We start from the raw sequence: 144,179 nt of genomic DNA, 5'->3' as shown, positions 1-144,179 counted from the left end.
GGCTGGCCACCATGGACTAGCCTTGCCTTTAGAGATCATGGTGCATTATCCCCAGCCCAACTTTTATCTCCCCTGAAGGTCCATCCATCACCCTGGATGAACACCCAAGCACTGTTACCAAACCCAAGAGGGCTCATCCCCATAGATGCTACCCTGTAATACAGAGGCACCCTGGCATCCAATGGTATCTTTTGAGTGTGATTCATAAGCAATAGTTCCCTGTACACCATAACTGGCGAGACTGATACAACTCTATTCAACCTCTCTGAATGTTGTCTGTAACCTATCGCTCCCTGTTCCAACTTGTGTGAACTCCTGCCAGTTAACCTTCATCCCAGCCCAAATCTTCTGTAAACATTAGGTCATCCTTTCCATCACAGTGGCATCACCAACTGTGGTGCAGACATCCTGCCAGGCTTCGGCCCCATCCTGCAGACACCACCCTCGGTGCCCCCTGGCTCGCCCACAGGGACAGGACCTCTCCAAGTTCCTGGGACCTCCCACAGGAAAGAGGTGGAGGTGACCAGGGGATTATCCCAGTTGTAGCTTTGGGCGTTACTGTGAGCTGGTTTCAGCACCCTTGCCACGGCCTCCGCTATTCTCAGCAGGCTAGAAATACTTTAATTTGGATTTTCATTTATTCTTGGTGTCTCAGTGTTACCCTGTAAAATCCAAGTTGCCGTTCTGAACAGCATGCTGCATGTTTATGGTGATAACTCACAGGATGTTCATATTGACAGATGCTTTTTTGTTAGGCTGTCAAATGATGTCTGAGATCATAGACTGTGTTTTGGCTATGATTTCTTTAAAGTCTGAATTCAAGGTAATTTTTGACAGTTTTGAAGTACAGCTGAACAACCAGAGGGTCTCATGCTTCACTTGGATGTGCTTACTGTCCAGTGTATCACTATAGCTCCCATTTTTCTAAATTCTCTGATCTTGTGCTTTTGCCCTTTGTTGAGAGACACACCCAACCATTTTTCTGTTTCAAAAGAAACACATGGGGGGTCACCAATGCTCTGCCAAGACCTTGGCTTCTCCAAGCCCTATTTAAAGAAAGTTATCCCAGATCAAAACCTGGCTCCAAGAGTGCATCACCCCAGCCATCCCCAACCGATGGCAGGACCAAAGTGGGGAGCGGGGAGGGCCACCTGCATGGCCAAGGACTTCCAGCTAGTCGTGTCGGGATTTCTCCAGCCACACACATACCTATACCTACAGGAGAAGCAACAGCATACTGCATCAGCACAGGGAATGTTTAAGTCTTCCAGAGGGTTTGTTTAATTTTATGTAAGTAAAAGGGGATGGAGGGGGGCTTGACCCATTTCACTTTCCGCTTCTTCTTTTCCTTCCTGTTTGTTTTCTATTTTCCCGTCAGTTGCTTTTCCTTCGAACAGTGCTGCTGAGATGGCAAAGTTTCCCCATTAAAAAAAAACTCTCACTACCATTTCTGCAGCCTGACCAGCTTCCTCTTGCTTTGTTCCAGCAGGCTCCACTAGGAACTGTTAGGATGAGCTCCGCAGCAGGACCCGCGCTGTGAAAGCATGGGGGTGCACACAGAAAGGGAACAAGAGAGAGGCAAAGTATGTGTGTGTCCTCAGTTTAATTAGAAAATTTAATTGGATGGAGTTCGGGTCATTTTTTCCCCCCCTTAAGAGCTGGCTGCAATAAACAGACTTTTCTCTCTCCCTTTCATCCTTCAGTGGTTTGTAGTTCTGCATCTGCTCTGCTGGCATTGTCTCTGCTAACGGCCATACCGATCAGGAAGCCAGAGCCAGGAGGCAAATGAAGGGACTGCATTGATACCACTGATCACTGAGCCCCAGATAACTGGCAACTGTTTCTGTCTTTTACCTCTGGAGATGGGTTGAACAGATTGTGCAAAATTTGGTGGCTTCCAAAAAAAGAAAGGAGGGTGGGGGAGGAGACAGAGGCATCTTACTGCCTGGCCCCCTCGCTACCTGGCACCAAAGGGTCCGTCAAGCAATGCTCTCGGCACAGGAAGCAAAAGTGAAAAATTCGTGGAAGTGAGCAAATCCGCTGATTTGAGGGGATGTTTGTACAAAAGAGCAAGAGACTAAATGTGCTGCGCCCTCTTCTCTCTCTGCAGGAGGATGCTACAGGCTTCAGTCCTACCACAGAGCCCTCCACCCTGGCTGTGCTGTGGCAGGAGGGCAGGCAGAGCCATGCACCGGGTGCTGGAGAAGGTGCTCGGCTTGGACACAGGGCAGCCAGTGCCGGGAACAGTGACTAACACCCGAGAGAGGCTGATGGTGATGCGGGGAGCTTCTCACACATGCCGTTCCCCCTTGCTCAGCAGCAGCTCGCCTCACAGGATATGGGGCACAGTCATAAGGCAAGATGGGTATTTGTCATCTCTACCCAGAAAGAATGGCCTGGGAAAGCTGACTGCTGGTTTTTGCTCCCCTCAGCCCATCTTCAAGCAAGACGGTAAAGAGCTGATAATATAAGTGGGCAAGTGTAGATTGCACCATCTCCCACCGAGGCTTGTTTTTAGCCACACAACAGTGGTGAGAGCTCGCCTTCCCCTGCCGAGCACCCGGGTGCTCAGTGCAGTGAGCAGCTCACCACCTGATCTGGGGGCTGGGACACGCTGAAAACCCAGTTGCTCCTCACCTGATCTGCCCCACCATTTGCAACCTGACAGCATGCTGAGGTGGGATGCAGAGTGCTCGCCTTACTTCTCCATCACAGAGTCTCGTCACCTTTCCATATGCTTTAGCAGCTCCCCTGATGTCTGCTACAAGTTTGGATGCACAGGTGAAGTACTCGTAGGTGGATGCTTGTCCATCCTCACCAGGCTTTGAGGAGGATTATAACAAAATACATCTCTGCTACAGAACCAATTTTGCTGTAAACAGTTCCTTTATTTGAATTTTAGGATAAATGTGACAAGGTGGACCCCCACTGCATCATCCTGCTGGTTTCTCAGGTGGATCAGATTCAGACACAGGCATTATATGGTCCGCACACCCTATAATCTCTCTCTCTCTCCCTTTTTCTTCTTGCAGTCCCTGCCCCCACCAGCACCGTGACCACATTACAAAGTCAGGCCGGGATCAAATTTAGCTTACGTGAATGTATATCATTTCCAAGTTGAAGTCTAATCTGCAGCCTTGTCCCCAGTGAGATACTCAATTTACCACTCCTGTAACTAAAGCTCATTGTTACGACTATAATAATCAAATGTATCATTTTTCTAAACGATACTTCTGGTCAATGTTTTGCATTTTTTAAAAAGCTCTCTATAAAACTATTCTATTTGTTAGGTCACACTCAGGCTTCCTACTCTATTCAACTTCTTTTTTTGTGTGTGTGTCCCATTCATTACACCAGCGTGGAGGAAAAAAATATATATATATATTTCCCCTTGGAAGAATCAAAACTGCTCATTTCTATGAAAGAATAATAGCACGACCAGGGGACTACAGATCAATGTTATCCAGATCAGCACTTAAATGGAAATCACTCTGCATGAAAAATTCACGATGCCCTCTATCCTTTACACGGATAATGGGGACATCTGGTTACAGGAGACAGAATCATTTTACGTATGTATATATGTGGGATACAGACCTGTGTGCTCTTGGCATAATTCAGACAATGAGTGGTATTGCCTAAATTAGTCATTCTGTAACTATTTTGAGGTGTTTAATAAACCTTCCTCTAATGAATACAAGTTCCCAGTAGTGGTATCATCAGAGGTATGGATAGTGGATAACACCACTACTGAGACCCCGTAATGCCTGCAGGTTACCTGCTGCTATTTTCTAACCCATGTCTTTCATATTAATAAAAGGGTCAGTAGCCCATCCTCCTGTCCATTTATTCCTCCCTCTGTGAGCAGAGCCCCAAAAAGGTTTCCACTGCCCTGGGATCTCAGCATCGCATGCATAAAGAAGGAGGGAGCACAGAGCCTCACTACTCTGGCCCTGTGAACTTTACTCCATTTTTCCCCACTGGTGTCAAAAGCAGCTTATTCAGCAGCAGCCTTTTAGACAAGATAGTGGAAAACTGGGGAAATGCAAGTGATTCTTAAATCTCTGACCACCCTGCTGAGGATGGTATAAACAGGGCTATGCTGCCCTAACTCTCATTCTGACGGCTGGTCCCATGGGACTCCATCGCGTGTCCCCACCAGTCTGGGCAGTGCCTTGGGGAAGGGGAACATCCGAGCAGAGGCAGTGCCCTCGATCCACCACCTCCCAGGGGTGGCCCCCACCCCGCTAGGGATGAAGGCTTCAAGGGCTAGGAGGAGATACAGCACCAAAGGGAAACCTACCCTGCAGCCTTTGCTTTTCAACGCATACACAGTGAAGGAGTCTCAATTTCTTGCTCCTACTCCTCTGTGGATTCATACTTAATATGATCCAGTCTTTGGACAGAAGCTGCTAGTTTTGATTTGCAATGGGGATATATCTGTCTTTAGTTAGGCTTTTGAAAAAAAAAAAAATTAGGCGCATATTGTATTTCAGAAGTTTAAGGAAATCAGTGAGCTTCCTTCATATGTCTTGGGAAAGCTGGGGGCAAGCTTGCAGCACTGTGTAGCACTCCAGAGTCCTTGGAGCATCTCCTGCCCCTGCCCACTGACAGCAAAGGAAAGAGGACAGGAGGGTCAGGGGCAAACACGGGGTGTGGAAGGGGACCAGCAGCACCCTCCTCAGCATGAGGTCACACAGAAGTGGGAAAAGTGGGCAACCACACCACTTTTCATTGTCGGCCATGAAATGTGAAGGCAGAGGCCAGCACGGAGAGAAAAGCAATCTAAGTAGTTTCAGGATACATATTTGCAAAGGCGCACATATGTTAACATTAGAGATTAAGACTAAATGTACCTTATACCTGGAGACAAGCCAGGAACAGAAGGTATCCATGCTCAGCAATCCACATATAGAAACGATACCACTTGCTTCAAGGTTATCTCCCACTACAGAGGGAAATTAAGTTGTATATTAGCTGTCCAAGTCAACGATAGTATTGGCATATGCTTTTATTACCTATATATTTAGCTGTCTTGGATAATGTAACCAGATTAGCCCAGCACAGGAGGATCCCATACTGCGTACTTATGTCCTAATGCACATGAGAACTGCTTCACGCGCTGCCCAGGCCGTGCTGCTGCTCCCTCCATGGCCATTAATATTGATTGGTGGTTAAGTGGAAGTCACTGTCAGCCTCTTGCTCTAGCTCTAACAACCACGGCCAGGCTCATTTCTGCTTCTAACGCAGGCCTTAACCTTTCTGCACTTACCCGTGCCCTTAGTGCCTGCTGTCTCCTCAGGAGTGCTGCCTCAACCAAAGGAGGGCCCACAGCACTGCTTACAAAAAGGAGAGGAGACATTTTTTTTATTGGAGAGCATAATTTTTTTTTCCCTATCACTCACACAATTTTCAACATTCAAATGAGGAAATTAACTGTTGAGTGGTACAGGCGAGATCTAATCTCATTAATCCAACGATAATTGAAGTACAGGGCTTCCCCTGAGGCCACGGATTAATGACCAGCTAGGTGGAGCTGCTGACATGAAGCGCAGCCAAGTGCCATTAACCCCAGCCAGGCATTATTTAATCCCAGAGGAAACGTCCTGCACAAAATTCGTTGCCGCTCGGGCGGGAGGACGAGGGAGGCGAGGGGCACGTGGGCTGGGTGCAGGGGGCATCCCCGTGTCCCCTCACCTCCCGGCATTCCCCCTCATGCTTCCCCCCCAGCTCCAGTGTGGGCGCACAATTAAAACGAATTAACGACCTGAAGCAGAAACTGTGTTTAATGAAGCCCCGCTCAGACTCGTGCGCTAATGCCAACCCTGTTTGCCGACAAATATTTACCAACCCTCTGTGCATAAAGGGCCGGGCCACCTGCTCTCCCCCCTCACTGTGTCTCCCCGGGTGTAAAGGTAGCACTGTCTGGTTCAACCTGCGACGTCCGAGCCGCCTGAACAGCTTGTGAACGTCTCCGCAAAGCTGTGCCAGATCTGCCAAGCTCCATTTGTTTCAGCCTCCGTCTTTTTTAACTCCAGACATTGTTCACTTCCTAGATGTAAACTCAACTAAATGCTGTTGCCTGTTTTAGCAGAAGAGGTAATTTCCTGGCTAAAGGTTCCCACCGAAACACTTTCTGTCTTTTCAGCCAGAAATTGGAAATCCTTTAAACTGCACGTATTGCTCTCAGCCTTTACAAGGTGCTCCAATGCAAGCAAAAATAGGTAATAAATCATAGTATTGGTTGATACTAGTTGATAATAGTGATACTAGCAATATTAGTAGTAGTTGCAGTGGGCATAGTAGTCATAGCAGTAGAAATTATTGTCCTAGTAGCATAATTAATAATAATAGTGTTTTAAGGGCCTAGTCTTGTTTTCATTGAACTTGAGGGGGGGTGGTTGGAATTTACTTCAATGGGAACAGGGTCAGATCTTAAACAAGTACCGAATAAAAAGGAAGCAGTATAGGATTAAGTCTCCCTCCCCTTTCTACCCCAAGTAAAAGAAAACCAGGAAAGATTAGAGAGCTGTAAGGGAGACAGACAAGCAGGGGACGAGCAGAGGTTAAAAAGCAAACAAAGCTGCAGGCACAGCACTGGTGGTGCCCCTGTTCACACCAGCAAGGAGATGTCCACCTGAGCAGACCCCCTGCAACAAGAACAAGGGACTCCACAGCGAACAGAAACGTGCCTCACATTTCGCCTCTCTACTCTGTGGCTTAGGAAATCCATCTGGCACAAGGGCTGGCTCCTGCACTACACAGACAAGCAGGCACCTCGGCAGCCACAGCTGGGCAAGCAACCACGGCTTGGACATTGAAGTGACACCAAACCCACCCTCATCTACAGCAGGCCAAGCCTGAGCTCACCACAGCCGGAGCGCAGCGGCATCATTCCCTGCACGGGGCCAGGAGGAAGGACCCCACAGCCCTTACTCGCGCTGCGCCGTGCTCAGCACGATTTCGGGTCAGCCACTCGCGTGAGCAAGGCCCAGGGGGCTGCTCTGGCAACTGAGGTGGGCTGAATAATGCGCTCCTGGGGAGAGAAGGAAGAGTGGTGGTAAGTGCAAGATGCGCTTGACAGCTTTTTTCCACCTCTGCCTCCTCTGATCCTGCCATCGGCCACAAAACGCTCTGTTTCACATCCGTATTTTTCTGGGAATGGCATGACACAAAGCAAAGCCCCACGGTATTACAAGGTCACACACACACACAAAAAGCAACTGCCTGCTTGTTCCTCCATCTAACCATAGCCAAACATTAACAACCGATTGTTCCTTTGTAGATAGTTGGCTCCTTCCAGTCCTGACATGTGCAATTGCTTTCTGGTCTCCCACCCGACAAAGCACAGTGTGAAAGGATGTACACATGAAAGCCAGGGTAAATTCAAAAACATCAGTCCCAGGCTGCGAGGGAGCTGAATTCAATATCAGCAAAACATACAGGAAAGGACAATGTATAATGGAAGTGGAGGGGGATGGAGGGGGAGCCTGCAGGGGGAGGGGATAACGTAAACATTCACGCATGAAAATATTAGACAATTCTCGTTGCACAGTGACTTGAATTCAAAGTATTTATGTGGTCATTTCCATTTCTTTTCCCAAGAGGGTGCTGGGACTGGCATGGCTGTCAGAGGAGTGTGAGAAGATGCCAGCACAGGCAAGCAGTTTCCAAGGCAGAACTACAGCAATGCCTGATATTGTATTAATGCGAGTGCTGGCCATCTGGCCATTAGGGACAAGCTGCTGCCAGGGTGTCTCTCTTTTTCCATCTCATTTCAGAAGCTCTGGAGCCTGGGACTGAGACCCCTAGGGAGATTCTGGCTAAAGATCATTCCAGCATCCACTCAGATGTTGCGGAGAAAGGGCCAGAGAGCTGATAAGGCAGGAGAATGTGCTCACACCCACACAGAAAAAAACAACGGAGAATAACACTGGGGAGGGGGGTTAGAGGCAGTAAGAAAACGAGAGCAGAAGAACAAGGGAATGGTTTAAATAAATAAGAGGGAGGAAGCAGGCAAAGGAAAAGAAAAATAAGAGGCACAGCGCTCGCTCAAAGGAGCCTTAAAAGGAGGAGAGAGGAACAGAGAAGAAAGGGAGTAGAAAGGGTTCAATAAGGAGAAATGGCTATCATTGAAGAGGCAGGGGTTATGAAAGGACCGCTAGCACAATGCACCTTTTCGGATTTTAACTCCTCGGGGCTAAAGTAAGAAAGCTTTCAGTTCAGACCCTTGAATAGCACCTTGTCCCAGGAGCCTGCTCAAGTCAGCCCTTGGTGTAAGGGGTTAGGGAGTGTGAGGAAAGGTGCCAAAACTTTGCCTTGTCAAAATAAATGCTCTTCCTTATGCTTATTTATCTACTTCTCGAAGGTCATTGGAGATCTTTAGGCTAATCCCCTGGGAATCTTTCCCGTGTATAGAAAACTAAGCACAAAGCTGACAGTCACCATTTTACATCAATATGGAAGAATACATTCCTAGAAATGTCCATGGCTTTGCAACACTGCTGCTGAAGCTGAAAACTGAAAGGCAGAAATGACAGCACCCCATTCTTCTGTAGAAGAAAGCAAAACATTTACCTACAAAATACATTTTGGCTAATGACTGAGGAAGTGGCATGGAAGAGAGAGAGTACCAAAATGACAGCCTGCAAAGTCTCACTTCCTGCAAAAGTTGCTCAAGTGCTAGCTTTATAGTGTGATTTCCTGTGCACATTACTGAAAAGTAGACATTATATGTTATTTTTATTCCTGTTGTTGTTATTATTATAGCGCCGTTATTTGGATCTATATCCTCTGAGATGCTCTGCAGGCGGATCTGGAAGTCTGAAAACAGGATTCCTTCCGAGATTTCCATGCTTCCTCATTTTGCCTAATGTTTGCCTGATAATGGTTAAGGGCTGCTTTTCAAGAAAATCCTTCTGAGATGGAAACTCAGGTACTGGTGCCACACCAAGCAGCCAAAGTCCATCTCTCGGGCCAAACTAGGAGAGCCGGTTTGAGCTGCACACCAGCACAAAAAAGCAATTCTTGTCAACATTGTGGGGTGAAGGGGGAGTAGCTCCATGTTCCGCTCGAATTTAGAGCAGCAGAAATATTTGCTATCCATTGTTAATTAAACCCAGATAAGCCCTGGTGTAGCATTGCCCTGGAGTGAAACCAGTATGACTGGGACCAGAAGTGAGGCCTGATTCCTGTAAGACCTCCCTGCAAGTCACTCCTGCTCACCACAGCCACCCCTCTGAGGCACTGTCGGTGCTCGTCTAACTTCCCCTTAGAGAAGTGGCAGAGGAGCACGTCCATAATGAGTAAGAGGAGGTTCTTCTGGCTTTCTGGAGTTTCAGACTTTTTTTTTTCACGTTCAACTAGCCATTTCAGGAAAGGTTTTTAGAGATGCCTAAGCACGATATGGCCATGACTGCCCTCTCGCAGCGACGCTGGCTCTCCCCGGCATTTCAGGGTCACCCCTCAAAGGCACCCAAGAGCCCCTGTCCCCAGGGAGGCAGCTTTGGCGGAAGGCAGCCTGAAAAATCCCAAACAGCGCAGGGGAGGGGAGCGGGAGGGCAAGAAACCTGCTCGGGTCCGTGGGGAGCAGCAGTGCGCTGTGCCGTGGAGCTGGGGTTTCTCCAATGAAACCACGCTGCACCACACTTCATTTTTAACAGTCACTTGTGTGCTCATTCTCCTAAAAAGGGTTTCCAGCCACCTACACAGATTTCAGTGAGATAAAAAAAAAAAAAAAAAAAAAAAACTCTGCAAATCGATAGAAAATGTACGAGCCATTGCATTCACTCTGTTCTAAAGGTTCATTTATAGTAGGGTCTTCTAGTAGGGGTGGACCCCCACTAAAACGTTAGGTGAGCTTTCGCAGAGGGGATCTTGGCACACAGTCTGCAACAGGCATAGAAAGTGAAAAACTTCACAGAGAGAGAAACTAATTGTAATTAACCAAATTAAAATGAACCTAAATATTTTTACCTTCCTAGAGTACTTCTAACGCTGCAGAGTGCTCTGCTTTCTTTATTTTGTATTTGATTAGCCAGAGTGAAATTGATAACAATCACAAGATATTTTTTTTTTCTATGTCCATAATTAATTCTGTGAAAAAAAGTCCTGGTGGGGAACAAAGCATTCTGTAGGAAGATGTGGAAGGAAGATGAAAAATCCTTCATCTTCCACAAAGGGAAGAACAAACTGAGGTAAAAGCTCCTTTCCATTCCTAGTTTCTAAGGTTCAGTCTGCCTTCCCTACACTTCTCAAGCCTCCCTACACTTCTGACCAAAATTCAGAGAAATTATTTCACTAAAAAAGTGTGCAAACAAAAACTGATTTTGCTTTACAAAATTTTCAGTGAATACATTCTTGCATGATTTCCTAGGATATTTTTCAGATATTCTTGTTGTTTACAAAAGTTTTAACAAAGTTTTTGGTCGACTTTTTTTTTTTTTTTAATTTCTGTTCTAAAATATTTTTATAACAACATATTTAGTTATTTATCACTAAGAAAATCCATTGTGTTTAGTTTAAAAAAAAAAATAAATTATTGTTCTGTTCTAATAAAAAAAAATGGAAAAGAATCGTGCAAAATCATAATGTTCTGACAAGGATTTGGGGTGTTCACCATTATTAAAAAGCTTTGAAAATAAAAATAGGTAGCATAAGAATTGGAAAAACATTTCTCTAAGGATAACCTTTTCAACTTCACCCTCATGTAAGAACCCAACAGCTCCAACATGGCCATGCCGTCTTCCTCTGCTGTTTGAAACAACCACCGATGAGGAAACAGCGTGTTGCAAGGGACAGATGATGTGAGTTACTAATCAGGTGTCCATGCCACTGTTTGCATTCTCTCACCATGTTAAACCACAGGCACCCAGGAAGCAGTTTCATCTATTGATGTCTAAGTGGGATGGGACAAAAAATAAGATGACTCAGTGCACATGGCTAGGACAAAGGCCTGCGTGGCTAACAGAGTGCCATCCCCACCCACGGGGATTAAGGAAGAATTAAATGGCACAGGGACCCTGTCTAGCAAAGGGCTGGATTTCCTGCAAGGCAGCAGGGCAAAGGCCAAACAATGGCAGGATGGGGTGCTGCTGGGCAGGAGGGGAGCTGGGAGGACAGCTCTGGTCACTGATGTGGTCACTGACACAGGAGACCCACACCAGGAGTGGCTAAAGAAGATACCAGAGCCCTCTGGGGGCTCTGGGTTAATTTGGTTGGACAGAGGAAGCCCAGAACCTGAGCATCTGCTGCTTGGTGGGGTGAGGATGGGTGGTCAGGGTGTTCCTTTCCCATTGCAGAACACACAGAGAAATACAATTCCCCTCTTCTGAGAAGCCTGTGACTGTCACTTCTTCTCCTGGCAGAAGGCTTCCTTGGGGCTCCACCTGCACAGATGTGCTCATGGTGCTTCTGCTCCTTCTGAGGCCGCCACGTAGCCACTGCTGCTGTATGGCAGCAGTCACGCAGCTGGGTCACAGGTACAGCTACTTGCCTTGCCAGGAGTGCGTGCCCTTGCAGCCGAGGAGAAGACAGCTCTCTCTCACCTCACCTGCTTGAGACAGTGGGGAGAAACAGCAGAAGGAAGGAGCAGAAAAGAGATGGAGACAAAACTGTGGGAAGTCGGACCAGGATCCAGCCAGCACCTTCCAAAACAGGAGTGTGCAGAGAGTGTTTTGGCAAACAGCCCTACAAGTGGCAGTGAGACCATACCAGTGCAGTCCTGCAATCTTGGCCGAACAGAGAAGCAATAAGATAAAAATCAATGGCAAAGCTCCCCGTGATGTCAGTAGTACCAGATCAGGTTCACAGCATATACGAAAGCTGAGGATTGTTCTGCAGGAATATTATGATTAGTGCTGAGGACAAGTTTACAGTATTTACACCCTGTGATTATATTCTCTGGTTAGGAGAACCAACAACCAACAGATTGGTAAATAATAAATAAATATTCACATTGTTTGAAATTTGATTTTATCCCATTTCATGAAGGCAGAAAAACTATGTATTTTGAATGACTTATTGTTTGGAAATAATATATTTTACACTTAAGAAAAATCAATGCTAATGTAAACATTTACAAATAACTATGACCTTCTTCATAAAATGCACTTTAATGTTAGAGCCCAACCTTCTCAAGTCCTGAAAGACAGAGTTCTTCAAAAGCTAAAGGTTCTCATTACCTTTCAGGACCAGCCCTTACCCTCAGCCTCTCCTTAATGTTCATACAGAACTTTCTTCCCTTTTAGGCTTATTTTTGTTTTTAACCAAGAGCCAATTAGACAGATTTTGAATAAGGTTGGAGCACTTTTTGTTCAAATGAGAAATTTTTAGTCCCTTGAAGTGTAATGGGTTTTCAATAGAAATCCTCTCCTGCTGTGCATTGATCAGCTATTGATTGGTGAGGGTTTAAGCTAAATTATCACTGCCAAATAAAAGACCTTCAGGATGAAGGAACTGAGCTGAGCACAGTGTTATATAAAAAGTAAGCCAATCCTTTGTGGTGGAATCGAAAGGCCCTGGTCACTCTTGAAGAAAAAAAATGTTAATTGAAAAATTCCTTAAATAGGTAACAGCTCTGAAAGTCTGCTTTACATAAAAGATATGAAATCACAATCAGCCAACAGAGAAAAAAGGATCCTGCAGTTCAAGTGTTTTTTCCCTCTAAATGGTGCTGATTACTTTCCCATTCATGGATGACATGGAGTGATGGAAATTAGTCATTTCAGAAGAAAGGACTAATGACAGCTGAACCTGCGGGCACTGGGAGAAGTTTGACTATTGGCTCCTTGAGACAGAAAGTTAAAACAAAAATCTTCCTATTGGGTGAAATGATTTATCCCAAGTCTAGCAGGAAAACAAATACATGAGCTTGATTAGGCTCTGAAAGATCTATTTTTTAATTTTTGCTTTCATCGCTGATCACAGCTCTCAAAGTTTGTTGAAAGAGCAATGAAAGACAACTGCATTGACCACATACAAAGGGCTAGTAATAAAAAATACGTTCCCAAACAAGTCGTCTTCTTTACAATCTGGAAATGAAAAGAATGGATCTTGCTGATCCTCAGAGGCAGGTGTGGAAGGCTGGAGCTCCATCCAGCTAGTAGAATTTCAGTCAATGGCCTGATCTGCAGAGGTGCTAAAAGCTTTGGGTAGCCCCCAAGTAAGTTAAAAGGTCAGTCACTATTCTTAAAGTCAGGCCAGATCTTTGAGGAGCTGACTCTTTATACCCATATCTCAACATGTGCAGGTCTGCAGGACCAGGCAGGATTGTACCCTGGCAGCATCACAGAGCACTGCAGTGCAAGTTGCTCCATAGACTCTGAAGATGCCTTCCCACACCTGTCTGGAGCGTGCCCATGCCATGCCTTGCCCACATCCTCACCGACACTCAGCTTCCCTGCACTGCCCTGGGCATGGCTCTGCCTTCTCTGCTGGGAAGTTTCTTTGCTGCCAGTCCTTGGAACGAGTCTTTTTAAGGGTCAAGTAGCATGTAATTAATGCATACCATCTTTCTTAGCATATCAAAGGGTAACATGTAATAGGATCATTTAGTGAACATATTGAAGTGTTTCGTTTTATTGCTAGAAAATGTATTTCAGGAGAGCAAATCTATAACCTGCTTGCAAGATTTCAGTTCAAGGTTCAGGATTGCCCAGTTTCACAGAGAGTTTTTTTCCCATTACTAAATAGCTGGCTCCACAACTAAACACGGACTCCAAAACAGCAGCATTAAAATTCATATTTACAGGGCTCTGTAGTGTCTGGTTCAGGGGTCGATTTAGTTTGTTATCCAGACATCTGGGAGATAAAGGTCTGGCTTGGACTCCACAAAAAATTCACCTTCAATCTGGCACTTTGCACAACAAAATCATGTGCGCTTCAAGACTTCAAAGAAGTCAGAGCCAATATGGTTGCTTGATTTCTTTCAGTTAGAGGAACCATATCCATCCAATAAAAGCTTTCTCTTTGATTATGCTAATCTGTGGGCATTTAGCTGCTGGTAGCTGTAAATTGAGTGCTTGCCCAGATTTTGATACAAATATTTCATCCAACAAGATCCAATAGAGGTCTGCCATACCTTCTCAGTTGAGCAGGATATCACAGCAGTAACAGAACAAATATTTATCCATCAAAACTTTGCCAGTATCCTAAATACACTGGCCAATGCCAGAGCCTTCAAAAGAATAATAAAATCCCTTATAAAGCTCTCAGTTTTGTAACTGTAGAAACCTTGACTCTTAATGTCCCAGAAGACCCTTATCATTCATAATTTGAGAGCAAATAGCATTAATGTAGATAATATTCTTATCCATACAGATGTCTATTGCTTTTTCTTTATCTTAATTATGAATGTCGCAAAGCCGTGAGTTTTGTCAGCTAAACACACATGCATCAGCCAAGCACAAGCTATGCTTTAGGCAAGCATACATGCAAACAGAGTTAAGAGAAGTAACTTGGAAAATGAAAAAGTTTCTGATAATGAGGAGGCCAGACTAAGTGATCTAGCTGTCCCATATGGCTCAGAGTTCTGTGAAATAACTTAGCCTGAAGAATCATGCCCTTTCATTCATTTTAAACTTTTAATTGAGCAAAAGCTTTTTTCAAGTATCCTGTATGCAAAAGTAAGTAAGAATTAACATCTATTGCCAATGTAGTCTCCTGTTGGACACATAATTTCCACTTCTGTTAAATAGTTACAGTAGAAGAGTATCCTGCATAATGAAAGCCCAGTCTTCTTACCATTTCAGTAGTGATGAGTCAACTGGCATTAGTAGGAGAAAGATCAAGCCATAGACCCTGAGGTAAATGAATCTGATGATGCTGAAGATAGCAATCTAAGAGAAGGAAAACTTACGCAAAGGAAACTGGGAATATTTTCTTCCTCTGCCACCCACAAAATATCTTCTTCATTCTTGCTCATCCTGGCCTATTTATGCAGCAGACAGATTAATAAATTAGCTAGTGCTTCTCTAATCTCCAGTTTATCCCCAACATATGGATGCAATATACTCCAAATCCTCAGTCACTGATAATTAGGATGAATTTTAGAGTAAGAGTTAAAAGGAAAACCTCTTAGGAGGATGTAAAAGTTCATCATGCAGAGAGCAAATATCTACAACATCATGTCACTTAGAATCTAATGGTTTGATTGCAGGACCTGATTTGACCCACAACTCGTTGTCAGGTTCTCTGTCATGTCTTTAGAAAATCAATGCTTTGGGTGGCCAAAAAGATCTACTGGCCTGGAAAGTCAGAGTGCAGGGGCAATGCTGGTCTTCGTAGAACACTCCATACAAGCCCAGGTCCTGAGCATCAATAAAAAAAATCAGTAAAGGGAAGTCATACCCCACCTCTCCTGCACCTTGATTTTCAGAACTGACATTTTAAGTGTCAAAGTTTCACATTACAACCACCAAACCATCAAGCTTTGGCATCTGGCACAACACGCCTACTGGGCATGTTTTTCAAAGACTCCACAACCTCACTAGGCAAGTGGAGAATAATTTGTTTAAGCATCCACACTACTCCTTTGATGCAGGTACAATGAGAATCTCTATTTCACAACAGAGAAAACTGAGGAATGAAAAAAATATCACATTCCTAAGGAGAGGAAATGAGCATCAGAGACAATGCTAGAATGCAGATCATCTAATTACTGGACTGTGTTCTCCTAATTGCCAAAGAAAACCACAGCCCTACAAGAAGAATGATTACACCTTCATCACCATCCTGTTTACTAAACAATCTCGTAATAGAGCAATGACTAGGAGAAAATATGTTTTGGTTTTGAAAGATGATCGCAGAGATTTGACAAGTCCTCGCAGAGACCTGTAATGAGTTCAAACCACTCTTGAAATAAAACTAAAGTCTGCAACAAGCTTCTGAAAAGGAATCTGTGTCACTTTCTGAAATGAACTGTTCATTCACATTCCTGTAATGATCTGACTGTATTGAACCCAATGCACTGGGCGACACATGCGAGAAAGCTCATTTACACTTTCCAACTTTGTTTTTTCCAGGGGAGCTGTGTTATTTACCTCCTCATTTCCTTTGGAGTTCTCCCGATTGGAACTATAAGCTAAGGGTCTTAAGCAATAGATGGGAGATGAAAGGTGACCAAATACATTCAAGCCGATAATAAACAGAGAGCATTTGTAGGTGAAAACAACCAGCTTGGCACAAGAGCCAGAGAGATAATGCAGTCAGTTTAATAGGAGGCTTTTAACGTTTCCTGTTCAGGATTGGCTGGCTTATTAATGATTTAAGCACAAATTGAATTAACCAAATATTGAACATATGTTCTTTTAAACTCTCTTAAATCTACCAGAGCTTCACGCGAGAGAGCTATGTGACCATGCTGTTGAAGTGGGGGGAGGATGACAAGGGGGTATTGAGGGTGACTGGGTAAGTAAAACATAACCTGAAGGTGGTCAATTTAATGCTGTGTTAGTGGCCTGAACTTTCAGTTCCCAAAGGGAAAGGATGATTAATGCCACTACCAAATGTATACCCATACCTGACCCTGATCTCATCAAATCCTGCTGCCACCATCTGCTGTTTTTAATTCCTCCGCAATATTTGTATTTGCTACCTCCCTCCTACAAAGAGAAGGAGAAAAAAAAAATGTTCCCTGCTTATGAATGGTGTGATTTGGTAGTACTGGCTGAACGCTGGCCAGGAGGCATCTGTTGCTTATAGTCCTGACAGCATCTGCTACTATTTCTCACTTTTCCCAGCATGCTGTGAGATATGGTTTCTCCCAAAGGTGGCCTTTGTATGCACCATTGTCAATTCCATCATTGTCTGCCACAGCCTGTTCCCACGATGCAGTGGTAGTTATTACCACGCTGCAAAACCTTTTCTTGCAGGCTATCTGTAATCTAAGATATTGTGTGATTGAGTTATGCAGTTAACCCTTTTCCTATGCATCAAACCATTAAAATAAAAAGAAGCAGCCTGGACCATTTTTGGAATGAAAACCTTCAGGGCTTACAATGGATGGGAAAGTGAAACAGTTTTTTGTTGTTGTTGTTGCTTTTATTGCTTTTAGAATAATGACAGTTTAGCGCTAAGCAAATTGGAGGTTTAAAAACAAACAAAAAGGCAAAAGCAAAAAATGTCTTAACTAGCAGTTTTAATTCCTTTAAAATGCTATAAAGGATGCATTGTTTTTTCTCCTGATTCCTGATACGGCTATTAAGCATTGTAACCAAATGTGTGTGAATGCTATTATTTATGTGTCTGATCTTTAAATACCCTCTGCTAGTGGGATACAGGCTGAGACTTCTGATGGACATAGGCGTCCCAAGCTGTCATCTTGCCTTGTCCTTCTGTCAAACAGTTAGTGTGTCAAGCGCTTCTCCTGGGAACTTTTAGAGTAAGAGACTGGATGCACAGAGCAGTCCAGTCTCCAGAGAGCTACTTTTAACTCACGACAATATCCTTGGTGTCAGCTCAGAATAGCCCACTATGGGGCACAGAGAGAGAAAGCGCAACAGATGTTACTAGTAAAACCATGTTTACAATTCTGCAAAGTTATTGCCCTGACATACCTTCTGACCAAAAACTGCTCAAAAGATGACCAGGTTCCTAGCAGTTGGATCGTTTAAGTTATTTCTGTTAGCAGAAATGTTCTCATAGAGAATTTGTATGATTAAAACAGACACATCTCTTACACATACGTGCTCCTCCCTTTTCCCCCAGATCATTTGTAGTAGTATAGCCTTTCAAATAATATAGTTATCACTTATAGCTGTATTTATGATAATTTCTGTACCTATAACAGAATTTCAAATATATTTCCCTAAAATATGTAGGATGTGAGTGATGTTTTATCACCCAAATGCATTCATACTTCTTTTATCTCTTTTTTTTTTTAGCTTTTCATTATTTTGGGACTATTTATTATGTATTGAACCATAAATCCTTCTTATGTAAGATTTAATGTAAGCAAGGTATTGACACTAGAAGCAACAATAATTAGCTGATTTCTGAAATACCTTCAAAAGGATCTGTCTTAGACCAGACTGAAACACTGGAGAGACAGAAAAAAAGAAACATGGAACTTGCGAAGATGGATTTTCAAATGAAGTTCCTCAAAAATCCTCACCTCTCCTTTCATCCACTTCTGATTTTCAATGAAGAACTGTCAGGAAGTGCAATACAGCACATAATGATAGAGCAAATATTGATATACCATTTAAAAGACTACATTTGTCTACTATTCCCCCGTTAGCCTCATTTGTGTTGTATTTTGCATCATCTATATTATATTTTCCAGGGAGAAGGGCTTCCAAGGAAGGGGAAAATTGCATTATTTTATATCTATCTATCTATCTATCTATCTATCTATCTATCTATCTATCTATCTGTGATTCCATTTTGCCAGGGATTTTGAACTGTGTTTTTACCCTTTCCACTTCCTCATAAAGGGAACTAGGGACAACCTTGCAATATGGCACAACATCCCCATTAAATAAGCAAAGATGAGGGACCAGATCATCTGACATGCTGCAGAGCAGGGCGGGACAAAGAGGACAGCAAGTCAGTGAAGGCAGGGACATAACCCTCTCCTGCACAGTGGCTGCTCTAATAATGCTGACTGCAGTCCCAGCATGGAATGATCAAAATGAACAAGTACTGTACGGACATACCTCTCTATTTGGCACCAGTTTATCATGCTTTCATATCTTTACTAGCTATTTAAAGTCAATTTTCAGTGTCGTCATCAATTTAAATGAGGAAGTATGATCTGGAACAGGTTTACATTCTATCATCTCTGCACTAGGAAAAGGCTAGGGAGAATAAGGCACTTGACAGGATAAGCCAGGTATGATGTTAGATCATAAATCTGATGAGCTGCTGTTCAGTAAGACCATTAAAGATACCTTTCTGAATCAAAGATTGAGTTCCTCTCTGCATCCTGAAATTCTATGTCCAGAGGCAGCAGATAGAAGGCAAACAATGGCTGGGTGACTTAGTTGAAGTTTTTCTATCACCAAGGGATGATGAACTTGGGGAAGCAAAGACAGTGCAGCGAGACCTTTATGAAGCACCTAGTCTCCAGGACAGCTACAAAATCTGCATACACAAATTTGCATTGAGAAAGTAATGATTAAAAAAAAAAATGAAGAAGAAGAAGAAGAAGAAGAAGAAGAAGGAGAAGAAGGAGAAGAAGGAGAAGAAGGAGAAGAAGGAGAAGAAGGAGAAGAAGGAGAAGAAGGAGAAGAAGGAGAAGAAGGAGAAGAAGGAGAAGAAGGAGAAGAAGGAGAAGAAGGAGAAGAAGAAGAAGAAGAAGAAGAAAGAAGAAGAAGAAGAAGAAGAAGAAGAAGAAGAAGAAGAAGAAGAATCAGAAGAAGAAGAAGGAGAAGAAGAAGGAGAAGAAGAAGAAGAAGAAGGAGAAGAAGGAGAAGGAGAAGGAGAAGGAGGAGAAGGAGAAGGAGAAGGAGAAGGAGAAGGAGAAGGAGAAGGAGAAGGAGAAGGAGAAGGAGAAGGAGAAGGAGAAGGAGAAGGAGAAGGAGAAGGAGAAGGAGAAGGAGAAGGAGAAGGAGAAGGAGAAGGAGAAGGAAGACAGCATATGCATGTGAAGGAATCCACAGGTACAATGTGTGACCCGGCTTTATGAAACACTTAATATCCATTGGTGGAAAATAATAAAATTATCAAATTATCAAAGCAGTCAGATAACATGACTTGCAAAAGAATCAGAGTGAGGCCACAATATACAAATGCTATAAACTACAGATTTCAAGCTACAGATTCCTCCCAAGCTGGCTGTGTAAGCTCAACTGCTTACCTACCGTGCCTGAGTTGGTAGTTCCATGGGGCACCACTGCAACCTTTGCTATTTCCATCAGGACACAGAATCCTTTACTGACAGCTTGCTTTCTAGGAGGAGATGTTTTATTACGTCCTGCAACACACTGAAACGAGGTAAAACCTACTGTGAAGGACACTATCCCCTTGATGAGAACTTCATTAAAATACAGTAGAAGAGGAAACAAAACCCCAAGTGTGGTGTTAAGGAGGTACAAATGCACTGCTTTCAGCATAAAGAAATTTACATTCTCATGGTATAAAATTGCTTCTATAAGCTTTATTGGCTATTTTTTCCTATTTCAGGCCAATCATAGGGAATCCATCTCTCCTTGTTTTGACTAGCTCTTCTCTCTGCTACAGTCTGGCTGAATACCCTGCTCTGCAAGAGGTGGGCAATGACATCGGCCCAGGCGTCATGAGTGTTATAAAACAGAATTAACTTCAGGCATGCCAGTACTTTCACTGAATGAAAAGGAGCACTGGCAAGTTTACAGAAAAGCATGTGTGTAAATGTTTTCCTGAATCAGAAAATGTTGCACAGAGGCAGAATTTTTTTTTTACCCTGTTTGTTTCAGTGGGAGAAACATGTATGGACAAAATTCCTTTATTACAGATATTTGGGCAAGCATGGTATTTAGCCTAAGATCTGTTGTCTCTTTTCCTCTCTCCAATTTTATTGTCAGCAGATCCTTTTGCAAACTAGAAAAAAAAAAGTCTGTGTGCAGGTAGGTTTTGATAACACGCGTGTGCCAGAGGCTGCTTTCACTCACCCACTGTTTGTTTGTTTTTAATTTAGCAAAGCAGCTACACCTCTAACCATGCAAAACAAAGATTAAAATAATATGAATCAGAGGCACGAGAGGTATTTACTTAGATAGGGCAGGGGTTACTGGAGGGGGAGATGGCAAGCCAGGGGAGAATGGCCACCCAGTGTTGGCAGCAGCGTGCCAATCCAGATCCTTCTGCAGGCCTCACAGCCCTAAGCGCCTTCTTCCCCATTGCCTGCGAGGTGCCAGCATGTGGCGGGCCCCTGCCTGGCTGGCCCTACCACCTCAATACCAGTGCCACATGGTTGGGTGGGCAGGGGCCCAGGATTGCTGGGATGCACTCCTCCAGCCTTCCTGTCATTCCCTGGCCTTCCCTGGCCTCCTCAGCCTCCCCTAGCCTTTCGTGTCCTCCCTTAGCCTCCATGGCCCTCCTCGGCCTCCCCTGGCCTTCCCCAGCAACAGCCATGGCGGCAGCCAATGGGGCCGGGCCGGGTCAGGGCGGCGGCGGCGGCGCAGGCCTTTGTGCAGGGTGGCAGGTGACCACGGCGGGGGAACAAAGAGGGGTCAGGGCGGGAGCCGGGTCCCTTTTCTCAGGCCCGTGTTCTCCACTCCTCACAATCTGTCTAAATTTAACTCGCCATTGAGGGCCCTGGCTGTCGAAAACAGCTTTATGTCGACTAATCCAGGCAGAAGTAAGGGTAGACACAGAGACAGGTTTGAAGGCGGGGACATGGCTATTCTGCCTGCTTTTTTTTTTTTTTTTTTTGGCTATTTTTCCCTCCCCCTCTCTTCCCCTCTGCCTCCAGTGAAAAGTTTTCTGAACAAAAAAAAAAAAAAAAAAAAAATGGTGACAAGATTAATCAGCCCGTGGAGCTGAAACACATGCTTGACTTAAACAACCTCTTTGCTGTTATTAACAACTGCTCCAGCATTTCTCTTGTTATGCTAATTGTACAGATTAGAGTAAAATCTATTCCTTCTTTGCTGAACAGGCCAATTGATAGAGGCTGATCTATTTTGCTCCCCTGGTTTAATTCTTTTTTTTCTCCAGGCGCAAGTATTTGCGGCAGCAAGGACAACAGAAAACGGGAAAAAAAGAAGAAAAAAAAAAACTGTGTACAAAAGTGACTAGCCCTCACATACACTAAAATCATTAATAAATACAAATCTATACCAGTCTCCACTCCCGCCTGGAAATCATGTCTGGGTGTTGTAACACAGGCGGACAACAAAAGACAGGAAATCCAACACAGTGGCTGATGCCCTACCTTCAACTCATTCACTTTTTTTCTGTATAGACGCAAACAGCCTGATAAAGGAGACAGCTTTGGTTAGTTTTAATACTTTGGTGGCATGAAAAATGGAGGAGGAGGGAGAGTCCTTGGGAGGTTCTGGCAAGGGCAACTTGACTCAAAACCAGACCCCACTTTTTTAGTAGTCAAAGACTGGCAGCTGTTTCATAGATAGCTGCAAAGCTGACATTTAAATCTGTGAGTTTATAACATGCTAAATATTTGAAAGCCTGGTATGTGTGACATCTCATAGAGGAGCTTTCAACAGGTATATAGTATTTATATTAACTAGTATAAACCTTGTACCACTTCCTCTGGATTTGAATTGTCCCTCTGTAAGTAAGCGGAAACATCAGGACCCTGGTTCTGCCTCATCCTGCGCCAACTCAAATCAGTGAGACTGCTTCCAGGGATTTTCCCAGTTGCTAGATCTGGCCCTACTGCTGCCTCTGTATGCAGCCACTGCTGAGCAGTAGCCATCTGCTGCTGCCTACCAGCACTTCTTCAGCCTCCCACCAGTTGGTTGATATGATAAACTTGTCCAAGTTGACTGAGTTCAACGAATTTCCAGGATCCACTTGCGAAGCCTGCACTAACAGCTGGTTTATCTGCCCAGGTCCAAAGACATTAAAGACTCTCCTGGGCTAACACTGGATTTGGAGGTCAGTGCTTTGCTAGCACTGAATTTGATCAGACAGATTTCATAATTTCACAGAGTCAAAGACCGCAGGGATTGTTACATCATCTGCTCTGACTTTCTGCACACCATATGCCATCATATTTCACCAAGTTATTCCAATACTGAGCCTAATCACCTGTACTTGATTAAAACAGATCACCTGTCCTATCCTAATGAGATGGAATCAAAAAATGGAAAACTACCACTTCATGATAGCAGTTCGTGCCAGTGTGTTATTGACCTTCACTCTTCAAAAACATGTGCCTGGTTTCTCATTTGTATGGGCCTAGTTCAATATTTGGGTTTGCTCAACTTTGCTCTCATGGAGTAAAAGAGCCTTTGTGAACCTGGTATTTTCATCCTGTGAAAGTATGTAGATTTCTTTGCCATCTTTGTCTCTTTACATTTTGTTGGTTTTTGTTTGTTTGTTTGTTTTTTCTTTTCAATAATTTAAACAGGTTGAACCCCTTAGGGTGTTCACTGGAAGCCACTTTCTTGACCTTTCTCTGGTGTTCAGCTAGTGTTGCCTATTCTTACTTGCTAATCCTCCACAGGCACCCAAGGACTGCTTTGAACCCTTTGCCATGGCCAAGCTCAGGCTGCTTGTCCTCTGTGACTGGCAATCTTCCCCAGATTTTCTATAGTCCAGGAGGTGGCCTCACTTTTTCAAGGAGTGGCCCACCTTCTTTGCTCCTAAGAGGGCAGCAACTTTCAGTTTGTCTGACCCTTGATCATATTGTGCCATATGACTGCTCTGCCCTTAGCCATTCTACTAACCTTCATATGAATATGTGTATTTAGCAGGACACTTTTTTTTCACTCCAAGATGAACAGGATGAGGCTTGCATGTGGCTGCAGTCAAACATAATCTTGAATTGCCCAGGAACAACTTTTTTTCAACACAGGCCAGTATCTAACTATTACTCTATTTATCATATGATCTAGTGATATTTTAAAGAACGTTGGTCTAAACTTTAAATTTATTCCATGGAACATCTTCCATAGCGTGAAGGCTCTGTGAAATGTATTGTATCTCTGCAGTTGCATTCAAAAGTCAAACCCGGAATTTCACTGAAGTAGTTGACAATTAGTTAAAAAGATCCACTTTCTTTGGGATTGTGAATCCAAAGACATTTACATCTCTTAATTCTCTATTAATTAAGATCTATACCAGTCTAAGTATTATTGCCACACACACACATAAATGGTAGGCTAATTGAGCCATCATTACTTGGGTAATCCTACATGACATCAATACTCTGCAATTAATTGAAAATGAGCATCAACAAGCTGAAGATTTCCTTATCCAATGATTTCTGAACTCCTAGATATAAGTTGCTGAGCCCTGATGGTTTATAAACCATTATCATTAAAAGTCTTCACCTTGCTTTCCTTACAGTAACCCAGTATATGAAAGGAGCTTCCATGGACACCATAAAATAAAAATACATCAAGAAAAAAACAGAAATAGCTATGGAGAACCTGTTTTCCCACATTATGGGAATTCTATTTTGTAACCTCAAGCTGATAATATTTATATCCCACCATTAGGATTTCTTTTGTTCTTACTGTAGTTGAAGAATTCCTTTCTATTGTCTTCAGCAACTCCAGATAGGGATTTTCCTGACTTTAGACTTCCCTTATCAATTTTCTGGACTTTATCACTTATTATATCCTTTGCTCTCTATTTTATCTTCTTCTTTATGATTTCCTATTTCTGGCTGCTGCTTTAGATATTTTGCCAATGCTTTGTTGTTTCTTCTTAACATAAGCGTACAGCTATAGCAAAATAGCACTTCTATCTGAAGAAAATATAAAAATGTACTGCATTTTTAGCATATCAACACTGTGATAGACTCCCTAACAGAAATCTAAGAAATCACAAATAAACTCTTTGGCATTCTGTGTAAAGATGTCCTCTTTCCCAGACAGAAGGAGATACATACCAACACATCAATAACTTCAGATGTACAAAGCTACAGGCTGCACCACTGTGTTCTCATGACCAGATCACATGAGGCAGAAACATGCAGAAAAGGCATCAAAACCCGTTCAGGAAATCCCAGGCTGATATATAGGTGCATGTGGCACATGGTAGGTTTGTGGTCACCAGCAGGGCTGTCTTGGTACACTGCAGTCATACCACACCTGAACAATGGCTGGGAAGCTGGCCAGAGACACTGCTCTGCTTGGACTGATGGACATTGGAAACCCCCTGAATGAAAAAAAGATGTGAGGGAGGCAGGGCATAGAGCTGGTTTAGGCTACTGCCAGTCCTTCTCACCCTCAAGTAAAATCTGCTTCCTTGAATAGTTCTTTGTGAAACAAGCATGAGAGTCCACATGGTGCTAGCTGTTTCTTAACCAGAACGGCATATTGTGTCACCTAGTAGGTAAAAGTTCTTACTCCTCACTGAAGAAACATTGTTTCTGACAGCATTATTGTCCTCTATTCTCAAGTAAGAACTCAAATAAATAAGTAAATATTGTATGTACATACGTACATACATAAATACATATTTCTCATTTTCACCCATGTTCTTTAAAGACATGATTTTTTCTAAACAGGATTTCAATACCTACTTGCAAGTCAAATATTTTCCTCAGTGAGAAGACTGACAGAGCACAAGGCCTGTCAGTCCTACCATAGAACACTTTTGTCCCCCACTTAGAATATGCAGGATGTCATTATCTCTTGTTCCAGTCTAGCTGGTGGGAGCAGTGGGAGATAAGTGAGAGGAGAAACATGTTGGGCTCTGGTGCCAGATCCCTAAGTCTGAGCTTCATAGAAACAATGCCAAAAAAAAAGATCAGACAACACAGGAGCCAAGATGCTGTACACACACTGGATGCCAAATTTTAAATAAAACTACTGCCCTGAAAGAGGAAACTATTAGATTTTAAGAAAAGTCACCACATTGTCCAGCAGTAATGCCTCCCATAGCCAATAACTGCATCCCAACATAGTATTGTATAAAGCACTAGAGCCAACTATTCTTGCAAATCAATGAGGAAAGAACAAAAATTGTATTATTGCTACTATATTATTACTATTATCATTATTAGTGCACAATTTTTTATTCCTAACACTGCAGCCAGAGACAGTGAGCTTCCTTTCACAGCAGATAGTCAAGAAAGCTGAACAAAACTCTGCTATTTTCATTTACCAGCATTCACACAATTTGTTTTGGTCCACATACCATACAATCCCTGGTTTACCCAGAAATATCTTGTAGACAGAAGTTGTGCCTAAGAATAAGCCAGCAAAGGAACTAAACAAAGTAATAAAGAGCCTTTGTTGATATGTGTAACATCTTTAGAGAATTGCACAACATCCAGCAATAAACACTTTCCTAAGCTGTAACTACTCCATCATTAGTCATGATGTGTGCTGCATCTCCTGTTGTTGTTCATATTTCTGTAGCACTAGTGAGTCCTATTTGTAGACCCATTCTATTTAGCCATCAGCACTCTGTTGAACAGTACCAGATTTTGTGGTCTTGCAAACCAGCTACTGGTTGGAGAAGAAATGAGCAATCCAGAGTCTGGAGATTTTCTCAGTGTGGAAGTTACCAGGCTTTCTGGATCAAAGACTTTTAACAGCCATCCACATTTCTGTCAGTCACCAGGTACCCTAAACATTCATCTTTAAGCCAAAAGTACTCTGAAGGGAAGCTTGTTTCATAAGCCAGCTCAGTGGACTGCTGCTGGTGTACCACGCTCAAAGACAGGCTGGAAAACAACTGGTTAGCCAGTATTTCAGAAAAGCTCCAGGGGCCAGAGTTTTTGAAATGAATCAGAACAAATTAAAGAAATACCTAGACTCTGCATCACTGTCTTAGGGTTTGGCTGCAAAAAACTTTGTAGGCTGACACAAGCTCACGCTGCCCACACTCCAGGCAAGCACAAACTCTTTCCATCCTAGTCAAAACCAAGGAAACTGTTCTAGAAGCCATGCTGCAGTATTAGTGTTGCATGGATCCACGGTAGTTTCTCCTGCATCTCTCAGCAGGACTTCTTAGCACAGGCTCAGCCTCCCTTTAACCACAGCTTCCAGTTTGGAGCTGCCATGGGTCCAGCTACCCCACTGAACAAGAAGAGTGAGCTATCTGTAAAGTGTCACGCAGCCATCACGCCATACAGGAACCTACTCTGTACAGTCTGTCTGTGTACATGAGAGATGCGTAAAAAACAAAGTCCATTGGCTGAGTGAAAAATAATACTGTATAATTCATCAGAAGACAATCCTGTTTCTAGAGTTTATTCTAGGTGTAGAAAAACAGAGGTCAAAATCTAATAATGCTGGAAGTAAATTCTCCAGGGAAAGAGGCAGCATAACTTAAAATAGCAGTTTTTCAAGGACAAAATGGTGTTCTTCATAAGAAAAACAACTGGTAAAGCCACATGTGCCAGCCCCATGCCAGGACTGTATCAGACTGCAGTTACTGTATTCTTCTAATGAATGATGTCACCGCTATCTTAATTTGGCTTGTATAAACACAAGAATATACTTTATCTGTTTTCATAAATAAATCTAATATTAAATATATTTTTATATGTTATAAATGTAAAGATATATTGTTTTTACAGCAGGTAATGTCGGTATATGAGAGAAGAAGAGATGATGAAGCAGTCAGAATATTTGAATGGGGCACAGGTAGTCCTGAACCAAAAAATGTCAAAAATTTCAGACCTCAGACTCTGAAAAATCTCATGCTTAATATCAGTGTAGCATTGACTGGTTAGAGAAAGAAAATATTTCTTTTTAACTGCACATAGAGGAGGGCAACCTGTACAACCAGGAGTCTCACTGTTTGGGGGTAAGCTCATAAAAATTTCCCTGCCATGACATCTTGCTCATTTTAGTGCTGGGAAACACAGGGCTCACCAAGGGCTTGGGAAAGGAAGTGGTTTAGATGTTACTATGGAATATCACCCAGTATTACATGAGTGGACACATTGATTGTCCAGCAGTAATGGACTGTGCAAATACAGGATGGGAAATAACTGATTGGATAGCAGCCCTTCACAAATAAAGGTGCAGGCTAGAGCTGGACAAGAACAATGCCATGCAGTCAAGAAAAGTCCAAATACCCTGGTGGAGTGTATCAATTGGAGTCTAGCCTGCAAGATACATGAAGTCATCCTGAATTCAGCTCATCACTGGTACTCTGTGCAAATCTGAGTATCACCGCTGAAGCAAGGTTTGTGCAGATTGGAGGGAACCCAAAGGTGAAGAGAGAGGACTGAATAGATTGGGGTGTTCACATTAAGAAAAGTCTGAGGGACAGCAGGATGAATGTATTCAAATACTTGAAAGGCTGCCAGAAAGAACAGTCAGCTTATCTTATCTGCTGTGTAGAACATAAGTCAAGGAGCTCATCCAGATGCTAGGAGACCTTTCTGATAGTCATGACAGTGAAGTACCTGAAGCCAGTTCCATCTGGTCACTGATATAAACTTCAGAAAAAAGGACTGGTCCCTGCAGGCTTCTGTGGGTTAAATGCAAGTATCTGGAGGAATTAAGATATAGCGTTTCCAGGGAGGTTTGTAGGATTGACTCCTCCTGCTGCCCATTCCTGATCTTCAACCATCACCCATGTACTGGAAACTCAACAGCAGACATGACAAAGAAGCAATTATCCCAACAAAATCAGTTATTAGCAGCGATTCATATGGTAATGATGGTAGTGAGGATGATGATGATACTGCTCAACTGTAGCAAGGATGATAATAACCAGTGTTTTAGGGGATGGATTACATGTTTAATCATAATGAATAGTTTATCACAGATAATGAATTTTACAGAAGAGTACAGTCCCTGTGAAAATGCCTTGTTCTGAATGCCTGAAAATTACACTGATTTAAGTAGTGAGCTACCATATTTGCACTATTTATTTAGGAGAACAGAGAATGTAGCACTTTAATGTAGATATTCTTTGCCAACCTTAAAAAACATGTGCTGATGTCATGATCATAGAAAGGAGAGCCATTACAGAGTCCCACATGTTTATTGGTCTACTTTTTATAAGCTCTATTTTTTTTCTTTTGAGTCCCAACTATTCCATTTTTGTTTTGTCTCTGGCATAGAAAGAAAAAAATATCCTTGTGCTAAAGAGAAGCCAAGTTTTGTGACCATCTTGTGAAATTCATAAGCAACAAAGATCCAAACTCAGGAGAGTGTTCGAGCTCCTGTTGTTAGAGTAGGACTTAAACATAAGCATAAGTAAGAGAAAAGCTCTCTCAAACAAAGGAATAAATGGAGATGGTCTGGAACAATACATTATCACTAAAATACTTTTTAAGCATATTCATTTCCCTACATTACGTTTTCCCCTAAAAAAAGAAAAAAAAAAAAAAAAAAAGCTTCACTTATATGTCATAAGGGTAGTCAAGAGAAAAGAAAAAAAAAGAAAAAAAAAAGGAGAGAGAAGAAGGTGACAAGATATAATTAAAGGGTTGCCCATGTTTTAAAAATAGAGAAGTTTCAGACCCCAGAGAACATTACTTTATCCCCAAAAGTAGATTTTGGCTACTGGTGTATCTGCTTTCCCATTCATTTAACTTTTCCTTGTATTTGCAAGAAGAATTCTTTGTAATATCATTCCTGGTATTGTTAATGATATTATGCTATTATTGTTGATTTCAAACCAGGCGCTGCTTTAGTTCACAAACTGCCCCCCAAACAAGCTGCAGAAATGATGAAATCAATACTTGCCTCTTGAAGGATAGATCTTTTGTAACACAAAGGAAAGAATGACTAATAGATTACTGAAGCCTTAACAAAATCTCAACAGATCCCCATATGGTGCATGGCAATTAAAAGAGTGGAGGATGGATTTATAATTTTTGGGGTGGAGAAAAGAAAAAAAAAATAAGACAGAAAAGAAAGAGTTTGGGACAAGAAAATGAGTGAGGTGGAGACAGAAGTGATGTGTGACCATACACAAAATAGAAACCCTTCTTTCTGAGCCTTTCATCTCTGGGTCACTGGTTCCAATCGAGCCCAGGTCGATAGTGAACAAAAATCATTTTAATCTGATGGCTGTTTGCTGACCTATGTGAAATGAACTGGTTGTGTCAGTCCACTTCCCAGCTGACAGCTCTCCCCGTCATCATGACCATTGCTACAAGTGGCAGTAATTGGTACTTTTTTGAGGCCAGCTCAGCTAAAAGGCTGAAGAATGTTAAAAAGAATAGGTCTGGACCACCTCCTGCTCTTGTCCAGCTGCTCCCTCCTCCAGGTGAGTGTTGCCTGCACCACACCTGCTCTTCAAACCAACAAAAGATTTAGGGGCAAGGGAGAGTCCTCTGAAGTGGTAAAGACTTCTCACAAGAATTGAGATGATGATACAGCTGTTTGTTGGCAGCCCCATGGTTTCTGTGCAAGCCTGGGACTCCAAAGAGACCAGTTCCTGGGGGAGAGGGTCTGTAGGTATAATTCCACCAGCAAGAAAGGAGCAAGGAGGCCTAAACCCAACTTCCACTGATGTCCGTGGAAGGGCATCATGGCTCACTCACACACAGGTATATCAAAAGGACTTTAATAACATTTTCAGAGAATTTCAGTTTTAATGAAACAAGCTCATGTGAGGGGGAACCTGAGAAAGTGAGCTGAATCGAGGATGTTAGAATAATAAAGGAGGAAATAGAAGATGAACTTCAGGAGGTTAATAAAAGCTAATGCCCTCGAGAGGACAGTTTTAATCATGTATTTTATCAGTGTTTCTCTGAGCAGATGATACCTCCCCTGTTGTGAAGAGATAATGTATTATGAGAAGGGTATTATGATGGGGGCTTTCAATTACACTTTAAGGCACCCCTGATTCCCTCAGATGTCCCCTGGGAAAGATGACTTTGCCATGGGAGATCAAAGATAACAGTCCATCTGTGCCAGGATGGTCTAGCTAACTGGGAGAACCAACAGGTCCTCTAAAGCCTACCCAAATTGTGCAGATATTTTCTGCAAGGTAGATCTGTGCTTGCTGCTACAAACAAGAGGGAGATCGTCTCCAGCAAGAGTCAGAACTGATGGCAAAGCTGTGAAATGAAGCCTTGCAAAATGGGAAATCCACCTTTCAGTATCCGTTTCCCCTTTCAGAGACGCACAGAGTATAAGAGAATGAGGTCCCATCAAGCATCCTCAAGGTGGAGGGATCCATGCTGTGAGTGGGTTTTCTGACATCTGACTTAGCTGTTCCAGACGTTGCACTTCACAAGCAGATGGTGTGATATTCCAGCTATGGGACATAGGTGAGCAGGGTAGGGACAAGGAAGGAAAGATGCCTAAAAAGATTAGGAGGAAGCTGGTTTTGCAAGTCACATCTTGTGCAACTAAGTCTTTGCCATATATGCTCCTCTTTCACATATATGCAAATGTCCTTTCCAGCACCTACATCAGGAATCCCTGTTACTTGGCAGAGGGAGTACTATGAAAAGAAACACCTCAGTTTTCAAAGTGGGAGCAATAAAAATACAGGATGCTCTCTCATGTAGTGCACTTCTGAGCTCCTGTTATTCTGTGTCCATTGTCAGACAGACCACAACCAGAGACAATCTGTGGAAGGGTGGCAGTGGTCTTCATCAACACATGTACCTTCTACTAAAAGAGAATGGAAACTTTTAACAGCTTCAGTCTGGATACTAGTGAGCATTGGCTGTTAGGAAAGCTATGTGTGCACATTGAATTCCCTTGTAGCACCATGTCGGAAGAGAGTGCAAATACTCGTGGTATCTCCAAAATCTAAAAGAGTGCTGTTGCCTTCCCACTAGCTGAAATCTTTGGGAAGGGAGTGGGAACAGGCGATGTTCTAACAGGTACTGGTCCCACCTTGGCCTGAGTCAGTCATCAGGCAGGAGGGTGAAGAACAAGCACTTAAAACAAGTGAGAGATGGGTGTTACTAAACTATCTGGGCTTTGGCTGGAGTCTCATACTCCCTTGGATCCTTTCTCTGTTTAATCCAAGTTAAGCTCACTTTGCTCAGAGCTTTGCCAGTAAGGTAGGTACAAGATGAGTTTTGCTGCTGTGGATAAAGAGCTGGGCTGACTGTCCTGCCATGGGCAAGGAGTGATGGAGAGGTTGTGGGATGAGCCCATTTCCACAGCATGTTGTGGAATGAAAGGTCTGTGATTCACAGAAGGGTAAGGAATTATATTAAGAAGAATGTGATTCATATAGCATCAGTTGCCAAACTAAAACTTATGTGTATGTTATATATCCTCATGTCTTAGAATACAAATCAGAACAAAGTGTTCAGGGGCAGGTAGAAACCTCATTCAGAGGTGAATCGCACTCAGGCCTTCCTCTGAAAAATTTATTCTTTTCAGAGATTATATCAACACTGGAAGGAATAGCCTGCAAACAGAAGAACTCCCTTTCAGTCAGAAACAGAGAAATTTCCACAGTGGCTCAGACGTCTGGTGCATTTGATCCAGTACCGCAGTGGAGCCACCAGCACATGATTTTGCAGAAGCTGGTAAGCCCCTGTGATAGTCAGTTGTGTCACGATATACCTGTTTCAAGCTGTTTCTATCTAAATACCACAATATCGTGACCTCTACAGAATTTGTGTGAGCCACAGTGAATATTCATACCTTGTAAGCTACAGGGTTTAGAGGACTGGTGTTCTGCAATAATTAGGAATTACATGAGACCACCTAGTTCATTAAAACAAAATGAAAGAGTCAAAGCTGGGCCCACAAAGGTAAACAGTGCATGAATTCACTGCCTCCATATTTAAAGCCTTCAAAGCCTTTCACTTAAAATCCCTTTCCGCTCTGGATCTCAGCGTGAGTCTGGCTGCGGGGAGGTTTTGTGTGGTGGCCTGTCAGCTTCCATCTCCAACACAGTGAAATTCAACTAATTGTAAGTGCACATTGCTCCGGGCGTGCACTACACACCACTAATTGTAAGTGCACACGCGGCCTGACCCCGTCCACCTACAGTACAATACAGCATGCTCCACACACACACACTTTTCCTTTTTGTTCCTTGAAATCGCCAAAAAGATGACAGGCCATGGCCAGGAGCAGAGGTCATCGCTGTTTCTGCAACAATTGGTCTGGAGGGTTTTAGTACCGCAAGAAGAGTGTTATGTGCCAAGCATTGCAGCAGTCACTGGATTGTGCCTCCATTAACGACAAAGGGCTGGCCCGAGAGCACAGTGTGAGGCTGTGTTTGCCTCCTGACTTTGATCTTACCTGCTGAAGCTGACCTCACTGTCGTGTCAGGCTCTCTGCACGGCAGCTGAGGATCAGAAAGCATCAAGGAAAAAAAAAAGAGGAACAGCAAAATAGGAAGTACCTTGGAGTTGAAGACCCTCTGTGACCCAAAATAGCCTTTAATCCTCCATTGCTTGTGAGGTTCTGAAAGGTCAGCAGCCACACAGGCCTAATGCGCTCATTATGCAAAACTCTCATTCCTGAGCATTCATGGCAATGGTATAGTCACAGACTACTGCCAAACTGTCCCCAGCAGGCTATTTTCAGCACATATTTGTCCTTCAGAACTTGCAATCTAAACTTCATAGAAGTCATTTGACTGTGTTTCTGTTTTTGGACCCTTCCTTCTATGCTCACCTTTTTTGCCCACATTTGTGTGCTGACTGAGGTAAGCAGCCCCATGCGCCACTACAGCTAGCATCCTTTGTAAGGACCTCCATACTCTTGGGGCATGAAAAGCAAGGTCCAGGCACACAGAGATCAACCCCTTCTGGGTTCTCAGGTGGAGGATAAAAGTGTCTCCAAAGTTCAACAAGCTTGGCTTGGAGGCCAATGCCTGCCCACAGCTCCTGTGACAATGAGGGAATCTCAGGTGCCCAGGGTATTTCATGAACCAGAGCTCAAAAGCCAGATAGTGCTAGGTACTTCCTCAGCAATGGGAAGCTGGGTTTCTGAATTCGTATATTTGTTCCTCAGCCTCGTTTGGCTCTTGTATTAGGTGCTGGAAGAGGTCATTTCAATCCCACCCTACGCCTTTACCGTGTGTTAATACCAGTATAATGTGAACCTGATCCTTCATTGGTGACTCGAGGTGCTATTGTTGAATGAGTCATTTAAATAAGATTAGTATTTGGCTAGTTGTTGGCACACCTTTTAGGCTGATCCTCATAAAGTGAAGTTCAGTTCTGAGCAACCTTCCTGATGTGACTAAATTCATTTTCATTACTCTACCACAGAAGAGTTTCTTATCCTTCAGATCACATGCTAACTCTCCTCTCGTGTTCAGCCGACCTGTGACACTGTATAATCCAGTGCTTCTTCACTGACAATAACACTGTAGTTCAACCACACAAGATCAACGATTTAAATAAATAGTTCTGACTACTTTCAAAGAACTCGCAGTCCAAAAGGCTTTCACTGCCACTCACTGCTGAACCTCACCACTTATGCTCACCTAATTATGCAACACTTTTCTTCCCAAGCCGTTGCACCTGAAGTGCTGATTATACTGTATTTGGCGTACTGGCTGCTCTCTGAAGGGCTGTTTGGGGTCTCTGTGAGGTTGCCACGTGGTTCCTGATACCATCCAATACCATTGCTATTTCCTACTTTGTTTTGGAGGCAATAACTGAAGTGCTGATGTTCAGGATTGCATCCACAACAGCACAATAAACAAAAATCCAACAATTCTCTTTTTGGATATGGGAACACTGGAGCAAAGCAGTTAGCCCAATATTTCATTCTCTTTTCAGGTCAGTGTGAGAACCACAATCCAGAAGTCCCAGCCTCTTCTCCTGGCTGTGAAAGCACATTTCTTGGAAAATGAATGCTAGGAAGATGGCCCCGGGGAAAATACTTGCTGCTCCTAGCTTCCTTGGGAATTACTTTGTTAGAGATAAGAGTTCTCAAAAATACTGGAAGAGGAAAATTCAATTTTATTAATTAAAAAAACATGTTGGGGAGAGATCACATATGATGATGATGTGTGTGGTGCATGTGGGCATGTCTGCATGCATATATATATGTATGTATATGTATATGCACATGTACATGTGTATGTATATATATATCCTTTCTACCTAGTTAAGGTATTCTAATCAGTTTCACTGTTTCATTCTCTTATTTCTAGGTGTTGTTTTTATTTAAAAAAAAAATAAAAGTGGTCATTTCACAGACTAGAGTCAAGGGGACCTTTTCTTGGGCCTTTTGATGTTGATTCAGAGTGAACTGGGATTTTCTAACAGGTCAAAGACAGCCTCTGCACATACAGGCAAAATAAACCACTGTGCCACTGAAGTCTTATTTTGAGGATTTAAATGCTAAGGACTTAAAGCTTTTTCCTGATTTGCAAGATACAAATTTCATCCACAAAGCTTTACAATGTACAACAAAGTGGTACCATAGCAAACTGGAAACACAAGTGTACATCTTCTCACTTGTCCTTAAGCGTCTTACCCATTTGAACTCACATTTCCTAAAAAAAGATTACAATTAGGAAGAAGCAGATTAGATAGAATTGAGTGGCTCTGCTGATCCTGACACATATTCTGATAGGTTTTGTGTTTCTGGAAATAGCTATTCAAGAGAGTTAGGGCTCCTTCCTTTAATGGAGACTCTAGGTCTATAATATCAGTTGGGTTGTCTCAGAGCATCTCATCCACCTTGTGGGCAGGGGGCCGGTCTCTAACACCAAATCACAGAGGGAAGTATAGGAGGCACAGTCCAAAGGAATAGAGAAAACAAATAGCACGGCCTTGCATGTCCTTCCTTACACAGGAGCTCAGGAAGGACTGGACCCACCATTCTCACAGGTTCCTCAGAGTCACACTTCCTACCTCCTGCCTTCACACCGATTCCTGCTGAAGAACACCAAATTTTACCATGCAGACAAGTTCTCACAGGACAACTTCTTTTGCCAGCCGAGCCATTGCTGGGGAGCAGAGGGCATCCCACACTTTGAATGCTCAGGCCCTTACGTAGGAACTTTCTGGTATCAGCAGGCCAAGCATTTTCTCCCAGCAGGGCAATTTCCCTTGCATGTTCTCCCCTGCACTTACCCTATGGTTCCTCTGAGAAGCCATAAACCTCTACAGCAAGCGCTAGGATGTTTTTTTTGCCATTTTGACAGTAATCAGCAGTGATTAGTAAACAAATACTGAATTTCCTCCCTAACTGTTGCATCTTTTGCATTCAGCTTAAAGACGCTATTCATCTACTTTCTTTCCAGCCAAGATTTTTCTAAGAAAAAATTCAGTACAAAATCATAATTATTCTACCACTCTTCTATTCCTAATCTTAGTAAGCAGTAATGGCCAAGGTTTGGAGATTATTTTTGAAGAGTTAGTGACAGGTCCAGAGGATCTGTTGGTTGGAGGTGCAGCAGAGAGTTGTTAGCCTCCAGCTAGTCACTAATCCCCAGGAAATGTCCACCCTGCAGTCAGTACTGCTCTTGCGATGAAAGCGGTTATATAAGAGCAGAGTATTATTATGAGGTAAGAAGAAGGGGAAAAAAAAAAAAAAAAGATGTTTTTCTGAGGGTAGGTACCCTTAGAATTGCATTTGGTTTTGATTTCCTTTTCCTAACACTATTGAACTTCAGCAGAATGAACACTGGGTTGCTTTAAACCATTGCTTCCCTCATATGTAACTCAGTTTGTACAGGCATGTATTTTTATTTTTTTTTGTTTCTCTGAATACTGTTTATTTAAGTAATTGTTGGCTCTTTTCCTGTCCTTTGTTGACCCCAGGAAACAACTTTTTTTATGTGTTTCCATTCTGGGATTTCTATTATCTACTGACTTGAGCTGGGTGTACTTCCGTGAAAAGACCCAAAAGAGAGGGAGAGAGAGCTGAAGTTGCTCTTGAACTAAAGTCAATTTGTCTTCCAGTCTGAGACCCAAGAAAACCATCACTTGAAGCAAGGCACTTAGAAGGTAGTTAAAAAGCCTAGTTCCTAAGAACAAATGGGGATGCAGTGCTATGTTATCACCTTTATGAAGTTACAAGAGGTGATTTTACAATTTAGTGGAAAAAAGTCCTGCTGTTAATTAGTCACATTTATTTGACAAAAAAAAAAAAAAAAGTGGGGGAGGGTGAAAAGGGGAAAGGAAGTTGGGAAAGCAAAACAGAGCAGAAGGGAAAAAATCTTTATGATGAGGTGCTCGGCAGGATGAAGGAACAAAAGGAAGGCTTTCTGCCTGTCTCCTGATATTTTCCAACTCAGCAAAAAAATCCATTGTGTAGCTTAAGGGGGAAAAAAAGTTAAAGTTGAAAGCTTAGTGTGTGAAAGCAACTGCTCAACCATTGTATAATATGGGCTAATGTAATGTCACTGTTTCCCCATGATGTAAGTTGCAATTTTTTTTCCAGTTGCTGTGCTCAATGTTATCGCTTTCACTTTTCAAAAGGGGGTAAAGGGGCGCATGAAGATGGTATTTCTCTTTACCCCCTCAGCCCTTCCCCAGCCCGAAACAAATACTTCTGTTAGGAAATATCAGTGTTGACCAGATGTCACTGACTTTTTTTTTTTTTGCATGTGTCCCTTAACAGCTGGCAAGAATATTAGCTCAAATTATTCACCACAAGCACACTCTTTCTGTTTGTCTCCAGATAAAGGGATTTGAAATCCTGGTTGTCAGAAAGGGATGCTGAAAACTGTGGAATGGATTTCTTTGGGCAGAGGGAATACTTCCTGAAGATCTTTTAAACCAGTCAGAGATGGTCACAATTAGTATATAAAACCAAACAGATCCATTAGGTTTGGCACTTCATGTCCCCAGAAACTGTTTTATCCAAGGATGTTTTCTTGGAACCACTGAGAAGTGGCTTGTTCATAACAGTCAGCAAATCTAAATGTAGCAACACTTTTCATTTCAGTCATGTTAGCTGAAAAAAAATAAATAAATCTTAGATGTGGTTACAGATGAGAAATATAGTGGGTGGATGTTAAATAGAGACTGCTCTGCATGGATGCTCTAGAATTGCTTTGGATGAGAGCCATTTGTCTTTTCTACCTTGTACTACTATCTCTACATCTCACATGCAGATCGAGGGCACAAGACAGCTCTAGGCTTGCAGTGTGACTGCTCCATGCACAGCCCTGGTGCCACAGGACTCGAGAGGTGGTGGTGGTGATGCAGTGGCACTGTTCCACCTGGAACCACACATGGTAGGTACGGCTGTGCACGGCACAGAACAAGCTCTCATTTCTCCTCATGGGTCACAAACAATGGCCCTTGTCACCTATGTCAGTGAGGACCAGTACCTTCTGCCTAACTATAATCTCCTCTTCTTTCCCTCATATGTACAGTTGTATCTGCTTTTCTCTTCAAAACTGTCATAGGTAACTGAGGGCGTAGACATTAAAGCTGTGTTCTTCCCCAGTTATGACTCCATCTCAACAGCATATTTTCAGTATACAACCAGTCAATGATTATTAAGGAGCTTGCTGCATGAAAATCGTAATATGATACTGTTATGGTTAACATTATCTTCAGATGAAGGAAAATCCAAAATCAGATGAGGATAGTTATGAGTTTCTGAAAACTCCCAGACAACGAGAAAGCAAATCTCAACTTAAGCTCTGTCCGTAAACCAGACTGAACCACTGTTTTCATTAATGCTGCGTCTTGTCTTTGGGGATGGTCTCAAATAGTTACTTTAGTAGAAAGAAGCAAAGATTTTTAATGAACAATGAGGACACCAACTAGTCTTTTGAGAATATGTAACACATAACATGTCCTGCGTAGCTAATGGTTATGTTATGCTTCAGCAAATTAGGGTTTGTATGCTTTCATTTATCCTCTGTAATGTAGCTGTAGAGATCTCCACTATTGGTATGAACAACAACCCTTTTCTAAACCGTGCCAAGCTTTTGAAATGACATCAGAGTTCAGAGACACCAAATACCATGGGTGAACTACATTATGGTTTCAGGTACTCTTATTTTGGCCTTTTCCAGCAAGCAAGTAGAACTCTATTCACTGCTCTCTATATTATCGTGTTCCCTTTAATAAGTAAACCCTAGCATTTTCCACATGCCTCATCACCTCCACTGTCAATCTCCTCAGCCTATTCATTTTTGTCCCTACCTGATTTGAAACACAGATCTGGGAACTGACTGTGGCTTTCTGACCATTTTATGATGTAGAAAGCTGGGGCTATAGGAAATCCTAGCTCCAAGTCAATACCAGCATTGCCATTGACTTCAAAGTAGCCAAGACTACTTCTGTGCCTCCATTTTTTTGCTGAAAAATAGATTATACTACTTGCCATTGTTTCTGAAGTTGATTTAGATCAATATGAAAATTAGATTGTTATATAAAAATTAATAATTATTAGTGTATTTTCCATATTGTTTCCCATCACACTATTTTGTTTGCTTCTCTTGATGGCCTCAAGGCACAGAGCAGATGTTTTTACTGAGCTGTCCTCAATGACTTTTAAATTACTTCATCATTGAAAAATGGCAGCAGTGCCAGCCTTTCTTGTAAGATTCAATCTCATCATTCCTTATATACTTTAAAAAGACCACTTCAGGGCCAAATATACGTGGCCTTGGAAGCACCATCTTCAGGTACCTCATGTAAACGGCAAGAGGGAGATGGAGAGGTAAAGAGAGAAAGAGAGGGGGAAAAAAGAAAAAAGTGAGAAAAAACACAACACAGAGAGAAAGGCAAGAAAACAAGCTTATTTGTGCACTTGAAAACCATTATAGCTTGGATTTTCCTCAACTATTGATGGCCTGAAACTCAAATATTAATTTAGCTTGATTCTTGAATCTGTTTTGCCTTAGAAATAACGGGAGAGTCCTTTATTAGAAAAAGGAAAAAAATTCCTCAAATGTCTGACAATGGAACGCTACTGAAAACCTTTGATTCCCCCCAACAGAAAACCTATTTAAAAAAAAAAAAAAAAGACAAGTCATTAATCAGTAACAGCTGTTCCCAGCACCTGTTATTTATTCCAGTTATTAACACTTCCTTTAACATTTCTGACAAAAAAAAAAAAATGGGTATCTTTCCTACCAAATGCACTGTGCTCCTTGGAACATCCTCAGTACTTGCTGGCTACCTTTGATCTACAAGCTGCATTTGCAAATTACCCCAGTGTGGTAATGCAGCTTTGTCACTTACAGGCTCTTTTAATTTTTTACTGTAAACATAGGTTTAAAAAGCTCTGAGCATCCATCCCATATCTGTTGCTGAAAGCTTGTGCAGCCTCTGTTCTTGGACGTGCCCCGGTTAGTTGGTGATAGGGGCATAGCCACACGCTAAACCACAGAGTGGTTGAGGTTGGCAGGGCCCTCTGGAGGCCATCTCGTCCAACCTCTGCTCGAGCAGGGACACCTAGAGCAGGCTGCCCAGGACAAGTGTAGGTAATGAGTGACCACGCAGGCCATACAGGCAGTCAGATGTGAAGAGGACAGCCACTGTCAACAACCATGCGAAACTCTCCTTGTGCACATGCAGAAGTGAGCTTTGAAAGCCCAGCCAGCTCTAGCAATTGCAGTTTGAAAATCCTATGATAGACACTAATATATTTCTGCACATAGTTAAACACATCCGGAGCAGTGCAGGAATGCAAGCATACCTATATTAGCACTCTGTTACCTTTTCCTTTTTCCAGCTTTCTCTTTTTGCTTAATAAACATCAGTCAAATCTGTTTCATGCTTGTTCATAGTTTAAACATTGAGATTTGCAATGGTTTCCTACCACCATTAGGTAATATTTTTCATCTGAAAGCCACTGTTTTCATTTATGGCTGTTGAAGTTGTGGCAACATTTCTGTTGGTCTTGTGTTTTGTAACATAGTTTAAGTTAAAGGCATGCATGGGGTTGGATTTAGGAGAACATTGTTTAATACAGATAGATAAAGAAAGCAGTGTATTGTATTTATCAAAAGGAAATGTCAGCAGAACTTTATAGTCTGGTAATTAGATAACGCAGATAAGTCTGCTGAGTTTGTGTGCTCACAACTGCCATTCCAGATAACACTTCCTGAAGCAAATGAGAAGAACTTACACAACATTGTACATTTTTTGTGGCTCCTTTCTTTAAGCCGATATAGAAATTAAGACAGAAAATTCAGATACGAGCTACAACAAGCACGATATGTTATATTTTTTGTTCTGAACAGTCCAGCTCGCTTTGAGCGAGCGCGCCGGGCATCCAACTTTTCCAAAGACGCCCGCAACAGCGGCAGCTGTGCCAAACCATCACCACTGCGGGCAGTGGAGCATGCCACGGTCCCTTTGATTCAAAACAAGGTAAAGCCAGAGCAAAGCAAGGGGCTTACATTTTTCAGACAGGTGGCCTTTGTAAACACCCATGTTTGCATATATGGAAAACCTCATAAAGGAAAACTTCTTAGTGTCTTGAAAAGGAAAACACGCAAGCAATAGCCAAATTGTCCTGGATGTAGAACTCAGGTCCAAGTACTGAAGGCCTCATTCTCTGCTATACTTTTTTTTTTTTTTTAAATGCAGTTGAGGTATTTTGACTCTATGCTTCTTGAAAACACACCAGAGAGGTTATTACTGGTAAAGCACTAGCCTTTTACCCTAGGAGCTTATTTCTCATAATGCTTTGTGCCTTATGTAATCAGCTGTTCCTGAGGATTCCAGTTTTCCCTTGTGCAGGTTACCATTGAAAGTATTTTATGACATGTGGCCAAACCATGAAATTGGCTTGTGTTTAACACCGCCTTCCTCAGGCCACTAACGTGCTACTTATTAGGGCCAGGAGATGTGGTGAGGGGGAGAACTTAGCTTTAAAAAGGTTCACATTCTAAAGCAAAATCAAAAGTAAAATTATATGCAACTTGTTAATAGGACAGAGTTTCCAGATTGATTCTATTTTTGAAATTAAAGAGGAAAAAAAAAAAAAAAAAAAAAAAGAAGAGGAAGAAAGGAAGTTTTCAGCTAACTTGCTGTCTGCCGGGAAACACTTACTTACTTGTCATTTTGCTATCTTGCTTTAGGGAGAAAGTGAAACCCATAGGAGCTTTTCAAGAGTGTATTTCAGTTTACCATAACTGCAAAACAGCTTCTCCACTGAAAATAACCTTTTTAAAAATAATGACTTGGAAATCTTCTGCAAAACTGTAATTTTCTGGCAGGTAAAAATTCTGGTTCGAAATGCTCACCAGCCCTCTGCAGTGCTGAGAGCCTGGTGGTGCTGGGAGCTGGCTATAGAAGTGACTTTGCAGAGCATCTCCTCCTGACACCGAGGGCTGGTCAGAATTTCTCCTGCTCTGTCCTTTCCCATGGAAAGTGCTGTCCTCACAAAGTTCAAGTTTCATGTTACAAAAGAGAACAGAGGACACCCCCTCCCTATCCTTTCTCCTGCTCAGCCTTCAGCGCGCTGGAGAACCTCCCCGTGGAGATGCACGGACCAAGTTGTGTGAGCCCACGCAACCTCAGTGCTCAAGCCTTGCCCAAGCAGCTGTGCGTCTTCTGATTTATACCTGCATCTCCATAGCAGCACAACTGTGCCTTGGAGAACACAGTGGCATAAAGTCGCTTTTGCCAGCGCAGTTTAGATAAATAAACAAGGGAAGGGAATTTCTTTGCGCTGTATGTGACCTTTATTTCAACATAGCTGCATCCACACTGGCCGTTCTGTTGCTGTAGTTTTGTACCAGGAAAAAGATCATCACGGTCTTATATAGCCCACGTGTTGAGCAAGCTTTTGTGTAAACAATGCCATGTTTATATAGCAGCCCTGAGCAGCTGGCATGAGTCTGCACTGCCCATACAGCTACCCCACAGCTGACACACGACATTCCTCCTCCACGCCGCGGAGCAAGCTTCAGCACGGTGCTAAGTGAGATGCTCTGGGTGCATCTCTGCTGGGAAATTAAATGTCTCCTGGTCCCAGGAGCATGATTATTTGTGCTGGTGCATGGCTACAGTCTTCCCTGCCATGCTTTTGTCCCTACAGCGAGCAGCGTCCTAGGCTGTCCTCAGGCACAGAGCAGGAGTCATCCCCAGTGTGGGTGTGAGCAGTGAGTTTAGGAGATTAAAGCCTTGTTTTTTTTCTAAAAATCTGTCCCATAGAGCACATTATGTCTTTTCCAGCCAAGTTCTTGATTTCTCTGACTTGCACGGTAGGTAACAGAGGTAGGTAACAAGTCTTAACAGCCAGGTGAAATGAATGGCTCCGCAGGAGGGAAGGGAGCTGAGAGGATCCCCATACCACATGAGCAGAGGCTGCTGGCCCTTTGGGCTCTGCTCTGCTCCCCACATGAACGCTGCCTCAGGTGGCATCTCTCCTGGGCCAGGGGCACACAGCGCATGCCCTACACACAGCAGCATCCAGCCCCCACCAGCATGTCTGCTTGCTGCCAGCACAGGGCTCACTCATCCTCCCTCAAATGATGGATGTTTCAATTGTGAAGGGTTCTTTATTCCCTGCAAGCATCTTGAAGCGCTTTACAAAAATAGCTCGCCATCTCGCAGACAAGCAATCAGACATGCGGGGATAGGAAACAGCTTCACTCACCTTGGAGGGTATTTTAACATTCCCCACCGCCACAATATCCTCTCAGAAGTACCAGTGACCTTCTCCCTCCCAGCACAACCAGGAGGCCCCCATTTTCCTTAGGCCCTGGAAAGATTAAGTGACCCAGGTCCAAGGTTGCACAGGAAGTCTGGAGGGAGCACTGGAAATAGAAGGGGGCCCTCCTGGGTCCCTCTGCAGCGCCTTGACCACCAGACCATCCTTCCTCTCCCAAGGTCACACATCGAGCCTGTGGTGGAGCCAGGAATAGTACCCAAGTTTCCTGATGCCCAGGCCCTTCTGCACAAAGTACAAATATCAATTTAAAGCAATTTATAAACCCAGGTCTTGCAGTTAAACCTAAGACACGCTGCCTGAGCCTGACGCTTCCCGTGTCTCACTTAAAAATTCCCCACACCAAAAACTTTGTGGGATGCCACCACTTCCTTCTCAGGTAGGGGCAGAGCCTGGGTGTGCCCTCTCCAGTGAGAAGGGACACCCCTGTCCCAGGGGATGAAGCCCTGGGGAGGGACAGACCTGGCTAGAGAAGCCTCGGGCTTTCTCGCTGCGTGGGTGCGTGCCGCTGCCCCAGGGATGTGCTGCGCCAGGGGGGGCACGCTGCCACGTGCCCCCGCAGCTTGTTGGAGCCTTTCCATTATTTTTAATGGGCATTGGATCAGGCCCTGAATTCTCAGCTGTTCTGGCTAAACGGCCTCCCCAGGCCAGCTCTCCTCTCTTTTTAGACCGGGGAGGACTTTTGGACACCCTGCTGACAGGGGGGTCCTGCTGCTTTTTGGCAGCCGACCAGCCTTCTCCCTGCGCACAGGGCTGGGCAGACAGGAGCGCACAGCCACCTGCGTGACCTCCGTGCACTGCTCAAATCGTCCTTTTTTCTCCCAAAAGAACCAGGTGCTAATGATGTGGAGCAAGGATCCATCGCTCCCCACTGCACACCTCAATCTGATCACCAGGAACCCCTGCATATGCGTGCAGGTGTGGGGGACTTGGTAACTGTGCAAGAAATAAATCCTGCATGTGGCAAGAGCCCCAGCTCTGCTCAGAATAGAAGCTGGAAAAGCCATTCAGCTCATCTGCGAAGCTGTCGTTTCAGAAGGGGCTTCAGAAGAACAAGACCCTGCTCTTCTCTTTGCCCACAGTACTGTTTCCTTTATTCCCCAAACTCAGCACATCTAGCAATTCTCACACTGGGACAAACTGAGCTTTCTGAAGACGTTTTATCTTCAAGCAAAGTTGCTTAAATGCTGATGCTGTGCCTCTTCACCAGAGCAAGGAGCTGCGTGCTTCTCTGGACCTTTACCTGGCAGTACATTAAGTGGTACATTAACTGGAGACCTAATGTTATCACAGAGGCACTCAGCCATCAATGGCTTCCACTTGTTACTGCTGTTTATACAGAAGCAGCATTAAGAGGTCCCAGCTGAGACCCTGGCACTGACTGTGCAAAGTGCAGCAGATCACGAGGCAAGTCGGCCCTAAAAAATCTTAGGAAGAAGAGGAAACAGAGAAATTAAGCAATTTGCTCGAGGTTGGAAAGCAAGTCAGCAGCAGAGGCAGCAATAAAACCTGCCCGAGCACAGTTGTTTGTCCAATGGGAGATTACGTTGCTCTGAGCACCCTGCTGCCATGCACACTGTCATGCCTGGGTCACCGTGTGATTTATTGACTGATTATCGGCAGGATGTTATGTGACCGTCCAGCTTGAAAATGCTGCTCAGACCATCACTCACAGGCTGCTTTTTAGTACCTCATGTCACTGTCCTTATGAAAACCTTCCCTAAAAAGACATTTGGGGTTAAATGAAGAGGATATATACCCTATTGGGTCACTTCGTGGGAAGTGAGTTGGTAGATCTCTGTAGGTACCTTCTCTCTCTACAGGTACCTTAAAGGAGGCTGTAGCGAGGTAGGGTTTGGTCTATTCTCCCACGTGCCTGGTGACAGGATGAGGGGGAATGGGCTAAAGTTGCGCCAGGGGAGGTTTAGGTTGGATATTAGGAAGAACTTCTTTACTGAAAGGGTTGTTAGGCATTGGAATGGGCTGCCCAGGGAAGCAGTGGAGTCACCGTCCCTGGAGGTCTTTAAGAGACGTTTAGATGTTGAACTTAGTGATATGGTTTAGTGGAGGACCTGTTAGTGTTAGGTCAGAGGTTGGACTAGGTGATCTTGGAGGTCTCTTCCAACCTAGACAATTCTGTGATTCTGTGATCTTGTCTAAGGATTGGCTTAGTGAGATGACCCTATAGATGGACAAGCCCCTGCAGTCAGTGTGTTTTCTACCGACCCCACACAGAAGTACAGTTCTAGTTGTTCTCACATTCCTGTACACTAAAATAAGGTGAGCACATATAGAATTTAGATACAGATCACCAGTTGCCATTATTGCTTGATTACATGTGCTATCCCATCCTTTGCATTTAGGATAGCATCCACATCCACCTCCACTGAAGTGAATGGGAGCGAACTATTTTCATCAGCTCCCAGAGGCTGTGAGAGGTGGCCCACAACAATTGGGGTGGGATTGGCTTTAATGGGTCAGAAAAGAAATTATTTCCTAGATTTTCCTTCTTTTTCTTGAGATGGAAGAACACTTTGCATGTTTCCAAAGGGTCTCTGCTAACTAACAAGCACAACCCAAAGGAGAGTTAGTTAGGGCAAACTAAACAGCCTAGGAATTTGAGGCCAAGCCAGGGGATGGGGTCACACACTGCGCCTGTATGATGATGGTAGCAGGCACCAAGGGCAGAGCTGAAACTAAAGACACAACTGGTACTTTAGGCAGATATCACAGTCAGGAGAGTTGTGGCCATCAGTCAGCTCAGTGTGCCCTTTTCCTGGGGAGGGAAGGGCCAGCCCCAGGTTGGTGTGACTGGGGGAGCTCAAGTCCCATGGGTGGGTACCAGAAGCATGCCCTGGACCAAGGACCAGGATCAAGGCATGCCCTTGGTGTCCCAAACTCCCCATGACTCCGGGCAAGTGTTTGAGGTTGCAAGAAATGAAGAGCGGAGTCAGGATAAGCCCTGTGCTTGTATTGCAACAGAGCGCATCTACGTGGCTCTTTCTTGGGAAGTGATGCCTTATGTGTTTATATATACACAACCCAACAGGACTGAGCAAACATTACTCAAGGTTTTGACAGACATTTGCCTTTGGGATAAGGGTGAGCATGACAATGGGGTCAACAGTTCAGGAAGTCAGGAGGGGAAAGAAGGGTCTACACAGAACAAGTTGTTCCCCACACTTTGTGATAGGTATCGGTCCTGCCCCATCTCCCAGTGAGTCTTCAGAAACCTGTCAGATATCTGGTCGCAAGGTTCAGTCCAGTTCATCATCAGTTATGAAACAAACATAGGACTTCAGTTATCATTAATAATATTTATTTTGGAAAAATATTTTAAAAATGAATTTCTTCATTAACAAAACAGTAAAAAAAACTCAAATAACATTTGCACAATATTCCATAAATACATTTATATACAAAAAAATATAGTCACATAGACCCGAAGTGCCTTTGTACATATTTACCAAAAAATTTAAATTATAAAAAAATGGACATCACAAAATACTCAAGCTTTACAATTATCATGAAAATATTTTTACAGATTCAAAAAAATAACACACTTTTTCTCACCTAGTAAAAACACATTTTAGTATCAAAAAAGACAATAAAGGCAGTGTTTGTGTCTCTAATTCAAGAAAAGACTGGCTCATAAGAATCCAAAATATACACTTCAGGCAGTGCATGCTTCTTATGTAGTAATTAAGTCCATTCATTTAAATATATATAGAAAAGCAACTGACCATAGTGCAATGATAAAATTCATAAAAGGCAGTGCAACAGTAATCCTTGAACACAGACCCTTGCCTGGTGTCCATCTTGTTTCTTTATTTTGCAGTCACTTTGCTAACTTCAGTAGAGAACCAGCTCAAGCCTGAATTTAGTTTCTCAGCAGCAGTCAGTGAAGGAATCTATCTCCCATTCCTCTTTCAGCAGCATTCATTGGGGCACGTCTCCTTTGAAATTGTTTTGAACAACATCTTTGCCATATCACGTCTGTTTTACACCTGTTGGGAGAAAACACAAACATAGACCAGAAGAGGTTAATAAACAGTAAGAAGAGGACAGTAAGGCTGCAGAGGTTCAGGACTTCACCTTCATGCCAAGCAAGAACAGGCTCCGCATGAAGCATACGAAGGGGTGAGTCAGTAGACCACAACCACACTATAGCTGTACCCTTGCCTGCAAATGTCACTGTCCCTCTAACACCCACTGGACTTATCTTAATCCAGAGCAAGTTTTTACAACATCTGCAGCACCATAAACTCAAGACGGCCAGATTTCAACAGGTTCAAATCACTGTAGCCGCACAGAGAACAGCTTGGCTGCCCCGACCTGCATTGGATGGGGATCGCGCACCAAGTCTTGTCCGACTGCCAGGCGGGATACTAACCTCAGTTGCTATGATGCACTCATCTTTCTCTTCTGATATGACGTACACCGACTGGTATTTTGTGTCCTTTGAAGTGGAATATACTGAATCTGGCCGTTTTCTTTCAGAAGTATCACTACTGAAGACAAAGACAGACAACATAGGTCAGATGGCTGTTGCTTAACGCTACCTCTAAGACGCGCACCCTCCAGAGTAAAGCCACCCCCAGCACTCGAGTATGAACGATACCTTTTTAGCTGTACTGCACTTTTCTCCTCTGCCTCTGAATCATACGTTTCACACTTGGCTTCACATTTGCCATGCTCCTCTTTAACAGAGTCCTCATTCTTGAGTTCATGCACCAAATTGTAATCCACGGATGGGTATCTAACTTTGTAGCCATTTTTATCAGAGTTATCACTGTGAAAGTCTACTTTCTTATTTGTGTTTTTAATCTGAGTGGCACCAATGACACTTATGGAAATGTCCTTCTCACGCTGGCAGTTCGCCAGGTTGTTCATGGTCTCTGTTTCGCTCCTGCAGGCGTCCGGCTGGTGGTGCCTCTTCTGCACCTTAAGCCTGATGCAGATGACCACGGCGGCACACCCCAGCAGCAGCATGAGGACCAGAATAATCCCGGCACACACCGCGATCCAGGGGAACTGGCCGTTCTGGCCCTCCGTGTACTTCTCGGTGAAGTCAACAATCACCGGTCCCTGAGGCGGCTCAGGGAGCAAGAACTGGCAGTTGAGCCCGCCGTAGCCCCGAGCACACTCACACACGTAGCGGTTGCTTCTCTCATGGCAGGTGGCCCCGTTGTGGCAAGGGTTGTGCTCGCATCTGCTCACTGGGGTGCTGCAGTTCTTCCCGTTGTATCCGGGGGGGCAGGTGCAGGAATAGTCATTGATCCCGTCCTGGCAGGTCCCTCCGTTGACACAGGGGAAGGAGGCGCAGTCGTCCACGTTGTCATCACAGTGTCTCCCAGTGAAGCCAGCCTGGCACTGGCATATGTACGAGTTCCCCAGATCAACGCACTGAGCTCCTGCGAGACATTAAGGGCACAAAGGCTGAGTGTGCTGCAGTCACACCCTCCCCGCAGTGTGCCCTGAGTGCTGCTCTCAGGGTCATCGCCACAAGCCACAGCTGAGAAAAACTTCCCTTTTGAGAGGTTAGCCCCATCTTTGCCAAGTCTGAGCAACCATAAAGGTATGTATTTTTTTTAAAGGAAGGTATTTCTTAATTGGATCTATTTTTTATTCACCATTCTATTCCCTTTTTGACATTGCACTTAGCTGGGACAATGAAGATAGTCCAGATCAGGTTCACACCACAATCTCACATTACAGAGGTAAAGCGGCACTGAATAAGGAGGACTGCATTAAAGAAAATCTTCACTACATTAGTCAAAGCAGGAAGATTACTATTGCCAGATTATAAGTAATAATAATACTTAGTATTAGTATGGCATTTCGTATCCATAGATCCCAAAGAGTGTCTATAAATCATTTAGAAGTATAATCCTCCACAGTTTTACACGTGAAGCTTCAGGCAAAGTTACCCCACCACAGTGACCCCTTAAGAAAACATTATCTGTAGCAGTGACCCATGCCACACCATTACGTTTAAGCACACTTCCTCCACCAAGTCAACCATTGACATGACATAGCCCATGGTTTATCACTGGGCTTTATTATGAACTCCAGACCAGTAGCAAAAGCAACTGGTTGTTCTCCTTTCAGAAGGTCACCGTAGTATATTTGGCCTTACCATTAGCACAAGGGCTGGAACTGCAGTAATCAATTTTCTTTTCACAGTTGAACCCAGAATAACCCAGTGGGCAGCGGCAGCTGTATCCCCCATCAGGGTTGTCGGTGCATCGCCCACCGTTGAAGCACGGTCCATCAGCACAGGTCATGGCGCTCAGCTCGCAGTTTTTACCATAGAAGCCCGGTGGGCAGGTACAAGAATAGCTGTTCTCGAGATCCTGGGGGAAAGACACAAGAAATGTTCAAAATATTTACCTGAAGTTGCTTTGAGATCCAGAAACGGATTCTGAAAATCAGTAGAACTGACATTAACTCGCCCCTTGGGGTTTCATACTGCACAAGTGACTGAGACTTACAGTGCAACTTCCACCATTCTTGCAAGGGTTGGCATCACATTCATTGATTTCAATCTCGCAGTTGGAGCCTGTGTACCCAGGCCGGCAAGAACAAGTGTAGCTCCCCTGACCAGTGTTCGTGCATGTGGCACCATTCTTGCATGGCTTGTGGTGGGTGCAGTAGTTCAGGTCTGTAAAACATTGGAAAAAAAAAAAAAAGAGAGAGAGAAATCTGTCAAGATACTTGTTCCTCCGCAAGGTTAGGCTAGCACAGATGAGCTAGAAATAGCAGCCTTCTTTCTGCATTTTAAGACAGATTCTCAGGCAATGTCTGAGGACTTACCCTGGTTGCAGAAAAGGCCACCCCAGCCTTCCTGGCAGTTGCACTGCCATGGCTGCTGACAGGTACCATGAAGGCAGCCTGGGTATCGGATGCACTCATCACAATATCGTCCCTGCCAACCCACTCTGCATCTGAAAAAAAAAAAAAAAAAAAAAAAATGTTGACAACAAAGTCTCATCAGATTTAGACTTCTCACATTTGGAAACCCTATAGCAAACTCTGCAAACACACTGATGCCAGGGATCAAGTTTCCTAAAAGCCTTCAGTGATCCTTCATCTGAGAAAGTCACCGAGTCCAACTGTAGCATCAGCTTTCATCAGTCCCAGCTATTTCTTCCACTTCCTTAGACAGAGCCACAGTTGCAGGTAGTTAATTTGTTTACTCTAATAACAAACAGCTAAACCTTACACACAGCACTGTAAACTCCTTAGGTTAATATTAATGGCACTGATGTTTGACTTGTAGTTTAATACTTTGATCTGGCATCACCTGGATTTCTCGAATTACCATCTAATATGAAGAAAGGCATTTAAACTGACCCTCGAAGGACTGATGGCTTGTTTAGCACCAGAGCATTGAAGTTAAAGACAAAGAAGGGGGGGGGGGGGGGGTAGTGGAAAACTTACTTGCATTCCCCAGGTTTGTCGCAAAAGCCATGCTGCTCGTCACATCCAGGCAAACAAATCGCTGTAAACAGACCAAGGAGGGAGAGGCATAAGCTCCAGGGCCCAACGCCCCCCTTTTCAAAGTCCCCTCCTGAGAGCACCTTGTGGGTGGGGAGCCAGCCCCTTTTGCTAGGTCCGGGCAGTTAATAGCAGCTGAGTTAATCTCTGGAGCCTGCAGGAGTATTGATCTCGCCTGGTAGCTGGGCACTTTACTTATCGCCAGGGATGAGCATTCTTCTTAATACAGTTGCACACAGACAAAAGAGGGCTCACAATTGCTGCCTTCCCCACAGCCCCTCGCCCCCCTTCCCTTCCCAGCGAGGGTCAGAAGTCCTTTTTTCCAATTCTATGCACACAGCTCCACCTCTTAATATCCCCCGAAAGTGTGTGTGTAGATAAGAGTGGACAGCTGGTGTGCAGGGTGCCAGTGCAAGACAGCTGCTCTATTGTCTATTCTCTCCCAGCAGCTGCCCCACTGCAACAATACCCCCGGCCCCGGAGCCAATGGGGCCAGTGCCGGCGGCCGGGCAGCCTATCCCTGCCCACAGCTAATCTATGGCACGCGCGTGATTTCGCTGCAAAAACTTTTTTTCTTATTCAAATAAATAAGTCTAAAGTTCTTCCTCCCTCCTCCCCCCCCTCCCCGCCCCGCTCGGAGCAGGGGCGGGTGGGTCCGGGCATGGTAAAGAGGTAAGCGGGCCAGCAGGAGGGAGGATGAGGGGAGGGAAAAAGGGACTTCTGCTCATTACTTTGCCTGGTTATGGAACTCATTAAGCAGGCACTGCAAAGTTTTAATTCAACAAAGCCAGCCGGAGACAATGGCATGCGAGGGGAAGGGGGGTGGAGGGGAGAAAGAATCAGTGCTGATAATCGGATCGCCTCAAAGTTGGAAAGAATGGAGCCGAGGGCAAGTAGACGGGAAGCAATCTGCCACTGGGAACTCGGCTTGCTAACAGGAAAACATTCTTTTTGCATGCACACATAAACACAGCTCCAGCGCCTAGTGGGTTTGCGCTGCTGCTGTGCTGTGTTTTCTGAGACGGAAAGCAGAGCAGCACGCACAACGAGTCGAGAAAGATGGACAGCGTTCTGCTTTGCTGGGGGAAGAGCGGCAGTGCACAGGCATCCAAAAGTGCTGACAGCCCCGAAAGAGCTCATTATCAAAATGCTTCCTTTTTCCCCACCCCTTGACACAACCGGGATAGGCACTTTTGATCATGGGAAAGGTTGTAGATCCTATTTAAAACGCTATCAAAGGAAATGCAAGCCCCTTTGCCTGCTGTTTATTGTGCAACATCGTACCATGAACTGCTAAAAGCATCTTAGCAGCCACTGACGGTGTGAATAATCAATCTGAGATCATTCAATAGCAGCTCAGCTGAGACCACAGTGTAGGTGGGCTTTGAACAAAATAAAGAAAACAGAGAGGCTGCTTTACAGGCTATAGCTGCTTCCTCTCAGCCCACCTGGCCCTCTGATGACTGGAGGGGAGCACTCAGTGCATCATCTGCCAGTGTACTTCAGACGTATGTGTACACACAAACAGAGAATGCCATCACACACCGCAGCAGGAGCTCTGCGTGTGTTTGCCTGTATGCCGCTATGTGTCTACAAAGGGGGGTAATCTCATAAAAACCGGTGGTACCTGACATCTCTGGCTACCTGTCCTCTCTGTGATCTACTTACTAGCCCACCTTTTCCTGCTACATCAGTACACCACATTCCTGAACAGTTTCAGGATCAGGCTCACTTTAAAACTCACGTCCCGTGTCCTGTTCTGTCAGTAGCAATGAACACAGCAATGTCACAGGAGAGCAGTGGGGAAGAAGCTGACCTGTGGCTCCAGGTGCAAAAGTCTCTGTCAGTGGCCGCGTGTGAGTACCCCAAATGAGAAATGTGCAGCCTCCAGGCCACAGGGCATATCTTGGCTCTCCCACTACTTTTTTCAAGACAAGGTGGCAAGACATCAGACAGCAACAAGCCTACCATTAGGCCTGCCACACGGATGTTGCCGAGGCCTAACTTCCTTTCCTGGAGCCACGTACCCCATAACGATGATATCAACGTACCAAGGCTGAAGGGGTGGCTAGGTGTAAAAAGGGCTCCTGATGCATTTTAGTACATCCTCAAGCAACTGCTGAACATTCTGCCACCAGATTTGACAACTACAGTGAATGAGCAAGAGTGTGATGTTGGCACTGACATTTTATTAGCTCGAGGTGGAGCTGCCTGAGTTACCTTTCTGTGGTAAGGCTGAGGACCCCCTGTCCCCCACACCAGTAAAGCCTGCACACTGCACCGGCCCTCCACGCACTCCGGCTCGGCTCCCCCTCTCCCACGGGGCCTGATGTCAGGGAAACACCTCCCAGGGAGCCCAGGGGACACGGCCGCACCCAGCGAGACACGAAGGTGGACACTCACGCTCAGTGCAGTACTGGCCCTTCCAGCCCGGGTTGCAGACTTTCTCGCCACGCTCTCCGCAAGTGAAGTGACCGAAGGCATCGTCCCGGGGGCGGCAGAAGACGGAGCAGCCTTCTCCGTAGTAGTGCTCGTCACAGACGAAGCGGTACGAGTACTTGAGGTCAGTGCGGCCGCTGCTGTGCAGGTCCTGGGACCACTCCTCGCCCACCGCCAAGTGCCTCTGGGTGGCCAGGCGGCTGATGAGGCGCTCGGGGTTTTCTGCGTGGAGAGGAGAAGCGTGATCAGGGTGCCCGGAGCAGGCAGGGGGATGCTCACAGGGGGGTGTCTGGTGGGATGGGGACCGCGGAGACGGGGTGAGGGGGGCTGCGTGCCTCCCTGGCAGGGGGTGGCTCTGGGGAGGGGTCTGTGGGGGGCCAGGTACCTGTGGTGAGGTCGTCGGGCGAGTCCGTGTGGAGAGCCTCGATGATGAGCGAGAAGGTGCCCTGCGGAGACAAGAGGCAGAGACAACCCGCCGCGACGGCGTGAGCACGGCCGGGGCCGGGGGGCAGCACCGCCGGCCCCCACCCCGGGGTCGCCCTCCCTGCCACCCCCCCCCCGTCTCCCCTCACTTACGGGCCAGGTGAAGCCGAAGGGGAAGCGGATGGGGTTGCTGAAGGCGGGGTCGGCGCCGCCCGCCCCGTCGGGGACGCTGAAGGAGTTGGCGCCGAGCACGGGGGTGATGGCGCTGCCGTAGGTGCAGGGCGGCTCGGGGGACACGCTGGCCTGGTAGTGCTTGAGGCAGACGCGGAAGAAGGTCTTGCAGTCGCACTGCTGCAGCCCGGCGCCGCCGGGGCCGCCCCCCCGGCAGCAGTTGCGGTTGCTGAGGAGCCCCTTCTTGTTGACGAACTCCTGCAGCTTCAGCTCGAACACCCCGGAGCCGGACACCTGGCGGGGACGGGGACGGGGACAGGGGCCGTCAGCCCGCGGAGCGGCCCCGTGCCCCGACGGCTGCCCCCCTGCCCTCTGCCCCCCCACCGGCCGCCGCGGGGACCCCCGAGGGGGCGTCCGGGTCCCCGTCCCCCCGTCCCCCCGTCCCCCCTCACGTACCTGGCGGCGGCAGGGCAGCACCGAGAGGAGGGCGAGCGCCAGCAGGAACCGACCTCCCATGTTGGAGGGGCAGCTCTGGTGCCCTCGCGTTCCTCCCCCTTGTCTTGTCTGCGGGGGGGAAAGGGGAAAGTGTCTCTCGGGGGAAATTAAAAGAAAGAATCACGAAGCGGCCAAAGCCGCTCGCCCCAGCGGAGCTGGAAGAGTTACTGTCACGGTCTCCTTCTTTCAGGAGCGGCTCTGACTTTTTTTTTTTCCCCCCTCTGCTGACACCTCTGGGTGTAGCCTGTCGCCGACTGACAGCTCTTTCGGATGGCAAAAATAGAAAAAAAAAAAAAAAAAAAAGGAAAAAAAAAGTTTACGATTGATCTGCTAAACTCTCTTTCTTTCCCAATCCACGGTGCTCCTCCTTTTCGCCAGGAAAAAAAAAATAAAAATATCAAAACTCAAAAAAAAGCAACTTAATTCCCAACAGAGGCAGAGAAAAGGCTTGCCGAGGAAGATTTAAAAAAAAAAAAAAAAAAAAAAAAAAAAAGGAAAGAAAAAAGTCGGCGCTCTGGAAATCCCTGCCGAGGCGGCGGCGGACGAGGCGGCAGCGCGGTAGTTCCCGGTGCGGCGCGGTGCGGGAGCGGCTCTGCGCGGCTGCGCTCGCCCTGCGCACGTCGGGGCTGGGAGGCGGCGAGCGGCAGCGGCGGCTTGCGGGTCACGTCGGAGCCTTGATCCCCCCCCTTTTTTTTTTTTATTATTATTATTCTTTTCTTTTTTTTTTTTCTTTTTTTGCGAAAGAAGCGAAGCTCTCGTTCGTCGTCGTGGGCTTCCTTTTGTTTTTTAGAGGAATCCCGGCCAACTACAACAAGCTCGTGTCCCGACGGCGGCAGCAGCAGCAGCAGTGTCCGGGGGTGCTCCTGCGGGGGGGCAGGGGGTGCCTGCTCTGCGCCGCGGCTCGGCGGCTCTCTCCGAGGGTGAAGCGCTAAGGATCTGCCTCTCCTTGGGCGCCTGCCTCCCTTATATCCCGCCGGCCGCCTGCATGCCTAATGAGATGCAAATGAGCAGCCCCCCAATCTGGCTAGAGCTGTCACAAAGGAGCCACTTTTCCAAACCCTCCTCTCAATGGATCGCCAAATGGTCAGTGAGCTGTAAAATGTGCAACCCTCCTCCCCCTCTCCCCTCCGCGCTCACAAAACGTGCTCATTTACATTCCTGCAAATTTGGTAACCGCGAGAATCCCCCTCCTGCTCCGGGCAGAGGGCAGCACCCCCTCCGCACCGGGAGAACGAGCCCCCGGGGCCGCGGGCAGCGCCGCCGTGCCCCCCGAAAGTCGCCCGGCGACCGTGCCCCCTTCCGAGGGGCTTTAAAGGGAACGGGGGAAGGCGGGCGGCAGCGAGGGAAATCCGATCCCTTTAAACTCACACCGCATTGCCCCCGGTATAAGCGGGATAATTGGGAGCGGGGGGGGGGGGATGCGAGCGAATCCAGACCCGGATCGCCCTGCCCCGGGCTCCGCTCGCAGCACCCGTCCCGCCCGCACGGGCACGGGGGGCTTCAGGGGTCCGGGGGGCTTCAGGGGTCCGGGGGGCTCGGGGGACCCGGCGGAGCCCGCTGCCCGCCGTCCCCGGGGGGGTCCCGGGAGCGGGGCGCTGCGGGTCCCGTCCCCACGACCACCGCTGGCGGAAAGAGCTCCCCGCTCCTGCCGGGTCCTACACCCCTGTATGATTATTATCATCATCACCAGCAACCTCTCTCCCTCTCTCTCTCTCTCTTTTTTTTTTTTTTTTTTTTTCCTGCTTCAGCTTAGTAAAAAGTGAGTTTGGTGTGTGTCGTTCGCGTGGCTGTCATTAAGGCCGTTTGTTATTGTGTGAGGGCTGAATCAGTTAGCTCTTTGTGCTCTCAGCTGTATGGTAATGTAGACAGCACCTGCTCCCTGCACAATGCGAGGGAGAGAAAGAGCTCCCCTCGGCGCACGCTACTGCCTCTACAACAATGTCCGCACATTTTTTAAAGAAATCCCTTCCAGCACTTCCCCCCTCCGTAAAAAAAAAAAAAAAAAAAAAGACTTTACACACCAACCGTCACCTTATTATTTTTTTACATATCCATCAGACACTAGAACTTTTGTTTTGACCTTAAAAACATCGAAAAGGAGTTTACTGGGGCGGTGAAAGAGGAGCAGAGATGATTACCCTTTGAGCAGCTTCTTAATGACGGATGGAAGCGGGGGATAAAAGTTTGAGGGCGACTCTGGCATGTCACTCGAAGCGGGGTTTTCCACTTTGTTGGGGCCTTCTGTTAAACACCTTCGGTAGGCGCAGGCGGATTCATTAGGATGCAAGGTGTAACTGTCTCTGTAAATGTCATTTTAATTGTAACAGATCATTTCAGCACAGATTAAGCTTGTGTGCGAAAGGAGAGGATTTGGCTACAATAACCTCACTGTAGGTATGCCGTGCTAAAAGCCTTATTATGGCGACTTTATTGGGCTGAAACGTGCATTTGCATGGCAAAATGTGACTTTCATTGAAGCAGATGTCTTGATCACAAATTATCTTACAATGCGCTAGGAAAAAAAAAAATCTTAAAGACTTCTTAAAGTAAAAGCACTGGGTAATACCAATTAAAAGAAAATCACTAATGAGTTCATTCAGCCCAGCTCTTCTTGACTGCTCCAGGACTGCGGCTGCCCACGTTCATCTGCGGGGCGTTTGCGACACCCACCCCAAACCTAGGCAGGTACTTTATCAAGCAGCCAGCCCCTCTACCTCCCTTAAACCCAGTCGGGGCCCAAGGAGCCCTCTGCACGCAGGTAGACGAGGAGAAGGCTCTTCCCCCTCCCCTCCCCGCCCCCGACCCTCCAGAGAAAGCTGAAATGTGCAGGAATGTTTGCTTTTCCCCCGCGCCCGCGGCCGGGCAGCGCCGTGCCGAGGCTCTGGGCAGGCAGAGGGGAGGATGCTCTCGTCCGGGGACCGGGGGCGAAACGGGGAAAGCGGCCCCCGAAGCGGGCAGGGGGCAGCGGGCAGCGGGCGGGCGCCTGGGCGCCGCGCACCCGGCAGCCCCGGCGGCACGAACCGTAAATTACTTTTGCCACCTAGCGTCAACATCTTTTCGAGTGGCTTCGCCGCTGCTTCGCGAACTTGCCTGCAGGGTTATCCCCAGGAAAGGGAGAGAGTGGGGAGGGGAAAAAAAAAAATGGAAAGAAAAAAGAAAAAAAAAAAAGCAGATCCCCCCCCCTAAGCAAGTGGACTGGGGGGGGGAACATCTCTTGAAATTTGGAGGTGACACGTCGGTGAGACGTGGTGTACCACCAAGGATCTTTTAATCAACGAGAGGTAGAAAGTTGGTCCAGTAGCATCCCCTTGCTTAAAAAAGTGGAAATAAAAAGTTACACGCGCGAGGGCTTTAACCTAGCGGGAAAAAAAAAAAAAAGCCCCGAAAAAAAAAAAAAAACTTGCCCCCAAATCCTTAACAACCCCCCTTCGGTACCGGGTATTTGTTAAATTGACGTGGCACAGATTTCTCGATTACCGCTGCTGAGCGTGACTGAAAGGCGCCGTGAGAGCCGGCAGGATCCTGCCCACGGCGCTCATTCTTCTCCGGCTTAATTTATGCCACGCGATTCTGTATTGGGGAAATCAAGCAGAAAGCTCCTTTTTCTGCTTTTTTCCCCCCTCTCCCTCTCTCTTTCAGATGCCGGGCTAACGGGGAGACTGTTTAACTTAAGTGTTTCTATAGGAGGCTGTTGTAGTTTAACTCCTGCCCACCAGTAGCTGAGGCGAACAAAGGAGGGACTCGAGGTCTAACTATTCATCCATTCTCTGCACTTTAATTTTCATTGATTTTGAAGACAAGGGGAGCCCTTAGGGATTCTCGCTGAAGGGGGATGACACGCCTTTAGACGCGATCAGCCCCCTAGCCAGCCATCTGCTCCTAACCAAATGGCGCTTTTTCGCTCCCAACCGCGTGTCTCCGCACCGCGCTCCCCCCGCGATGCTGCCCGCCACCGCCGGCTCGGCCCGGCCCGGCCCGGCTCGGTTTGGCCCGGCTTAGCCCGGCTCTGCCCTCGGGGAGCGGCTCCCAGCCCGGGGGTCCCGCCGCCGGCCCCCGCTCGATGCCCCCGCTCCCCGGCGAGGGTTTGCAAGCCGAGAGCATCCCACCGGCCGCTATTTCCAAACAAGCCAGATTATGGGAAAAGTCACTTCCAAAAGTGGGGGGGGGGTTGGGGGGGGGGGGGGGGGGGGGGGGGGCTGCTAATGAGGGCGAGGCGCTGAATTCACCGCCGTGCGAGCTTCCCTCGCCCGGGCCGGGGGGCCGCGGGCATATGGCGAACGGTGCGCCGCCGTACGTGTGGAGCTATGTGTAGCCGAGTGTGCATAATATTTTAATTAGCCCCCTAGCCCCTCCGGAGGCATGCGGGAGCCCCTCCGCCGCAGCCCCCCGTCAGGTGTCCCCGGGGCCGGCCGGGGAACCGGGAGCCGCGTCCCCGGCGGCCGGGGCTCGGCGCGGTGCCCGCCGTGCTGCCCATGCCCCCCCCCCCACCCCCCCCGGGGCGCTGAGTCCCTCGCCCCCGGGCCCCGACCCCCGCCCGCGGTCCCCCGGGGGCGCCGGGCCGCGCTTGCCGTGTGCGGGGAGGGGGATTACCAAGTTGCGCATGTAGGTTAGCCGAAAGTTGCAAAGGCATGTGCTGATTAGAATAAGAAAGGGCAGTCGCGTGGCTCAGCTGGCACACAGAGAGGCCAGATGATAGATAAGCAGCTCCGGGCCTTCCCTCCCTCCCTCCCCCCCCCCCCCAGCCCCCTTTTTCAAATCGCAAATCATCTGCTCCAGCCCTATCCTAGCCCCTCATTTTCATGACAATAGCTGTGTGTTTACCTGTGATCCTAGGACCGGCGGGGCATTCCTTTGTCTCCCGATGAGATTACCGCAGCCAGCTGCTCTCCAACCCTTCCCCGGGCAAATCCCAAAGTGGCCCCTATATGTGTTTTTCTGATGGCACACGAGGAGAAAGCGAGCCCCCCCGGCCCCCCCCCCCGCCGCCGCCCCCGCTCCCCTGCGCTACTTGTTTGTTTGGGTTTTCTCCCTGGCTCGTTTCCGACGCGATTTTGCTTGTGGGAAACTGCGAGGGATAAAATTGGCCACTCGTGTGTGTGCGAGCACGCTCCCAAAACGGGAAGGGTTGCGGTGGGCTGCACATCCCTGCTGCGGGCTGGCCGTGGGGGAGCCTCCCCCCTTCCTTGCTCCCTGCCATCCTCCGGGCCTTGGGCTCACCCCAGCCGGGGAAGACACCTTCCCCTGGGTGTCCCTAGGCTGGATGAAGGCCTGCTCACTCCCTCGACCTCCAATCTGTTGAAACGGATGAACCTTCCACCCTGTTTCTTCACCTCGGCAGCTGAAGAGGTGTGGTACTTAAGTTACCGCTCCTTCCGTGCCCTGCTTGGGTACGGCTCAGCCCTACAGCTACAGAAGCGGCCTCGCCTGCCCCTTTTAACCCCAGGCTTGCGACCTTAACCATACTAGAAACCACGATTCCTGTGCTGACCACCAACCAACCCAAAACACCCTACAACCCCAAGCACACCACCGGCCCTGTCAGGCAAGGCCAGTGTAGGCCCCTGCGGAGCCGTGGCCCGGGTTGCCTTAGTGGCAGTGTCCTTGTGCAGGGGGGACAGGCCGTGAGCTGGCTCAAATCATGCACACAGGGGAAAAAAAAGTGTTATAGCACTTCTCAGAAAAACATGTTGCACTCTGGCAATGAGATTTCGCGGGATGGCTGGAAATATTCCCCTCTGCTACCGACCTCTTACCGCGTTCACCATTTCTCACGGGGAACCCCCCTCTTCCTTTTCGCCTGGCTTTATTTATCATCATCTTAAGCCAGAACTCCAAAGAGTAACTGCAAACTGCTACTCCAAAGAGCTCCTTCCCTGTGACAGTCAGCACAGCGTGCCGCTATACTGTACCGCGTTTCATGCATGAAGGGGTTTTCTGTTCCCCTGTGGCCCGCAACCCCCATCGCACGGTGTGCACATCTTGTGTATTGTGTGCTGGCTGCAGCGCAAAACCTGCTGCTAATAAACTTTGGGAGGTGGCAGCAGTCTGATCGTATGTTTTCAGGGCTTTCCGAGCCACTTCCAATTGGCGTTGTTTCCATTTCTTACCGCATCTCTCCGCATCTTCGTATGTGCAGGGAGGGGGCAGAAACTGCTCCACAGAAGGTGATTACGAGGCAGAGGATGGGTATGGATGGGGCGGGCCCGTGCTTTTGGAAATGTTCTCCCCTTTTCTGAGAGCATCTGCCCGGAGACGAACAGATGTGGGCACCTGCGGTGACAGGCCACATATGCTCCGTCCTATTCACAGGCATTCAGACACGGCCACAATGGCGAGGCTTTGTGCGCGCGGAGTCACCAAATATATTAATCTGTGCTCCCCAGAGCACCGCTCTGTTTAATTTTTCACCGGCAGTAACATCTGATCTCAGCCCTCCATCGGCTCCCCGGCCCCCTCCTTCCCCCCTGAAAACATGTGGAGTTATCCAGGCCCCCACCTGTTGCCTGCAGGGCGGAGGTGGGCCTGCCGCAGGGCTCCCCGCTCACCACAAAGCCAAGGAGACCCAATCTGGCCCCCCAGTTTTGCCCTCGACCCCCCCCAGTTTTGCCCTCCAGGTCCCAGGGGCCGCTTTGTTGATCAAACCCCGCTGTTTTTCCCCCAGCACGGCGGTCAATAGGCTGCGCAGCCAAAAGGTGACATAAATCTTGGATGTGAAGCTTGGGGTTCTGTGTTGGTTTTTTTGTTGTTGTATTTTTTTTAAAACTGCTTCAGTGGGTGTTTTGTTGTTTTTTATTTTTCAAACTACTTCAGTGGGTATTTTGTTGACTTTTTTTATGTATTTTTTTAAACTGCTCCACTGTGCGTGCCTCTTTCATCTCCCCCTCCCTCGTTCTGCCCGGGGTTGTTCTGGGCCACACCGAGCCCTTCAGCCCCACGGTGCCCGCACAGTGCCGGGGGACACCATGCCGCGGACGACCCCGCTCCCCCACACCACCACCACCGGCCGCCATTGCGCTGCCCGCGGCCCCTCCGCAGCCGCCCCGCGGCTCCCCCACAGCCCCTCAGCAGGGCCCGGCCCGACCACTGCGCGCATGCGCAGCCCCGCCCGCGGGGAAGCGGAAGCGCAGGCTCGGGTCAGTGCCGGGGGTGCCGTCAGCGGCCGTTTAACGGCCGAGGCGGGTGGGCGGGGGGGTGCGAGCGGGGCTCCGCTCGCAGCATGGCCCCGGGGGGGGGCTCGGCCCCTTGAGGCCGGGCCGCGGCGGCGAAGGGAGCGGGGGGACTTTGCCCCTTGTTCCTCCCCGGCCGGAGGGCACTCTGCGAGGGCGGTTGGGGGTGCCGGCAGCGGTGCTGCGCCTCGCTGGGGGGACAATAAAATCCCTGTCGTGGTGGGGGGGGGTGCTGGCGGGGTGAACTCAACGGGCGTTCGGCTCGCCGGCAGTAGCAGGGGTCTCCCGTGAATCCCGGTGCTTGTGTAAACATCGGAAGGAAGGAAGACACCGCTGATTACTCGGGTGGTGGAGGGTTTTCTTCTTCTTCCTGCAGATTTTATTTTCTGAGAATAAAGAACATTTTTTAGCCTTGCAGCTGAGATCCCGTGTAAACCTGAGATCTCAGTTTCACAAAAAAATAAACATCCGGCTTTAAAACGTTCATCTGTTGCACAAAACATGCAAGTTTGCAACTCTTATGAAACTGAAAGTTCCAACATCCAGTGCTTTAATCCTTCTTCCACCATTATTGACGTTCTTCTCAAGGCAGTAGATCTTATCTTTTTTTTCTGATATTGTGGTGAAATCCACTACAGTATCAGAATATATATAGAGAGAGTTTCCCTTAACATGGAGGCTCCTGGATGAAAGAAAGAAAGAAAAACAGGATGAGTGAAAGAATATAAAATCTTTTTATTAATATTATTACGTTTTCAGCAGATGTTTGTGATAATGTTAAAATGGTAATAGCGCCCAAGATTCTTGCTTATGTGCTTGGCTGTTAACTTTCTGTTGATTAGGCCAAGCTGTTACTGGTCATGGAGATTTTTCTGATAATGTCAGTGTCACAGGCTTGCGTAAACTGTTAGGCAAGAGGAATGCTTCAGATACAAGAGTTTGAAGGTTAAAGGAAATAGCTCTTTCAATTTAATATAACATGGTACAGCCAGTAAGTTGTTTTACCACACTTCCTGCTCTAGGTGTGCAGCCACCAAGGCCGGAATCTGTACTGAATTATAAGTAACGCTTGAGCACAGCACGTTTCTGCAGCAGTAAGACCTGCAATGGCATACTGCATCTGGGTACTGAACATTTAGTCTGACTGCTCAAGTTAGAGCCTGAAAGGTGAAGATCTTCACGCTTGCTGCTAGATCTCCAAGGAAAGTGATAGATAATCTGCCAGTGCTCAAACTGTTTGCAATCAGAGGTGGAGCTGTCCTGGAAAAGCAAATGGCTGGGGTGTTAAAGGCACCCAGGTATCACTGGAAGTAGCGCTGCTGAGAAAGCGACGCCCTACCTTGCGTACCCATGCCTTATGTTGTATGTAAATTCGTGTATTTCATATTGCATTAAAGAGGATGGTATTCAGAAACTGTATCTGAAGGGTATTAAGTATTTCAAACTCCAAGGAAGAAGAACTGAAATACCTTTAAAAGTTGTCAATTCACAGTACTTTTTTGAATTCAGTTTGTTTTGTATATATCAGAAGCATGTTTATTGTAATGTAACACTCCTGAGACAGTCTGTAATTGAAATGTCAGAAACCAACAGTGAGAAACAACAACAAAAAAGTACCTAATTAATTAAAGCATATTGAATGTCTTCACTGTGCAACTGAGAAAGGATTTTACTTTCAAATAAAATCAAAATAAAAGCAAAACATATTTTCTGTGAATAAAGAACAAAACAAAACTTGATGAGAAGGTCAGCGTTGTCACTTCCAGTTTTCATTGGAAGGTCCTTTAAAATGGTGGTGTGGTAAAGGAAATCACTGTTGTAGTAGAGGAAAGAGCACATCTAATGTCAAAGTTTTGCCAAACTAATTTGCATTGAGATTTCTAGAAATAAAAACAGAAGTCATCTGTGGTTTTAATTTTATCCCACGACTCTCTTTTTATGGAACACATATATTGGTTCATTCAGGATGCTAAATAAAGTTCTGCCACAGAATTTGGAGACTATGCTTCAATCTCTTGGTGTTTTGTAAACAAAAAATGCGACGTTCAATTTTTAATTATGTATTTTCTACTTAAGATTTGCACGTGTGTCTTTTAAAATAGATTTGTTCAAAATTGCTGTGCATGTTAGAAATCCCGTTTAATAAAATAACTTCACTATTCATGATAGTCAAATTTGTAGATTCACCAAGTATAGGTAAGCCTGTAATTCTTTAAACATGCCGTGAAACTTAACTATGTTTTCAAATGCCAGCATGGTAAAATGGATTCAGTTTCTGATTCAAAGCAAACTGACAGTGCCAATAATGTTGGGGAAGTCAGTATTGCATGCAGCTGGCACCACACTGATGGAGTGCTGCCTGTAAACTGTGACGGTAGCTGAGCAATTTGAACACTCAAGGTACAGGACCAGTTTCCAAAGTTACTTAGTATTTTTTTCATCTAAATACAAGATGTCACATACTTTTAGTGTGAAAAGTAAGCCATTAAGTCCTGTGTTGCACATTGTCAGCTGAGATGATATAAAGCTTTAAATTACATCTGTATCTGTTTTTCTAGCAATGTATACATTTTAACACTTCATCTGAAATGTTTAAAGTCATGCAGATGAAAACATTTTGATTATTACTGTTTTCACTGATACAAAAAACGGAGATGGAAGGCAAAGCAAATAGGCTTTATGTCCAGTTTGTTGCTGGGATGAAAACTGGGTCAGATAGTTTAAAGGCCAGGATTAATAAAAGAAAAAAAAAAAAGCTATTAGCAAAAGCAGAGAAATACCTGCTCAGTTTCTAAATGTTCTTTTTTGTTTGTTTGTTTAACAAACTAGCATTTTATTATATTTCTTAGTGCTGCATTTTGGAATTCTGTTTTTATTTTTCTTCTTTCAGGCTGCTTTGAGTTTCAGAGATCAACCATGGGCATTAAAGGCTTGCAGGGATTTGTGACAAGAGTTTGCCCTGACGCCTGCAGAACGGTAGATCTGAAAGAGGTGGCGGAAAAGCATCGCATCGATCATCCAGATATCCCGCCTGTTATCGTAGTAGATGCCATGAGTTGTGTTAGGCACTGGTACACGCCGGAATCCTGGGTGTGCGGTGGCCAGTGGCGGGAGTACCTTGCCAATTTAGAGGCTTTTATTAAAGCTTTTACAGCAGCTGGTATCACGCTGGTGTTTTACTTTGATGGAGTGGTAGAAGAGAAGAAGAGAGACGAGTGGATCAAACGGAGGTGGCAGAATTACAAGGAAATAGCTGCACTGTTTCAGTTTGTCAAGACTCACAGGAAACAACCGGGGAGAGGAATGTTCGTTCTTCCCTCAGCGTTGCCTACTTTTACACGGTATGCCCTGAAGTCACTCGGTCAAAAAACAGTGTGCACGTTGCAGGAGGCAGACTTTGAGGTGGCTGCGTATGGTTTGCAACATAACTGCATAGGAATTCTTGGGCAAGACAGTGACTACCTCATCTATAATACGTCTCCCTATTTTTCCATTGAGAAGCTCTGCTTGGACAAACTGGTCACTGTTATGTACTGCAGAGAAGCTCTTTGCCGTGCGTTGGGTCTTAGTATGACACACCTCCCTCTCTTTGCTTGCTTGCTTGGCAATGATGTTGTTCCAGAAAGCTTGTTGGAGGGCTTTTGGAGTAAATGTTTAGCCACCTGTCCACCCAAGAATAAGAGCTACAACAGAAGAACAAACGTAATTCTGGCTGTAGCAAACTACATCTCGAGAATCCCGTGCTCGTACAGCAGCCTGAAACACCTGGAAGCGATGCTGCCTTTGGGATCAGACAAGACATTACTTCTCAAAGGAATGGAGTCCTATCTTTTGCCTGGGCAGCAGTCTCCATGGATTCCTCCCAGTGCAGGACATCTCAAAACGTTCTCAGATGTAGGAGAAACAGCCATGTGTCAAGATAAGGAAATCTTTCAGGTACCTTGTCTTCTAAAGCTCAGTGGTCTGTTTATTGTCATGACTACGTAGTGAAAGTTGGTAATGAGTTCATTAAATTTGCTTGAACAAAATATTTTGTTTGTTAAGATCAGCTATGATTAGGAGTATTATATACATCATGCTAAGGGCAGATGCGGCACATCTTAATTAACAGCGGTTCCTCTCTTTTTGAAGTGTCAGGTCAAATAACAGGGAGCAGCACGTGTCTGGGCTGGTAGCTGGGCACAGGGATGTGCTTTCCTTGTATTGCACGATGGAATAACTTGCTTTTTGCTTTGAGAGCCCATAAGTCAGATGCAGCTGGTTAGTGGTCTGCTGGGCTGTGCCTGGCACATGCAGTCAAGGTACCAAAGGGGAGCTGTGCTAAGAACACAGGAGTTAAAATTGCTGTTGTGGAGGAGACAGGAAAGCTTCCAATAAATCTATATTTCAAGCTTTTAGTACCACATTAATTATCATTCAGATGCACTGCCCTTAAATGAACCAAAAGCAGTGGCCTGTTGATCCTCACAGGGCAGGGCTGCACTAAGAGGTTTAACGTATGGCTTCCTACGGAGGCAGAGATGCACTGGCAATGGGGTGAGAAGCCGTACAGTCAGATTGGCTCGCTCTAGCAGGTTGGATGTGTTAGCTCAGGTAGCCTGCCTGGCTAATAGAAAACTCCTCTGCCAAGACATGGGCTAATCTTTATACCAATTGAGCTGCCTTGCATCGGAGTTCATACAACAGCAGTAAGCCTAGAGCACAACTCTGCAAATTCATAGCAGTTCAGAGAATATATTGAGGTTTAATTGAAAAAAAAGAAAAGGCTACAGGAGGTAGTGGCTTTTGTACCCTGTATTAGTCATCTACTAATTCCCTATTTTTTCTGTCTCTTAATTATCTTGCATCTTTGCTTTAAGACTATTTTTGTTTCCTCATTATATTACTCTAATTATGTAATTTACATTTTCCTTTTCAAAAAGACTCTGAAACATTTAAAAGCTAAATTAAAACCTATGCAATGATCATTTCAGCTAAACTGCAGACGTCTTTGGATTTGATGTTAACCACATGTAGATACAATACATGTAATTTTTGACTGTAGTAGTAAATACAGGACATCATTAGAAAAACAATAACACTACATCCTAATGAAGTGTTGAAAAATACTGTTTATGCTTGAGGTGCAAGGAAAAAATAGGCAGAATGTAATTATCTAGGTGGGATTACAGCCAGGGCAATAGTATTAATATCCTTACTCCTTAAGAGAATGTACCATGTGGTCTTTATGACAAGTGGTCATTATTTCTTGGTTTAATCTTTCATTTATAGTGTTGCAGTTATCTAGCATCATGCTGAGCTACTGCTGTACGGAAATAATAACGTTTAGAAGCTCCATTGAAGAATGTCTCACTCTTGCTTCATAAATCCCACGTTAAGCTCATACCTGAGCCAAGGAAATTACAGTCAAAGTTGAAGACGTTGTCTTCTGCTTTTCTGTTACAGGTGTTTAAATATTTATATATGTTGTGTGCGTGCTTTGTTTCATATTTTGAAATCCACAATGTAATTCTACTTGCCTTACACGTTATCTAAAACGCGCACAAATGGCATACACAGCTCAGTTCCAACCTCAGGGACATAGCCTCATGTTCCTGGTTCCCTCAGGGAAGAAGAACATACCCTTCTAGCTGTCTGCATGTGTAAATTAGAAGTATTTTTCAAGTTACAGCATTGAAAACAACTTTACTATTGAAATCAGCTTTTTTTTTTCCAGTACATTAGGATGTGTATGCTATTTGCAAATGATAAGAAACTAGCATTTTCAAATGATCTCGTAGTTGTGAAAGTTTGTCTGAAATAGTTCCGTGGTGCTTTATTCAAATCATGCTCAGAAAACTCTTTGGTTTTGTTTTATACAAGAGTGGATTTGGGAGATTACATTCTTTCAGTACATCAGGAATCCTGAAGAATTTCTTCCCGGGCAACCAGTAATTTATTGCTGTAAGAAAATCTCTGTTGACTGGCCATTTATATAGAAGCCTGTCATTCATTGTATGCTCATGTGAGCTGTTATTTGGGAAGTGTGACCTTTCCATAGAATTAGTTTTGATCAGTAATGGCCAGTGTTTGACTGCAGCTTTGAACTCCTGAGTCCCTAGGCTTGTAGGTACCAGGATCCTGCAGAGATGATGAGTTTCTCTGGCCAGTGGTCTGGTAATTCCCTGCGAAAAAGACTGAGGTAGCTGTGTAGATGGCACAACCCAAATAATACGGGTAGCGCGACACATGCAGAGAATGCCAAGCAGAGAAACTTCTGTGCCTGTGCACCATAAAGCATGGGTCCAGGAGAATTAGACCCCTGTAGTTTGGGTTTGAGGTTTGGAAGTAGAAAGTATGGCTGGCTCTGCACTTGGCCAATCCAGATTAGTTAAGAGTAGGGTACCTGAGAGCAGCTTTGTTTGTAAGATGGTCCAGACCAGCTGTCCCCGTAGGTACCCTGGCTGCCTGTAGGCATTTGATGTGCCTGCATCTGGTGGGTGGCCAGCCTGCAGCCTGATGCTGTGATTCTGCTTTTCAGCAAGGCTGGAGACCTTGTTTCCTCACTGGAGTAGACTGTATTTCTTTCCTTGAGGGAAAAAGCTATCACAAAGTAAAAGTGTGGTGAAGTTTCAGTATTCTAATTTCACCACTATGTAAAGTACACAAATCCAACTACTCTCAGGAAAGGAAAGGGACTGTCTTGTATAGCTTGTCTTACAATGAAATGAAAAGTTTGGGTTTTGTCATGCCTTCACTCAAGTGTCGTACTTTTTTTTTTTTTTTGAAGTGTATATACACTTTTTAGAAAGGGAAGAACTCTTGAAGAAGAGTGGCTAATGGAGGACAGCTCATTTTTTTATGTCTGAATTCAGAACTCATTCTAAGCACGATTACTCTCTAAAAAGGTGTTGTGAAAAAAAAAACTCAAGATTTATGAATTCAAGGAGCGATTAAGAGAAAGGCAATGATGGGTTTCCTGGGAATTCCTATTTATAAAAAGATAGGTGTCTGAAAACAGTATAGTTCTGTTTTTTTGAAAAAGTGCTTGTTCCTTTCCTGACCACTCTGTCCACTTGTACTGATTCCTCTAACAATGGATATGTTTTGTTACTTTTTGATCATTCTTAATTTTGGAGATAACGCCTTCTTCTTTCTTTGAACAGTTAGCTAAGGAACAACACATCCAATCTGAAAATTACGTAATCTTCAATATCCTGAGTAGTGGAGTGATTGAGTGCAGCAACTCTTTGGAAGATGATCGCGATACAGAGATTCCTGGACAGGCACTCATCTTTCGCCCTGCTCGTCAGCATGTTTATTCTGTCTTGTTGGAATCTGGAAAAGGTACGGGTTAGCCTACTTACACCATTATTCAAGTGTACTTTAAATTCTGAAATATGAAATCTTGAACTTGTTGTTTCAGTGGCTACTTCTGCATGGCATTTAGGATAAAAACTGTGGGCAACTAAGATGTAGTTTGTAAGGAATCAAAAGAAAACTTGACAATGAAATTGTAGTTTTTCTACATGCTGTTAATTTTCAGTACTTTTCAAGAGATTTAAAAAAACGTATTTTTTTGTTGATAAATGGGAAGTTGTAAAAGTTGTTAATCATCAAAAGATTGAGCAAAACTAAGACATTTAGAATATTTTAAGAGTTTGAGAGGATATAAAGCCTTGTTTTGTTTTACTAAGTATCTCCTGATGAATTAATGTCGGCTGTAATACACTTCTACAAAATAGTTACCGTTTTGCCTTCTGTTGATTTTAAGTCTGTGATTTTAAGAACATCTGATAGGCAAACACAGTTATTGCAGTAATACACAAGCAGTCATGCCAGTGATTATTAATTCTTTCATCAAGGTGGAAGAAAGTAAGATTTCTTTATCCAGTTGTATAAACAGATACTGCAGTAGGTATCTGTGCTTCTCTTCTACTTTAAGACACAAAATTTTTATGTGCATCCTTGTACAAATTTTGCGCTATTGAGACTGTCATTACTTAAATGTTATCTTTAGCTGTGGTGGCTTTTATTTCATGCTCCCAGTGGCTTTTAGGCAGTGACTTGAAAAAATGCATTTTTATTCTTTTTAATATGCTGTTTTCTCTTCGTTAATCACTTTACATTTGTATTGATGAAAGTGCCCCACAATCAACTTAATATTTAAACTATGTGCTTAGAAAGGCCATATAAATGAGGTACCTGACTTCCTTCACCAACTAGAAATTGAAGTCATACCATAATAGGAAAAAAATAAGAAAAACTGATTCAGAGTTTACATAGTCCTTTAGAGAGAATAACAAAAAGCTCAGCAGTAGTCATGCACATCTGTCATCTTTCATTTTTCAGCCTATTGCCTCTAAAATTTGTAGACAATTATAACTTCATTGGGTTTTGTTTGTTCCTCTGCGCAGCAGGATATTCATTGATGTTTTCAGAAACACCCAGTACCAAAACTTCTAATTAACAATTGTTGCTGCAGGATGGCAGGGTAGTAGGCAGATTTGCATTTGTGTTAGTGTTTGTAGTGGTCAGATGAAGAAGATTAGAATTGAAATACAGAAACATTAATTTAGAATTGTAATGAAAATGAAATTTGGACTTGAAAGAGGTCTTCTTTTAAGAAAGTGATTTTAGAATAGAACCATGGATAACATGTTTTACTTGCTGTCAGTTCATGCTTCAAATTCCAGAAACAGTTTTGTAAAGTAAATCATGCTGAACACCCCCAATCCTTAACCTTTCCAAAAAGGTAGGTAGAGCTTGTCTGCATGGCTACTGTAATAAATCTGCATTTTTATTGCTTGTATCTACCTCTTTCTGCTTTAACTGTGTCACTTCCTAGTCGTTCATGGGTTGGTTAGTTGGTATTTACTCCAGTGTATAGTTGCTTTCAGGTCAAGAGTGTAGACCATTAATCAGATTCTGTATGGAAATTTGTAAGTGAATGTCAGCATTATTTTTTAATGAATTTCCTTGTAGAGCTACAAGGCAATAGTGTTCTCTACAAAGTAAGTAGAATCCTTTACGAGTTTCACTCGGATAAAGTCTGACTTTTTTGTAGTTCAGTGAGGGGTAGGAAGGGGAGATGTAAACAGCACTGTATGTAGATTGTCATATAATGTAGAATTACTTTAGATTAGCATTAAAAAGAAGAGCTTACTGGAAGGAGGCAACCAATTAAATTAGGCTGGAGCCTGCTGCTGTAGAGAAACAATTGCCAGTGTAGCTCTTGTAAAATCAAGTCAGCTAACTACACAATGTTCCAGTTTGCAGCGGAGACGTATGTATACCCGCTTTTATTCCTTAAGATCCCTCAATTATAAGATTCCTGGTTTGGATACTGACCTCTTTGCAGTTTGCAAATCTTCTTATTTAGTGTTAAATAAGGATAACAAAACAGCCAACACTTTGTAAAAGCAGCAATTGCTGTTTTAGTTAAGAACATGTTAAAAATAATGTAAACTGCTCAATCAACCCTGAAACAAGAACCTCTTACGTTTTGTTTATTTAGGTTAAGATTTTTAGATGCCTAAGATACCCAAGAATCAATAGGAGCTGGATGTCATCATATCCTTTGAAATCACCTGCATAGACCATGCCACTTTGCCAGCATTTATTTTGCTGCCACTGCCAGTGTAATTTTCTTGCACAGCCATTCCTTTCAGTCCCTGTGCAACCTCTCAGTTGTGCCGGTGCAGCTCTTTGTGCAGCTACATGGTGGCAAACTGAAAATAGCTCATTTTTCTCTTCCCTGACTTTCTTGCAGTCAGGTAACTAACCTGGTTCTGTTTCCCTATCTGACTCTGTGTAGTCACAAACAGTTGTGGTAAAACAACCTGAGGGAATAGCAGGGAGTGGGAATGAGCAAATCAATGGTCACCTGAAAAAGTTAACAAGACTGCTGAAAGAACTGCTCTTGAAGCTTTCACTTCGGCTGTAGTTTGATGTATGGTAAGCATGTGCATACATTTATTTACCAAAGTATTACTAGAATAAGAGCCTTATTTTCACCCCACCAAAAAAAAAAAAAGGAAAAAAAAAAAAAGGAAGGGGGATGATCTTGATCATACAACACTTGTTGCTTGTGTTTATTAAAAATATAATTAATATTACCAGAGCTTCTTCTGAGCACTAGGTGGAATATTGCTTTATAGTGATACATAAGTTGTCAACTTTCAACATTGTTCCTAGAACAACTGTACTGTTAGAAAAAATCGAGGAGGAGGGAAAAATAACAGTAAATAGTGCAGGCTGATATACAAGCCAAGCTCTTTCTTTTGTACACAAAGAGTTCAGAACAAAGCCGACAGGTTTTGGCACTAGCTCAGTCCATGGAAATACCTGCACCAGTTGCAAGGTTATGTAATGCAGCCTAAACACGTGGCCAGCTCCTGGAAGTCCTGGCATCACTCCCAGTTCTAAGATTAGCAGCCCAGGCTGACCATGCCTTTGACACTGTCAAAAACAGGCCATTAGTAGAATTTTTGCCAGTTATCACAAGTGACTGCTCAGTAGGGTTGGCGTTGGTGCAGGTGTAGAGGAGCACACCGTTTCCAGCAGTCTCTTAGGTCAATGTTTTGCACGTAGCTGAAATTTTCCTTTAGCTACTAGGCAGTGCTTTCACAGGTTATACAGGGTCTATTTAAGCAAAGGAAATCATGTTTTTGAATTTCACTGGTGATAATCTATATGTGTATTGTGGGGGAAAAAATGTTTCAAAAATTAGACTACTTTTTTACCCAGAGATAATTCCATGCCAGAAGACTTGGCATTTAGTAATCGCCTTTCAATGCAGTTCTTGCTAGGTTCATGTGCTGTGAATTTGCAGGACCTTCTGCAATATATTGTGTTGTCAAGTATGTCCCCTCTTGTTTGTTGTTCTACCCAAATACCATGTACTTTTTTTTTTTACTCAACTTTGTGTCTTCCGTAGCTATTGGTTTATTGCTTGGCCATCCAGTGCATTCAGATAGAACAGGTAACTTGACTTTCCTGCCTTTCTTTCAGTTGGTGCCCTAATAGGATCTGTCAGCCGAGTCACCAGTTTCATGCAATGTTTTGCTGTTTCATACAGTTGAAATCTTTTGTGCTGTTTCAGATTTAGTTGAAAAAGATCAGTGGGTCCATCAATTAGTTAAAAGACAGACATCCTAATTATATAAGCCTTGCTTCCTTAAGAAACCAGGCTAAAATTTAGGAGGTCGAATGGATTGGATAAAGCAGAGTCATTTACGTAATGGCTTCAAACAGTGCTAAAACATGAAAATGCTTTCTGAAAGTGACTTTGGGATATTAAATTGGAAGGTTTTCTTAATGGAAAAACATTATCATAGGCAATGATTTATAATCAAGATTTGAGACTCTTCAGCTATTGGAATGTGCAGTTGAATGTGTAGGTTTTTTTCCCCCAGCCTAGGCATTTTTCATTTTATTCTTCACATCAACAGTTTTCAAACAACAAAGCATGGTAAGCACAGGTGTAGTGCTGTCCCTTGCAGTCCAGTTGCTGACTCTTCAGTCCTTCACCTTCATTGGGAGTTTGTGCTACAGGTCCATGCTTAAGGAAGGTAGAAGAAGCAGGGCAGTAAAACAGATTTTGTCAAGTTCTTTTCCCCTCCTCTTATCCCTGAGTCTAGCACCCCATCTGAGGTTATTCTTCCCCTGCACCATGACATGCTATTGCTCATTCATGCCAGCAGTCATTTTCTGCACTGAACTATGGACAAGGTCAGGAAACTAATGTGACCAAAGTTTTTGAGATGGGGGAGACAAGAGGAGGAGAGTGTTGGAGAGTTGGTTGTTGTTTGTGTGTCTTTGATGTTTTATGCTAGGTAAAGATTTTTGGGGGGTTCACATTGCGGCATTAGAAATCTATGTGAATTAAAATGCACAGTGATGGGAATTAATGACAAAAGGCAGGGATTTGTTGTTAGTACCACTGAAACCCCCTGTATCTCAAAAACACTGAGTGAGAGCTGGAAGGATTTATAGATGCAATTCTGTGAATCTGGAAACTGACCTTGGTTAGCTTTGTACAACAGAAATCAGAACTGGTAACTGACTGTTCTGTCTTCCTCTCCCCAACACCCTTACGGCAGACATGTTCTGAGCGATGCAGAGAAGTAAGGTACCAGATTCCCTTTGATTTTAATGTGAGCTCAGCTTTAAAGCCAGTATGGGGTGGGGAGCATGTGGCTCAAATAGTGAAACTTTTAAGTTAAAAGACGCCTTAATCTTTACATGGAGCAGGGGTGAGGTTGGGGTTTGGAGGGCTAGGAAGCCACTTGAGCTATTAGGCATAAACAATCCCTTTATACCGGATAAAAGATCTGGAACAATAGTCTCTAAAAGCTCTGCATCTGACTGGGGTAACTCCATTGCTGTCAGCTTTCAAATAGATAGCCATCAAGGCTTCCTGTAAAGATTTTTTTGTAAATCCTGATATAGGAATTATCAGGGCAAACTGGCAGGAGGACCATATTAAGGATTGTCTGCGTTTGTGGCCCCGAGAGGCTGAGGTAGTTCATGCAGGTCCCTAAACTACACCAGATGCCTCCACCCTGCCTGAACTGCCTTGGAATGGGAGGGCCTAAAGTTGGCTGAAAGATGTTTTCGAATGCTTTCCACAGACTTTTGTACTTACATTTTTGGCTGCGGTTCCCAACTCCAAACTCATGTTTATGGTACATAATTGAAACTCTCTTCACTTTTTCTGATGATTTGTCATAAAGATACTAAAACTAATCTTTTGTGTTTTAATTTCAAAGAAGTAGAGCAAACAAGTCGTTGTGAAGTACTTCCTATTACTTAGAACCCTGACCACCACTGCTTCCAACTTTTATGCAAGTATCAATGCTTGCACTCGACTTACTCACCCAATTCTGTCTTTGTTTAGGTGGAGCCTGTCCTTCTGTGAAAGAGTGGTTTGTCTATTTCGGAAATCCTCTGCAGCAGCCAGAGGTGATACAACCTGTGCAGCCTCCTCTTCCAGGTAGAATAAAAATGTGTTTAAATCTGAAATAATGACATCACTAAAATCAGGTTGGAAAATATATCATCAGATGTTTGATATGGTATCCAAAATGATTGTGGAGAACAAGGAGCTAAATTAGAAATGCTGCATGCCTGTAATTGCTTTTAATTGCCCTATGTAATTATACTAGGATTCCGCTTTGAGCTACATTTTATTACTGTGTCTTGTTAAACCTGGTGCTAATTCAAACATCCATTCGAAAATGCAAACAATTCCTTAAAGGTTCTAAATGCTGCTCTGAGGCCAGTATAAGTGGTGTGTAGGGCCGTATTAAAATTCTCCTATTGAGCTGTTTGAGAGAATGTGTTAATGAGATTGGTGGAGAATTTAAAAAAGGGTCATTTTAGATCACTTGAGACAACCCAGAAGAGAGAATCCAGTTTCAAATTAAAAAAAAAAAAAAAAGTAGTTATCTGTTATCAGTTACTTGTTTTTGTGTAGTGTCTTTTACTGCCTTAAGCATCAAGTGTTTTGTGTGTTCATATTTTCTTTCCTTTGATAAAGTACAGATTCTTAAACACTCCTTGTGAAATCAGTATTATTAGGAATGTATTTATGAGGAAGTACGCTAGTTAAAAGATTGGGCTTGGTGTATGTCACTTATCTCGTTATCACTAAATGGTTTGATGCTGTCCAATTTAGCATAGGAAATAAATAGTAGTGTATTATTGTTGGTATTTCAGAAGGAAAATTGTTGTAATTGTTAATTTGACAATGCTATTGGACTTGTAACCCCTCTACCTTTATTCTCACAGCTGTATCTCTCTATCTCTCTCTATTCGACCATTAGCATGTGGATCAGAAGCTGGAAGTTTTTTAGTTTTTATATGAAATGTATTAGTTCCATTGATATATCAGTGATACCTTGTTGAGGAAAATGCCTTCACTTCTTTGTAATGAACATAAACATCAAGCTGGAGCATGCTCTTTTTTTTCTTTTTTTCCCTTTTTTTTTTTTTGGGGGGGGTGCTTTAGAAGCTACCTGTTTGTAATTTTCTGCGGTTACAGTAAATTGTCTCAAAGTATCCTAAGATGGTATGTTTATCTTCATGATTAAAAGTCGTAATATTTAATAAGAGTCTTCAAATTCAAGTATGAAGGAAGAACAGCTGATCTGAGATAGCAGCCTTTTCAAAATCCTTTTGAAAGGAACTGTTTGGAAAGAATTGAGTTATATAAACAAAGTACAAACAAACCTTCATTTGATATACAGTAGTTTCACTGTCCAGTAGCCCTGATATGCTATTAGAAGAGTGATTATCTAATTGACTTGATGATAGCATGAAATTGCTGTGAAATTTTCCAAATGGATATGAATATGCAGGGTAAAAGTTGATTTGTCTGTTCTGTAGAACTGTTTTATTTCAGCATGTAATGGTCTGGGAGCATGCGTTTTTAAAAACAAACAAAAACTCAACAAAGTATAAATGATACCTATGTCGTTACATTTCTGTTTGCATGGCAGATATACTGTATTTATTGTTGTGAAATTTTCTTTCCCAGATAGTATAGTGCCTTCCTCCTTTCTTGGAGAGGAATGTGCTCTGTTTCTACTGCCCTGCAACATACTACACACAGAATCCGCCTTCATGTTGACAGTAAATAGGATTTCAAATTACTTTGTTTGTGTGCAGCAAATGCATATCAGGAGTTTGTAAAAAACAGCATCTTCGGAGACATAATCTTTACTAAATCAGTAATGAAGGACTGTTCTAGCAGACTATTAAAAAAGGGGAGGAGGACTTCTGGTGTTTATTTTTAGTGCTCTGTTGTCATTCCTTCAGCGAACAAATATTTTTCTAAAATTTTTGCAGTCCATATTTGTATGCCTTACATTCGCTCATGCATCTTTTATTTTCCACAGCATGACTTTCTAATTCACCAAATAAGGTTCTCAACAGCGCATCACATTTTTCAGACAGGGATTGTATTTAGAGCTCACTTGAAGAAGTTGCTAAAGGAAGTTGGAGTTCAAAGCTGTCAATCAAGATCAGGTTACTAAAAAAAAAAAAAAAAAGGAAAGAAACCTTAATAGAAACTATTCGAAAAATTACAGGTGCAGTCAAACTGGGAAACTTCTTTGTTTTATATTTTTGGGAAAAAACAATAGCCTCATCATCACAAGTATTTCAGTAGTTCATTGTTTAGTAATATGCTGAGAATATATGTGAATTCTTGACTCTGTCGTGTTTGATTTAGATTAAAAAGTCTGAACAAATATTATTTGATATTAATTTTGAACTATAATGTATATCACTAAATATAAATTTCACATTGGTCTTAAAAAAAATCCCACTGATAAATGGATTTTTTTGTGTGTATAAAACAGCAGAACTGTCTTGCATCTAAAAGGCTTGCAGGTAATGTATCAAATGTAAGGTTTTTTAATGAAACATTGAATCCTTAAGACTTTAAGGTGGCAGTTTAAAATATGTTTAAAGTACAGGGTTTATTATGTGTGTGTATTTTTCTTGAGAGAGAATCTGCTGAATTGTCATCCGCGCTTGCTCATGTTCTCTATCTCCCTTCTGGAATGTTTCCTTTCATTTGAATGAATGTGGTTGTGATGTTTCCCACACACTGACAAAGCACTACTTAAATTGATAAAATAAAAACAAAATTTGTCTCTGAGAAATGAATTTTTTTTAGAAGGTCTGTGATCTAAGAAATTACTGTTTAACATCCATATCTTGTGAAGGTAGCCGATCTATTTGATGTGTGTGCCGTTTGTTATGGAACAGGAGGTTTAAAAATCTTTACTGGGAAAGTATGAATTCTGCATTCCATTTTATTTCTGAAAACATGTAGGATATTTTAGCTGGTTGTGCATGCAGACTACTTTATACTTCAGGAGTTTGGATATACTTTCAGTCTTCTAGTCATTACATCTTAAAGGAATATGTCATGAGTATGCTCAAATTCAAATTGCTGTCTTCTGAATGCTTCTTTAATGGTCAGATTTAATTTGCATTTGGATTTAAGGCATCTTGAGAATTGGCCAAGGTTGTTCACAAGTTAATGATGAGCATTCCTGTTGAGCATTATAACATTTTTATAAACTGATCTTTGTTGCTTAGTATTTGCATGAGCATGTAAAACAAAGAAATGTTAAAGTTCTATTACTGGTGTTATAAAATGAAATTTCAATAGTTATTACTTCAAACAGTAAATGAACAGTAAATAATATACATTTGTATCTATATACAGAATGATGACATGACATAAGTCGGTATGAATGTGAGGGTCACCTTCATATAAGCCCGAAGTTCAATGATATCATATTGTTAATGCATTCCACAACTTTCACAGGCATTCCATATTTGTAAATCAGTTATTGAAGTTAAAACAAATGAAATAAATATTTGTCTTCCCTTGAAGTGCTCTTATTTTTCACAATGCTTTCTATATGACAATGTCTTTAAATGTATGAGTGAAAAGGAAAAAATAACAAATTACTTTTCTCTCACTTGTTGTTTGTCTGTGTTTGTATTTAAGCAAGTACTACTTCTAGATTTCCATGGACGTCTTTGTGATGCTCTCTTTCTGGGAGTGCCCAAGGACTACAGATTGCACACTGCTGAATACAGTTTTCACACAGTTTAGTGCATGTTAAGAAGAGGCATAATCATATGCAGCGTTTAAGTCTCTCTCTGTAATTCATGGGACCTTATGGCTCCTATGACCCAAATAGCATAGATAATTTTCTCCTGACTAATCTTTACTGTAAAGATGTATCTGTTACACTTTTAAGCATGTTTTCTTCTGTTTCACTCCCTTTTGTTTTTCAGGTTTGCTGTTGTTGTCATTTTTAAGTTAATTTAGTAAATATTTAGACGTGTTCAGTAAGCAAAATATTTCTCATTCCTTTACAAATAAATTTCTCTTTTTCAGAAATGTTTTTATAATTGCTGTAAAGTATGTAGTGAGGTTGCAACTAGAGCAGAAAACTGTTTTGGGGGTCTGCTGCGTATGAATTTAGGTCTGTTGCTGGCTGTACATGTGGTCATGGGAAAGTCATTAAACTTCAGAATATTTGTTCATTTTTACTGATCTTTCATTTAACGGTTAATAAATGTCTCTCTCTCTCTCGGTTATGACATGGATTTAATTATTTGTTGAATGCATTGAGACCCTTTCATAAAAATAATGGTTTTGGCAGGTATGTTCCAAAAGGAGGTAGTGTCAAGTTTTCTTCCCCAGAGTAAATAACTCATAATTCATCAGTACCTCATTTTCCCAGGCGCAAGTTGATGTCACTTCTGAAAGTATAACGAACTGTTTATGGAAAAGATGTCTTGAATTTTTTGTTGAGCTCTCTCAATATAGATATGTAGCCTTGATTATTGATGTAGTTCATGGTTTTACTCTGAAGGAAGAAAAATTTCTATTATTAGGTATACCCTTGGATGCAATTCATTTTTAAAAAGTACAGATGGAAAGAGTACTTTCCTTTAACTGATTCTTGGAGTCTTTCTCCATATGTGGCTGAACGTGAACTTTTGGGAAAGCAGAAGCCATCAAAACTCTTTGAGTTTACCTACTTAAAAATTGTCTCCCCTTACAGTTGGTTAGCCTTGATTGGGAAAGTTGGCTTTGTTTTAGTTTTATGCATATTATCTTTGCATATCTATTTCTTCCTCGAAGTCACTGTGCTGTTCCTTTTTTATTTATTTTATTTTTGTTTTTCTTTCTCAATGCAACAATTACCACTATCAAAAACAGCAGTCTGAATCTCTTACGGTGCTGTCTATACTGGTCCTGTTGCTGCCAGTGTTTGTGATACTGCTAACCACATGTCTAACCCAAATCAAGCTATTGGTATTTTTAATGTAATATGTATGTTTTCCTACGAAGTAAGGTTAAGGTTAGAAACTTATGGATTGCACAATGATAGCTCTTTACATAGTTAAAACTTTTGAACAGAAAGTTGGTCTTAAAAATAGTAAGACAAACATACACCAAGGAGATGAAGAAAGAAAATACCAAGAACTTTCTAGTTTCACCCTCTCTGAAGAATTAATACCATTTGGTAAATGAGTTTTCTTGGCTAAATAAACAGCATCTATGTAGATTCAGCACCTTGTCACTTTAACCATTTATTATCACCAAGTGTTCCTAACTGGACTACAGCTGCTGCATGTCACACACAAAAAAAAAAAAAAGGTGTTACCAAATGCAGCGTAATTGGTCCACATTTAAAATTCACACCTTTTTATTTAACTACAGAAGCAGCAGTGTTTTATGGTAGGGTTCTGTCTTTAATTGGGATTCTTAGGCATAACCAGTTAGCTGGTCTGTTATTTCACATGCATTAGTGTTTATTTTGATAATGGACTAAATGTAATTTAAATGGGGAGCAAATTTTACATTAGTTCACACGTCACAAGTTGGGAGGTGGCAACATGGAATAAATATTAAGCATTTAGACACCGTGGTGAATGGTACTATAGAAAAGCCTGAAAAGATATACATAAATGATGATTGTTCTTTTGCATGTGTTTGTAGTAATGTTTCATACAGTAGACTAAAGAGTATGAACTGCTAGATAGCCTTGATTTTTTTTTTCCTTCCCCAAACTTTCTAGTGAACCTAGTGCAGAAAATCGTGCCAGCAGTGTTATGTGGAGAGTGCATGCCAGTAAATGGTGTAGGTGGCCAGTTTGTTTCTTAAAGCAGGTGGTTGTGAGAAAGGCAATTCTAGCATCCTGAGGGGATCTGATGCACTGTTGCTATGAGAGAGAAGAAGGATGTGGTTGTATCCTGTTGAATCATTTTTTATGATGAAACTTACCTCATTTAAAGCTCTGGGTCACCAAGGAATAGCACACACTTCAAGGCAAACGTTCTTGCAAAAGCTAAATATCTGTTGTCTCAAGGTTGTATGTGTTGTTGTAACAGTTGAATTCAGTCCACTCTGCTTAAATGTTGCTGTATTTGATACAATTTGGTTAAATTAGAGGCCTTAATATTTTGTGTTTCTTTCAAATGTCAAGTTTTGTCAAATACATTTTACTGTCGCTCTGTGGTCATTGCGAGTGCCAAGAGCAGATCAGTTGTTTCCTTTCAAATTTTACTTAGGAAAGCATGTTTTATCTTGATGCTGCCAAGATAAAATAATGGATTTCTTTTGTAGGTGGAACACCTAATTTGAAAACACTGTGGTTTGCCAAGGGACCTGAAGTGGAAAAGCAACGGTACAGTACATTTCTGGCATGCTTTCACCTTCAGGATTTGATGGAAGAGCTCCAAGCTCTAGAAGCACCTGTTGCAGGATTCTGCTGCTTGGTGGCCTATCTAATGCTGCAGGTAACTGGGACAGTTACTGCTTCTTCAGCTGTCATCCCTTATAGGTGTGATTGACTAGTAAACTCTTTTTTGTTGGCCTGTGGTCAATTTTTCTCATAATCTTTACTGTAGGCATAGTTGATCAAATATAATAGTACTGCATTACAGTATTTTAATTACTTCATTTAACATGCATCATCCTGTTTAAGAAACACTTATTTTTTTTAGTAGTTCATAATAACTCTCCCATGCCCGTGACAAAATCCCTTGGGCAGTTTAACGGACAAAGTGTAAACTGAGGGATTTCCCACCCTTTTGGGGACCCGTTTGCAAATTAGAGCTTTTCTTAGTGTTTCCTTAGTGTCATCAAAAGGAGACATCCCCTCAGGTGACTATGCAGGCTGGGCAAACAGGCAGTATAAATATTTAGTCAGCTCTCACTATTTTTTCACACTACTTTGTCAATCTATTCCATTTCAAGCCAGAATTGAGAATATGGTTCTGCTTATTAAAGTCTGAGTAATAGGGGATCATTAGGTAGTAGTTTTGCTATAATTCTAAATGCTTGGCAGCCTGCAGACTACCTTAATTGTAATAAAAAGGAATGCAAGATTAAATGCAATAACACTTCATTATTTATATTTCTCTTAGGTATTTAATATGTTGTCTGTACTTGCCACCTTTCAAATGGTGATCTCACAAGTAGATTTTCCTCTCTAAGGATGAGAAAATTAGAATGCCTTTATCTAATCTGATAAGCTTTGTTGCACTTTTTCTTACTCTGAACTGTTTCGTCTTTTGTTTTGCTTTTTCATACTTCACTTGCCTCAATGACAGAATTATAGTGTTGTATGATGCGTGAAAACAGGATCTCTGTGGCTTTTCTGTTCTTTTTCCTTCATATATGTTTGCGCAGACTTAGATGACACATTGAGGCAGTATGTATGGGAATTCTACAAATGATCCATGTAGCTCCTTTTTTCTTTAATCTTTGCATAGCAAAATATTAATGGAAAGTTTTTTGAAGATCAAAGTCATGAAACAACATTTCATGCCTTACTGTTTCAATTCAACAAGATAAGAATTGTGTACTTAGCTTGAAAAACATACTTTAAGTGTTTTTTGTATTTGGATATGGTATGTTTTCACTGTTTCATTCATTTATCATGCTATTCTATGTACCCTTTCATAGCATGATTACTGAATTATTTGAGAAAGGTTTCTTTAGTGGCATTAAGAAGTTGAGTAACATGATGGAACACCTACAGATGTATGGATTGATCGCAGCATATTAATAAAATGAAAAAAAAAAAAGGTGTTTAGGGATATGACCTTCAGAATTTATTATCCAGTGGTTAACATTGAAAACAAAGAGGAAAAACAGCTTTGCAGCTTGTAATTTCAGCAAGAAGACTAGCAGAGAGATCATGTTAAAAGGGCTTAGCTTGATGGAAAGCTTTTCATGGCAGTACCAGTTTCTCAACACCTGTCCCATTTTCCTGATTCTCTTCTGCCCTCTGAGAAGCATAAATACAATCTACCCTGTGAACCAGACTAGCAAATTGATTTGGATCAAAATGTTTTTCATTGCTTAGTTGTTTTTAACTCTTTTTTTTTAGTTCTCTGATGTTGTTGTCCATTTGTTTTCATGGTGTGTTTGAAAGGAAGAGCAAGAGTAAGTGTCAGAAGCCATGCTTTGAGCTGGCAATACTGCCTCCATTTGTTTTTGTAGCTGAGAAAACAATGCTTGTCTAGCTGTGGCCTAATTCTTGTCTTTACACTTCAGTCTTGAATTTTTATTAAAGAGTTAAAGGGGATTGTTAACTCAAAGGGATTTAAGTTGCCTAATATTAGGCTTCCGTTTGAGGCACACCTCCATCATTTCCGTCAGGTCATATGAGGGAGAAATAAACTTCTCAACAATTTTGTTAGATATCATTTAAACCAACTTAAAACTGGTTTTTTTGTTTTTTTTGAGGAACCAGCATACTGACCAACCAGGCTTCCTCAAAGTGTGTGCCATAACAGCATATAAAGCGTGATTTAAAGAGTAATTTTTTCAATGAGGGTACTTTTCAAATACACTCCAATTGAGAAGAAAAATAGTGAAAAAATGACAATAAAAAAGACATTTAAATGTCTTTTAAAATGGTGAAAGTAGTGAGTCACTTCAGAGATAAAACTGTAGAGCCTCCAAAGAAAGGGGAGATAGAAACAATATTTTAAGCTCCTACATTTTTAGAAGAAATCTGACAATGCAAGTGTGATTACTCACTGACTTGGGATACTGAATAAAATATTTCTCTAAAGAAATGTTTTGACATTGGTAAACATTTTTATTGGTCTGCTCTCTTGAGGCCTTTTTTTTTCCTGTTGTATTTGCAAGAAGACTTTGACTTACTTTTCTTAGGACAAAATTGTGCAAGTATTAAGAATTGCTCTGTATATATAAGTCACTTTTTCTGTTACTGCAATGGATAAAATTTGCAGACGTTGCCATCTACACAAAGGTGACACCTGACTTGAAATACAGGGTGAAGTAGGGCCATTATCAGATCTTAGCAGCCAGGTGGAGTTAATGAGTACCAAGGAGCAATTGGAAACTTAAAACTTCTCAGATATCCCTTACATTATGCAAGTTTTAATAACTTCATAGAGAGGAAAGTATTTTACAATGGGATAAGCAACAAGGCCTGATGAGAAAAGCAAAATAAAACAACTCTCAATAGTGGTTGAGTAATTTATATCTTGAAGATTACTCTTAAGCAAATAAATGAATGAAGTAATCATAGATGGCTTCTTAGTGTTGTTTTGTGGTTTTTTTTTCCTGTTCATTTACATCAATATTTTTATTTTCTCACCTTCATTCTTTTTTTTTTCTTACTTTGTAATTAATGATAGCCTTAATAGAAATTCGTAAGAGATTGAAGTGGGATATGCACAACATTCCCTGAAAATCAATCTGTTAAAAGACAGACAAAGCAGAGTTGTAGGCAGCCTTTTAGCTGTATTGTAATCCCACATTACACACTTCCTCACTTTTTGCAAGACAAACCTTCCCTCAAGTTCCAGCTGATACTGAATTTCAATGCCTTGTGGATCTCACTTAGAGTCCTCTTTGTAGCCTCAACAATTGTAGCAGGTATTTTGTCTTGTTGCACAAGTATAATTTACTGTTCTTACAGAGGAAGATGATCAGAATTAGACAGTCAGGGAGTCAGTCCAGCTGCTCTAGAGGCACTGTCTTTCCTCTGAGGTTGACCATGTGCATCTACAAAATCCAAGAATACTTTTTCACATCAGTAAATGCCGCATATTCTCCCTTTTCTGGTAGAATTTGAGTGAACTGTTACAATAATTTAGAATTTTCCTTCATGTTTTCTCACTTAAGCATTTTAGGTGTAGTTTTCTTAGAGTTTTGAGTTTTTCTCACATCACTGTGTAACCTAGTGAAAGAATCCAGGTATGTTTTTTTCAATCCTGAATTTTAACTTAAAATAGGTAATTGAAATAGTTTAGATTATTTTTTTAAGTTTTCAACAGGTAACCATGTAAGCATTTGAAATAAATCCTAATGTTCATCACATCTGTGGCTCATTGAGGTGGTTTTTATTTTGGGGCATGGTTATAGAGTGATTTTTTGTTGGTGGTGGTGGTTTTTTGTTTTGTTTTGTTTTACTATGCTCAGCATTATGGATATGAAGAAAATTCCTGTAATTAAGAAACTTCAAGGGAATAGGAGAAGGGAACATGTGAAGGGTGGGCACTTTGTTTGATGAGCGGAAATCATGTATATATGCTATACATGGGTATGGTGAGCTATGCACTTCATTCAAATTGTGGAAGTTTTTTGTTCTATGTAAGTATCTTTTCCTAGACAGTGCATTCATGGTTGTCATAACTCCATGAGGTCATTGACTTAAATCAATGTCTTGATGTGCTTGAGAAAAAGAGGGGCCAATTTTAACAGTTTCTCTTCAGAGCCTTCAAATAACATGTTACTTTCATCTCTGTTTTAGGTCCATAGCCTGTCTCTGGAAGACTTAAATGCATTTGTGGCTCTCGTTCTCTGCCTCAGAGGAAAGTCAGCGTCTCAGCTGGAGCGTTTGCAGGTATTGATTGGAATAACTGAGTAACATGAAATGTTCATGGTAACTCAGGAATAAATATTCTGGGGAGAATTCTGTTTTAATTTTTAAGATATGGGAATTGAGCATCACAGAAAATAGTAGGCTTTTAATGTGGTACAGCTACTTTGAATATTTATATTTGTTAATCATGCAGAAAAATCAATAGAAGGGACATTCTGTAGTGGTTGGGATCCTAGGGTGAGCAAATTAGTCTCAGGTTTCTTCCTGACTTGGTTTCTGGATGTCTAGCCAATGGAAATTTTTTAACGGTCAATCCCATCTTGATCTATTGCTTCATTCCTTTTTCCTGAGGAGGACAGTGTTTCAGGACATCAGTTGTTTGAAAATCACTACATTTAATAAAGTTTGGCACTACTTTGTGTGGCAGAACATAAATCCAGCTAGAAAAAATGTCTTCTTACCTAATGTGGTCCACTATAGTGAAGACCTATTGAATTACTCTATAGAATATTGGATTGCAGAGAGCTATTCTGTGTTTTTTTGTTTGTTTGTTTGTTTTTTTTTTCCCATGTTGGTGTGGTCTAATCACTTGAATCTTGTGATTTGTGGATCAATTTTTTCCAGTGCAGTCTCGAAGTAGGATAGTGTATTTATTTATTACTTATTTTTTATTAATGTGTAGCAGGGAATTAAAAGTTAAGACAGCAGAAACCATATGAATTATGTAATCATGGATGCTTGTAGAATCAGCTAGAGAGGTAGAGACTTTATATATGAGCAGTCAATTAAGTAAAGATCTTCTTGTGATATGTTAGTAATAGCACTGTATTGATAAGGGCAGAAAGAGAAGATTACCTAATATTTACAAGGGCTTCTAGAATTTGCTTTTAGATCTGGGACCAAACTGTAGTAAGTTTTGAAGATAATTTGGAAGATACTGACAATGGTTAAGGAAATGTACATTGTAGCAGTGTTTTTCTGTACAGTGATTGCAGAGGTTCAGCATGTTCTCTTCCATGTGCTGTGTAGTCATGAGACTAGAGGGATGAAGGTAGGAATTCTCAGTTAAGATCTAAATTTCATGGCTGTCAATTATTCAAGAGTTCTTTTAAAAATTTTATACACTTTGCAAATCTGTTTTCTCCCTTTCCTATTTTCTTAAATTCACATGTGGAAAACCAGGTTCTTAGATGGTTATTGAAACGGAGTCATCTAACTAGTTTTTCTTGTATATCTGATTATGCAAGAGTATTTTCAAAGTCATAACTTCAGATTGCATTTGAATTATTAGCAGTGTACAGAACAGACTGCATCTGTCAATGGATATTTGAGTTGTGGGGTTACTTAAAAAAAAAAGGAAGGGTCAGAAATGGTTGGAACTTTAGTCTACCTTCTCTCTGAACATCTTGTTTATATTTCCAGGGAAATCTTTGTTTCTTTGAACAGGCCATGTCAGAGTTTTAAAAGTCCTTTTTTGTTAATAGTAAGGTAACCAAACACTCCTGTTACTGTCTCTTGGTTTCTAGTGCACAGAGACCAAAATAACAAAAATGGTGTGATTCCAGTTTCATTAATTGACTCATTCTGACAGATAACTTTTTTTCCTTCCAAATTTATTAGACATTTGTTCTTTAGGTAATCAGTGGTAGATCTGTGTAACAAAAAGGAAGCAATGAAATGAAAGCAATATGGAAAACAGCAAAAATGTAGGATTTATTTCTGTCTTGAAGACATTATTACACATAATGTTGCACTTACTGTTGAGCATATCATTATTTTATCAAGTCTGACATGGCAGTCATTCAGTAAAAGCATAAAGGCAGCCAAGCGTAATTAGGAAGTATTGAAACAATTGGTTATAGATGTGCCTACAGGTGCTATTACGTAAATTTATGTAAATCTAAATTATGTAAAGTGCTTGGAAGTTTATTCACTTTGATTTGGATGTCTTTGTTCATTCATTCATGTTGTGGTTCTATGGAATTATAAATCTGAGTTTGGGATGCTTATTATTGCATCCAACCATGTACTTACCAGCAGTCATTCTGCTAATTGAAACTTGTTCACAAAATTTTGTAACTTACAAAGCCTATGGAAGATCAAGTATTGTCTGTTCATCCACTGCTGGCATAAAAGTACATGAAACATGAAGTTGGTGTTATGCTGTATCATGCACTCTACCGAAGAAGACAGTATGATGTTGGGATTGAGTTATGGTTGACATTGGCAGGTACTTTCAAAAGTTAAATCACTCTGCTGCTTATATCAGCACTTCATGCACAAATGCATTCTGCTGTGCTAAAAACCAACAAAAGATTCACACAATGCAGCTGAAATATTTGTATCAGACTATTTCTTGTCATTCATAAAGCACTTCCTAGTGCTTTCTGTTGAAATTCATCGTAGTACCTTTGGTAGATGTTCAAGCCAGAATAAATCCCTATAAAGAGAATAATGAGGAAAAGATTTTGGCCTGTTTCTATTCTGAGGATGTGAATAGATGAATAACAGTTCGAAAACTTTCCCTTGTTACATTTGAATTAATCTACCTTCCTGTGTTTTGATGACTTGGATCTCCAAGTGGAAAATAGTTGCTCTTTGGCAGTTTGATGCATATCTCCTGAATTTTCAAGTTATATCATGAGAGAATGTCATGTTGGATGTATTGCCATAAAAAAAGCTTTTCTCTTTCATATCAAAAACATCCTGTAATTTTGTGGTAGGATTGACTTTAATATATATATGAGGTGAATCTCACTTCACTGGAAAAGTAAAAACTGGTCTGTTTCTCATTTCTGTGTTTCTGAAAAGTGGTGTGTAGATGAACTTTGTTATATCCTGTGAAGTTTCTCTTGGAAGGACAGGAGACTCTAATAGAATATTTTATACCAAATATTTTAATAATAATCACAGATCAATAAAGCAAGCATTCTGAGAATTGCAATTTAAGCAGGTCTTTTTTTAGAATTCCACTTCAGAATAGTTAAAATGTTTTTAAACATTTCTATGTTTGTTTTGTAGATCTGCAAAACTGAATTATGATGATAACTTTATTTTAGTAAGTATGAAACATGTTATCAATAGATATTTAATAGTTTAAATTTCTATGTTTAAAATCAGTAGAGGACCCAAATATAATAATTACACTATAACAAGTACACTAGTACACAGCTAATAAATACACGAGCCTCATAGTAGGAAAACAGAAGAACAGAGTACTTGTCATACTTTTTCTTCTCCTCTGAGAAGTTAAACAAGATCCCTAGGAACAACTTAATAAAGTTTCAAAGAAGTTACATTAAACTTAGCCAGCATCTACAAATATTTATGAAAATGTTTGCTTATTTGCAATCTTGGACTTGTCTCTACATTTTAAGTAATAATTCAGTATTAATATTTACTCCTTATAAACAATTCTGTGAAGAACACTGATTTGGTCAAAGTAGTTTTGCTCTGTTTCTGCACAAGAGTCCATTAGCAAATATATTTGAGCAGAAGAAAACAACTTCTACTGTTAACATGAGAGAAAATGTAAATAGAGCCTGTTCTCATGTGGTGATCTTTTCAGCCTTCAATTCCAAATCTGCTTTCTGATGTATGATCCATATTTCATAGTTAATGAGATCCATAAGTCCACAAATTCATTAACAAATGTCTGTGGTTTGAACAAAATGGGTGAAAGCCATAAAAATACAGTTTATCTCATGCTGAAAGAAAGTGACCTGTGGACATATAACTAAAATACACGATGCCATTTTCAGAAACTAACTGCTTAATATTTATATGTGAAGATTTGGTTATTTTTCAAGATCAATGGTTTCAAAATACTGAAATGTGCATATGATAGACAAGGGCTTTTGTAAATTCTTTTTCTCTTTTTATTTTTTATCTAGTTTCCTTGTACATCCCTTTTATGGTATATTAACGTTCTGTTTTGCCCAAGCCTCCCATAGAGCTTATACATAAGGTCAGAATTAAGTTTTGGACCCCAGGTTGCCTATTTCCCTTGTTTCTATTTTAATCTGGTGTGCTGTTTTGGCAGAAAGCCCAGAGAGCCATCAGTCTAACTTTGCAGCCATTGCAGAGAAAAGGAGGCACCAGCAGTCGTGCTTGCAGTGTTGTTTCTTACATTGTGCTAGCCCTGGTTGTTTACAAGTGCAATTATAGATCATCTTTCACCTCTAACGCATGTAGAACACTCTTCAAATAGGAGAGGCCACAGTGAGTTACAAACAGAAATAATACATTTCTTCTAGGATTTCTTCAAATATGTGAACACTGGTATTAGAGGTGGAAAGTTGTGAATCACGTATTTCTGAAAGTCGCAGCCAAAGATCAGTTTGGAAAATTTGGTTAAAAAAAAAAAAATAATGCCTGGAAATTGATAGATGAAACTTGGGTTCTGTAAATGCTTTTAAGAGTGAAATGTATGTCATAATACACGAAGAAAAAGTTAGTAGCAGATGCGTGATGGACATACGCATCACTTACTGCTGGTATTTATGGCATCTGCAAGCTCTTTATAGCTTTGCCATAACATATCCAGTTATGCCATAATATCTACTTTGGACTAGTTACATCTTTTGTGCTACTCATAAAAGAATCTGTTTGGCTGTGTATGACATATAAGAAAGTCAAGCCTGCAATGTATATCTTCAATTTTTCAAGTGCTTTCAGTTACTTGGACAGTATTACTGATATTAAATGTGGACAGTCATAAAGTCTTAAATGGTAAGTTCCAGAGAGTCTATGCAATTTGATTGCAAATGGACTTTCACAAAAAAAAAAAAAAAAAAACAAAAAACAAAAAACCACACCACTAACAAGCATTACTTCATTAGATTTGGGAACAATTGGAGGAAAAGAAAAAAAAAAAAACAAAAACTCAACAAACTAGTTTGACAGGCAGAAATAGCTTTAGCAAGAATAGTAGTTGTGTAGAAGGTTCTAATATTTTCTGTTGTGTGGTGCAATAGAAGCAGAATTACTTTGGTAATGGTATGATATCAATATTACACAAGATAATTTTTTTTTTCTCAAGTGTTTTCCTGAGGGATACCTAGCCACATACATGCAAATAAAGTAGTATGTTTTAGAGTAATGTGTAAGCGTCTTAGTTAGGGTAACTCACACTTCAGAAGAATATTGCTAAATCTACTCTGTATTTTTAACTCAGTATTTTTTTTCTCCCCTGCCATCCAAACAGAAAAGCATAAATAATACCCTGACTCTGAATATTCCAGAATTTGTCTTTGACCTATTTGGCAAGCCAGGCTACATTTGTCAACACCATTAGATGTGATACTGTTCAGACAGACTCCAAACAGCTTTTGTAAGCAATCTACATTTTTCAAAATCCAATTGTTTAAAAATAAAATAAAAATTTCTCCAGGAGAAATAAAGTCATTTCTGTCTATGTTTACTGTACCTATATGGCTGTTTCCTATAATAATTATTTACTTGCAGTCTAATTGAATTAAGGAAAACATAAAATACGAGTAAGAATATTGTAAAGATCTCCTAGATAAAACTCTCTTAGGATATGCTTTAATGATATATTTTTGGTATTAACTAAAGAGGAATTTTAATGCATTCCCAAATGCTTTACTGAGTCAGGGCTTCATATTCCCACAGAACTTGCATCCAACAATACTGTCTTTAAGATGATTGGTGAGATTGTAACTGGTCAGGTGGGAGCAAGGGTGGGCTGAGGTGGTTTACTATCATTGCTTCAGAGCCCATTCTCTCATATTATGCAGTCTTTAGGATTTTCTCAGAGTTCTGGGCTAATCTGGAACAAAAGTGCAGTAGTATAGGATGTGATTTCACACTGAGATTGGTTCAGTCCCTGTTCAACTGCAGAAATAAAACTTTCTTCTCATTGCCTCAAGAAAATCTTAAGTGAATCAGTCCAAATAAAAAGAGTTCAAGTCTTCGAGTAGTTAAATTAGTTTGGTTTTTAAGCATTCCAAAAAATTTACATGGTTAATCAAGAGTAAGTTGCATCAAATGAAGACAGCAAGAGAGTACCTGATTGTGCTGAAATTGTTGAAAACCTTTCACATTCCGCTAAACAAGTTCAGAGAGTAATCAGTTTCACACTGGGAATCCTGCTTATATTAAATCTATATATTAAGTCTGAATGTATTCAGGTTTCCATACTCTGTTTTTCTCCTGTTAACTGTATTTTGGCCTCTCGGGCCTGCGTGCCTGCTTCAGTGTGCTGCCTTTGCTCTGCGAGACCTATTATTTTCTCTAATAAATGTGAAGTGGTGTATATGGCTCTAATACTTTACAGGCAGTAAGAGAACTATGAACTTGCACAGATTAAACATCTGTGCAAACAGAATTATATCTCAGGAGCTCAATTTACTCACTGTTTACAGTATTTTTTGCAAGTCCAGTATCTAGATCTCTTGGTATTTTCAGAATCACCCTTTGAAGTTCTGAAGAAATCCAAGTCCTCTTGGTCCTGTTGTACAGACAGCTGTCTCTACCTTTCTTTGCTGGTGTTGATTCATAAACATATAAGAAAAAAATTTTAGGCTGCCATATTCGACTTGCAGACAAGATTGCTGTTCTCCCCTGCTCCCCAACCATTTTCTTCTTTACCAAGTTGGATATAGTTATTAGTATTTTTAGAGTCTGCTTCCCTGAACATTTTTTACATTTGACATAATCTCGAGTATCAAAATTCACATAACTGTGTGAATTCTGTTATGTGTCAGTGGCACGGATACAAACCCCAGCATGACCAGATCAGCTCTTCTACCTTCTGAAAAAAAATAAAATAAAATAAAATAAAAAAATATTTAGTTGGATATTGCTTATGGAGAAAATCATTGAGCAAGTGCCTTAAACCAGAGGATTTATATTCCTTTTTGTGGAAGAGATCTTGCCTTTTTTTCCATAATCTCATGGGCTTGCAATGCTTTTTTTTATGAGTTTTCCCCTTAACTGTCATGTAGCTTATTAGCAAGGTTTCAACAGTAAGGAAATAGAAGCAGGGTTTCGGTTGTAAACTGCTTGCAAGCTTTATATAGCATAAAGGTTACTTTAAGGTAAAAGGTAATCTGGCATTTCAGCTGAAATTACTGTTACTTTTTAATCCATGCTCAGTAATACTGAAGAAGATGAAATGTAATTTTTGCTAGTGCGAGTAATAAAGATCTCCCAAATATCAATTGAGCAAACTGTCAGCTTTCAAAAAAGAAAGAAGTTACTACAGAGAAGGAAATACTAATTTCTGGTATCAACTGATATTTTCCTGCTAGGTTTGTATTGGTCTAAGTACCCGTTTACTCACAAGACAAATAGTTTTCACTTCCTTGCATACTGTATTAGAAGGAAGAAGCGGTACCTGAGGGCTGGAGCTGGTGTTTGCATGGCAGAGGTGGGGTTGCTCTCCGTTGCCTCTTAGGGCTGACCTGACTCACCGTAGGGCAGGTGACGGGCAGGGGCTGAAGCTGGGGAGGGAAGGGAGCATGCCATCAGGAAGCGGTGGCACCCGCGCACCTGCCTGTCATCTGCTTCAGGCTGCCTGCACCTGCCTGCATGCCCCTGTCACGCCTGAGCAGGAATGCAGGCTGCACATCTGCCTGGCCTGGCCCTGGAGAAGCAGATGGCAAAATGTAACTTGGGAGAAGCAAAAACGTTTCCCTGAAATGATCTAACATCCACATATAGGTGGTTGGAGAGAGAAGATAAAACAAGCCTTTAAGCATGCGGTTACTGGGTTTCATAGGATGTACTGGAATTTATCGAATGGCTATGGTAGAGATGTTCAACGTGAAGAAATCGGAAACAGCAAGGCTAACCAAAAACTGATTTGCGCTCTTTCTTTTCAAGTGTATTGTTGATTGACATCATCATTGTCCAGGGGTTAAAAGTCAAGACAGGGTCCTGTTCCTATCTGTTGCTTCTTCTATGACTTTGGTCAAATTGTTAAGGTTTTTCTCCCGTTTTAGTTTTTACTTGTAACACTCATGCAGCCAATAATCTCAATAACAGTAGTTCTAAAACCAAAAGTGCTCTACAAATGTGCTAGCTTTTATTATTTTTTTACTGTGTTCTTAACATTCATATTGGAGTGATGTTGCACATATATTCTCCTCCCGTTCATCTTCATTTGACATTTCATTCATGACAATTTCATTTGACACTAACTGAACAATAGCTGAGATGAGGTTGAAGGAATGTTTTATAAAAAAAGTGGAGCTATTATAAGAGAAAGATGGTGTATACATTATAATATTCCTTACCAGTGTTGTACGTTAGCACCTCATGACATCACCACTTGCTAAGACAACTTTATTCTGGTTTTATAAGTGAGAAAACAAAACCCACAGAAAATAATGCCAGATCTACAAAGGTGGTTTTGTTACCTCCAAAGAAAATTTGTAGGTATGAGCAAGCTAAATGCAATTTATGGGGAGATTTATTTAATTGCTCAGAAATCTAATCAGCATGTCTAGAGTAACACCAGCACTAGTAGAAAGCATATGCATATTAACTAAAAAGGTACATTACATTCAATTATGCCACTATGTATTCACCTGATTTAACACAAGCAACATTCAGTTCCCTGCACAATAAGAAATAATGTATGTATTGGTTTTAGCAAGGGCAGTTAATGCATGCCTAAGGATCTTTTCCTGTGTAGCAATAGCTTTCTGCTTACTTATTGTATATAGGATACAGGTCCTTTCACAGGTCACCTGAGATACTGTTGTGTTGATCCATGGTTTGATTTGTCTTGGACCTGAAGATAGTCCTGAAATAGAGTAGACCTGCTCTTTTCTTCCTTAACCTGTGGACTTAACACCTGGAAAATCCGTTAGCCAGAACTGTTTACTTTGTACCCTATCACTTCAAAAGGTGAACCTTAGTATCAACTAATCCTGTGGTACAGCTGCTTTACTATACAAAGAAATTGGAGGGGGGGCAGGGGGGGAATAGAAAAACACTTTATTGCGCTGGCAAACAGTATTTGTTCTCCTGGAATTCCCTGTACAAACCATCTTGGTTCACTGGCAGTTTCATTTATACCAGATGTGACGTTAGTAACAGCTGTCATAAGCTTTCTTGGAAGGTGCCGAGCTTCAGATATACCAAGTAATTAATGCCTGATCTAAATCGTGCTGAAGTTCATCAGTCTTCCTGTTGAACAGAAACAGATCAAGCCCCTAAAAAGTGTATACTCAAAAATTAGAGAGGGATTGGTCATACATTGAGACAATTAAATAAGTCTTGAATATCTACTCTGACTCCAGGGAGAAAGTAAGTTCTAGCTTGGCTAATTAAGCCTTGGACAGTTTTAGCAGTAAACTCCCACCTATCAAAATTTCTTTGTAGTTGCAATGATGTCTTAATCCACAGCAACAGTTTCACAGTACACTGTTAAAAAAGTCCACAAGAGAGGACACCAGAGGGTGGCACATGGAAGAGTTGTACCCCAAACCAGTTAGCATTTGCCAATGTAATCTGCTGCTGTGGCAAAGGTAGCCAAGTACATTCTGCAGAGCAGTTGTGTCGGTGGCAGATATTTTACTCCTAAACCTTTTTTATGGACTAGTCCTATGATTAAACAAAGGGAAAGGGCCTGGGGTAAGGCGTGGATGAGGTTTTTAGATTGGGAGTATGGTTAAGAGGCAGGTGATGGTAAATGCAGCCCGTAATTTAAAATGTTTTGTTCAAGGAGCTAGTCAACACAGAGTAGAATACAGAAATACAGAGTGAGGGTCAGAAATTAAGGGAGTGGAAGACGTTTGGGCTTTGGAGGCTTGCATTGGGAAGTTGCTGGAACTAAGAAAGGAAGGCAGCCTTTTGTACAGTTCTTTAAGTTGGTTGTCTCTAATAATGGTCTCCTAATAACTTTTGAATATGTTGGCTATTTTCAGGAGGGTTTGATAGGGATGGAGAAGTCTCTGAAAGAAGCACATCACTGCAGATTTTCTGAGGTTCGGAGAGCCCATCGGTTGCTGGTGCAGGCGTACCAGGAGCCCGTCAGGAGCTTGTCTCCCATCAGGGGCAAACTTTATTTGTTGCAAGGCAGATGGAGCAATTCCATAATTTTTAACTAGCATATGAAGAAGAAGAAAAAAAAATATATTGAACATGGGAATTTTCAAAGTCCCAAACAAATAAATACATTTTGCTACTTAATAAATCCCATATTATCTATATGAGAGAAAGGTGAAGAAGTTCAAAGATACATCACTAAAAACACAAACACGTATTTAAAGGTAAAATCCCAGTGAATCCATTTCTGTGGAAAGGATGTGGCTGCTGGCAGGGTCACAGTTAATCGGTTAGCCTGATGACTGTAACTCAGCGTTTATCTGAATGATCTGTAAATGTCACAGGTATTATGGACTGCTATTAGCTGTGTAATCATTAGATCGGAGTCTAGCAATTGTACAGTTGTAGTTAAAATAAGGAAAGTGATGCTATTTTAATTTTTTTCTACAAGTGATAGTGCACTGTCCATGACATATCTGTATGAATAACTTGAAAGGGCTCAACTTCTTAGCTACTGTGGTAGTCCTCATCATGGAAATTTGAGTTATGCTAGGCTGTGCTGTAGATAGGACTTCAGAGCTCTGATAAAGACAGGTATTTTTGAAAATGAAACAGGTAATTAAAAAGCAGTCTTTCTGCAACCAAAGGGGATTTTTATCTGGTTGTAGACTGGTTAGCAGTAGTATTTTTGCTATTATTACATCTGGTGCTTAAAGGTAAAAGCAATTTTGAAGCTTTGTTTAGGTTGACTGCATTGAAGTTTTTGGCCTCCTGTAAACAACAGTGTATCACTTTACATCAAACTCCTGATAAAACCCAGTAAATAAACCTTCTTCAAGGTATAAACACCAAACAATTGGGTTGTTTACTGCCCAATATTTACTGTGAAGACTTAGAAGTGTTTAAGAACTGGTTTTGCTAGTTTCTGTCGCAGCAGAGGCCCTCACAGGATCTGCTCCTCTTTCCAGACTCCCTTTTCCTTTGCACCCGCCTTGTTTAAGCAGGAAGAGCTTAACTTAAGCCATAATCTTTTTTCAGAATAAACCTTAATCGTGTTTTCAAAATACCAGCACTTCCCTCTTCCTTCAGTTTGACAGGTGAAGGAAGCAGGTGAAGCGCTACGCTTCCAGCCACCTATTGCACAAAGCTGACTGATGCCAAGTAAACACACTGCTTCGCCAGCCTCTCTCTCTCTAGGGTAACACTCCTTAAAATCACCACTGTTGCACTGGTTTAGCCTATTTTTTCTCAAGAGCAGAGCATATCGTTCCCATGCATTGGATTTATCGTATCTTTGGACAACTTGCACTGGGAATTCATGCTAAGGGCCGAAGGCAAGACCTGGAATTCAAGCAAGGACCCTTGTCTTTAGCCTGAAAAAATTTCCTCAGCAATTCTTTCCATTGTAGCAAATCCAACTCCAGTGAAGTGGTCCTCATTTGACAGTTCGTCTGTTTATGTTTGAACCACAGCGTGCCTTGCCTCTCCCAGGCAAAGCTAGGCCTTTCTGTTTTAATGACAAGTTCCTGAGATAGGATCTACCTGCTGCCTTTATTGCTCAAACATAAACCGCCTATGGTTAAATATTTGATCTTTTAAGACACAGGTGGGTTTGAGAGCAATAATACATGAAGTAATATACTGATAATATACTGACTGAGTTCAAGTGGGTTTAAAAAGAAGTGGTTAAACTAGGAAAGTACTTATATTTTGATCACCATCACTTGAATTCCAGTGGTTTATTGCTTGGATCAAGTTACATTGATTTTAAATTATAATTCTTTAATTGATTAATTTTAAGCAGAAATTAGCAAGTACTAACCTGTCCTCGAGTGCTGTGTTTTCCTTTTTATAACAGAAACACAAATATTCTTTTGAGGAAAACTAAAAGAAAAAGAAGTATGCCATTTTAAGTCATATCTTTTAAAATCTACATTTTAAAATGTTAACCATATTCATATCTTCTATATTCAAATAACCACAGGAAGAAGACAACAGATTAGGGAAAAATGTGCAAGAACAACTTTAACCCAAGATTCAATATTACATATATATATATATAATGAATGTATGTCCCCAGAATGTTATTAAAAATCTTACTAAAGGAACCAGTTCTTAAAAGAAATGTAGTATTTGGAGCATTGAGGTACAGATGAAATGTAAAGTAAAGAAATATGAAGTTATTACCATATCTATATTGTTCCTGTTTTCTAGAAATGAAGATAGTGAGAGAGCTTTACCACTGGTTATGCTTCTGGCCCTCGTTTGTTTCTTCTGACATTAGGCATATTCAGAGACTTACCCTTACCTTTTAAGTGTGGTAGAGCCTATTCATCCTTTTAACAGAATTTGAACCCTCAAAAATCTTCAGAGTTTTACCATTCCAGGTGAAGGAGCTGCAAGGTTGGTTGGTTGTTTTTGCCATACTCTTTTCACACAAAAGTGCAGCTTTTGAAGCACATACAAGAAGTTCATACCTCTCTCAATGAAATAATTTGTGAATTCACGAAGAAGTCTTATGGGTCTAAAAATTCTTCCTTAAAGCACAAAGGTATTTTTACATCCTGAAAATGTGTTTTGGTCTAGATTTGCAAACTGCTCCTGTGAGCGAATGCTTCCTGCATGCAGAGCCTCTCTCTGTGGTCAGTGGGGATGCACGCGAGCACAGAGATAGCCTGAGCTTGTGGTCCATAAGCTGAAGCACTGTGCAGAGCAGAAAAAAGCATGGCCTGAGATCACTCCCTGAGGATGGCTCTTCTAGCAAAGACGTTTCTCAAATTGTTGTAAGAAATGTTGACATTAGTGATGTGGTTACTACATTTCTCTGTCTCTTTTCAAATTGGGTTATCAGTTCGGCTCAGGCCTTGTAAAGCACGGTATCAGTAACCTCTGATGCACTGCTATGAGAGGACTGTGACCTTGGAGTTCTCTCCTCAGTCTTCATGTGGGCAAATTGGAAGAGTAATCTTTGTTTCCCCAGCCCTGAGTGGTAGGAGCAGCAGCAGGAGCACAGCAGAGGCGGCCGGCGCAGGAGGAGCAGTTCTCACGCACCCCTGGGCTCCCTCGCACAAATGTCATCAGCTGGTGGTAAGAGTAGCAGCAGCAGGATCACAGGGGTGTATCTCAAATGATTCACTGGGGTCCCGAGTTTATAAAAATAGGAAAAAGAGCAGACAGAGTTTCCAATAAGAACTAATCTCTAGGGTGTAATGCCCTGGAAGGCAAGGCTTCTTTTCTTTTGGAATTTTCCACTTATCGTGACGTCTTTGCATTGCAGACACCAAGCAGTTGTGAGCATTCCCATGGCAAAGCAAGTCTGTGGTTTGCCATGTGCAGGGGCTCATTGTTATAGACTCGCTGTGCTTTCATTTTCTTTGTTTTTCATTGCCAGACATAGAAAATAGAAACTACCCTTTAGTGAATGTATTTCCTGTCTTATTAAAATAAAGAAATCACTGTTGATAGCTCTTGCCACAGTCTTGCCAATATTGATTTCTATGAAAAAAATAAGCCTTCCCTTCACCCCTGTCCTCCCATTACATTAGTGCTTAAGGAAAGGTCTGGATTGATGTCCCTAGACAGTGAAACCTTCTACCTGTAAAAGCTGTCACCAGCAACTTTCTTTCATCTTTTTAACCTGTATGCCTCAGCTGCAGTTGGAGAGCACAGCTGGGGTTGTATTGGTAGCTCAGGCTTCATACTCACTTAGGCAGAAGAAACAACTGGTAGCAATGGCAGTACTACACTGATCTCCAGTTTGAGATGGCAGTCAAACTGGGACCTCAAAGTCCCTTTCTATATTTGATTATTTTGTGCATCACCATCAAAAGCAATTTTTTTCAAATTCCCATTTAGACACTTGTTCTGCAAATATCTATGCAGTTGTTTTGCATTAATTTGAATAACATAATTGAAGAAAGTTGGGTTAATCGCATACTTGTGTTGGGTGTATGCTTAGAGCTTTCAGAACAAAATAAAATAAAGATTTGAAATCTTTATCTTAAAGATTTGTGGCCCAGATGGCATCTAGCTTCTATATATAGTATTAGTAATCTGTCCTAGCAGCTGTTTTACATCCTCAGTACCAGTGGGATTAAAATGGACAGTAAGAGCAGATCTTTATTAATAAATGTTAAAAGGTGTGAATTAATAGTGATCTAGTACACAGGTGTTAAATTAGAAGATGGGAAATTTCTTGCTGCATATGCCAGCATTTACTATTTTCTTTTCAGCAGCTTAAATACCTGCTTTTGCTAGTCTCGGAAAGTATGTTTTCAGCAATTAAATTTTTTGATGTTGTCAGTACTTACTGATAATCCAATGACAGAAGATACTGATTTGTGTGACAGGGAATAAAAAATAAATATCTATAGTATCCATGTTAAAGCGAATGTTGGTTGTATGAGTCATACCAACACAAATTTGGCCAAATTTGATGCAGCTGATTAGCGTGCAACTGTTGTTCTTGGACTCTGCTGCTAATTTCAGCTTGATATGTCCATTTTCCATATAGCTTAAACAGCAAAACTTCACCTTTATTTTGTACTTGTTATTTAGTATTTGTCAAAGCATTTTACTGAAGTTATTTGAAGTTCAATTTATTGCTGCATTGCAAAGGAGACCAGGGTATATACATCCTGAAGGAACTGCCTGGCTGGATTAGTTTACAAAAAAGGGAGTTGTGAAGTTTCCCAGCAGTTCTCCCTCACTGGATTTGCACTCATAAAGTCTCACTTCAGTCACAAACCAAACAGCTTCCATCTGAAAGCATGAACTGACGTGAACTAGTTTCTGAAGAAGGTCTAGAGATTTGGCCAGGTGATCAGAAATGACTGAGTCAGTGTGATTTAAGCATCTCTCTGCTGCAACCTAATGACTGTCCGCATGGACTCTTACAGTCTACTTCAGTACAAATAATACTGGTTCATTTAACCACATTCCTCTTTTAAGTACCTTTCAGCATTGTAAAGTGCTTTGCAAAAACCTGCTTTACTTGCCAGAGCAAGAGAGTTTTAAGTGTGCATGTAGTTACTGGTCTCAGCTGGGAAGATGATTACTAACAGCTGGAGGCAGTAACTTCCTGAAATTCACAGCCTGAAAACGAGTTTCAGCCTCCCATCCTGAAAATGCTTTTATTTTAAAGCGGGTAATGGGGGAGGAGAAGAAGGTCTTCCTTACTGAAGTATGAAGTGTCACAGTAGGTGAAGGATGGGCCTTTCATTTTCTAAATGACTGCTCAAATTAGGTCCTGTTTTCTGTCCTTTTCTGATTGCCTGCGGTTGTCTGCAGTTTTCGTGGGTGAATTGCAGGTACTGGGTGTCACCTTGGACCAGTGCCCTGCTAGTCCCCTTGATGCCTCTCCTAGAGTCACTGGAGGCAGCTCTTCTTCCAAGAGGGCTCTGGATAGGCAGGGCTCAAGACACCCTACCTCGTATCTTCTGTCTGCATCGTCACCTCTGAGTCCTACTTTGCTTCTTCACTGTAGGAAAAAAAAATAAACAAACTAGCCAATGAAGGTACACCTCTCCTCAAGGTGGCTTAACAGAACTGTACTGCCCCTTGTCTGTGTTTTAACTGACTTCTGCTTATTGAATAAAACAGAAAGCTTATGTCTTTGACCTGGTTCTGGCTATATTCTTCCAAACTATTTACTGTTTGGCTCTTTCATAATACGTTTTGTGGCTTTGTGTTGTTAGCAAAGGTTTTCTGGTTTTATTATGTGGACTTTGGGTGTCGGGGATGCGGTTCTGATCTATTTTAGTATCATATTTTGTGTTGTATGCTATGATCTTTTTGTTTATATGTATACATAGGGCAGTGAGTGTGTGTGTGCATACCTGTAAGTCTCTAGGGAACCTTTTCAAGTATAAGATGATATTGTGGTTGGTAATGGTGAGCCAACCCTTTCGAGTGCATTTCAGACAAACAACTCGCGGCTCTCCATGAACCACGGCTGAGACAAATTTGAGCCACCTCTTTGTGCTTTCTGTTCTGGACTGTTATGGATGCTGTTCCGTTCCTGGTAGAACTTGCACTGAAGGAAAACTGCACTCTAAGGGTACAACAGCTGCTGTGGATTACCGTATCGATGGCCACATTGTTGTGAATCCCTCCTAGTCCTGACAGACTGCTCTGGTACAGACTGTAGACGAGGCATTCCCCACTGAGGAGCTTTGTACTGCCTATACAATGCATAAAAATCCCAGTTTTCCACTTACTAGATTCAGGACTTCTACAGTTTGCTATACTCTGCCACAACAGGTTTTCAAATTCACCCATCAAGTTTATTTTGGCCAAAAGTTTTAATTGTCTCGTTGAGTTTCTCATTTTGTGTTTTTTTGGATGCTGTCATACCATTCCTGTATTTCTTCTAGAGACATCCATGCTGAGGAGAAATAATTTGGCCTTTCAGTCAGAGGAAATTTTCAAGTATTTAAAGTATTTCTGAAGCCTGGGCACAATAAACTTCATCCTGTCAAATCTTATAATTTAAATGATTTCTAAGTGCTGTAACGTATATCAGTTGATCAAGCTGTGGAAGGGCAATGGATCACTGTGCAAATCACTTTTTTATACTCCCAGCGCATGCTTTTGCATTCCACTAACAGAATTCCTTTCGGGAAACTGCTAATGTTTGAGAAATGCTATAGAGAATAGTTATTTCTTTTGTCTTTCAGTTTTCATTTTGAATGTATCTGTCTTAAAAAAAAAAAAAAAAAAAAAAGAAAAGACTTGAGTATGATGCTGTGTTTGTTAACTCAAACTTCTTTCACTTTATTTAATAAAACTAGATACAGTATCCTTTGAATTCTACTGTGCAATAGGAAACCATCGTTGTCACAGTTCTGGGGCTATTTATCATTTGCTCTGCTGTTTGCATGGTTATGTCATGTTAAAATTGCTTATATTCCCTGATTTGTGAAGTCTACTTTTTTGTTCTTTTTTAATGCTAACAGCTTATGGAAGTGGACTCCAGAGCTGTACATCTTGGTGCTGTCTTTATTCGTGGCCTTACAACATTGCTTATGGCCAATAGTGCCTGTGGCTTTCCATTCAGAATGGAGGACTTGATGCCTTGGAAAGTGTTTGATGGAAAACTTTTTCAAGAAAAATACCAGCGGTCACACCAAAGTTGCTCTGTGGAGGAGCTTTTGGAAGGCAATGTGAGTAACTACATTCTCTTAGATAGTTCTGTATTTTTTTTTTTTTTGAAAAAAGGTATTTGTCCGTATTTATATACATAAATTTTAATGTTGTTACTTTCTTTGTATCCTTCCTTTGTATTTTTCCTCTCTTAATTATTCCTGTTTCATCCTTCTCACCAAACAACATAAAAAGGTGGAAATACTGGTACTATGCTGGAAGCTATAAATTTGCCTTTATTTTTGTTTCCAATTCTCAGAAAATAATACAAGGAAGTATCAAAATGGTTGTCAATTTCAAAAAATGAAAACTACTGTAACAGTTTTCTAATACTGAGATATTAGTGAAATCTTTTTGCTATAAGACTTTGCGCAAAATCTTATAATGAATGTGTTTTAAAGAAGCATACTAGGTATGGTTTTTAAAGCATGTAAGAGTAATATTTTCAAAGGTACTAAGGAACTTAAATATGAGATGAAGATTTGATGAACTCCAGGGGGAACTGGAAATCAGAGGAAGTTTATATAGATAGATATTTTTAATAGAATCCCATCAAGTAATTTCCTGTGTGTTTAAGTACTTAACACTCAATTCCATTTTTCAGAAGCTGGGGTTTTGTACAATTTGCATTTGCGTGCTATGTTACCTAAAACTGGTAGGATTTAAAATATGCCTGCACTGGTAAAGGCAGCTAGGTAGCAGCAGTCTTGCAGGGTATGGGCCATACGTGATACATTAAGGTGGCTGTGATCAGATGTGGGGTCCACCCGACCAGGTGCTGTGCTGCATTAGTGCAGCAGAGAAGCCTTAGATGAGAACTGGTTCGGGGCCCACCAGTACAGAGAATGTGGAGGGGAGCTTGGGAAGGTCTTTACTAACATGTAGATAGCTCTTAAGACCTTAGATTTGTATCTCTGTTTTCATTGTGGAACTGGAAAACCCATATCATTTAATAATTTATGAAAGTTTTACCTTTAAAGTGTTTTTACCTGTCTTTACACATATCACTTGAGGCTCAAAAAAATTATTACAGAGAAAAATGATTTTGTTTTTCAATAATATTGACCTCATACATTTAATATCAGTCGTGGTATAATTAGTTTGCTTTTCCAATTTTGTATCTAATTAGATTACATCCTGAACTGGAGTGATGAGTGGAACACATGTGGGTGGGTGGAATATATTTCTTTTTCAGCAGGAGGATGATAATCCTTTCCATACGGAGTCAATTGTATGATTAGGACTGTAGCTTCTATCCAAATGTTGTGGTTCCCACTGATCAGTCGTTGACTTCACTAGATTTTGGATTGTTCCAGTGGTTCATCCAGTTTTTCATGTAGAACTTTTGCAGAACAGTAGAGGATCTAAAGAATAAACGGAAAACTAGAAGACTACATAAATCTCTGTGAAACTGTTACTTCTTTTCCATTTGAATAGATATTCAGATTGGTGATTTAGTTTTAAAATACATATATAAATCTGAATAAAATTGATATTGGCTGAGATGTATTAAGTATGATAGCTAGCACGCTTTATCTAACATTTGAAGATCCTGATGGTAAAGTTATATTTTAGCATATCTTAGAAGGGAGATGAAGAAATATGCTTAGATGCCTAGAACAGAGCTGGAGGTTGACTTAATCAACTAGAATATCTATGTTAGGTTTTTAAAAAGCATGATGCTCTAGTTTAAACAAACCATAGATAAACTGTTCCATGGTGGAGAAAAAATAGTCTAGCCCCATTAAATTTTAGAGCAGTTTAAATAACTTTTATTTTTTAGGTACAGTTTTATGGTACATATATGGCAGAGAGTGTTCCCAGACTAATAAAATAGTTTTGCAGCTTATCAGTTTGAAAGGCAAGAGTCTGGTTTGGGGAGAATTGCCAAGAGATGCCAGTTTAGTTAGGGACACTGGCAAGGCAACAAGCGTATGTGATTGGTTGTTCCTATTATTATAAATTCAACTTAATAAATAAAATTGGTCCTTAGTTCCTGGCAGAGCTAAACGTACCGCTGGAAGCCAAGATCTTTCAGCACTTGTTTGTTAGCAATCTATCCCTGAGCATCATAAATCTAACCTGATGATAGCTACAGCACTGTATGCAGAGGGAAGAAAAAAAAAAAAAAGTTATTCTATGCGGGTGTTTTGTTATTGGAAAGATAAGTAAGAGGAAAAAGTTACTCCTTTTGGTGTTCCCTGCTTGTTTGCTAACTCCTAGGGTTTCTCTATGTACATTAGATCTGGACTGTTAAATTACTTCAGGGAGTTCAGGAGATCTCAGAATCGGTGTTGCTTTGACTATGATGGTTTAAATATAGTTAATAACTTTAACCAAGACTGTATTTCTACTGTAATTTTCATCAATATTTACATATGTACAAATAATGTTGAGCATCGTAGCATTTGCTTAATACAGATTCTTGTACCAAAAAAATAAATCTTAAAATTAAATGCAGTTAATATATTTGTGGACATTTTTTTGTGTAATTCATCTCTATCAAGTCTTAGAAATTGTTAAAAATAAAAAATAGAAAGCTTCTGATGATAATGAATAGCCACACTGTTTTTTTAAAAAATATACCAAGTTCTTATTATGCTAGTTCTGTTTTTCATAACAGTAATCATATTAGTTTGTTTATCCACACAGAAAATTGGATATAATAGTCTCATAAAGCAGTGAGACAATGATATTATCACTTCATTAGTCTTTTTATTGTGCTTCTCACTAATGGAGTATGTTTGCAATCATATTTTTTTTTTTTAATTAAAAACAAATTACCTAACAGGGTCAGCTTAAGTGATATATTTTGTCCTTTTTTGATCATGTCTTTCATCCAACCTTCATAAACACATTCTGAATTTATTCTCCCAAGAATACAGTGAAAGGATTTTCCCATTAGTGGGAGTTCTTTGCAGACTGTACTCAGTCTGCATGGAAAAAAAATATCTCTGGGTTGTGTTTGAGGCTCCATCTCTAAAGAGCACAAAAAACGTGCTAGGAAAATTCACGAGGGGGTTCAGGGATTCAGATTCTTACCTCTGCTTAAGAAACCTCTCTAGTTGCTCCAGTCTTGACACCTATTGGCTTTTTACCTTATCCTGTAATCCATTCTTAATGCTCCCTGGCCACCATGTTGGTTGCAAAAAGGGATTATCATCCTCATAAAAATCAGCTCAGTTTTATGAAAATAAATTATTATATTTAAAAATCTGCCTTTTTGTAATTCTTTTCAATCTGCACAATTTCCACATGCCCAATACAAACCAATAAGCAAAGAAAAATATTCTAACATCTAACACTTCTAAGACACTTCTTCAATGCTCCCTGAAACCAGTAAAAGTTAAAGATGTATTGCATCTCTTAGTATTGAGTCTTCAAAGAGTTTTGGCATGTTCTTTGGACAGCATAACTTTTCATCCCACAAGGTAAACGCTTATTTAATTCCTCCATATCTCTTTAGATTATATTTTATGAGGAAACTGTCTGGAGTTAGGGCCGATGTGTTACTGTTGTGTTAAGTTTTGTTTGTAATGTATGAGATGCTTTGATTTTTTTCACTGGTGAGTTTTTCCATCAGTTCATCAGTCTTTATGTGGAGCCTTTAGTTATCTCTGCCTGAGGTATTGTATTGTTGATAGACCTAATCTAGTCTAGTTAGGTATATTTGCAGATGCGAAGTAATAGAATAGGGAAGAAAGTAATTTACAGATGTGAGCAGAGGAGAAAAACAAACTTCACCAAGAGAGGAAAAAGCATTCTTTCTGCACCCCTACTCAACTCTCCAAGAATCCACTTTTAATATTAAACGTTTTAATTTTCTTTCCTGAAAAATGTGAACCAGAAGACCTAGTACCTTCATGCATGTATGAGTGTGGACTCAGAAAATTATTTTGGTTGTTAGATCTGTGATTGATTTGTGCTACACCTGATGAAAGAAAAGCAGAACAGTCATTAATGTTAACCCTGTTGTCTGCAGGAGTCTTTGTACACACCCTTCCAGAACCTGAAGTCACTCATTTGCAAGGCTTGCATGGTGAAGAAAAGAACAATACAGAGCAGACCAAGAGGGAAGGGATTTGTCACAGGTTGGCATCATGTTAATTTTCTCGATATATTATTGATAAGCTCAATCATCCTTTAACTGCAGCAGCATTTACTTAGGAAGCATGTCCAACTAAGTAAATCATAAGGTCTTTCTACAGAAAACTGAAGAAGGGATTTAAGAGAATACCTCCTGCTTTTCAGAATTCATATGAATTTGATTACCCAAGTTTGGATGAAAATATTTCATCTAGATACATAGCTAGTGAGATAGATGCAGTAAATAAAATATTCAGTAACAGAAACCACTGCTATTTACTCAGTGACTAAAGTTATTTTTATAGGAATAATTGAATGACTCAGTTTTTTCTTCCTTTCCCTCAGGGGAGCTATTTTAGCTATGATAGTCTTAGGTCTGAGTGAGGCATTGAAGACTGATTGATACAGTTCAAAACAAAGGCAAGCTTTTGGGCAACGTGGAGAAGGGTTTTTGCCTAAGACCTTGCTTATTTATTTCCAGCTATATGTCTTGGTTTACTAAGGACATTAGTTTTCCCAACTGATCTGCTTGACTCTCAGTGAAAAACATCTAAAATGTTTTCAGCATCATTCACAGATCAACTTGATTGTTGAGGCTTTTGAGGGTTCAATCACACACTGAATTAATCACGCTGTAATTATTAGATTTTAAAATGCCATTATTACTATTTAAAATGTTGTTACTACATAGAATGTGTATGTTATTGAAATGCAGATAAGACTGTGGGCATAATCTGCTAGTCTTTTCTATTAAGCAAAAGTATGTCCTCAGCTTTTGATAATATTTATACAGAACACTAAGAACCTCTAGCACCCCTTTGTATGTCAACTTCACTTTATAAACTTGAGTGCTTTTGGGTTTTATGTGAGAGAAGGGAAGTTTTTTTTGATGATTTTTAAATGTATACGTGATAGATAACCTAGATAAACTGTGGACCTTTTTATTTGTATATGTTGTTGCTTTATAGTTTCAGCGTCTACTGGTAGAGGTGTGGTTCTGCTTTCAATAGTAATTGATCTATGCACGACAGAATCACCTAACACTACAAATTTGATCTGGTTCAGTCATGAGCAGATGATTGCATTATGGCTGAATTAGCTGAACATCATGTGATAGAGTGTTTATGCTGGAATTATGTTTATTGCCTGCTTAATACCTGATCAAGTATGATGTCAGTGGGAATAAAAATTACCCCTTCAGAATTCATTGAGCAAATTGCAACAGACAGAATGATTTTCTTCTAGTTTAGTACTCTGCATCTTGCAACAACACTTCTGTCCAATTCTGATGTTGTACTACACCATACTGGTGCTGGACATTCATATCTGTTGGTGATTTACGATACCAAACCTTGTTAGTGTCTGCTAATGCTTGAGAGCAGTACTTAACCATTTTAATTATGATTTGTGATTCCAATTTGGACAGAGATTTCTGCTTCATTTTAATGACTGCAGTCTCAAAATCTGTGTCATAAAATTTTGATCTGGTTTCTAAATACACTTGTTAACAGCTTGTAATCATGATGTGTATAGATGGAAATGAGGACAAGAACCATACTTATTAGGCTGACTACAGTTTGGAAAAATAATAATTGAGCATAAGTATTTTGGCATAAATCTAAGAAATGTTGTTTCCCAAAAAAGAATATGCTCTCTTTTCTTCTTCATTTAATCTTACATACGAAGTTGGATAGTAAATACTGTTTTTCAGGAACACAGCAAAGAGAATTTAATCCCAGGTTCCAACAAGCACACAGAAGTTCTTTTGTTCCTCCATATCATAATCAGATGAGGGGGTTCCTCTGGAGAAGTCCTCAACCACAAGGTAAAAACTTTGTGTGTATTTGGAATAGTCTCTATCAGCAATATAACAGTTCTGTTTCTTTATGCAGTTTGTGTTCGTATGCATGTAGTTACCCTGTGCTCGCAGCATTCAGTAGCAAACCTTTTATCAGTTCGAGTTGTGTAGTACCATTAGCAGAAACTAACTCTACAAGGTGAAGTGGAGTAGCATTATTATCTGAAGTCCTCATTTACTCACAATGTTCTGAAAAAATCTTTCATGCAGTATTTAAATTTTCCATGCTTGGTCTCAGCTGAATGGTGTTTAAAACTGTAACAGGTCTAAAACAAGTCAGCACAGCTGCACAGAAATGTCTGTTTAAAGTCCTTGGTTGCAAATCTTAGTTCATACTTCAATAACACACTTAAGCATGGGAATAAATTTAAACGCATTTTAAGTGATTTTCTACATTAGGGTCTCAGCTTCAAGGTTATTGCTTAGGTAATAGAAATGAAGTCCTGTTTTGTCTTGACAAATTAATTTTGAGTCATTCACCGTTCTCACTTCTTGAACAGAACAGCTGCTTCAATGAAGCATCACTGTGAATAACACCACTGAGCTGATATTAACGCAGTTTTACTTCCTCATTATTACAAATTAAAGCATATACACATAGATTAAAGAAAATTACCCAAAGGAAGAGAAGTGTCTAAGAAAGATACATTATTTTGTGAAGTCTTCAGAGCCTAGATTTCTTCTGTGTTGCCAAATGTTTCGAAGTTTCGAAAGGAGATTGATGATGCGATTAGTGTGGAGTGTTAATAAATAAATACAGTAAAGTCTTGAATGTGTTTCAGCCGCTTTTGTTATACGCTTGAGAGTGAGATACTGTCGTTTGATTCACAGATAAAATTGTTTGATGGTTTAGGTAGCAAATACTAAAATATAGTGTTCATGTTCACTGTAAGCAAAAAAACAGAACTTATCACTGTTTTTGTGGCCATCTCAAAAATCCAGCTATTCAGGATCCACTTTTGTAGGCACACTGATCACCTCCAGAGATCTCACAACTAGATGAATTCCATAAAATATGTTCCATAGTAACTGCACTGAACTGTGTTATAAACATGGTTCAATTCCATTATCAAAATATTACGTGTTCCTCTACACAGGCAAAATTAAGCCTTATTTACTACCCTCAGGACACTCTTAAAACGTGATGCCATAAATGCAGTTAAATGTTTCTGTTGTAAATAAAATAGATCTATTAGAAAAATATATCTGTCATTACAAAATAATCCTGCAGTGTTTTAGAGTTCATTTTAAACTGACTTGCCAAGACTTTTGACATTTTGAGAGAATTCCCTTTTTCATAAGTTTGCTAGTATTAAGACAGGTATTTGGTTTGCTTTACTATGTAGGTGTTGTCTCTGGTACGTGTGCCTCTCACCACAGAGAGGAGAAAAAAAAAGGGGGGACCAAAAAAGTAGACGTGTTCCATCATAGCTTGTGGTAAAACTTCCTAGTAATATTATTGATACCTATCAATCCTATCCCTTATCTTCCCATGCTATACTGCTATAGTTGCTGCTGTTGCATATAATATATAAATCATTGGATAAAATGCCTTAAAAATTAATGGAACAGTAACCATAGGACCCATATCTTCTGTCAGAAAAGAACCCAGTGATTAGGCATTCCTTGCTTATTCTTATCAGTTAATGTTGAAGAATTTCGTGGCAGTGGCTCAACTTCAACAGTGGAGGAAAGAGTGCCTCCAACCAGAAAGTATAAACCTAAGCAGCAGCAGTATTTCTTTGAAATGATAATTTCAATACCTTCAGGCAGAAAAAGAATCAAATTTAGGTATCTCTCATTTTGTGGTGAATACTAACCTCTAATCTGTTGTAGTTAGCATCTAATTCTCTAGCTGTGTTTTGAGAGAAAGGAATTCAGCTTGTTTTTTTGTTTTGCCCTTTTTTTAAACAATCATTCTCTTAATAAATTTATTGGCCATATGTCACAAATTGAGAGATTGCATCCAAGTAACAGAGCAGGACACCAAAGCCTTTCAGAGAGGTAGAAGTTTTATCCGCAGCGTTTCTTGTTTGTTAATTTAGAAGACTTCCCAATGAGCGTGCTGAGTTTTGTATATCCTGTTCTGAGTGCCTGAATATTATGATGCTTGTTAAACAGATTCTAGGTATCTAATTTAAAGCTAAGGTTAGGCTTCTGTTATTGAGCAGTAAAACATCTAAAAATTTGGCTTTGCAGGTCTTGGTAGTCTTTGTGTTTTGCATTTAAAAGTATTCCCTGAGGTACCAGAGATGTTTGTAACAAAGAATGTCTAAATTCTAGGTTCATGTCTAAAACAGCCCACCAAGTGCTAGCTATTGCTAGATACCACTTTATTAATTATCAGTTAAGACCACTCATACATTGTTTTGAATCACATTGTCACCTCATTCTGCAAATAGCTAAAAATAAACTGAGCACTAAGAACTATGGAAATCACTGTTGCCATGTATCTCTGTCACTCTCTTCAGCAGTCCAACTGATAAACGTTTATTTCTCTTATAATACAAATTACTACCTAGGTCTAAATCAATATACAAAAGATAGACAAAAGAAAGTCTAAGCTTATCTATGTATTGTCATATACTTCTATAACTTTATTTAAACATATCAGTAATTTGGGCAATGATTGTCATACTAGTATTTGAAAACCTGTCTGGAAAAGCACAAAAGTGAGCTGAAGATAGAGAAAGACATAGTAAAGATAGTGTCTATAGGACCAGTTGAAATAGCTATATGAATGGTTAAAATTGACAATACCCTAATACATTAGAAGTAGTGAAAGGACTTGGCAAGGCTATAGCTTTTCTGATCTGCCTGTGGTAAGGTAAACACCTGAACTCTGTCTGATGGAACTGTGGGAGAAGAAGAAGAGCAATTCCATCATATGCTTTAGCCTTCAACATCTCAAAATACTGTCCATGATTACATACCAACTGGAGAGAAACATGTTGTTTTTTCAAAATATAAATACATTTTTGTTCTTGCAGACTGTCTGAATAAGTTCTTGTTTTCCTGTTTTAATGTTAATTAACAGTATTTAATTCCTCTCCTGCTTCCTCCAGGTAGAGAATATAGATCGGGACATCCAGACCGGAGGAGAAGATTCCACCTTCCTCCTTGGTAAAGAATAAATGTGATGACCTAGCAAACTGAGATAGTTATTGCTGGGGTCATTTTGTCTATGAAAGTTTCTTCTTACAAACTTTACAGAGTAACTGAACCATATGACTGCAAAGGAAATAACTCAAAGCTGAGGGTATTTAGGGTGTTAATTAATCCCTTGTCATGTTAAGTCTAAGCTTACAATGAGACCAAAATCACTAAAACTTAAGTTAAAGGTACCAACTGAAGCAGAGTAGCATCCAAGTATATCTACGGTATTTTGTGATATTGACACTGGATGATCTGAAGTATTTTGACCACATCATTAGATATTCCTGACTATAAGTTTTAAGACTTAAACTACAAGTTTTGCACATTTTTTGTTATATGTTTCTATAAGACTTTGCACACCATGAATCATATGGAATATCCATGTTGAATTGTGGTTTGTGTCTTGTGTAGATTATATCTTAATTTTAAGGGTTGTACCATCGTTACAGAAACCTGTTGAAAAGTTTGAAACATGACATCACTGATTGTAAATATCACCTGCCAACGAAACAAAATGACCTTCCTGTAAAATGCAGTACTTTTGTGTTAGAGCCAAAAACTGCTGTTGCTTTTGGCTCTTTTAGTTAAGCAGTTGTGTCTCAGCTGAATGTGCGGGATGAACCACATCACTGCTGAGGAGAGAAAGAATCTGAGTCTTGTCACGCTTTACTTCTGCAATAAATAATGCTTAGCAGAACTAGGCTTTTTGTCCCTGTCCGGAATTCTAGTTCAAAGACTTATCTTTGTAATTCCTTCTTAAAAAATAGATAGGCTTCACTTTGTGATTCAATTTCAGTAATAAACTTATTTAATTATTAACTTTATTTCAAATTAATTTTGTATAATACTAAAGGAACATAAAAGAACAGAGCATGTGCAGTTTTTAACAGCACTGTCAGATCCTATATTGATAAACTGATACCACAAAAGCCCCTCTTCATGCATTACAGTGTAAAAAACACAGTACTTGTGTTTTTTAAGAAACTGTTTTTTTAAGAGCTTACAACATCCTTCTCATGTCTTCCATTTGCATACCCATTCAGTTAAAACAATCAGAGGTACTTTGCTTAATCGCTGTCATTAAGCAAAAAAAAAAAAAAAGGCGGTTATGTACAAATCCCATTTTAAATCATGAAGTGTAAAAATTGTATCAGAGAGAAAAAATGTCAACACTTAGGTCACATAGAAAGTAGGTGACACTTAAAACTGTAGTTAGCTCTTTACTGATCTGCATCTCAACAGCCTAATTGAAAATTGTATCCTTCTATGTAATCTTCAACAATTTCATTCTTTTCTTGGATTTGTAGTGGTCTTTTAATTGGGCTGGCTCAAGTGGATGTTTATGAAACTGATGGGATTTCCTCTGTTTATGTGCTTTGGAATCACCCTTTCTTCAGTTTTGTACTTCAGCATTTTCGATAGATTAAGTTATGTAAAAAACTTTCTTCTCCTTTGTATATGAAGTATATGATGAAAGGAAAATGAAAGCCCAATGTCCTGTTCCCACTCACAAAAAAGACTGAGCAGCAGAAAAAAAATCAAAATGTTAAAAGCATGTTTTTAAATCTGATACAGTTTGCAGATTTTCATAGGAGTCAGCTTTTAGAAGTTTTCCACTTTCCTATTCTTCAATCTCTGTCAGAATCAGCAAACTTTTTAGTGTACCCGGTGGATAAGATGTTTTGACCTGATTCTTGCATAAGTTATTGAGTCAGAAATTGCAGATTTTCTAGTTGTCATGTTCTTTGACATAGCATTCAGAAAATAAATATATTTCACAATTTATTTAATACTACTACAACCCAAACTATTTGAAATTGCGTTAAAATACCTCATGTGGAATTGTGATAGATTTTTTTTTTTTCACATGGAAGCTTTTCTCAGAGTAGTAAGAACACTTCCTTAAGTTTCTTTACATTCCCGCTGGAAATTATTTTGCTTGAAGGACTTTCACCAATGTCAGTGGTGTTGCACAAGAATAAAACTTTGTTGGTACTCAGAGAACCATGGCGTTAATACTTAGCATGTTGGAAAATCCACTGTCTGAGCTAATTTTTCCTTTTTGTTTTGAATAACACTGAGTATCATGTTAATAGTTCTCAAGATCATAATGCTACATTTTACTGATACAAAAACTATATTTCAGTGTCATGCTTCTAACTATTACTGACAGGTTTATTATAAACATTTGAAAACTAGATCTATATCTGAAAACTATCTCATGATCCTTACTAACAGAGAGTAGCAGATGCAATAGAACTTGATGCTTGCATTAAGATTTGCATAACGGAAGGGTTAAAGCACAAATGCTGACCGGGATAGTTAGTACATAAGTCACTGAACCTGGAATGCATCATTATGATACTTTAATCACCTACATAATAAAGACCACAAAATCTTACCCTTTATCAGGCCCTACCTTCTATTTAACGTAGATTACACAAGAAATATGTATCTTATAAAAATATCAATACTTTACGTACTACAGAACATGTAATATTTCTAGCTAAGGATTACTGTTGTGTTACTGTAAAAGAAATATTCTGTGTCTTCTATCTGGCTTGAAATTGTCTAATGCCTGTTTTTGTCTCTAAATTCCATTGAAGTGTCTAAGGAAATTCACAACTAAGAGAAGAAATACAAACAGAAAAACAGAGGGGAAAAAATCAAATATCAACATTTTCTTTTAATTTTTCTAAAAGAGGAACAAGGGGCTCCAACCTTTATAAAATTGTGGTAGATGCCTGTCTGCATCTTTAGTCATATAAACATCACCAAAAAATGTGGTCCACAGAGTCTTGCTCACATAGTAAAACTTAGGCTCAGAAATGTCTAACAATTAGGACAGGTTTTTCAGAGACGTCTGTAAATCTGAAGATGTACTTTTGAAAACACTCTGAAAACAAGACTGAAAATGTTACCCTAAGTATTTCTTGCCTTTCAGGCATGTGTCATTAATTTGTGCCTTTCATGAGCAGTTTGAGTACTGTAGCTTTTCACTGTATTTTTTTTTTTTGTTATTGGAATTTTTTCAGTGTTGACGTTGGTGTGTCTTATTTGGCTCCTCATAACTGTTTGTCTTTTAGGTCACCCAGATGACCCTACTTATTACTGGAAGTGAATGAAAATGGATAAGAGAACAAGATACGTTTTTGTGAAAGGCTATATGCTGAAGATCGCAAAAACTTTCAGTAATGGTGGTGGGAAGGCTCTAATCAGAATTTTATCATGCATCGTTTTCAGTTAGGTTTTATTTTATATACATTGTTTTTCTAGACTATTGCTTACTGAAGTAAATTATGGAATGTAACAAAACAATTCTTATGTATTTTAGGCTTCATACAGTATTGTTTGGAGCACTTTATAAAAATGTTATTGACACAGTTATACAATGATTAAAAAATTTGTAATAAAAAAATCATGCCTAAAAAGCAGAAGCCAGTCCTAGGTGTTAAAAGGCTGCAGAAATTTAATTAATTCACCTAGTTCTATTGGCAAAACTGTTATGCCTCTTCTGTTAAATCTTTATGCTATATGAGGATGAAATTGCCCAGTCTTGAACAACAACAAAAAAGTATTTTTAAAGTGTTTACATTAATGTCAGGGTTAAAAAAGTCATACTTCTCTGTAACCTGGCTTACTTTCATAGGTCTTCAGTCTCAGAAGATGAGAAAAGGGTAAAAACACTGCTGAAACACTCTAGATTAGTTTTAAAATCAGTTTATACATATAAAACTGCTGCAGCTGTCCTGTTCTTTTGGGGCCTTTCAGAGCTGAGTCAAATACATAGTCCTCTTTTAGAATACCTAGAATTCTCCTCCGTATGCAATGAGTCATTTTTGAAACATTTAAGGTTTATGTCAGACCTTAAACCTATCTTTAGATAGCCTCAAAATAAAAGTGGCAGTGTGAGCCTCTGGCCAGTGTGATTTTTGGCAGAAATTCTAAATTAAGAGAAAGCTAACAGTCACGTTGAATGCACTCGTGTTTTTATAAGTGACAGCTATTTGAAGCACACATGTAATTTTTTTTCTGTTGACAACTTTGATACCTTTTTTACAGATGTTTATGGAGCCACGATTTCACTCTATACTAGATAGTCCTGAGAGATACAAGTAAATGGACAGACAGAGTACAGGCAGGGCAATCAGGTATCTCCTGTTAATTTTCAATAGTCTTACACATCACACAGACTTTCTTAATACTTTTGAGATGTGTGATTTTAGAATAGTACATAATTATGCTCAAATGTCTTCAGAAGTGTTTAGCACGTGGAAAACATGCTATTTTTATATTCCAAAGAGAAAATTTAGCTCTCATTTTGAAATCTATTTTCATAAGCAGTACTATAGCTATTTCACAACTTAGATTTATCCTTATGGTATAGTGATTACTAATGTAAACTCTGCTGGTTTTAGTCCATTATTGCTCAGTTAATGTATTTTCTTAGGCCTTGTGCAGGTAATTCCTTTGAGCCAACTGTCAGTGGAATTTAATTCCTATTTAGTATACATGTTATGTCAAAGTGAATAGTATTGTCAGATGTATATAACCTGATAACCTGATACTATTATTTCCTTGTATTATTTCCTTTTTCTGTTTGTAGCACTGTAAATATATTCTTTCATACCCTGCATGTAGCAACAGTCCATCTAAACAAATAAATTGGCAGCAACACAGAATTTCTAACTCTACGAAAAATGTGAGCAGACAATTTTTACACGATGCAGTGTCTGATATGCATTGTAGGGATCCAGTTGTGATAGGGATATTCCTGCTTCCTTTTTATCTTGATTTGTAACTGACTGTAATTGTACTGCATCTTTTTTCCTCTTTTTTTTTTTCTTTCCCCAAAAGCTTTTGAATGGTGTGGTCTGAATTTTATGGAAAGTTCTTTAGTTTCAGGAATCTCGTTTTGTATAATGGTGTATTTGAAAAGAATGTCACCGTGTGACAGAATTTGCTAGTAATTTCTCCTTTAGGTTCTGATATGGGGAAAGATTTCTGTTGGCCTCAATAAACAAAATTAAATACAGTTAGAGTGGGAGTTTTGCTGTGCTTGTTGTGGTATATTGTGAATTGCTGGTAATAATTATCCCAGCCACTGAAGAACTGTTAGTGAGTTTGTTGGTTGTTTTTTTTTCCTCCTAAGGTTAGACCATAAGCAGAAGCTGCTATTATTATTATTTTTTTCCAAGCCAAAAAAAATTTTCCCATCAGGAATCAAAGTAGAAGCAGGAAGCTGAAACACAGAAGTGCTATTTTCCTCACTGAACTTTAGATTGGTTAGAGTACTGTAAAGCTTATGGACCGTAGAAGGCTGTCGTATACAAGGAAATATCCTTAAAGCTTCCAATCTAATAGTGTCTCCCTAATATATGGACTGCAGGGATACTTTGAATTGGTTAAAAGAAAAAAAAAAAACTGGCCTGGATTTGAAGTGAACAAATCTATTTTTACAAAGGAAAGAAAACGGAAGGAAAGCATTTCTTATTTCTTGTTTTGCTATATTGCTTACTATCTTCTTCAGCCCGTATGAAGTGTAGCTGACTTTCATCAAATGTTCACGTGAATTGTGTGTTTATTAGCTGCTCTTCTGAAAGAAGATTCAGGGAATATTGATTAACGCTGGTAATTTGATTAACACCAGTCAGCTGTGACTCAATAGTAGTGACCAACAGGAAGACATCTTACTTCCTGGTTTCCCCAGGAAGTGAACGTGCCTCATCACCATGGTCTTGCACAGTGATTACGGACAAGAACGTGTGATTACATGTGTGAACATGGTTACCATTATCAGACTTGCCCTGCTCTTGTTCAGGTACTGTGGGACTGCACCCTCACCGGTGATGCCACTGCCCTGCCGACACTGGCACTGTCAACTGCTGCTTTGCCTTGTGGAGCAGCCCGCACGTGCCGCTCCATGACAGTGGGATTCAAGACCCAAACAGAACAGGTGGTCAGAAAGTTTGTAATAGGTACTGTAGTAATTGGACGGTGTAAAAAATGATAAATATGGCCTGTGGGATTGCTTGCTGATGAGAACAGCCTGAAAAACTGAAAATAACTACACCAGCAAAGTGTCTTTTTATATCTCAGTGTAGTTAAGTGCTTGCATTCATTGCTTTCGTAGACTTTACAGCTGACATCGAGACCTTTCTCACCCATCATTAGGCTACTGAGTACACTGTGTTTCAAAGTTACACGCTACAAAGGTGAAGCTAGTTCAAAACTTGGAAGCTCATTTGCCGAAGAAGATGTTCTTGCAATTGATATTCTTAGGGCTCTGCCAGCTTCTGCTGCTTTTCAAGTCCTAGGTAGGGTAGAAGGTGCTAAGTTTAACCTACAGTGTCTTCAAAGGCTAGGATTTCTTACCTGGAAGTTTGTAGTTCTCTTAGGGCTCTGTAGGGCTCAACACATCATGATATGAAGTGTTGTCTGTAAAAGACAAAGAGGCATCCGGCAGAGCATTCTGTCTGAGAACACATCAACATAAATGTGTTTTTTCGTGTTATTTCAGAATTAAAGACTAATGGTTTTATGTTGTGTTTTTTTGTTGTTGTTGTTTTTCACTTGTGCTAACCTTGAAAATATATCTTTATTGTATGAAGAAAAAGAAACCCTACAGGCTTAAAAAATTTGGTTGTTGAGGTTAGGAATCAAAACCAAGTACTGGCCCTGATCTTGTAATGAGTAAGAGTTATGGTAGTAAACAACTGAAAATTCTCTAATGCATTTGAAATAAGCTCTGTCTCCCACATCTCTATATACTACAAATAGGGATGGAGACTGGGGCCAAAGAACTGTGCTGACTGCAGAATTTCAGTCACATGGTGTTGCATTCTGCACTAGATGTTCATATTTGATATCAAAATTATTTCATCAATAAGCATCATCAACGGACTCTCTGCATTGATTACGTTTTGAAGTAGCGCTCACTAGTCCCACAAAGGTAAAGGATTTGATTTGTTAATCTGCTACATTCACAAGCCTGAAAAACACACTCTCTAGGGAAACGAAGAGAATAAGATGGATATGTACAGCTTTTTATATTTTTAGACTTTTATCTTTGTGCTGGTACTTTTTATTCTGCCATAGTTGGTAATTAAATCACTTACTGAATGCCCTATTATTACTACTGGTCACAAGATAAAAAGCTACATATTCAAAGGCAATATACCTAATCTAGGCATGAACTTTAGTCTGAAATACGTAGGTATTTCAAGTGTATTAATGTCCTCCATCCCAGAACACACACAAAATACTAGACACAGAAACCAATCCTAGATATAATGCATATGACAATGCTCGATAACTGAAGGCTTTTAAACAGAGAATGATACACTCAGTCTTAAACATTTGGTAACCAACTATGCAGCTGGTCTTTGGACTCTTATTAAAGAGCAAAGGCACACTATGTGAACTGCTCTGACGTCAGATGTGATTTTTAAATGTGCCATAGGAATCTCAAAATGTCATTGTTCAGTGAAAGCAATCATAATTTTTAGAACTGTGATAAGAAACTTGTGAAAGAGAAGCTTGTGTGAGAAACATTTATGACATATGGAAATTTAACTCAAGGTAACCATTCAGGAGTTACCTTTATCAGATACATCTTTACTCTAGTCAAGGGTAGGTTTGTTTGTTAATAGCGGAAGTCCAGCAGGCTCTGTATTTACTTTCTGAGAAATCCTTAATTTTCACTTGTGATGAAGATGCAGCTCATCTAAAAGGATGCGGATGTGTAATGTGCTGCTTTTTGATAATCATCTTTGCCCTCTGGTGTAATTAGTCCTTCTAATCTACATTCTGCTGGAGGGTTTTCAATTTGTGTAAAGTTTATTCAGGTTTGATTCATGCTAGTGTAATACGCATATGAAAGATCACCAGGTTTAAATGTGTTGCTTACAGAATACAGCGATAAGGTTGGCTCAGAATCTTAACCATCTTTGGGCAAATTACTTTTGTCTTTGAGAAAGCCTGTATTTTGTAGGTGTTTTTATAATTTCTCCTCTACATTCCTTGTGAAGAGAACAGACTCCACAATGCAGCCAATAGGGGAGGTTCCATGAAGTCCACTAGTGATACTGCATTTCCAAAGAAAAGATGGAGAGCAGTTACACAGGTGCTACCCCAACAGTACAGAGCATTAAGATGGTGGCCAGTGCATCTTGAGCAAAAGTTCTGTTTTTTAAAAACACTTTAAAAAACTAGGGCATACTGTACTTCCATTGTGGCTGCAAAACACTTAATACAGTTTGGTTTTTTTTATTGACTCTCTGCATTCGTGTTGCAACTTCACATGACCTCTCTGCAAGTCTAGACGGTGACTGATGTATGCTTTACATAAGGGTTACATTTTGAATGATTTCCTGAAGTGATCAAATGGAAGTAGTTAGTAACCTGCCTTTTACTTTGAGAACAGACTCTTATTCCTTTGCATTAGTGATTACTGTATTAACTCCTGACAGCAAATAGTTCTGTAAGAAATTCTTGCTTCAAGCAAGTTTAATAAATAGCATTAAAAAAAAAAAAAGGAAAAAGTTAAGTGCTAGTTGGAGCCAGCTTTTGTGTCCTAACACTTGCTTGTTGGGAATAGGAAAGAAATGCCAAATCTGTGATTATGCATTTGTTTCCACTAACATGTTACTGCTTGATCAATCCTCCATCCTCTCCCTCCCTCTCTGTGATGAACACTCCCATCTGTCTGTAGAGAGAGCCCAAACCAGCAAGTCTGATGGCTTGTTGTTTTAGAAATTAAGATCTGAAAGACCAAAAAAAAAAAAAAAATGTTCCTCTTCTGTTGCTTGTGCTCCCGGAGCGCAGTGATTCAAGGGGTTGTTAACTGTGCCGTGTAATGCTAACTAGGGGCTACAGCTGGTGCCAGCCCTCAGCATTTAGTTTTTGAGAGGATGAGTGTCCAGCCTTATCATGCTGGGGATTGAGATGCATTTGCGTTTCAATGAGCTGGATGTGGTATATCCTTCAAAAAGGAATAGTGTCAATCCACAAATTGTAATAATTCTAAGTATGTGAGGGTAACGTGCGAAGTTTCTATAACAGACTCTGTAGCATCTTCCTCCCATACAGAGTTTCCTCACTCTTCTTTATGACTTCAGTCAAATCTCTGAAAGGCCAGAGGGCGGATGTTGTGGTTTTTGTTTTGTTTTGTTTTGTTTTTTCCTGAATTTTGTAGGTTTTATATTGGGTCCACCAGAAAAGGTAGTAAATCAATTTGTAGGTAACTTTACGGAAGAGGATTAAGAGGATGTGAGGCCAGAATTGCTTGAAAAATAGGAATTAAGGGTTATGCTTTATTTTTAGATGTCTTGCACAACTGACTTCAGATTCACTGCATCCTTTTAGATGGGTTAGGGTGACAGTGCTGGGAAATTAGCCCAGACCTGACTTCTGATAGGTTTCTTGACTGCCGGACTACAAACTCGCATGACAGATTGCATCCAGCACAGTAGGCTGCAGAAAGTAGTTAATGGAAAATAGACTGCTTTGATGTTCACTTCTGGTGGGCTGATCCTCCGGTTTAAAGGCTAAACACCTATTGTCCTCAGTAGGAGTTTTCTTTCTGAAAAGCTTTCACAAAATCCGTAATTTCCAATTTTGTTTTCTGAAACCGTGGTTTGGTCTACTTCTGCATTCAGAAGCTAGCAAATGTTTTCAAGAGTGATTTCTGATTTTTTAGTCTCTAACTTCAGATGCCACAGAGAGGACCTTATTTCTCAGAAGTCGCTGAGCATCTGTCCTCTCCTGCTGAAGCAGATGTCTCTAAAGCATTTCCATTAGAGCACCATAAACGAAGGCACCTAAACACACTGCCTGCTTTCCTGAAAAATGGGGCTAAGCGCTGCAGAGATGCACCTTAGAAAACAGGCTCAGCTAGAATTAAAACGGGGGGGGGGGGGGGGGGAGGGTGAGGAGAGGGAGAGCAAATACAGTAGCAGCCTATGATTAGAAATCTTAACAATGACAGTGAGTTCTGTTTAATTTCTAACCGCTTAAAAGCAGGCCTGGGGAAATGCTCTGCTTAGAAATGTCATGGAAAGTGCAGCTGGTCCGTGGGCTTTATCTTGAAAAGCAAAGGATCTTTCCCATTTTGCAGTAACACTGCCATTTACTGGGCCATACCACTAGCAATTTGCAACAATGGGAGGGAAAAAAGCTGCCATTTGACCTAGAATGCAATTTTCAACTAATTAATAAAGTGACCATTAGTGCCCGAGGGGATAATAACAGGAATAAGAACAAATTACTATGGGGTGCAAAGGAGGCTAGGGCATTGTATTGCAAATTTCTTATGGCACTATTCTTCTTTTTTTTTCTCACTAATACTTTTAAAGTGCCCCCACTCAACACTTGCTCCTTGTAGGACCCTTGCAAACCACATAAGAATTAGCCCTTCAAAGATCAATCAGGATCTAATTGTTGTTAACAAAGTGCCACCTGGAGAGAAATGTTACAATATACCTTCATTACAAAGCATTCAATCTCTCTCACGCTCACAAGTCCTGGCTACAGTACAGACAAAAAGGAGCGCTTGCTAGCATTAAGATCAGGCACCTGCAATTGCTTGGAAAACACTGGCAGTCCCTGCACAAATATGTTGCTAACATTGCAGGAGCCTCGTTAGAACTGCTCTGTTTATGCTTCCTCAGAGCAAATTTTGCTGGGGTCCCTCTGTTAGCGGTGCTGTAACACATCGCCGAAGCCCTCGTATTGCTGGGGACGCTGGGCAAAGCAGCTACGCCTTTTGCTGTGATCTCTCTTAGGCTTCAGGGACTGCTTTCAGCACGGATCCTTCTGTATTTTACGACCCTTGCTCTCCATACCCCAAAGGTGAACGTTCTGGAAGCCTCCAGTGAACTGCCTTTGAGTGTTGTGTTTTCATTTCTGGTAACTGGCTCTGTCTGTGCTGTCAGAGATGGTTACCAGGTAGGGCGCGTTTGCTATAGGTCCTGCCTGTGCTAGTACTTTTCAGCTTCTTTGGTTAAGTTCAAGACGTGACTCAGCATCTGCCACTCACTTCTCGGGCGTGTTTGTGGCTACATCTCCACAGAAGTTAAAGTCAACTGATAATACCTACCCGTCCCACCTGCCCTCTTCCTCGTGCTGGCACTGGCCCTCCTTTGACATCCCAAGCTGGATCTAGATCTTGAGCCAACAGAAACATTTGTTTTTTAGGCTGGTTTAGTTTTCCGCTGCTTTAGCTCACTGAACTGTTTTACCCTGCGCTCATAGGAGCACCCTAGTGCCCAGGCAGGACAGAGACCGCAGTGCTGATGGCTGAATTAACGTGCCAGTTTCAGTGACCTCTTGGCTGAGGTGCCCGTGCGTGCCTGAATGAAGCATGGTTCCCTGAAGGGCAGCTGGTGACACTCCGAATGGCATTTTCAGGCCTGGCCCGTGCTGGCCTTTCACTCCTATACAAAGATCTGCATGTTCACCCCTGGGGCAGGTAACATCTGTAAGGGGTATGGGAAGGAGCTTAAAGCAGAGCTCTTCAGTTTTACTGCCAGGACACCGGACGAGGGCCAGCCCTGGTGTCTGAGGTGGGGATGACAGTGGTACCTGGTTGAATTTACCTCATAGTGAAATGAGAATGCCTTCCAACTTCTCATGGCTGTTAGACTGCTGTCAGTGTCTGGCTGGGCTAGGACAAGACTGTTGTGCTCCCTCACCATGGCTTAGATTCATTAGTTACCTTCAAGTATTTATTTAAAAAAAAAAAAAGAAGAAGAAGAAGAAGGAAAAGGAAATAAATCAGCCATTGAAGTGATTCCGAGGCATTTGCCACTGCACATCCCTTTCTGGATGCCTGATCTCCTGGGAATTCCTGCAGAGATTCCTGTTCTGCTTGTCAACAGCAAAGCTACCAAGATAAAGCAGAACAGGAGTCTCGAACCTTTTTTGGTTTGTGGGCTCCTGAACATTTCCAGTGAACTGCTTTATAGGCAATTTAAAACTACTGTCATCAGACTTACTTTGCTCATGCCTTGTTTACAGTCAGGAAGTTGGCTTGACTGAAAGCTCTGTATGAAGGTAAACTCAGCTTCTTCCCAAAAACAAACATCGGTGGTTGCCCAAGGTCCCCAGACCACACTTGGCCGGTGATGTAGGGAACAGGATTTCTGTTTGGGTGTTTCTCATTCTTGTAGTTCAGTTCAGATGCCTTCAGTCCTCACTGAGCTCCTGTGTTGGCAGTTGTGATAACTGCTATTGCTAGGACTGTGGAAGCCAGGCCCAGGGGCTAGTGAGGGCAGTGCTTCCTTTCCCAGTCACCCCAAGGGCAGGTGCTTTTTCAGTGCAGGCTGCTTTCCACCTGTGTGATTCCCTTCCCTGCGCTGTCAGACCCTTCAAGAATACCTGTCATCCCCCAGATGCAGGAAATCAGTCAGGTACTGTGTTTGCTGGGTTGTACGTCACATTTGTGTCCATGTTAAAAATGATGAAGTTGTCCGTGAGGTTCACTGTCCATGAGTGTCCAGAGGTTCACTGTTGTCTAGTGTTTCATTTAACAGAATTCAAAGCAAAAATGCATAATATTTTAGCTAAGTCCCAGGGAAGAAAATTAGCTCAGTAAGGGTAATTAATACACACTGGCAAATGGGAAGAAGCTCTGAGACGTTCACACAGTCTTGCAGACTAGCTCACTGTCCCAAGTGCTGTATCCAAGGGTTTGCTTGTGGGATCTACTCCAAAAAATAGTGTTAGAGGGTGTTGGCTAAGTGTCCACTGCAGCAGTGAGCTGATATGACCTGTGATCGTGGGAATACACGGGTTGTGATTGCTCTACAGAGCTAGTATGGCTATTCTGCTGCTGCGGTTTGAGTTAGTAGCTGACAAACATCATTTTGTACTACTTACACTTTTAATATAAAAACATTAATAACCTAATTAATCATTTATATGATCATTTATATAACCACATTTGATTGTTTGTAAGTATTGGATTAGTTCTGGCAAACACAATAAAAATGTAAGCCATCTGGAGTCTAAAGTACTTCTTTGTCAACGACAGTGTTAGTATGAGTTCCGTGAGTACTATGGTGTTACCCTAAATCTGGCTGACTAAAGTAATTTGGTGTGTCAGGGAACAAACTGTGACAACCAAGTGCTTTCTAGGGGCAGTCTCAGTTAGCTGGCTACATCTTGGTTGTATATAATAGGCCATTATATGTAGAAACTATAATTTCACTTGATTTCCCCTAGCATGTTACAAAGATAATCTGTAGTGGGTTTTTGAGCTGTTCAGAGTATGTTCCTGGCTGCATCTCTAACTAGATTGATTCATTAATTGGTGTATGTGGAGGCAGGAATCTTCCAGAGAATTAGGCATGTGGTCTTAGGCTTTTGGTTTTAGCAGAGAAATCACGTCTGTGCAGACTCAGCCCCGTACGTATATACATGGGGAGAAATGGCACATTCAGTGCATGTCTTGTTGGATAACTAAATCCCAGTGCACTATCTACCATCTATTTTGGTTCAAAGTAGTGCAAATAAAGATACAGAAGGGTTTTTGTTTGTTTGTTTGTTTGTTTTTTGATAAAGAGCACATTATGCACAACTGGACCAATCCTCCTGGATCCTAACAGGCTTTATTTGTTAAACATCATGCTAAATGTCCTTAACTTTAAGACACTGGCCGTTTGTGCTCGCCCCACGGTTGTTTTGTAAACAGTTTGTGTTACTGCTGCAATTAAAATACATGCTTTGAATTTTTCATTTTGACTTTGTGTGTCTGCCCATCCTAAACTGCCATGTAAGCAGCACGTTGATCATAAAGGAGCTGTGCCACTTGAACCTAGCTGAAGATTTGCCAAAGAACCAAGTGGTGATGTTTGAAATAAAAAATCTTTGGTGTAGCAGGAACAGTGAGGCTGCACTGAACTAATAAATATGCACAAGCTTCACATATATGTGATGGAAGAAAGGAGAAAGAACATTCCCTATGAGTGGAAGAGAGCCCCCCCAGACAACACTGAAAGAGGTGAGCTTCTGACCATACAATCCCAGACTTGCAGATTGTCTTTTTGAAAGGCTGAAAGTCACTGATAGCACAAAACAGCTGGCATCCTTGAAATGAATCAGAATGGTTCAACGACTCTGGCTTTTTAGGTTTAAAATGTCCTTAAATGGCTTTACTAGAGTTGCAACGCTTTTCTATGGAAGTCAGCAACAAGAACGCGTGCTTGGGACACCTTGCTACTCTGCAGAAATCACTGTTTATATGTGATTATCTATCCAGTCATTTGCATACATTGTTTGTTAGGGAGTGCTCATTGAGCACATGTTTTCAGACTTGATGAGTATCTAATTTGGCCTGCTCTAAGAGGATTCTGTCTAATCAGTGCAATATGGGGCAGAGTTAAGAATCCTGGTTAATTCCCCTGCACCTTCCTTATCGTTTACTTACCCTGTCACCTTGCTCAAGACATACCAACTCCTGTGCCACCCATTGTCATCTGCTGGAGTGCAGCCTACCTGTCTCTAGAAGTCTGTATGGATCTTAGATCCACTGGACACTGCTGTTTCTGTAGTGCATGGCCACTAAATAATGCCAAGGCCAAATACTGAGGTGCGCAAAATTAGAAGCCACTTGAAAATATAGGCAATTGACTCCCTGTGCTGCCCTTTGCCAAAACAGAGCTGACAGTATTCACCTCTCACAGGTATTACAGCTTGAAGAAGGGCAAGAGATCCTTACGTGAATGGGTTATAGGACTGCGTAGTAGCCGGGTAAAGCTTCAGAGGAGAAAATGTTGGAATAAATAGGGGGGAGGCAGAGGCCTATCCAGACTGCAAATCTCTGAGCAAATTCATGCATGCCAAAGAAAGGCTCAAGGAGCAGAGATGCAAGGGTTTGCCATCCCCAAAACAGCTTGGCAGTCCCCCCAGGACTGAAGACTGGTTTCTCTGGAGGGCCTGTTCTGCTGCTGACACAAGACAAGGATCTACATCCAAGTCTCACTAGTGTTAAAGGGAGGCACCTGCTAAACTTTCCCACATGTTAGTGGAGGAAAAGTTGTCTAAAGGTATCTCACAAAGTAACAAAAAGTTGTTGCTGCACATGTTGCATTTTTTTAATATTAGTCTGTGACACAAGCTGTATGCCTACATCATTTGGATGTATGTGCTTGAAATCCTGCTATCTGTCACAAAGGGGCATTTTGGGACCGTCCAGCAAGCTTTCCCATTCTCTTCAATGCAAGACTATAAATATACAACTTGTATGCAACCTGTTTGCGTACTGATTCCTTCTCCCTGATCAATCTGTTGCTGATTTCCAAGGACTACAGCGCCCTTTGATTCCTGTTTTTTTTTACTGCAAGCTCATCAGCAGGGATATATGCCTGAGCTTTTTCTTCTGTGGCTGTAAGTTTTTCTGTCTTTTGTAGCAATCATTAAAGTTTATTTGCGGGCTGAGGAAAGTTATACCCTTTCTGACAATGTGTTGTGGGGGTTTATTTAATCCTGTGGGGCATTTGAGTGCATTCTATTGGGGGAGGGATGGAAGAAGTAAAAGAAAAAGCTGTAGAAATCAGTGGAACTGGAGATCTAGAGTCCTAGAAGGTGGCAATCTGTTAATTAGTGTTCTTGGGAAAACCTGCCTGTGATGAAAATAAAGCCCTGTCGTTAAAACCCACTGCATTTTCCTTTTCTGCCCCTGAATGTTGTTAACAATGTTGCACTCTGGTTAAGTAAAAATCTAAAACTGCACTGAAGTGTTAGTAATCGGTTCCTGAGCAGATTCTCTAATGCTATTCACTTTTCCCTGCTAATCTTCCTGTGTGAGTTATAACAATGCAGCACCAAATGAGAAGGAAATGTCAGGTTATGTTTCAGGGCCAGCCTCCTGCCCACCCTCCATCTGTGCTGATGTCAGTGCTTATTGGAACATATGCTGCCTGTTGCTCACTGACCATCTGTTAGCCGAGCTGATGAAGTGTTCCCGTTGCTGGGACAACCCGGCCCTTGATTGCCAGTGGCACCGCAAACATTTTCCGCTCAGGTTTCACTTTTATCTGTGCTCTGGAATGGCAGCCCCGGGTGGGCACGGGTTGCCCCATCCCTGCCTTTTCCTTCCACGTGCGGGCCGAGCCAGAACACAGGCCGTAAGTTTTGGGGCGAGCGTGGAAGGCTGCAGCGAAACTCAGGTGCACGTGGGGCCTGCGATCAGCTGCTGGCATTGCGGGCTCGGGTCTAAGGGCAGGAACGTGTCTGGTGGTGGTTAGAAAGTGTGTTCGGTAGGAGCCCCTGGACTGTGACCGGCACGGCTCAGAAACACTTGTAGCCCACGGCTACAGAGGTATTTTTGGGGCCAAGCAAAAGGCTAGAGATGGGCAGCTTTTCCCTTGGTTAAGAGTCACTTGTTCAGTAATTACTGGGTTCTGTATTCGTGTCTGACAGCCGCAAGTCTCTTTACGACTGTAGGCCTCGGTTCGTAGAGCGAAAGTGATGATAAACCACAGCAGCAGGGATCAAACTGTTTGCCCACATGCAGCCTTTTTGCAGCTCTGTCGGGTGAGCCCCCCCCCCCCCCCCTTAAAAATGTCTACAAGCGTTAATCAATCCTCATGACAAGCCTGTGGGGCTGGCAGGTGGTATTCCCATTTTGAAGAGAGAGAAGCGAAGTGTGAGAGCTGGCATGAGAACCGAGGCGTGCCCACCTCCCACCCCTCGCCTGCTGAGATCACTAGACCATATTGCCCTTCACTGCACACCAAGGGCCCCAGCTCAGCCGCGGTGCCAACGGGAGCTGCATACTAGAAACCAGGGCCGGGTAGGCTGTGTCCTTTAGTTCTTCACATGTTAAATATAAAGGGAAAAGAGCAGGGCCTGATAAGTGAATTTTGTTGGTGAAGGTGGCTGTGGTGGTTAGGCTCAGTGCTGTCGTAACTGGGTAAGTGACAGCCTTTAGATTGCAGAAAGCCTAGCTGCTCGGTAGTGTAAAACACTGTCAGGTTGTGAAATGCCTTGGTCTTTTGTCTTCTGTGTTGGTACTCCCTGGCGTTTCTCCTTGCCAAATCTGGCAGCAGTTTTGGTCCCTGGATGACATCAGTCACTTCCATGAGCTCTCTGCCCCAGTGCTAAAAACTATCCAGTCCATCTTTCCATTCCTCTCCCTTCCATGCAGCCTTGCCACTTCTCTGTTTTACCAAAATCCTTTTCATACATGTTGCCCCTTTGCAGTTCCTACGAAGCAAAAAGTGAAGTTTTTAGCCTCACCTACAGCCTATCCTTTCTGCCTTCTCCCAGTCTTCCTGTACCTGTAGCCTTCACTCTGGATGGCCTTTTTTTTCCCCTTTCCCTCACTTGTCATGTTTCTAAAATCCTCTTTTCTTCTGTTCTTCACACAAAAATCCTATTGCCATTTTTTTTTTCAGTTCATCCTATCAGATACGTGTACCATCTTTTCATAGGAGAAGGTTGTAGGCTCCTGTAAGAGTTGTAAGAAAAAGGGCTATTTCTTTTTCACCCTGCACATCAATTATTGTTTTAATTAAATGACTGAATGCTACAATAATGCTGTGTGCTCAGAGACTGCGTGACGTGTGGCAGAGTTGGACGAGATATGATATATACTGACATAATCCTAGGTGTTAATAATAATGTACAACTTCAGCATATGTTGCTATTTCAGGATGTTCTGGCACAATAGGCTGGTTTTATTCACCCTGGGGCCAAGCACATGAACAAATTACTGCAAGGCCAGCAAGGGTAGGGATTTGCATTGCCTCATCTGCTTTGTGGTAAGTGCCTGTGTTGGTTCCTATTCCATGGTGACTGTGAGGTGCTGTGCTATGCTTTTGATGAGCAGCAAGCCGAGTCTCTTACCTTACATTTATTGTGGTTATGATAAAGGCATTTATCTTCAGTTTATCACAATTACCACAATGGAGCCTGAGCACTCTAAATTTATACCCTCTCTTGTGGTGACTCGTTTGGTGCCAGTCTGCTTTTAAATCCACTTCAGTGTCCCTTTGCATTGCCAGAATGGTACAAATGAGCCAGAAAATAGATTAAAATTGGGCCAACTTTTAATACCTTCCAAAAATTTCGTAGTAGGTTTTGTTGGTTTTACAGACCTGGGCCTCTATGCATTTTGAATCAAAACAATGCGGAGTTTAGCATTTTCCTTTAAGAACTGACAACCTGAATTTCCCTTGATCAAGAAGAATGAAGGAAAACTGGTAATATAAGCCACCATCTACCCAGCCTCTAGCAGAGTTTGCAGTTCTGAACTGAGAGCGCTATTTCTACACAGGACAGAATTGCAATTTTTAGACTGAGGTTAAACCATCACACTGATTTCTGCATGTGGCTGAGTAGATAGATTACAGTGTGGATTTAGTGATACTTGAACAGCAAGAGTGTTAAACTGAATACTTTCAAAGCTTTTTGATGCTACAGAGCACGGTAAGATGAGGCAGATGCGTATATTTTACCAGAAATTTGTAACGTCTGAGCATTTCTAGGGCAGTAACTAAGGGTCATGTTGAACTTCCAGGTGGTGATACTCTTGCTATCTTACATGAATAGCTTTGTAACAGTTACTGTCCTCATCTTAACTGGTGGTGGAGGTCTCTGGTTCTGTGGCCTGGCCACAACACTGGAAGGTAAACTACAGGTTGTCTTGCAAGCACACGTACAGGCCTCTGAGATGCGTACACGTAGCCTTGGCTGATGCTTGCAAAAAGCAGAGGGGTAGGTATAAATCACCTGTTTGGTGATGCTTTGATGTAGGTATCAGAAATTGTTACGAAAGCACTGTTGTGCTGCTAGGGAAGATCCTCAGCTAAGTGATACCTAGCAACACCATTAGAGAAAAAACAATTTTTACCAGCCAAGAATCAGACCTCTGTGGCTAAGGCGTTAGACGATGAGGGCTCTGCGTAATCACAGCTCTCACACATTTCCTCAGTCTGGATGGCTGGATCCTGTGAAGAACAATGAATACTTGATTGCACTGCTGCGCTCTAAGGTTTGCGGAGTGGGGCTGTTGTGTGTGCTTTTGTGAAAAAATCCCGTCCTCGCCGCAGTGGGGGGGGCGGCCTGCCACTAACATCAGCTGCGGGAGGATTTGCTCTGCCTGAGTTCTGCACATCACTCTCCGCACAAATTAATTAAAAGATGCCTTAGGTAGGTGTCCAGCAGGCACAGAAGGAACCCAGCTCTGTTACTAGTCTGCAATCCCCAGTTTTCCAGCTGTCACTATGTAATACGGTCTCCCCCTCACGTAATTCCTTCCTGTAGTCCAATAGAAGTCCTTTAAAGACGAAAAAAAAAAAAAAAAAAAGAAAGAAAGAGGAACAACAAGCAAGTAATCCTGTCATACGATCTGCCCCAGTAGTTTGGGGCCTGTTTCTCTTTCAGGGGCTGTGAGCATGCTTTGAGGTGCACAATAGAGATGCCTTCTCCATTGACTGAGGAGCTCAATGAGCCAAGCTCGGCAGCAGCCCCGGTAACAGCAGCAGCAGCAGCAGTGGTGCAGCACAGTAATGGGCCCAACTGTTAACTGATTTAACACTCTGCCAGCTGCAGTCCCTGAGCTCAGAGAGGAGCAGCGGGCCTTTGAATATTACCTTTCAGCCAATTAGACATATGTCACTTTCAGAAAATGTTGCGTGCCTGCTCCTGTTGAAGAAAGGCTCTGCTGGGGAGCAGAGGGGAACAGCATTACCTGCTTTCTCCCAAATGCGAGGTCCCTCCCTGGGGTAAGAATTTGTTGTTTCTGGTATTATCAGCACTGTGGATGCAAGTTCTTGAAGAGGACTGTGAGGAAGAGTGATTATTGGAGCTCCAGGTTTTATAGTATCTTGTAGGCTGCCTGGGACAGAGCTTTTACAGAAGAGGTGGATTTGAGTCACTGAATTAAAATGAGACCTCTCTCCTCACCTGAACGCTGAGAAAGTTAAAATCTGAATCTGAATCAGCTTGAGATTGCTTTACATGTAAAAAAAAAAAAAAAAAAAAAAAAAATCTCAAAGAAACTCTGGATTCAGCTGAAGTAAATGAGTATGCAGATGTCAGGGAGTGGTGCAGATTGACAGCAGCTCAGAATGTAAAATTTTGGCCCAGCAATCAAGTTTACAAAAAAGTACAAGTCAAACTGTTACTAGTGAGTGGCAGCTCAGGGTGAGCACTACAGGCTGCTTGATTTGTCCAAAGGGTCGTCATCACAGTACCACTGAGCTAGCAGACAGGGCTCTGGGGTACCAGGCATGGCTGCTCCAAAGTCAGTGTCCTTAGGGTTGAGAAGTAGGTATTCACAGAAAATGAATATTAGGGATATTTATTTTCAGAATCAGTGGGAAAAGCAGAAGCATTTATATTTGTCATAGAGTAAGTATGCCACGTTTTATTCCCAGATTGATTGAATATTTGTATTTCAATAAATTTGAAATTCTTACTTCAGTCGAGTTAGTTTCTTTATGCTTTTTATATTAAAATACACAAAGATGCATTTTTAACGTGTATTGGGATGAAATATTGCAAATTATGGAAAAAATAAATGTTTCATATAATGTGTTTAAAATATTTTAATAGCAAAAGTCAAAACAAGTGAAATGAAGCTAACAAGTTAAGCCAAATGAACTAAATGAAAAGGATAAGATAAATGTTTAAAGGTTTTTTACAACATTGTAAAAATGGAAGCGTTCTGGGGATGGAGGCTAGTGGACAGAAAAAAAATTATTTTAAAACCTTGGCCTAACATTTTCTGTCTGGCAGTTGTTGCTGTGACACTACTGGTGAGCAGAAATAAGGGATCTAGGACTGTGTGAAGACTGCTGCTTTTCCCACTGGAGGTGGGGATCTGCACACGTTTTGGACACTGTCAGACCTGGACAACAAACTGTGTGTGGCATTCAAGAAAAGAAGAGAACAGGTGATGGCTCTTGCTTCTGTAACTTGTGAGAGGAGTGATGAAGCTAGGTTAATTACTCACCAAAAAGCCATGAGAGTGAAATGTTCTCTGAATAAGTGTAATCATTTCATTCGGTTTGGGCTTTCCCGGGTTTGTTCTGGGTTTTCCTTCTCAGTTTCTTCAGTCATTCTCCTAGTAAGATGTTCTATGATTTAGACTTTTGGTGCTTGGTAATTAGGAAATAGTGTTTGTCAGGGGCAATGAGGCGAGGCATATTTTGGGAGTGGGGGATCACATTGGATCTAAATGTGCAGACGTTTTGAGGTATTGAGTCCTTTTCACATCTAATGATACCTGAAGAAAGTCTTGAGTTTAGATTTTGAAAAAAAGAATCCTTTCCTTTCCAAAAAGAAAACCCTCTTCCCTTACACTGTTTTGACCAGCTTCAGGCAGTGATGACAGGATTATGGAATGGTAATATATACACTGAAATGAGATGCTATTTGGAAGATCCCAGGGTTGTAGTCAGACAAATGCTTTAAGCCAGAATAAGTTGTCAGTGTTGATAAAAGTAGTAGTTCCACACTTCCTATGCTTCTGGCTGCTTGTTCGCACTCTTGTGCTATTCTCTTCCCATCACCATACTCTCCTTTCTGCAACCTAACACTGGAGCAGATTCAGCTGGAAATAACCTTTTCAGATTATTTCAGAGGCTGTGAAGGAGAGGGGCGTGTGTGTGGCAGGGTGTATCTGGACCTATTTTCTCCAGTCTGGTTCATTGCATGGCTACACAAACCCTTGTGTCAGTAGGTAGTACATGGTACCACAATGATGGAATTGAGCGATCAGGGCAGGAAGAGAGCAGGACCACTTTATTTTTTTCTTCGGTGATAGCACTAGCTTATTGTCTCCAACAAAGCCTGGCTTCCCATGTAGGGAAAAATTGGGAAAAAGGACAATTTACCCTTTTTTACCAGCTGGATCACCTACCAACAGAAGCCACTTGAGGAGATCTTACAAAGTCCAAGTCAGTGTCTTGTCCAGCCAGCAGCTGGAGAGCCAAGATCAGATGTTCCTGTTGCTGGAGCTCCTTGCAGGTGTTGCTACCTGTAGACTTCATTTGGATGTGACAGCTTTCTCAGTGGGGTACTTCAGTGCTGCTAAGCATGTTTTTGATGACAGTCCTCATTTTATCTGATTGCGTAGTTTTTGATTAAAAAAAGAGACTCTGAACACAAGTGGGGTAAGTTTAAATACACCATCAATAAACAACACAGTATTTTCCCCCTGTGGAAGTGTGTTGGATATTTACCTCACAGGTCTTGTATAACACTACACTGCTTGAACATGGTATTTCAGGTAATGATTGTTCACTTTTTTTGTCTTTCTGTGCCAAATCTTCACTGAAGTGATCTTGCAGACTCTGTTGCTTTCTACCATCAGTCACTTGGTTAGTATGGCTTGGAACTTGCATATCTTTGTGCATTTGAATTCATTACTAATGAATAAGCATTCATCAGTTTGGCAGGAATGGACATTGCACATCTGTAATTCATAAGCGTCAAGACAGTTTTGGGTGATGATGATTCAGGCATCCACTAAATGTCCAAATTCCCTTTGGCATCAGTTGTCCAGCCATAACTTGTTGGATCCAGCAGAGTGAGTTCACATTGCAGGAATCATCTCCAAATTCCTGCTTAATAGTTTGCATGCAGTTCATGCTGGAATAAGCAATCTTTGCATGGGGGAAGCTGGCTGGAGTCAATTTCATCCCTTTTGGCAGAGAAAAGTTGATAATGGCATCAGTTGTTGCACTTTTAGGGACAAACAGATGGCATGTGAATTCTTGTAATTTCTGAAAGAAGCCTGATGAAAGCTCCCAGGGTTGTCCAAATGCTGAAAAGTTATATTGATAATGCCATTTTCTTTGCATGAGTTCTAGGGCTCCCAGTTTTCCTTTGTCTGAAAAAACACTAACAGCATCGCATCCCCAAAAGACATGCAGGCCAATCAGTACCCTGCATGCATCAGTCCCAGGGGGGCTTGCTATTATATTACTGTCAGGGAATGATGTTTGGTGTCCGCTTTCCAACTTTCTCATGCATCAGCCAAGATCTGTATTACTGCTGGATTTCACCCATCGTTTTAGCATGCAGTATAACACACATCTTCCCTTTTTTTATGGTACTTTGAGAAGTTCTGTTTTCTTGTGGTGGTCTGTGGTTAGCCAGAAAGAGAGGATCACACTTCAATAGAGAAGTCTGTAATGTACTTTACCTTTGTGATTTACATACATGCACACCATCTTTTAATCAGGATTTTGATAAGGTTTGACTTCTTGATGGGTCAAGAGAAAAAAATTTGTTACTTGGACTTTGTGGTCTGCATTTGTGTTCTCAAAATGAAAGCTGGTAGTGGATCCTCTTGTATTTCTCACCACCTTTTGTTGCTTATGTCTGGTAAATATTCTAACTTTCTGACTTTGTGCACCTTCCTATAGTTCAAAAGAGCAGAGATGCCTTGTTAACACCACTCAGCCCTGGGACAAGTCTTTGTTAATAATACAGACAGATGGGATAGTGATGGTTTCAGGGGGGCTTTGCTGGACTGTTTTTTCCCCCATCTGACTAAATAAACTAAGCCTTAGTCAAAGAGGTTTATCTGTTGCTCTGTTCTTGCTGATGGGCTTAAGTCTTCCTTCTATCCTGTTAGCATTGTATGAAGAAACCATATGCATTTGACTTAATTCAGTTCTGAGGGCTGAAAAGGCCACAGCTCACTCTCACCGCATACTTTGATGTCTGCTGTCCTCTGTAAAACTGCTCTACACAGCACCACTTGGATGCCTATTGATTTTTACTTCGTAGCTTTCGGCTCTGTGGTCAGCACTAAATTATCTTTGGCAAGCATATCCATCAACAAGTTGTCGGGATACGTGAGCTCTGTCCCTTTGTCTCCCTGGCTGATACGTACCTAGTGTCTCCTTCAAACCTGCTCTTTCAGGTTCCAAGGAATTTTTTTTTCTCAGTTGAAACGTTATTTATTGGTTTGCATTTTTTTTCTTTTAGATAGAACTACTCTTACTTTGAGATAAAAGTTGCTGTCATATCTGGGTTAATGAAGACATTTTATGATAACTGCAAAGACCACTTGGTATACAGAAGGTTTTTTCTTCAAAATATTCAGAATTTGGATTACCCATCTGGTAGTATTGAGCGCTGTTATTTTGTCTGCCTTTGCTTTTGAAGTACAAATGGTAACAAGACTGGGAACTAATGAACTTCTGAAACCATAGATTCTCTATTGAAAATGGCAAGGTTCCTGGTTCTTTGCAATATTCCTTACTTATACATCAGCACATAATGCATTGCATTTTACAGGCAGTTACTAATCCTTTGTTTTTTCAAGTATTTGGGATAAGGAGTCATTTGAGTTTTGGTTGTTGTTGTTTTGGTTTTTTTTTAGGTTTTGATTTTTTTGTTTGTTTGGTTATTTTGTTGTTGTTTGTTTGTGTCGTTCCCCCCCCCCCCCAATAGAAGACACATTCCTACTCCTTGAATCCTGTTTCTTTGTTTTCCTAGAAGTTTCTTCCTTCTCAGTCATTGTTGCCTTGTTCCTTTGACCAAGTGATATCCCCAAAGACCTATTTTTGGCCACGGTTATTCATACTTCTCACAATACTGAATTTGTGATGTTTAATTTTTGTTTGGCAACATCCTGAAACAGAGTCTGGTTGCGGATCTAGGCAGCTTTCAGAAGGGTATTTGCAAATGCATGCTCAGATGTGGCTTTAGGTTAGAGCTTGGTCTTCTGAAATTGTGTGAAGAGTGTATGTTTTCTGTGCTGTTTCAAAGCTGTTCACTAGTTCCTCTCTCTACTGCTTACTTTAATAGATGTGACACTAATATTTCAAACCTGCAATAAAAAACACATGTATTGGAAGCATCAGCAAAGTTTACCCTCGCATAAACAGAAAGAGCACGTGTGAAGAAAACTGATATTGTGACATTCAGTTTTCATTTGGTGACCAATCTGGAAAAGCTAATCTGCTTGACATTTGTATTTGTCTTCAAACTCTATCCATGGCCAACCATAGAGATAATGCAGACTGTGTTGATTCACACAGAAGAATCCACCTAACTCAAAATTTGCCCTCTCAAATGCTATCACTTACTATCCTGAGACACTGATGAAGAGAAAAAGTGCTATAGCTCCACTTCAGTGAGCACTCAAACAGTAATAGCAGGAAGACAGATACACTATCTCTGCCTTTCCTGAACCGAGTAAAGGGTGTGAAATTTTAGTGAAAGGGCCGAATTCAACAACTCTAAGATACAAAAGCAAAATAATGCGAAAATGGCTTCCTCTCAGAACAAATTGCTTTCATTCAATGCTTTGTGTTGTTTGACTCACATAAATTCCTGATATTACTAATATTTTCTGGCTCCCCGTCAGAACCAGATGAATAAATCCCTTGTTACTGGATTTTCATATGTGTAGCCTTGAAAACTCGAACCTTTCAGTTCATTCTCCAGTCTGTCTGTAATAGGAAGTGACTTGAGGGATCTGGACCAGAAAATTGTTGAAATGGATATGTAGCTGGGAAGCATTTCATCCTTAGCAAAACAACATATTTGGCTAAATTTCATGTAGTTGCAAATACCCCCATCAGTCCTGGCCAGCAGTGTTGGTAGTGCCATAAATTAAATAAATACTATCTTCAGAAAGCAATTGCCCATGTAAGAACGCTATTAGCACAGTTCTCCCACTTATCTTTCTTTGATTACTTGCACTTAATAAGTGGAAAGGAGCAGACAAACGTACAAGTGGTAACAGACACTTCATCTGATGAATAAGGTAGATTGACTGCCTATATGATACTTTGTATTTCTTCTTCAGTTTAGATGTTTTAAAATAGCCCATAATGTTCAAGATGGGTAAGGCTGAGAATCAGCCACATAAGATAATTTTTTAAAAATTAAGACATGTTCCATGAAAAGAGCAAAGGAACTGAAGGAGCATGATCTCTTCAGGACCTCTTGTTTTGTGCTTATATTCTCTGGTGTTTAATAAAGTGTTGCCTCTAGTGTTCCCTGACTGAGGCAGACATTGTGTCTCACGTATAGATTCCTTGCATCTCATAAGATTTAGCTTCTGCTAATACCTTTGATAAAGGCACAAACAGAAGCACCTTCCTCAACCCAGCTGCCCATTTTCGTGAGACTTGTAGGAATTTAATCTCGGAGTGTAATTTCAACCTCCTAGTGACTTCACTGCTGTTCTGACTCCTCGATACTTTGGGCACTTTCTTACCTGCTTGTGTGTGCATTTAGGAATCTGATGTTCATGTCACTTTTTCTAATGACTTGTCTCCTTCAAAAATGTAGTGAGATACAGAGTTCCTGTGTCTACTCCCAGTGAGGAAAACCTGCTGCAGAGGAGAAGCTGTTCTGAACATGGACATAGTTCCTCAGTTGTGAGTTTTGGTCCTATTTAAAAGATGCACTGCATGTGTGAAACCATTGGTTATTCTTGGTTTTTTTTTTTTTTTTTCCTGCCTTGGAAAACTTGAGAGTCAAGCACAGACACCATGTCTGTCTTTGAGCAGAACAATTAAGGTAATTAGCCAAGGCAACTGCTCAGTCTGCAAAGCAGAGCTGAGGAAAGTAGGAGGAATTTCCTCCTATGGAAGAGATACTTGAAGTTACCTCCAGATTCTTAGCTACTGCTGTTAACTTGAGAATTTAGCTGGCATGCAAATCAAAAGGGACAAAGCCCGAGCAGGAGCAAAAGGGAAAACGAGACACTTAAGAATATCCCTGAGGAGATTAGATGAAGATCCCTCTACAGGAACTCTTGACACAGCAGACACAAGCTTAAGAGACTGTCCTGAATTAGACTTGTCAGAAGGCAGAGCTAACAATAGCTGCTGGGCCCAGCAGACTGAGCTGCACACCCAGGAGGCTGCACTGCCCATCAGAAATTAGTTATCAGGGACTGCAGAGGTGAACGACAGGCACAGTCAGAAGCAGCCACCATCCTGGAAGCTGAGTGAGTGATGTGAGCAGCAGGTGTTGCTTGGGGATGGTTGTGATAGCTCCCATTCAGAACAATGCTGTAAGATACCTGTTACCCATAATGTGTGCAAAGACATTTAAGGTCGTATATGCCACAGGAAAATACAGGCGTAACATCTGAAATAAATTGTCTGAGGTGCTTACAAATGAGGTGTCCAATTCACTTGACTGTAGAGAAGCCCTATGGTAACAACAAAGGGTAACGTCCATAGCAGTTTTGCACTTATCTTGTCTTTTTTTGGCTCCTCAGCTCCTCAGTACTTCATTGTGGTGGCATTCAGAGCCATAGCAGGACACGTTGATGCCACACATGCATCGCACTTTCATGGTAGCTGCAGGCTGGTGAGGGGAGGTTGTTCTGGCCGTCTTGCCTCACAGCTGCTGCAGCTCTGCTGACACACGGAGCAGGGTGTGCTCCGAGCACAGCTGTCGTTGCTGTCATCGAGGAATGCTGGAGACTCTGTCTTATGCTAGAGTCCAGGTTCAGGGGATTCCTGGGGAGCTCCTTGCAGGCAGTGTATTATAAAAGTGCTTGTAAAACCATTTCGACCTTAGCTTGTAAGAAGATATACAAGGAAGTCATTTGGAGCTGCACTTTTTGGAAAAAAACTTCAGCTCTTAGCTCGTGAAGCATACTCTATGTTGACAGTTGAGCAGTGTATTCAGCTGGGAGGAGCCATACAGGGAGGCTAGGGCAGGGTTCCTGCAGGAGATTAATGCCCTTATGTTCAACTTGATCTATTACATAGAGCGCTCTGTGTCACTTCTCCTGGACACACCATGATTTAACGTTCAGGAACACACACGTCTTGTCATGAACTCAATCAGCTACTGGCTTTCTAACCCATCCCTTTGTCAGAGTGTGACAATTTTTGCTTGCAAATATCTCCAGAGTAAGGCTTCTCATCCAGAGGAAGCAGAAGGAAACTGCCCTCCTTAATGAGCATGAATTAAAAAAGGAGGAAATTTTCCTGCCTTTCTGCCCTCCATGAACACAGTTGAGGTCCATCGTGGATGCTGTTTGATGCGCCCAAACTTCTCCTTCAAATAAACTGTAAAGCCAGGGTCCTGGCTGTTTCTTATTGAACATCCCCTGGAACTTTTCACATCTGTCAAGTGCTGACTTGTGCACAGCAGCTGAATGCCACCTTGGAGTAACTGGACATCACTTCTCTATCTTCCTCATCTGGTTTTGTTTCTCTCCTTCTCCCTTGGCACCCTAGCCAAAGGCAGCCTCATTTCACTAGTGAGTTTGTTCTGCACAGTGTTACCTAGAGGCTGAATCCTTCGGTCCTTACTCCAGCTGGTGCTTCCCTCGACTTCAGTGCAAATGTTGTGTGAAGAAGTTTAAGTAAAGACTACAGAGTGGCTCCAATCCTGCGTCTAAATTTAAGCATACCGTGGTGCCAGTGTAGAATTTCATTCCTTCTCTTCAGCTTTGTGGGACTGAAAAGGCTTCTCTGTAAGGAGCCAGGTGCAGCAGGGGGATCAGCATCTATACGTCCCTCAGATAAAGTGCTGCTGTGGAATTCACAGAGTTAAAATAGCCGGTATATTGATACTGTCATTGTAGTACCATATTTTTAATAGACTAAAAATCTTGCTTATTTTTCATGACCAATAAGTTGTATTAAAAAAATAAAAATAAAATAAACTTTCAAAGGTTTCATAAAGAGTGCCAAAAGATCCTGGAAACAGGGGAACTTCTGAGAATTCCAAGTGTCCAGCTCTAAAGTCTTCATATACTTAAAAAAAAATTAATACTTGAGCATTTGTCCCTTACTCAGCTATCTTGTAAGTATTGCTGCAAATGCAACAAGAGCTGAAAACAGCAGCCTCTTAGCAGTGGCTTCTTTTTTTTTTTTTTGGCTGTTTAATAAACATACACTAGATACAAATTTAGCCAATAAAAGGTTCATGTAGTATGTATGTATGTATAATACATGCACAAAAGGACTATTCAAAATGCATAGCAACCACTCGGCAGGGTTTAATTTTCCTTAACAGTTTTCCATTTTCCTTTAAATTTGGGATGGGAGTGGGGGGTAGCAATCAGAATCCTTGGCATAAATGGGATAATAATAAGGAAGTTCCTGGTATTGTTGATGTTATAGTTCCTAACAAAGCATACAACTGAATTCAGATAAAAGAAAGTTTCTGATTAAAAGGGACCATATGAATGACAAATTTTAGAAGTTATTGGAAATTTCTTTTAGCTGCTAATCATTGTCGTATGTTAATCATAAGAGAAGTGAAACACCAGCCAAGATTTTTGCAACATGCTTTATTAATTTGGTTAACAACTTTCTTAAAATGTATTTTAAAAACTATTAGCATTCTGTATGATAGCACACATAAATTATGTCAGCCGAACAGTACGGCAGGTTACATCATTGTGACATTTATGAAGCCAGCATCTGCTGTGCATGATGGGCTGGCTTTTTCGAAAGCCTATCTAAGGGTTTTACAGCTGGCTTTCCAAATATATGCCCTTCCTTCTTCTTAAAGTGACACACGCACACACACAGATCGGTGCTGGGTTTGGATTTTCATCCAGATTTCTCACTTAACAGGGTCTGTTTGAGTGTCGGTTTTCATGTATGCTGGCGGTGAAGTCCTGAGTGTTAAGCAGATGTGTTAGGACAACACCTAGATGTCCAGACTGAGGCTGTAATCCCCTTTTAGTACAAGTGCAGAAGCAGATATTACTAACAGTTGGCTGAGAGTGCTGAGTGCTGTAAAACCTAGTCACACTTTACTGTCTTGAAAAATACAGAGACAGTTTTGGAGGGTGTTTTGTTGATTTTTTTTTTAATATTTGACACTGATGGTACAGATAAGACTTTTTATTTGTTTGTTTCATAAGAATCTACCTTTCTAACTCTCACTGAAATCTGGCAGTTCAGCGCCTTCGTGTATTTAATGGGCCAGGGCCTGGCCCTCTCAGCCTCTTTAGGCACGTAAATTGTCCTTTGCACTGTGCTGGAGAAAAGGCTCGAGATGTGCCTGTAGGGTTCTGTGAATGCAAAGAAAACAGGGTTTTAAAGAACTTAGGGCCTGGGCACAAGCAAAAGCAGGACTGCTGATAGAATAGCACCAGTCCTGCCAGCCACAGTGCGGTGCTGGGTAAGTTGGTCTGCCAGATTTATCTTCACCTGTTTGTTTCATTTTGTTTTGCTCTCTACATAGAGCAGTGCAATCAGCCCGTGATGTGTGAGTGAAATAGGCGGAGGCTTTCTTCACATTTTATCTTCCTCTGCTATAAAAAAAAAAAAAAAAAAAAAAAAAAAACCAGCAACCTCTTTCCTATCAAGACTGGCAGAACAATCTTGTAATATATGGTCAAGATGCATATAGATGTGTGCATGTACGTACATATACGTATACGAAGTATTCTGTCCCTAAGTCCTGAAGTCAAACAAAGCCTCAAACCCCTGCAGTGCACTAAATAGTCTTGCAGTTCTGATACGTGCATAAAGCAGGCATCTAGTACTTCTCCCTGAAAAGGCTTTCTGTGCCTGAAGAAAGAAGCAAGCAGAGGTGAAATCAGGTTTACAAAGTGGCATCGCAGTGTCTCTCACCTGCCTGAAGGGATCGGCTTCATATTCCCCTGCAAAACCCACCAGCAAAACACCAAGCTGATACTGAGCCACTTTTTTTTTTTTTTCCTAAACCCTTCAGTAGCCCAAGATACCTTTCCATGGGGCCGCAGTTCTGCTTGCAAAAAGCCAGTCATTTCATCAAAGCCCCAGACTCTGGAGAACATGGGCTGTGCCATCTCAGGGCTGCTTTTCAAGGAGGCATCTGTGCTTAGCATATGGCAACTATTTATTATAGCTGTTGCATTGAGAAACAACAATTCCCATGATAATTGTTTCTCGTATATCAAGATGCTTCAATCTCTGTTTCCCACAACATTCTGCTTGTCTGGTATGTGTGTGCCAATGTCACCACAGTCCTCGCAGACAGTTGTCTACGTTTTGTCATTACTGAGGGTAAACAGACATGACTTGAGTGGGAAGGAGAGCGGGGGAAGTGGACTGCTAATTTAGTCTGGCTTCAGTACTGCGCTGTGAAAGGAGCACTGAATGATTTGTGGGCAATATTTACAAACCTCCCCTCCCTCAATCCGTCCGTCCTTTTTCTCCGAGCACACATTGTTTAAGAGCATTAATGCTTAGAGGTTTTGCCAGAATGCAGTACAGACGAGGCTTGAATTTGCAAGGGAATGGGGGAACTTTTCAGCCTGTTCATTATTCCTAAAGAAACAATCACATGTTCCCTTGAAAATATATGACATGTATTGTACATTTAATCATGTGTGTGCATACACTTTCAGCACCTATACTAGAAGTGTACCATATATAACCCTTTCTCTGTATACAGTATTCACATACATACCTTTTATTTGCTAGATGTCAAAATCCCTAAACACGTAGATTAATAGAATAAAATAAAACCACTGGTTCATCACCAGCAAGAGGGAAACTTTTGATGCCTGACCTGGCTGTGATTTCCCCTTTTGAGTTCTGAGTTTCAGAGCCTATTACAGGGAACAGTTCTAGGCTACTTGTTTGCATGAATCAGTGCAACTCTGTAGATTTTCAGCATCGGCGTTTCGGTCTGTACAGGGTGGGATTTGGATCCGTAGCATTTGATGATGTTTTCTTTTTCCCTTTTTTTTTTTTTTTTTTTTTTTTAGGGGAGAGAAGGGATAGTATGTACCTTTCAGTAGTTAATGTAATGGAAGCAAATGTGACCTGGAAAAGGCTGAGCAAAACCAGCATCTGAGAGTTCTGTGCATCAGGTAAACATTGCACTCATTTTCTCAGTTAGCCAGAGCCACTCCTGAGAAGCCATAAGCATTAAAAATCAGCAGGATCTAAGCTTTATTGAGGAACTATGAGGGAGGAAAGGTGTTGACTCTTACCATATTTTAACTCAGGTCATGCTACTGCAGAGCTTGGGCATAACCAAGATTTGACCTCAGCTCATTCTGTGCTCAAAAACAGAGAGAAGAATCTGTTACTTTCTGATAAATTAGGCTCTGTTCAAAATACAGCATTACTCCCTGACAATACAAATGAGCCAAGCTCTTAATGCGATGATGAGAGCTTTGATGATATTCAGCACTTGTGAAGCTGACTCTTGGTCTTTTGTGTGGCGCTGATGTGTTTACACTAACCAGAAGATGTTCACACGTACCGTATTATTCATAAGTTCATCTGATTTTAACCAGCTTGTCTGGTTTCATGTTAAAACCTGAGCTGAAACAATTTTGCTTGTGCGAGGAGGTGGTACGGCTCTTAGTGAAGTTTACATGACTCTGCTGCTTTATGCCATTGCTAACTGGATCCTGTATTTGCATGTAAAAGTCTGACTTCATAATGCTGCTTTATTTTTGGCTTTGTGCAAGCTGTTTCTAGTTGAATCAATAGTAAAACCACTCCTTAAGGCAGATAAATATGTAATTAGTAGAAATAATGGAGCACTAGTCAGCTGCAAAACTGATGCTTCATCTAAATGTGTGTAAGGCACTTTATTTAGTTGGCATGTTGCTAACATCTATTAAGTTAAATTATGAGAAGTGTTTTGAGGCCTTTCACACAGAAAGTGAAGCTTTTCATTCCTTATTTACATGTGTGAATATATATGCATGGAGACTTCAACCCATGAATTAACTCCAGAGGAAAACAAACCACCAGATAAACACAAAGCCTGGGTTTGTGTTTGGGTTTATTATTTTTCCCTTCAGAAAGCAAAGAAGCATCCTTACAGAATTTTCTGATTAATTTATTCAAAGAACTTAATTGATGTATCACAACACAGCAGTATAATTTACATGGCATTAAAAAATGGAATTGCTTCGTTCTTCACGCTGACAGCAGCCAGCTGACTGAGTAACGAGAAGTCGATCTTTGATGGTCATTTCTGCGACGTCGAAACATGTGCTTTTATTTAATTCTCACCTCACGCTGTTTGCTTTTCTAAACAGCATTAAATGAGCATGGAGCTGCGCTTGAAATATTACACGGTGTTTTATTAACACCAGTTAACACTGGTAGCTCTGGGTAGATAGATAGCTCCAGATCCTACTGGAAGTCACCATACATCTTGGGGTTTCATGCAAATGTAAAACCCATGTTAAACAACTTCTGGATTGGACAATTAAATGTTTGAAGTCAGAAACCTCTTTGGACAGTTGTTTCTACAGTGCAGCTATCAGTGCCAAAGAAATTCAACAAGACATATACATGTATATATGAGCTGAGTGTCCCCAGTGGAAGAGGTGTTT

At 41.5% G+C, this 144,179-nt stretch overlaps 2 protein-coding genes and 1 long non-coding RNA gene across 8 annotated transcripts in view; 2 read left to right on the top strand and 1 right to left on the bottom strand.

The window, feature by feature from the left end:
- Positions 1-46,378: 46,378 nt before the first annotated feature.
- On the bottom strand, positions 46,379-59,038 carry DLL1 (delta like canonical Notch ligand 1). 2 transcript variants are annotated; one of them, XM_066994071.1, is made up of 12 exons: positions 58,926-59,038; positions 54,066-54,367; positions 53,592-53,903; positions 53,401-53,461; positions 52,980-53,237; positions 50,520-50,580; positions 49,893-50,023; positions 49,571-49,740; positions 49,216-49,432; positions 47,698-48,490; positions 47,470-47,587; positions 46,379-47,083 (listed from the first exon to the last, which is right to left on the bottom strand). In XM_066994071.1, exons 2-12 carry the CDS (start codon positions 54,123-54,125, stop codon positions 47,078-47,080), a joined length of 2,187 nt encoding a protein of 728 aa, XP_066850172.1. In that variant the 5' UTR covers positions 54,126-54,367; positions 58,926-59,038; the 3' UTR covers positions 46,379-47,077. The 2 variants fall into 2 exon arrangements, with proteins under 2 accessions (XP_066850172.1, XP_066850173.1); XM_066994072.1 differs by lacking the exon at positions 58,926-59,038 and having other exon boundaries at positions 47,470-47,584; positions 54,066-54,384.
- On the top strand, positions 55,050-115,961 carry FAM120B (family with sequence similarity 120 member B). 5 transcript variants are annotated; one of them, XM_048045947.2, is made up of 12 exons: positions 61,101-61,237; positions 62,293-62,632; positions 64,161-65,206; positions 68,416-68,596; positions 74,151-74,246; positions 80,421-80,593; positions 84,592-84,684; positions 101,640-101,846; positions 105,809-105,917; positions 107,624-107,737; positions 110,836-110,893; positions 114,013-115,961. In XM_048045947.2, exons 3-12 carry the CDS (start codon positions 64,187-64,189, stop codon positions 114,023-114,025), a joined length of 2,064 nt encoding a protein of 687 aa, XP_047901904.2. In that variant the 5' UTR covers positions 61,101-61,237; positions 62,293-62,632; positions 64,161-64,186; the 3' UTR covers positions 114,026-115,961. The 5 variants fall into 5 exon arrangements, with proteins under 5 accessions (XP_013050107.2, XP_047901906.2, XP_047901904.2 ...); XM_048045948.2 differs by lacking the exon at positions 61,101-61,237 and adding an exon at positions 61,297-61,615; XM_013194653.3 differs by lacking the exons at positions 61,101-61,237; positions 62,293-62,632 and adding an exon at positions 55,050-55,187.
- Positions 115,962-142,584: 26,623 nt separating this feature from the next.
- The window catches only part of LOC125179763 (uncharacterized), a 25,471-nt gene continuing 23,876 nt past the window's right edge, over positions 142,585-144,179 (top strand). The window contains exon 1 of the long non-coding RNA XR_007157535.2: positions 142,585-142,691. This is a non-coding gene — a long non-coding RNA (uncharacterized lncRNA). The remainder of the gene's footprint in view (positions 142,692-144,179) is intronic.

Source organism: Anser cygnoides, chromosome 3 (genome assembly GCF_040182565.1).
Source record: "Anser cygnoides isolate HZ-2024a breed goose chromosome 3, Taihu_goose_T2T_genome, whole genome shotgun sequence".
Classification (NCBI taxonomy): Eukaryota; Metazoa; Chordata; class Aves; order Anseriformes; family Anatidae; genus Anser; species Anser cygnoides.
This window is presented reverse-complemented; position numbering and strand designations above follow the sequence as displayed.

Excerpts from the sequence above, each read along its gene's own strand:
- DLL1 (XM_066994071.1), bottom strand. The coding sequence starts at position 54,125 with ATGGGAGGTCGGTTCCTGCTGGCGCTCGCCCTCCTCTCGGTGCTGCCC. Across the intron at positions 53,904-54,065 it reads TGCTGCCCTGCCGCCGCCAG|GTGTCCGGCTCCGGGGTGTT; the intron begins GTACGTGAGGGG and ends CGTCCCCGCCAG. Across the intron at positions 53,238-53,400 it reads GCCCGACGACCTCACCACAG|AAAACCCCGAGCGCCTCATC; the intron begins GTACCTGGCCCC and ends CTCTCCACGCAG.
- FAM120B (XM_013194653.3), top strand. The coding sequence starts at position 64,187 with ATGGGCATTAAAGGCTTGCAGGGATTTGTGACAAGAGTTTGCCCTGAC. Across the intron at positions 68,597-74,150 it reads CTTGTTGGAATCTGGAAAAG|GTGGAGCCTGTCCTTCTGTG; the intron begins GTACGGGTTAGC and ends GTCTTTGTTTAG. Across the intron at positions 74,247-80,420 it reads TGTGCAGCCTCCTCTTCCAG|GTGGAACACCTAATTTGAAA; the intron begins GTAGAATAAAAA and ends TTTCTTTTGTAG.